This window comes from Drosophila mojavensis, unplaced genomic scaffold (assembly GCF_018153725.1).
Source record: "Drosophila mojavensis isolate 15081-1352.22 unplaced genomic scaffold, ASM1815372v1 contig_16, whole genome shotgun sequence".
NCBI lineage: Eukaryota > Metazoa > Arthropoda > Insecta > Diptera > Drosophilidae > Drosophila > Drosophila mojavensis.
This window is the reverse complement of record NW_025318693.1, coordinates 11738900-11871346: the sequence shown is the minus strand read 5'-3', so window position 1 is coordinate 11871346 and position 132447 is coordinate 11738900. Positions and strand designations below refer to the sequence as shown.

Below are 132447 nucleotides of genomic sequence, written 5' to 3'. Positions count from 1 at the left end.
ATTCCCAGTATCTCTGAAACAATGTTGATTTCAGTGCAAGAGAGTTCAAATGGAATGATGGAATTTTGACAACACAAGTTCATAAAGATATGGCGGATATATCTTACATAGTTGGACAATTGGATAATTAAAATTTACAGACTTATATAAGGTTGAGTTTTGTCGCTGGTAGCATTAAGACTGAGATGACGCCCGATTAAAAAATTTATATTTCTATATTCGTTTATGTTTACAATATATAATAATCATTCTATATTACCAATTTCCTTACAGGTGAATGATTGCTAATTAATGATTTCTAATATTGTATGTTTTATTTTTCATGTCATATAATATAATTTTTTGTTATTTCTTTAAACCTGACTGATTTCTTAATATTGCATTATTGCATGTGCTTTTATGTTTCATTTCATATAGTCTAATTTTATGTTATTCCATATCACTTGGCTAACAAAGTTATCCAACTTCAGATTGTTTCATTTCAGATTTATTTCGTTCCATATTCGATGCCAGGCTTAAAATTGTTCCGCTCACTTTGTTTCAGTCCCTTAAATCTCACCCAATGATTGCCTTGTTAAAGGCTCTGCTCTCATTGATTTCATCCAGTTAATATTCCTCTCTTCAGGCAAACACTTTAGTGCAATCAATTTTCCGACACTTAACACTGGTTACATTCCAATTTGCTCCACTTTGTGTGGACTTTGCTGTGAGAGAGATGCATATCTTGAGCCCAGTTAATTTCTATAATGCGCTTCGGTCACATTTTTTCTGCTTCAATTAGCTGCATCTTGAAGCCCAACCACACGAACACAACACACAACACTAATTAGCAACAACAACAGCATAACGGGCTTTGGTGTTAGACACCTGCTCGCCGTGTCCTGTTCCTACTAGCTGTTTTTCTGATTGTGTGTGTGTGTGTCTCTCTCTTTCTCTCTTCGTTGCTTTCTCTTTTTCTCACTTGACTATTCTGTGTGCCATCATAAATACTGCGTGCACCCGCCCAGACATGTTGTCCTGCAGCCCCGATGCCAGACGACGCTCTGCTAATTTAAATTTATTGGCATTAAATTTGCTTCTCAGTTTTGGATGCATGTGCAACGCTCGCAGCAGGGGGAAGTGGCTGCGGGCGGTGGGGTGCCTGCGGCAGCGATGCGGAGCGACTGTTGTTGGCTGTGGCTCTGTTGCAAGAATTTATTACATTCGGTTGCATTGACACTGGCAGCTGGAATATATGGCGACCATTTCCCTTTTTCTTTATCCCGCCACTCGTTTGAGCCAGGCGAAGCACTGGACATATTCCCCGTTTCCAGAGCGTATGGGATTATGTAAATATAGCGAAGCGCGTGACACCAGTTTCATTTCCATTTCCAGATAAACAAGACTCGTGAATCCATTTTATTTTAATTAATAAAAAAAACACTATTACATTTGTTAGTAAACTTAAAATATCGAGCTTCATTTTTTAAAATAAACTCTTGAAAATAAAAAAAAAAAAAAAAAAAAAATTAATTTAAACTAATGTATGAACTATATGAGTTCATAGATTGTAATTATATATACCTATATACCATAAATTGCTCGCTTTACATGGTATTCTTGCTTATTGTCCTCTGTGTTTAGTTAGATGACATCAGCTAGAATAACGTGCAATGCAATCGATAAATATCGTTAACTACATCACAGTGAATTCGATTTTTTAATATTGATGTATGTAAATCTAATCATGGTTGAAATTATATGTATATATATGCCATCTCAGAGTTATCTTGGCCTAGTTAAGATTATGTGGAATAACTCAGCCCTTCACGATTGGGCTGCGAGTTATTCTTGCTGTTGTCTCATCTTAGATATCGTTCTGCTTGAAGGATGAGATCAGTCAGAATAACTCGCAGCTCAATTGATAAGCAACAAGATTTTTTTAAAATATATATAAAATTTATATTTATATAAATGAATAAATATTTGTTTTTTTTTTAAGTTTTAATTTGCAGGTTTTTTTTTTTTTTTTTTTTTTTTTTTTTTTTTGGTAATATTTAATCTGAGTGCTGTATTTTCCATAGTTCTAAAAACTAAAAAATGAACAATAAACTATTCTTAACATCCATAGACTTGCACCAAAATAATATACATATATGTATATATACACCATTTGGCTCATTGGAAAATGTTACCGACTACAAAATACTCATTCATTATTTAAACAATGTGAGTTGTGAATTTGTTTTTTGCAGTCGGTAATACCATAGTACAACGCTCTTAATTGTTTTTGTTTGGATTTTATGTATCGATTTGGATATGAATAAAAACAACTCTTAACTCAATCAATCACTCCTATTAAAAGTTTTGATAGGTCAATAGTTGACTTCATAATTAATTATTATTGCACACATTTTTAATTAAGTTTCACTGTATGAAATTTATATTTGCTAAACATATAAAATTTATATATTTGCATTTACATAGCTTCGTTTAGTTTAACTGTTGTATATGTTACATTGCCAATATTTTGTTGTTTCCAAATTGTAGCCAATGCGTATTAGTTTTATTTGCTAGCAACTATTTATTTGTATATTATTAGTCGATTTATAGCCGCAATTTTGCTATGCACGTATACGCCAATAAGCCATAATTTGCAGCAACAACATCAGCAGCTTTGCGTTTTAGTATAGAACATGGCCGAAAGCAACCTCATTAACAGCAAATTTTGGTTTCAAAACAGGAGTTTTATTTTTGTTTTATTTTTTTACTCCCTGTTTACAGTTCTATTTATTTATGTAATTAAAGTGGCATACAGGAATTTTGTTGTAGAAATGTGAACTCTGTTTGTTGTTATCGTGTGCCGTTAGTCATGTATGGCCGTAGAGTGTGGAAGATGGTGAGAGAAGGGGAGGGAAAGAATTTTAATTGAAATTATAATAGGCTCATTATGCAAATGGTGCTTTGTTGCTTATTTGAGCCGGGCAGCAGGATAAAACAGGACACATACGAGACGAGCCCACAAAATATGCAATTTGTTTTGTGATTTTTATGGAGGTTTTTGTTTATTTAGTTATTCACATTTTTTTTTTTTTTTTTTTTGCATTAGCTCATGGCTTGCGTGTCCCAATAAAGAAATTGAAATATTCAAACATTTATTTTATTATTATTTATGCTGCTTAGCTGTGCTGTTTCTCATTACGGCCAAGATTTGTGAAATGGAACAATTTAAATGAGAATTGGTTCGTAGCATAGTAAATTTTAATTTATTTCTGCTATTTCACAGTGCACACTTAATATGAATGCACTCGCCAGCATTTGTAACTATTCACAAATGTCCATAAATAATTTAAGCCGAACAAATTGTGTGCACAAATATGAGCGTAAATGGACTTTTGCCCAGGATACTGGAACGGCCTGCCTGCCTGGGTGGGTTTGTTGCTGTGTCGCCTATATATGGCAGAGCTGTGTGAGTATAATCATTTAATGGCATTACCTTTAAATATGTAGACCAAACACGCATCTAAATAATGCATACTTTTTTGTTTTTGCAGCAAACGTAGGGTATCGGACGTCGGGCCGGCTCACTTACTTTTTGCATATGCATAACCATTTGACAATTATGATTGCTCGAAATCATATTGTCCATTGATTGTGCTGAGGCAATGAGAGAAGAACGTACGAGAATTCAGTGTTGTGCAACGATGTCGGTGTTCAGTGTTCAGTGTTGGTCAGCCTTAAGAGTGAACCGCGTCAATTTTCACAGTTTGATGTGTGAAAGTTGATGGTGGTACACAATTAAGACTGAAACCCAAAAGCATCGTATCTGAAAATACTATAAATCAGTTAAAAATTTGTGCTTGGTTTCTATGATATTGATATTAGCATTGTTAGCTTTGTGTTTTTGTAAAGTCTTCTGCTATTCCATTACATTCCGATTGGAATTACACGTTGATTTTACAAATATACAGAATTAAACATCATCCATGGAAACTCAACAACTATCGTCTAATCGAGTTCAATTTGCTTTTCCTTCCATCGTCTCATTGAGCCTTTGACTGGTAGTAAGATGACTAGAAAATTGCCATTCAATGTATCAATGGAACGATTTTACTATTAGCACACAAATTGAAAATTGATTGACAACAAATAATAGCAATAAAAGTCTATATGAAATAAATTTTATATGACATAATTCGTACGTTACACTGAACAGATTTGTGTACGAATGCTCTGTTCAGTGCGATGTGTGAATCATGTATGTAAAAAGAGGCAGCGAAGATGAATGTGAAGTGCTGGATGTTAAATAAATAATATGGAGCTATAAATAGTTGCTTTCAGTAGACATCAGTTGGCTAGAGCTACTACTATTGTAAGCTGTACTGTGTGAGAATCGCATAGAGAGGCAGTTGGGTCTAAAAGTAGCTCATGCACGCGTGCTGGATGTTAAATAAATAATAAGGAGCTATAAATAGTTGCTTTCAGTAGACATCAGTTGGCTAGAGCTACTACTATTGTAAGCTGTACCGTGTGAGAATCGCATAGAGAGGCAGTTGGGTCTAAAAGTAGCTCATGCCCGCTTGTTGGATGTTTAAGTAAATAATATGGAGCTATAAATAGTTGCCAAAGTGTATTCAGTAGACATCAATTGGCTAGACTGTACGCTGTACCGTGTGAGAATCGCACAGAGAGGCAGTTGGGTCTAAAAGTAGATCATGCACGCGTCGCCCTCAGCGGTTCAGCAAATAAAATGGCGGCATAATTTAATAAATAGAGTTCGCGCTGTGCACTTTTTGGAGCTGAGCCGTGTCTCTGCGTCCAGGCAAGCGTAGCCAATAAAGCTCAGAGCTGCCTGCTCCACCCCGCTTATGCCTGTTGTTGGGCTGGCTGGCTGGTCGAATGTGCAATGGGGCGTTGTGCAAATATGTGCATATAAATATTTTGCGTGCGACACATTAAAATTTATGCAAAACAAAAAAGCAAATCGACCCGCGCTTCAACTGGCGTCCGTATTAATATTGTAATGGCGCCTTAACTTCGCCTGTTGCCGACAGTTAAATGCATATCGCTTGCAAATTGTAATGCACAAATGTCGCCAGTTGCCAGCTTTAATCGAATGCCATAAAAATAAGCGACAGCGCTGGGCAGAGGGTTGTGCTTATAGCATAGTTTTATCACTGTTCAATAAAAATTAATTGATATTTTAATGATTCATTTGATAGTTTTTTACTGCAAATTGAGGTGGGCGGCATTAAGCTAAGCCTCAAATATATTTAATACAGCTGATGAATTGCATTTGATTGTTGTGCTGCATAAATTATGGATTTCATAAAACTTAATGTGGCATTCAAATATATACCTTAAATTGTGTTAAGTGGTATTTTATTTATTTTTTATTTCACCACAACTATATGAATCGTCTGGCATGTATTTCATTTATTTGTTTCATACGCATACTACAGCGATAAACACGTTTTCAACGCGTTGCAAGCCACATTTTCAATAGAAAGTAAATATTACTCATACGCCGCGTCAGCTTAAATCGCATTATACGCAATAAATTGCATTGTTGGAAAAAAGAGAATGCATATGAAAAAACATAATAGCAAAAACTTCAGGTATTATAATTGATTGTTTTATATTAACATTAAGCAAACAGAACAAACTATAATTAAAAGGGAAAGATAAACATTGAAATTCGAGCGACCCCCCAACCCGCTTCCAGCGCAATTTAATTTGTGTATTCGACTGTAAAAGCGCTGACAGAAAAAAATCACTAAGATAAACAATGCACACATACCATAATAATAATCACATGGCAAACACATCAAATTTTTTTCTAAAAGCGCTTAGAAAAAGTTGTGTGAATGAACACTGGACTACGGAATCGAGTGTCAGATAGTATGAAGGGCGTAAAAGATGTAAGGGAAAGTGAGGGAGTTCTGAAGGTTGATTAGAGTCGAACATTCGGATATTCAAAACTAATTTGATAGTCTTATAGCTGCAAGTCCAAGGCAGCATTAAAATTCTCAAGATGACATCTCCATCCTTTTCTTCAAGAGACAAATTATAGAATAAAAATATGTTTCACTCTTGGATCTTGGATCTGTAACTTTGGAAATACCTAATATTCCACCAAGAAGAAATTGTAGGCATCTACATATGTTTCACTTTATGAAACTATATCCAGGTTTGTTGACTAGTGTAATTAATATAATAAAAAAAAAAAAAAAAAAAAAAGGCACAGCTCACATCCAATATAAATATTTAATATTTGGAAACACGTCGTCAATTTGTAATTTGAATTTTTTGTGTTGCCTTTGCAGGTTTAAGCGTCTGTTGGTGTTTGCTTTGGTCCGTGCAGTTGATTAAACCCAACGAACGCTTAAATCTACAAATGCCCAGCAGGCAGCACTCAAACTGCGGGAATATTTAGTGAACGATGTGAGTGTGTGTGAGTGCCCGTGAATAGAGTCCCTTTAAATGGTTATACAATATTTATTGCATCTATAGACTGAGCTTTGGTCTTTGTATAGTGAGCCAGTCTATACATGCAGTAAATGATGTTGGCTCTGATCTAATGTCAACTGCAAAGGAACCAAGCAATGGCCATGGACTGATTAATTGATATCATTGGTATTTGCAATATCAATATCGACTTTAATAGCATTTAATATGATTATGCAAATTAATATTAATAGTAAACTTGACAGCCTCATTTTCAAGAGCATTTGTAAGAGTATGAATTGAATCAATATTTCTTTGTCATTATATGTGTATGTATTTATTTATAGTCTTTGGTATTCGTTTTGAATTTTTCATTATCATTAGCATTTCATTTGAGTTAATACATATTATGCTTGATTTGACTACAGCTTGAATCTATTTTGGAGAAGGAGGATCTGCACAGTTACATTCTTCAGCTGGAAATAATTGCAGAAAGCTGAAATCGGATATGCAGATGATATCTAAAAGACTTGCTGCTTAGACTTAAAGCTAAAAACTTCCTTCTCCCGGGTCTAACTGAGGCAGAGCTGCGAGTAAGCGAGTGTATAAGAACTCATAGTGCTAGTAAACAGTCCTCTGGGGAAAAGGAGTGATAGTCTTATAGCACAAAAGTAGTTGAGATTTGTATTTGTATTTCAACCTTTATCAATATTTATTTAAAATTTCTCTCTTCATATTTTCAGTTAAGCCCAACAACATTTGAACTGTGGTCGCATTTTTTGTTTAATAATTTGTGAGCTTGTCTGAATGGATGTGGGAACGAAATAAAGATTTATTTGGACTTAAAGCAGTGTCAATCTCGCCTCGACAGAAAGAACACACAAAAAAGCAGCTTGCTTGACATTTAGCACGCTTAGTTCGTCCTTTTATTTTATTTTATGTTTTCCTTTCCTTTTCTTTTTTGTGCCTTGGCCACTTGGGCCAACTTGCAGCTAACAGGCAAATAAAGCAATTTCGTGCAGTATTTGCTTGGAAAATACTTGAGGGACACGTAGAGACGTGGAGCGGCGGCATGGGCTTAAGGAGAGTTGCCACGTGGAGCAGCGACTTGATGCAAATAAACCGCAGCAGCAGCTGCAGCAGCAGTCCTGGCAAGGACACTCAGGCAGTGACTCAATAGTTTCTAGTTGATCTTCAGTTTGCCAGTAAGGACAACAGCTGGGCACATGACCAGCCCCAGCCCCAGCTCCAGCCCTGTGGCTGTAGGCCAAAAGGATGTATGCAAAAGGATTTGACACTTTTTGGACAGTTTTGCCAGTGGCAGAAGAAATGTAGATTTATATACACATTGATATATATATATATATGTATATATATGGCTACCCTAAATGTATTTTAGTTGTCGTCAGAGGCGTGTGGGCGTGGCCAGCTACTGTAAGCAGATAAAACCAAACAAAACTCTCGCTGCACTCGCCCAATTTTGCGCCAACTCAAAGGGACTTTTTCAGACAAGCCGCCCCCGTCGCCACGCCCCTTTGGCCGACCGCTGCTGCGCTGCTCGTGCGAAAACTTTAAATTGCAAATGCAACACAATTCAGAGCGAACCGAATTCCAAAGCTGCAAGAATTTACATTTACAAGAAAAATTGCTTTGCAATGCTGCGCAAATAATTTGGCTGCATATGACACAACCAACATGCAACAACACGCACAACAGCAATTGCAAGTTGCAACCGAAATATAAAAAGTAATGTACTATTTCGAAAGCGACGTCACTCACCCCCACCCCCCCAAATAAAGTATGCAAATATTTCTTGAACAAGCTGAATTTTTGCAATTAAATTTGCACAACATTTGTCGACAGAGGAAGAGTACATAAATAGTAAAATCTGAACTGAAGAACTATGAGCTATAGCAGTTTGAGTTATGCATGTTGCTCATATAATGAATATTTATGTAGGAAAATAGAGAATTTTCATTAATAATAAATAAATATAATACAATATTAATTAAATGCCGAAAAATGTCTTAATAAAATTTCAATGCTCAGAAAAACTCTTTTTGACGATGCAAGCCAAAAACTCCAAAATTAACAAATTAATATCGACTAAAATAAGACATACATAAGGTGTAATTGCAAACACATTTAAAATTAAAATTTTAAGGAAAAAAATATATAAAATAATTTTAAAAATGCAGCTATTGCAGTCTATTTTATTCTCTATTTTATTATATTATATTTAGTAAAAAAAATTTAAGTGCTTTATTTCATTTTTAATTTCAAGCAGATATTTATTAAAAGAAAATTATAAATATGATGACAAATACTACTGCAATGTATTATTTATTTAAAAAAATATTTTTACTTCTAAAATGATTGGTCAATGTAACAAACATTCAACACCAATTTCCTTTTAAATAAAAATATATTGAATATTTTGAGAAATAGTTCTAACTTATAATTTATCATTTCTTAAATATTAAATATTGGGCAAGTTTTGCTATTTTTATATTTAGACTGCTTGAATTCAATATATAAAAATAATATAAATAAAAATAAAAAATAAATAATAATATATATATATATATATATATATATATATATATTTTTTTATTAGATATATTTGTATTTATATTTAAATTATCTGTTCTACAGAAAGCTTGTACTGTCCTCTCATCAATTCGGGAGTTACTCATTAAGAGAAGTTGGTGGGACGGTGCTGTTGCTGTCTCCTGCTGCTTGCTGCTTGCTGCCATTAATTACCAAACTCATCCAAAGTAATTCTATAGGAAAATTAGTTTAAGCGAGTGCCGCTGCCGTTCAGGGGTCCCCTGTTGCCGTCGCCTTCGCCGTCGCCGTTGCTGTTGCTGTTGCAGTCGCTGCAATTATTATGCAATTACAAGAGCTGATGACGCTGGCGTCAAGGATAACTACATAAAACTGTGTTACCTAAGCAACCTGCTGCACAAAGTTTCGAGGCGGCGGCAGGTCCTGGCACGGGAAGGCAATTTAGTGGCGGCGGCGCTAACAAAGACAACAGCAACAACACCACCAGCAACAACAACATTCTGAGCCACAAAAAAAAAAAAAAGTACAAGGATTGGAACAGCGGCAAATCGTCAGGCGACGCCTTTGTCTTCTTTACGCGTCGGTGGCGGCTGTGTAATATTTTTCTTTCATTGCCTGCCACATGCCGCATGCCGCTCGCTGCTCCACGCTTGGCGCCCCGGAAAAGCTCATAAAACTTTTTCAATTTCACTTTAATTTTACCGAGCCGCGCTCGCTTTTCTCTCATTTCATTTTTCCTTTATTTTTATCTAGTAACAAAGGCATTTGGCTCCCGCGCTACCTCTGTATAGGCATTTTAGTTGCATGAAAATTCAATTATGTGCATTACCTTACTTTGGCATTATATATATATATGTATGTACATATACTGATGCTATATAGTATGCACGATTTGGATAGCCATACTTTGGCTAATGACAATAAAATTAGCCGCCTTTGCCACGCATCAAAACTTTTTCCATTAAACCTGGAAATTTGTTCATAAGTATTTTTATAATCTATTCTGAAATAAGGTATATGGATGTATTTGTCTTATATTTATTCTGATTATTTATATAAGCAACAGTAGCTAATTCCAAAAAAAAAAAAAAAATAAATAAATAAATAAATAAATAATAATAATAATAATAATAAATAATAAAAAATATGTTTAAAAGTTAAAAATAAATATTTTCTATTATATTCTCAACAGTTAAAGCCAACATTTAGTCTATATTGAATATTATACATGTACATATGTATATGTATATATATGTGTCTATTTCTATGATTTTGATATACATATACATATGTATGTATACAAATATTCTTGTGCAGTTGCCTGCATTTGGTCGGCTCTCCCCTTTTATGCCCTTCGCCTATCAACTAGTTATTGAGCTAATTAAAATGTTTGACACTAATTGCAGTTTCTTGTTATCGCATGTTACGTTTCCTGTGGTATGCCCCTAATGCCCTAACAACCCAAAGATGCGCCTAGTTCCATAATCACATGTTGATGTGTGTTTTTGTCTTGTAAGTGATTATAATATCATTTGTAGACATCACATTGCCGGCATTGGCAATAAACATCTTTTGAAGTTGAGTTAGACAATTAAACTTGTTGAGCTCCATAATTTAAAAAATATCGTGTGCTGTGGAAGTTCCTTGATTTTGTCCGGTGGCAAAAACTCTGGGTTCTTTAACGAGCTGTGAGTTGAGAATCGGCATTGGATGTTTCCTGACAGTTTGCTGGGGTTAAATGGAGAGAAAATTAAGGATAGTGAGAATTTTGAAAGCTCTTAATTTAGAATATTGTGTCAGAACTTTGTGCGTTGCATAAAAATTTATTGGACCTATACTAAAATGCATAAATAGCTAATAGAAATTGCAAAATGCAATGCAACTTTCGAGCTGAGGGTAAAGTACAGAAGAAGAAGAACTGGTGACAATGTAGCTCAATATAAGAGATAAAAAGTGAGCTGTTGATGAGCTATCTATCGATTATCGTCAGACATGCAGTAATCGATATATTCTCAGCATTAAATCGATAATCATGCAGAATTTTAAATACGCGAACCTCTCATTCAGTGGAACAAGTTTAAATTTCTTTTTGGTTTTTAATCATAGCAACCGCAAGGGTCTGCAGCTGCAATGACACAAAGCTATTTGTATTCGGGCACTGATTATAATTTAAACCCAATACGGTAACCAAATGCAAACAGTTGGCTCAGCGGTCACAGATGCCAAGCTTCAAGCGCTGCCAATCTGTGCGGTGCCTGATTATCGAGTAAAGCAAGTCGAGGGGAAAGTGCACCGGCCAAAGGTAAGAGTGTGTGGGGCTGGCAGCGGGTCATAGAGGACAGGAGGGAGGCTAAGCTTATGCACAACTTCATCGCATCATAAACATGAATAATTGCGTTGCTTAACGGTCGTTGAAAGCTCTGGAGAACTGAGTCGAGCTGCTGCTGCTGCTGCACAGCAGTCGCCTGATTTTGCTTCGCTTATGGGCTGTGGGTTGAAGTGGGCGGGTGCTCTGTGTGGTGGGGAGGGTGGGGTGGCTGGTACATGAAAAGTAGCTTAACATTAGATAGCACAACATGCGACACTTGTCGGGGCAGTCAAAGCCAATGACAGCAATCGAATGCAGCACCCAGGTTCATCTCAATGACCCAGTCATGACAGAATTTCACATTTTGCGCAATCAACTCACATTCCTGAGAGTTACGAGTGGATGCCATCCGGCTCTCATTTATAATTCGGTTTTGCTTGCTTGGATTATGGCCATGTCCTCTGCTCTAAAACTTTGTATGGCTCTGTAATGCGTTTGCCATGTCCAAATAAATGGGTTCGGTTATGGCTGCCAGCTGTATTGCTGTCAAAGAATAACTTGAAAATATTGATTAAGTTGCCGCTTTTCTACTTTGAGAGCTGGCATACATATTGGGACAATATTGGAATATTTTTGACTGCACTTAGCTCCCATTTCATTTGATTAACTTCTGAAAAGATACAGATAGCTGGGCGCATTCTGGCATCATATGTTGCTCAATAACTTGCTAAGACTTGTTCATATTGATTAAATAGGGATAGTACATTGGGGAGTTTTCAAAGGGTAGAGTTAAGCGATACTCTACATATACATATAAGAGATGGAAGGGATGACAATTCTCCTATAAGAATTGCCAGAATATATTAACAGAAACATTAACATTAACAGATTCTACTATTTACAGTGTTATCCACTGTTAATAACATAAATTCCACTTACCTAAAAAGTCGAACTCTACAAAGTTTTTTTAATTATCTCGACGCCTTTACTCCATTAGCCAAATGCATTACGTAGTTCATATAACAATTTAAGTTAGTCGCTGTTATAAAAGCTTTTGGCGCACTTTTAAATTCATGACAATAGTATTTTTATAAATTTGCGTAGTTTTTGCACAAAGTGTTTTAATAAAAAGTTTCCATTTACATCGATACATCTAATAGGGTATATTAAATGATTTACTACAAGTCTGAAACGCTTGTTTTTGTCTGTCTGGTAATTGGCTGTGTAAGCTTTTTGCATTTGTAATGTATACATATACTCGATGCATATATAAAACTTTCTTGCAACTATTTGTGGATGAGCTGTGGGCGGATCAGAGTCATAAACATGCAGCTGTTGTATGGCAAAAGTATTGCAAAAGTGAGACAAGACAATTCACGAAGTTTGTTTTTGCAAGCGACTCGGTTTTACTTTATAATTCCTTCTATTCAGTAGCGGGAGATAGATATTGGTCAACAACTAATAAAACTTTGTGTGGCATTTAGAGAGCGCAGAGCACGAACTCGAATCGGTTTCAGCTCTTTCGAAGAACACCTGACTGACCACTAGCAAAAAGCGTATATAGAAATATTTAAAAAGTTGCAAAACGCTACAACAACAAAAGCAAATAAACCTAACGGAGATAAAAAGTAAATGTATTGGCAAAAGTGAGCTGTAAAAAATAATACAAACTAATTGCTGGAAATAAAGTTTGCCGGTCAAAGTGGTTTAATGTGTAAAACGATATTTTTTTATTCCGCTTACGATTCAACGCCAGGAGTTCTATTAAACTTTTTTATATGTTACATCTAGTTTTTTTTCTTTTTTTTTTATGCAGCACAAAACATCCACCACCCCCTCACCGCCCAACTGGAAAGTTGTGCAAATTGTGCGGAATTTTTAAATTTGTGCTACGTTTTTGCAGCATCAAATTTTCTGCGTGGAATTTTCGGGCGTGTTTTATATTTTTTCGTACTCTGGCTTCAAATTGGATTTCTTCTGCGGAACTGTGCACTCAATTTTGGTTTGGATTATCGCTGATGTGCAATAAAACGAAATGTGCTAAAAACTTTTTAGCTGGACAAAACTCGTTGCAATGGAGTTTAGCTTGATATACTTTTTCTGCACTTCTCATTTTGCTTCCGCTTTTTTTTTTTTTTTTTTTTTTTTTTGCTTACAACAAAGAAAGTAATGCTAAGCTTAAGTAGGGTAATTGCTAAATACCCTAACTGGTGGACTATGTTGTGTATATGATAGATATAAAATATTTAAACTTTCATACTAAGAAACATTTTATAGTTAATTATAAGTGGAAACATGTGATAATTGATTGGGGTAAGTTTAAGTTCCCTTACTAAATGATGCAAAAGGGCCCAGAAATTGGCACACTATAAGTAATATTTTTAGGTTCGCTGCAAGTATTTAAGAGTAAGTCATTTTATATCCCACCTCTGTACTGCATTGGCCTTTGTACGGACTTTTTTATAGTTCCTTATAACTGGAAACATTAAGTGTATGTATATTTTAACAGAAATTGTTAGGTTCATTATAATAAGTTTATGGCCATCTGAAATGCTATTTGCCGTGCGTTAGGTACATTGTATAAATAAATTTAGTTCAAAGAGAGGAAGTTTACCCGATAAATGGTGTAATTGAATGATGCATGTACAGATTGTGCCAAATGCTTGGTGCATTATAAAGAGCATTGTAAGAAATACAAATATTGATGTATGTTGATCCAATTTTTCCAATAATATGGTTACATAATTGTTCATTGCTAGATATATTGTAATATATTTTAGGATCTATTGTAAATTGTTTTTTTTTCTTTTTTTGGGCTCTGCTGTTATCGTTTTTGGTTCTGCTCCTTCCTTTGATGACATTCTACTTGAGTGTCGATTGTCTTTAGGTAAAGGGTAACGAAAGCCTTACAGTTAGGTATCGATAGTTAATAACAATACTAGCGCCTCTTATTCCTATTCACACTTATATAGACTAAAAACACTGACACTCAGTATTAAAAACAAGTCCCTTATGAATTTGTAGATCTATTTAAAACTGAATGATGCATATAAAATTCTCAATTGGTTACTTTAATAGTTTCAGGTCGGTGCATTTTAATTCAATTTGAAACTCTTAAGTAATGTATCAAATTCACATTCACATTATTTCTAATGGGATTTATGCTCTTGTAAGTGCTTAAATAGATTACTTCAGCTTATATACTAGAGCACGGGGCAACATGTTATTTATTTTGGCTGTGCCTCCCGCTCGCTCACCTTAAATGGACTTGTTTGTTTTGCAAATACTTTTATTAGCGTATAAAGCAATTTCCAACAGATTTGGCAACATAAATTACCAACTTTTAGCGCTGAGCGTTACCCAGTCCTTGGCGCCACGCCCAGCTGAGCTGCCCCTGGCCCGTTCTCGGTCGGGCGAGGCACTGTTGAGTCGTGACCTTTTTGGCAACATTAAAAGTGATAATTTCTATTCACACAGAGCCACTTGCAGGGGCTTTTATTATTTAATTTTCAAGCTTGTGCTAATAAATTAAGCACAGCATGTGGCAGCCAGCCGCCCACTCACAGCATGCCACGCCCATTGCGAGCATGTTCCTTACTCGGCACCGGCTCCTGCTCTGGCTGCTGCCTCTGCTCCAGCTGCTCTGCAATAATAGCGAAGCACAACACATGCAAAAACTACAAAAATAAAATGCGAAACTTTTGTTGAAATCAAAACCCTTCCCCATGCTCCAGCTCCAGCTGCAGCTTCAGCTCCAGCTCCAGCTCCAGCTCGAAGTAGACATTTAAAGGGATTATGTGCCAAGTTCTTTGGCCCAGTGCCTGCTCCATGCTTCCTTGACATTTCCCTACGTATGTGTGTGTGCGTACTTTCCTTATTGGATTTATCCTAGCTCCGAATCGCAACTAATAAAAATCACGCAAATCTTGAGCTAAAAAGAAAATGGTTAGAAAGCGGCTAACGATGTTGGCAGCAATTTAGCCAAAATGTTTTTATTCAATTACGCATGTGAATTATGCAAGCTTTACATAGTCCATACTTTCTATCTGAGCCAGCTCCGAGCCATTCCCTTTGCCACGGCTCTCAGTTTGGCAAGGGCAAACATTTAGAATAGACCAAAGCCACGCCCTCCTTCAAAATATATGTACATATATATATCTTTTTTTCACAAATTAAGCAGTCAAGCCTTGCACCATGCATGCTATAAAACAATCCTCGCATAGAATAATAGTGGCAATAGAAATACCCTGTAAGCTAGCGACCTGTTGGCTAGTCTAACGACATGGGAATTGTTTACCTTATTCACAATGAATTATAAATTTACCGCATATGGCTTGAAAAAAAAGAAAAAAATAAATAAATAAATAAATAAAATAAAAAAAAAAAAATTATTTTTGATAAGGAGTGAATAAATAAATAGTTAAAGAAAAAAAATAATAATAAATTATTTGTTTGAAAATAGAAAATAAATCTAAATCATTAGCTGCCTTATCAGTTTCTATCTGCGCCATAGCTACCAGCTAGTCTATGTCACACTCTCCGCACGTATTTTTATTGATTACAGGGTATATTTAAGCGAGTCGTCTGGCATGTATTCACTTATGCTTTGGCAAATTTGCATAATAAATCTATTTTCAATGGTTTCTCTTCGTTTTTTTCGGTATGTGTATAGCGTATGTGATATGTGTGTATGTGGTGTTTGTGTGTGTGTTCAGCTTTTATCTATCGTTCGCTGCCTTTACGTATCAATGGAAGCATTATAAGACTTGGAGCTCTTTTATGTAGTTGCCAGACCATCAGCATATTTGGTTAACAGCTGCATGCGAGTGTGTGAAGCTATATTTGTTATATACATGTAAGCACACACATACACATTCATCGTCAGACATTGATCCGACGCCTTAACTGCCTCTTAAAGTCCTCGTTATAGCCATTTATTTACGCAGCCATTTCCGCATTGCAAGCACATTTCCCGAAATATCTTAAAGCACTTTCCCTCAATGCTTTAAAGCGCATTCAATAGAGTTTGCTAAATAACAAAATAATTTCTATAATTTGTTTTTTACATTTTTATAACTTTATTAGTACTCAAATTGTTTTGGTTTCCATTTGAAATGTTTATTTTATTTTTTTTTTTTTTTTTATCAAAAACCGTTTGAACAGTTTTTTTAACAGTTTGTTTTATTTAGTTTTAAATTTGTTCTATTTTTTATTTTGTTTTGTTTTTGAGACTTTAGTGAACTTTTTCGCACTTTTTCACTCGTACACATTTCTAATGCAATAAATTTGAATTAATTTATGTATTAAATATTTCATTTCATTTTTTTGTTTGTTTTTTGTTTTTGTTTTTTTTTTTCTTCTCCTGTTCAATTATGCAGCACACTATAAATATGCATATATATTTTGTTTATTTATTTATTAATTTTATTTCCTTTTGGTTTGCTATGTATACATACATATATTTAATAATATATATATTTGCTAGTTTTACATCATTACAGTTACACTATATATACTATATATACGCATACACATAAGCTATAGAGCTATAGAGTTTTACATATTCATTTCATTTACTATATCATTTGTTTTTACTGTCTCTAAATATGTTTGTCTTTCGTTTTTTGTTTTGCTTTTCTTTTTCTGTGTTCTGTTTGTTTTTATTTAATTTACAATTATTTTCCACATGCACGCAAATTTAATTGTAGTAATTTTCGCGCTACTTCATTTTAATGAGCTGCTTTATAGCGCATTTTCGCAACTCAATTTCATTTTTAATTACATTTTCGACATTTTCACTATTACTTAAAATTAAAAACTGAACATTTTATATTGTTTATTTATATATTATGCGCGCTTAACACTCACTGTCTAATTGAATTTTTAACTAGTAGCAGTGTGTTTTTCTTCCTCTTCTTTTTATGTTTACAAATTTATTTTTTGCTCTACCCTGTACCCGGCATCTGTTGTAAGTGTAAAATGCTGATGTTTGTCTAACAATTTATTTGCGAACTAGTTGAAAATTTGCAATATTTTAATGCAGAAACATCATAACTGAAATCCAATTTATATCTGAGTACAGGGCATCTGCTAGTCGAGCGCGTTCTTACCTCGTATGTTTTGGTTTGCTTGATTTTCCTTTTTTTTTTATGCATTTAATGTTAATAGCTTTATAAATATTTATGTGGTTTAGTTAGTCGCATAACAAAGTAGCTGCAGGCTTATAATTAACAATACCAATTTTTTGTCCTCTTTGTCAAAGTGTTCTGATTTTCATTAAAGGCTTAAATTGGTTACTATTGAAATTGGGCTACAAAAGGTGTTTAAGCGGTTTTTATATCAAAATAACACAAAAAAAAATAAAAACTAATAACGCTTTTTTTTTTTTTTTTTTACATGGAACCGCAAAATTAATAAAATGTAATTTCCTGTTTATTTATTTACTTAATTGTCTTTTAACTGTATTTTGCAAATTTTTTAATGCTATTTAAATTAAATATTTTTTTGGATTAGGTGTTGTTGATGTTGTACAGCTTAAAAGCTAGGCCTTTATATTATTTACACACATACACAATATGAATTCAGTCTTTGGAAGAATAACATTTATATTGGTTTTATACATATACATATATATTTTGGAATATATAATTGTTTAATATTTTGTGAATCGTTTTTATGTGTTCAAACTGAAATGGATTTCTCATTTGAAATAGTTTTGCCGAACTGTGAATTGGTCCTAGATGGAACTTTTTCTTTTTTTTTTTTTTTTTTTTTTTATTAATAAAGTATAATTTATTGGGAAAATTGAAACAATAAAATTGTTTATCTAATTGCTTGGAGAATGACAACAACTAAACTTAACACCACTAATATTTTTAATTTCTTTTTATATACAATAAAACTGATGTTAAAATGAACTATTTAACATATGCAGCTTAACATTCACAGCAGGCAGCTAACATAAACAAACTCTGTTAGCGAATGCAGCACAGTTGAATCAACTAACACAGCAGACACACAAATACAAACACACAAATACACACACACACACACACACAGACATTCATACACACTCAGTTTGAAACGGCTGTTCGGACTGTGCGCTTAGATGATCTGAGCTTAGAGATCACATTTGAAACGCACCGTCAATTAATGTCACACACGCAGCTCATCCATCAGCGGATGTTGTTGTTGCTGCTGCTGCTGTTGTTGCTGCTGCTGCTGCTGTTGCTGCTGCTGCTGCGACTGTTGCTGTTGTGCGTGCTGTTGCGTTGTGGTTGCCACAATTACGGGCACTGTGGGTGGCTGGGGCACGGGTATCAGGCCGCCGGCAGTGGTTAGCACCGTGGTCATGCTCTGATTATGATGATTCTGCATATGCTGCTGATGCGTTACCACGTGTTGCTGCTGTGCGGGTGAGTGCTGCTGCTGTTGCTGTTGCTGCTGCTGTGTGGCCTGCGTTTGCTTCATGCAGCTCTTTTTGGTCAGCGTGCCGCACTGGTTGCCCAGCACTTGCAGCGCATGGGGCGGCGGCATCATGCCTCCGCCGCCGCCCACCTGGCCGGCGTCCTGCAGCGACGACTTCATGTGCTTCGGCGGCGGCGGCGCGCGATGCGGAATGTCAGCGAACTCCGGCGGCGGCAGCTGATGATGCTGCATGGCATGATGATGCGACAGTATGGTGGCCGGATCGCTCTTTGCATGGATGGTCAGGGTCTCCAGGTCGCCGCAGATGTTGTTGGGTATTTGGCCATTCTCCTGCCGCTTCAGCTTCGTCTGGCTGCGTGGCTCGCTCAGCCGCGTCTTGTCCCGCTGATAGTAGACGCCCGCGAAGATCAGGACGTTGAGTATCAGCAGAGAGCAGCCAATCGCAATGGTCACGCTCAGCGCCGTTGAGTAGGCTGCAAAGCCGTCGCTATCCTGCGAAGCACTGGCCGCCCCACCAGCCGCATGATCCGCATCCAAAATGTCGTCCGGATAGATCTTGCCGCCGCCGTAACGCGTCCCGTTGCGCTGCAGCGAGGACGACGGCGAACTGAGATTCAGCAGTGAGAAGACTTGATTCGTGAATATCGTATAGTTGCCCATGGCCGCGGCATTCGCACCCCTCGACGTGTACGAGGGATTCAGGGGCTTCACCGAGGCATCGCTGGCAATGTTGTTGTCCAGCTCATCGTCGTCGTCGTGCAGCTGGTGATGGGCAGCGGGCACATTGTCGCCGCCCGGCTTGTGCAGATCGGGAATGAGGTTCAGCCAGAAGGAGAGCCGATGAGCGCGATAATGATTCTTCAGCTTTGGCTTGGTGTCTGTGGAAGAAATGCAGATCGAGCAGAGTTCGATTTGTCAAACTTGTTATTAGTTGAGCATTATTTGTGAGCTTTTATTTTTTTTAGCAATTAAAATAACTAATCTATATTTATATCTTATAAAAAGGGTTAGTTTTGAAATATGTGAAATATTTAAGAATTTATAGAATAAGAACAAATTCATTTGAATTTAATTTAATTTCGGACGGAACACTTATTTTACTTCATTTAATTTTTAAAATTTTATATTTATTTTTTTTAAAATAATTTAATTTAATTTTTATTTTATATTTCTTTATTTCATTTATATTATTTTATTTATATTTGTAATATTTTATTTTTTATATTTACTTATTTTTTTCATTATGTGATTTTACTTGTTTTCGTTTTTTATTGCGTTATTTATTTTATATTTTTAATTCATATTTATACTATTTTATTTTTTATATTTACTTATTTTTTTCATTATGTGATTTTACTTATTTTCGTTTTATTTTATTATATTTTATTTTATTCTACTTTATTTTATTTTATTTTTTCTTTAAGTTTAATAATACATTTAATGAAGTATAAAAAATCAACCCATGTAGAAAAACACTTAAAATTTTAGTTGTGGTTCTTCAATGAAGCAACTATTTCTCCTGAGTTAATTGCAATGGATTGATTGCCTATTAGAATCCTTATCCGTTATAACTACTGCCCGCTCTAACTTAGTCTAATATTCTAAATAAGATACAATGACAATAATATACAATGAAAATAACCCAGATAAAAGTTTACAGTTGACAAAACAAATCAAGAGTCCTCCTTCACTTGGACATGTAGATACTCTAATGGTGCACTGTCATAGACCAATAATGCAGCTGGTTCCCAATAGCCTATTATTGCGTTACATTTGGCAACACTCACCGAAATTCAGATACTTTTTGTGCACACTCTCGTAGGCCGTCCATTCGATGGTTTTGTAGCGACTGCGTTCCTGCCGGCTGCCATGTTCGGTTTCCATTTGTTCGTTGGGATTGCTGTGTTGTTTGATGGACGTAAATTGTCGATGGGTTAGCAGGAAAATACACAAACACACACACACACAACCACACACGCACACAAAGTTGTGGTCAATGCGACCGCAGACCCAATCAATACTCACCCAGTGCGCACAAAGTTGGACCAGTAAAACATTACGATTTCCGATAGACTGATTTCGGTTTTCGTATAGTTGCGAGTGAAGTGGTTCAAACCGCCGACGAGCGGTGCACCAAAAATGTAGGGTAAGTCCTCGCCATGAATGCAGCCCTGGCGCTGTCAAATTGATAAATAAAGGCAACAACGTTTAGTTGAATGCTTGCAGTGGCACAGTTCGGGTCGAGCTAACAAACTCACCTGTGGATAGTCGCCGAAACGTGTTTGGTAGTCGAACACATAGAGGTACGAGTTGCGATGATCTGCCGAGTGCAGGTCCACAGTTTGAGCCGCTGGAGCCACAACTTGAGCATCACTCAAGGCCTCCAAAGTCTCATCGCTGCAAGGAAATGGAGAAAGGAAGCCATGGGTCAGTGACTGAGTGAGTGAGTGGCTGAGACTGCAACTGCGACTGCAACTGCGACTGCGACTGCGACTGAGCAAGTGTTAGAGTCAAATAGCAATTTTCCGGCTATTTGCGCTCAAGTATGCAGCTAACAGGCCACTTGGAGCTCTACTCTGGCTGCACTCCACAAACTGTTTACCTGTCCAGGTGAAGTGCTCTGCCTCTGGGCTCGCTAAGCCTATTTGGCAAAATATTCTTTTTGCGTCTGATTTGCTGTCATTTTTCGCTGGCAAGTCTTTCGCATTTTCCTTGTGCGTTTTCTTGTGTCGCTTTATGCATTCGAGATGCGCTGGCGCTGAATTTGAATAAAACCATTCGCCACATTTGCATACGTATCTCACGCTCCCAAGCAAAAGGTGCTCCACAGTGTTGCACCATATTTTTATGTGGCTGCATGAAACTATATTTAAAGTGCAAGCATTTTTCTTTGTCAGCGGCAGCAATATTTTGTTTGCCTTGTTGCTGCGCCTCTAAAAATGCATCTGGAAGTGCATCCAACTTTGGCACGAAGTGGAAGGGAAAGTTAACTTTTCTTTTTATTATTATGAAAATGGGAAATCTGCGTGGAGTGGGTTTCTTTGTATTTTCTTTTTCTCAAATAACTAGCGATAAATTATGGCGAGATGATTATTTATTGACTGACTTTCATTGATATATAGGCAGGTGTAGGGAATAGAACAATATGCTTGAAATTTCAATTTAAGAATGGCAGCTCGTCCCATAGATTTGTAACTGTAAGGGGTTTATATATTGTGAAAACCCCGTTCTCTTGCTTTATAATAATAAATTTATTCTTATATAACATTTTTATTGAGCTCCTATGATTGCAAATAAGTCCAAATTTTCTTTTAAGTAAATAAAAAATAAAATTGTATGCGAAAACTCAAAGTTAGATTTATAACAAAGTTTTATTTATATTTTATTAAAAAGAATATTGAATTCCCAATCATATGGTTTTTAGTTAGACAATTTCTCTCATATTTTAAAAAATGATTTTAATTTATTTTAACTTGAAATTTAATTATTATGAATTTTCCAGCGACTAAACGAGGTAGTTGTTGTTTTTGCAGAATAAAAAGTCAGTATAGATATGTCATTAAAATTCAATATCCTAATCTGGACACGCGCAGCGCATATTGAATAGCCCAGGCAAGACTCTGTATAAATATTTATTTTCATTGTATTTATCGTTGACTTTCTATCAAATCCATTTGAAATATGCGCACGAGTCTCTTGTCGATAGCAGGCCGGGCGACCACCCCCAACTGCTACGCCCACTCGCATCCTGGTAGAGATCAAGCATGAACCGTTTGCTGCTTCATTGCAGGCAACTTAACGCACGTTTGCACAAAAGCTGAACAGAACTTTTGCATAACTGGGGCAGAAAGACTACATATTAAGTATACGACGAGGGCGCCGTAGCGTATACACAATATTTTTCATTTTTATTGAATTTGGCAAAATGGTATGCTGATCAAATTATGCATTCAATAAAGAGACTCGTGATGTTATCAAAAATTCAACAAACATCAACAAAAAATCTAAATAGTAAATGCAAATGCAATACAAATATTGCAATTCTTGTTGTTATTGTTGTTGTTGTTGGTCTGATGGAAATCAAAAGCTATTCAATTATGGTTGTGACATCAAAGAGTTGGAGTTGAGAGGAGAATTGAATTGAATCGAATATTGAATATGAAACTTTGGTCATTATTTATGAAACAGAGAGCCGAAAATATTGGCATTTCGCTTGGCAAAAGATACAAATCAAGATTCATTTAAGTCGCTTTAATTGAAAACTCCCTTCCCGAGCTGGCGGCGAAGGCAAGAAACGTAGCAGCTCGCATTTAATTAAGAACGAAATATTTCCTTGGGTATGGCGCACAATCACAGCCGCAGGTCGTGCCGCGGGAGCAGCGATACGAAGAAGAACAAGAATTCGGGATTCACGTGGAACAAACGCAATTACTCACCGGATATTAATTGGATGCTGCACCGGCCTCTCCCAGTCCGTGTATTCATTGACAATCGTGGCGAATATCTCGTTCAAATGGAATGTGTACGTGTTCCGTACGTAGGCCTTTAAAATACGGGAACGCCGATCCGCCTCGATGCCATATTGCACGTCGCCGGAATTGAAGCTGAAAAAGGATTCGGCACGTGTCACGCCAGCCATCAGGTCGTATCTGTAAATGAGCAATAAGTGCGTAAGTACGTGTATCTGCATCTCATGGATACAAGATTGTCATCTGCGTATCCTGCTGCGCACAAACTAAAGCCGTTCCGTTTGCATGTTACGCACCCTAACGAGATCTTTAAATAATCATCTGTCTCTGTGGGGCTTATCCCAGATATTTGTTAAGTGTTGTGTAACTGATTGATGTGTGCGTTAGTTAGGTTATGTTGATTAAGTGGGACAGTCATGCCATGGATATAAAAAGCTAATCTATATAGATGATATATACATAATATAAGATTTTAGACTTACAGTTTTTCAGATATTCTATATATTCTTATAATCTCTCACTGATCTCAGTTTATGGTATAATGTTTCAAAGTATTGTATTCACAAAAATTTTAAATAATCCAATTCAAATACAATTTTCATTTATAATATTCGCCTTTATATAATAACTTACTATATTTAGTTCATTCTAGCAAATTCCAAGTATGTTCATAAAATTCCCTCAGTGCTTTCTTAATTTTAATATAAATCTGATTAAGAAATGATGTCAAAAGAGTTTGCCAAACTAATTCATCAGTTAAGAGTTAACTGTCCAACAACTCAAATGTTGCGGCCTTCTCAAACTTTGGCTGTGCTTCAAGCCCAAAACTCTTGCTAAACATGATAACTCGAGTGCTAGTCAGAAATTTGCTAGTTTGCTGGCTGAACAACAAACAGCAGGGGAAGAAAAAGCATCTTTGAGTTACTTGCGCTGCACTTCACAGCTGCCGAGCTGCACTTAAAAATTTATCTTTGCTTATTTGCATAGATAAAGTAGTTTTTATGCTATGCCTGCTGCTTGTTGTACACTATATATATCCCTTATTTTTATTTTTATTTATTTTTTTTTGAGGGCGCTTTTATTTCCATTTGGCATTTTGCTGTATTTTTTGGTGCATTTTATACTGTGCCAAAAATTTCTTTTATTTGCTCTTATTGCATGTGTTTAATGGAATTCTTTTGCAAAATATTGAGCAAGCATTCCAATGCTTGTATGTGATGTTCAATATGTATATATCTTTCTGAGTGTGTATGTCTGTGTGTCTTGCACTCAAAGCAAATTGCTTTTAAATGTGCACAAAGTAATATTTATGCTCCTTGCGGAGCTTGTGACTAATAGCCTCTTGGGCACTGACAGCTTACAAGCGCTGAGCCCGGCCAAAAGAATGAAAAAGTTATCCACAAAGCGGTCAGCAACAACTGCAACGATTCAGCAGTTGCACTTTCAGTTGTATTAGCAGTAATAATAGCTGCCAGACTCATCAGCTGCAAAACTGCAGCTCGAAGCAATTCCTAAGTGTTGCTTTATCAGTTCACCTACATATCTATCTATATATACATATGTATGTATGTCTCTCGTATATACATATACAAGAGTTATATGCTTTTAACTAGCTGCCTTTCTTCATCCGCAGCATAAGCCCTGCCATCAATTCCCATTAAGTGCGTCGCTTTAAAATGTAAACTGCTTTATCTTCGCATTTCATTTCGTGCTTTCCTAAATTTGCAGGCATTTGAACATATTCCCTCTGCATTACATATTTCTTCTTATATATTAATTAATGATTGTGTAAAATTTTTAAAATTCAATGTATTACTGACAATGGAAATGACAATGACAATGATAATTACAATGACAATGACAATGACAATGACTATGACTATGACTATGACTATGACTATGACTATGACAATGACAATGACAATGACAATGACAATGACAATGACAATGACAATGACAATGACAATGACAATGACAATGACAATGACAATGACAATGACAATGACAATGACAATGACAATGACAATGACAATGACAATGACAATGACAATGACAATGACAATGACAATGACAATGACAATGACAATGACAATGACAATGACAATGACAATGACAATGACAATGACAATGACAATGACAATGACAATGACAATGACAATGACAATGACAATGACAATGACAATGACAATGACAATGACAATGACAATGACAATGACAATGACAATGACAATGACAATGACAATGACAATGACAATGACAATGACAATGACAATGACAATGACAATGACAATGACAATGACAATGACAATGACAATGACAATGACAATGACAATGACAATGACAATGACAATGACAATGACAATGACAATGACAATGACAATGACAATGACAATGACAATGACAATGACAATGACAATGACAATGACAATGACAATGACAATGACAATGACAATGACAATGACAATGACAATGACAATGACAATGACAATGACAATGACAATGACAATGACAATGACAATGACAATGACAATGACAATGACAATGACAATGACAATGACAATGACAATGACAATGACAATGACAATGACAATGACAATGACAATGACAATGACAATGACAATGACAATGACAATGACAATGACAATGACAATGACAATGACAATGACAATGACAATGACAATGACAATGACAATGACAATGACAATGACAATGACAATGACAATGACAATGACAATGACAGTGACAATGACAATGACAAGGTTGCTTTATATTCTTCTAAAATCATTACAATTTATTATTTGTTGTATTATTTCGTAGTCGTTTTTCTAACCCTTTTGAAATTGTTAATTTTTCATCAAAGTGGCGCAAATTGCACATAAATTTTGAAATCGCAGCTAATTAGCTGTTAATAATATATATTAACAATGGCAAATGGCAAAGCACAAAGTGCATAAATCAAGTGACGGTGCCAAGAACAATAGGCCACGCCCACAGCCCGCAACCCACAGCCCACAGCTCACACATCAACCCTTGCTAGCCCATTTCCCAGTCCCTACGAAATTTGTAATTGTATTGCAAAATGGAGTCGCGCATTTGCGTGGTTAATGTGCATAAATTAATAAGGAAGCGGCTGCGTGTCTGTGTGTGTGTATGCATACTTGTGTACGTGTGTGTGCGTGGGTGTGAGTGTTATTGTATGGTCAACATAGCAGCTGTGCGGTGCAAGCGCCAAAGCTTATCGTCGCCTAAGCTGGCGCCATTTTGAGTGTTCGCTGCGGCGAGATAAAATCTTTGAGCAGCACGCAAAAGTCGGCAAAGTCGAAACTTTAAATTAATTACATTGCATACTTTTAAGCTGTGTGTATGTACATGTGTGTGTGCGTGTGGGCGGCTATGTGTCTGGGCATGTCAGTGTGCGGGTTAAGGCAAAAATAATTAAGCAGCGGCTGTTCGAGCTGAGCCTCAAAAAAACTTACCTTGACAACTTGTTAATGGCTGTTTTTCTCATTAATACTGCATTAATTAAAAACGCCAACACACGTGCGAGTGTGTGCGAGTGTGAGTGAGTGTGGGTTAATGGCGCCAGCGAACATGGCAGTTCACAAGTGCAAGTCGTCATCGCCGTCGTCGTCAGTTGACATCAGCAGCCGCAGCGGCAAGTTGGGGAAGAAAGAAATTGACAGCAATGCATCGCATTAAATATATTTGTGGTGATGCTAGCGACAGATAAATTGTCTATCTTCGGCAAGCCGAAGAATGAATGAGCTTATAAAAATATAAATGTCATTTGCACAATATTATATACATATTAATTTGTGCAGAATATTCTATATATCTTATATTCCAAAGGATATACAATATGTATAGAGGTACATACATCCGATTTATAGTTGCCTCTCTCCTCCACTGACACGACTAACTGCCCGTTTGGCTTCAATAGCTGTGCCACTCTTACTCAGCAACGACCGGCTATCCTTCTCACTCTCTTTCTCTAGAGCTGTGAAGCGTGCAGCCAAGACACAAACCCACTCGCACCAATACTACTGCAATAGTAGGCGACAATTATGAATTGGGACACTTAGAAAACAGACTCGGCTATCATTTATATATTTATAAATACATAAATGGATTCTACAGTTTATTTATACAAAATCTCTATAGCATTGATATATTTTAGTTGAAGATTCTATAATCTCTGTATTTTAGGACTTTAATTTATCTTCGAATACTAGCCCAAACCCAAGCAGAAACCTGGCTAAAACAACTGCGTGCTTAAAGATATAAATATATGTATATATTAATGCAACAAACACAATCACAATTTCAATATACCCACTCACTATACGGAGAGGCTCTTCAAGAATTCTCACTCACCTATATTCTCCAGTTGGCCGGGAGTGCCCCAGCCTCCTGCAGCTGCGATACCCGCTTCTCCGCCCAGACCGTTGCCAGCTGCCGTTGAGGCCTGAGCCTGTGCCTGGGCGGCCGGCGAGCCGGGCGGGGGTGGGACATAGTCGCCGCCATCGATGACGACGCCATCGATGCTGGGGCCAAAGGCAAAACCGAACTCGGGCGGTCGTATGGGCACGCTGAGTAGCTGCTCGAGCGTCTTCTCGCGAAGGCACTTCATCAGATGGGCGTGCGGCAGGTCCGAGGCGCAGTTGACGTGATGCGCCACGATGGCCGCATACTTGGCGGGATTGCTGACCAGAGACCACGGTGCCAGGCCCGAGCCGGACATGAGCATGGCCCGGTTGAAGAGCAGACCTGCAAACCAAGGTGGGATGTGAGGGAGGCATAAACATTCAAGTCTATAGCGCTTTGCTTACCCTCCGGCACCGCCATCGATGATATCAGAAAGTGCACACAGGCCGCACCAGTGCCATGTCCCGCTAGGGTTATGCTGTTGGGATCGCCGCCAAATGCCGCAATATTCTCTTTTAGCCAATGCAGGGCCGCAATGATGTCCATCAGGCCGTAATTTGCTGGCAGCTTAGAATAGCGATCCGTGTTGGCATTTAAAAATCCTGCAAAAGTACCGCAGAATTCATCAGCATTTTCTTCCACATCGATTAATCGCTACAGTAGCAGCAGCAGCAGTAGATTTAAATTTAATGAAGTCTGGCGACTATTTAAAATGTCAGACACATCGGCGCAACACTTGCGAAAACGTGTACAGTCACGCGTGCAAATCATGATGTCAGCACTTCCGTTTCCGCAGCAGCCGTACCAGTAGAAAACTGCCCGGGAGGGTGGCCACAATTGGGGAGGGTCGAAGTGGTGCAGGCAGTGCTTTCAAATGAGGTCACACTAATTTGCTCTGCATTTGAATTTTTACAGTGGGCAGAAAGTATATTAAAATTGCTACGGAAGCTTCACTGCCGTCAATAAAATTTTAATTTAAATATTATAAATGAAATATCGAATATATTAAATTTATAAAAATATTAAATAAGTAAGTATTTATCTTGATATAATTATTTGATTAATTGATTTTACTAATATTTTATATAATAAGGAATAAATATATATTTTTACATTAAAATAAAATAATTAAATAAAATATAATAAAAAATCATTAAATATTAATAAAAGTATTATAATTTAAAAAATATCGATAAAAATAAATATGATTCCTTGTTCTTTATATGACAAATATTTGTGACTTAAAAATTTCAAATCTTGTAAAAATTAAATGAATTTAAATAATAGTAGCAAATAAATAAAATATATTGAAATAATATTTAAATAAAATTTGAATCCAAATATTCAATTTTTAATTGAAATGAAGCATGCGTGGTTTATACTATGCATTAATTTTTTCAAATAATTTTTTATATTTTTCATAATTTCATATTTGTTTCTTCACTATGAGATGTATTTATTTCTATCGTTAAAAAAATAGATGACTGTAAAAGATCAACGAAGTATATTGAAATATATTGAATTGAATTTTCTGTGAGTTTTGTTCCACAGTATTGTATATAGTTTTTCCACTAGATGCTAACTAAATTAGTTAGATTATGGAATGGGCATTCGCTGATGTTGCAACAGTTGTTGTTGTTGTTGCAGTTGCTGCCGCTGCTGCTGCTGCTGCTGAGCGGAAGTGCAGTTGCTGCTGCAGTAGCTTAAAAGCGATTCAGCCAATGGACACGTTGCAAGCGTTTGGCTCGTTTCGGTGGACCGATTAAAGCAGCATATCAATTAGCATTAGCATTAGCATCGGAGTGCATACACGTGTGTGTGTGTGTGTGCGTTTGTGCTCGTGTGCACTTACCGAGCACTCCGAGGCGATAATTTATGGTCACCACCAATATTTGTCCGTAGCTGGCCAGCACCGAGCCGTCATAGGGATTGCCGCTGTTCCACTCGTACGATTCGCCGTGGACAAACACCAGTACCGGATACTTGCTTGCACCGCCACCCGATGAGGAAGAAGAAGACGATGATGACGATGACGATGATGATGAGGAGGAGGAGCTGCCAGAACTACCGCCAGAGGAGCTGCCACTGCTGCCCGTTGAGTCCCGCGAGCCAACTGCAAAATAATTATAATAAAGGAAAAATAATTGTAGAATGTGTTTTCAATTGCTGAAATTCAGTTCAATTGTTTTTCGGTTAGTCAAAGAGCGAGAGAGGAAAAATGTATAAAATAAATGGAACCAGACAGCTCTGTTCGTAATGATGGCTGCGTTTTATAGCCTTTCTCGACATTCCGAGTGTTCAACTTTGATTTTGGCCACGTTTTCAAGCTCGATAATTTGCATTTAAATGCTCAATCTGCAAGTATTTGGCATCAATTCAAGCGTTCTGCCCCACGCCTATTAATCAGCATTGACATGGATATCTGGGGGAGCCCTGGCCTGTCAAGTGTCTGTGGAGCATAGGTGAACAAGGTCCCAGAATGGATTTGCGCAAGACAAATGAGCGTCTTAGCCCCAAATAGGCAAATTACCGGAAAACAACTCTGTTTGAGTGCCGAACCCAAATAGTCAACGCAGCTAGATCCCCGTGGGCACGTGTCGGAGCTCAGCTGAAGGAAAAATCAATGCTGGCAACCCTGTCAAAAGTGTGGAAAGGTTCACTTGATGTGTGAGCAAAAGCCGGGACTCAACTGCTCAAAGTTCGACAGCTATCTATGCGAAAAGGCCTAACTGGTCTGGGCGTTATAATAATTTATTGTTTGAAGAGCTTAAAACGAGAATTTTTGTTGCACAAAGTATTGCAAGAATGTTTGCCAAATCCCTACGATGTGAAGCAGCTTAAAAATAAAACATAGTTTTAAATTGTTTAATAAACAATTGAAAATGAAATGTGTTAAGTATTTTGAAAGCTTTTATTCACGTAAAGCAACACTGGCTGTGGGTGAATTCTTTATTATTTAAGTCTGTATATCAGAATCCGATTATTGACTACTATCATAAATATTATATTTATGAAACTTTGAACAGAAATACTTGAGTTAAGAAATACAAATTTCTTATACAACTCTTGATATGGTTCTCAGCCAAAAGTCAATTCTGATGAATAATATTCATATAATTTGCATTGAATATAATTTTTAAATATTATATACCAAAGAAGTAGCTTCAATATTTCAGCAACAACTATGATAAGAATAGCTAAAATTTCTATAAGGTTGCATATTCTATGCAGCTACATTTAAAATCCGTTCCACTTTCTCGTAAATTTAATGCAACTAAAAATACAAAATTGCACGCAAAATGTATTCATGCTAAACACACACACACACATACACATTCATACATACAGAGAGGGATCAGTATCTAGTGCAGTGTTAAATCTTTGGCAGATATACATATATCCATATCGCATGTGTCTGGTCCAGTCAGCAGCAGCAGCAGCAGCAGCTCGAGCCTCGCCCGAACAAAAGCCACAGCAACAAATATAACAAAAGGAACCATGAATTCTTGCTGTATATTCAGCCCATTTTTTTTATACATATATCTAGTATGAGCGCTGGAACAAAAGAACTTGCTTATCAAAGCGGAAAAAGAGTTCTCTGTGTGTGCTAGAAGTGGCAAAACGAGCACCATACTCCGCTTAGAGGCTGGCAAAAACAAGTTACTGTGTCACTGACTTTTATAAATAGCGTCAGAGGCATGACACGAGCCAGAGACAATGGAAACGACAGGCGAACTTTGCTTAGTGGTCTCTCTCTCTCTCACTCTAGCTCTCTCTCACGGTTTCTCTCTCTCTTTCTCTCTCTCTATTTACTCTTTTATATCTGTGCACTGTCAATATCTATTTAAAGTCTGCTCATCGCACAAAGTCACATTCACACCTCGCAACACGCTAATTCGATGAACTTCATTCATGAGCTGTTGCGGCTTCTGTTTCAGCTTTTTCTCTTGTTTCTTGTTGCTGTCGGTTTTAGCCAGGTGTAAAGCTAAAGCCAAGTTCAAGTCACACACACTAACTCATCTCACTCAGATCACACACAGTCACACTCCAGCTTTCAAAAATTTAGACATTAATTGACAGTTGAAATTAAAATTGAAAATGTATCCAACAAAAGTTGGCCTTAAATTTACAAAATAAATATTTAAAGACACTTCCTTGACGTTCTACGGCGAATGGCAATTACTTAAGCAAACAGTAAGTATTAGAAATATAAAAAATAAATAAATAAATAATATTGAATATTTATATTGAATTGTAATTGAATATAAATATTCAAAACTATTTATTTATTAATTATAATAATTTTCCTTTAAATACTCTTAAATTGGTATAAATATAAGATATGAGGAAGAGTTTAAGGCATGAATGAGCATTTTTTGGTCAGTAATTCCCCACTTACTTGTTAACTTCAAAAGTCAAATTTATAATCCATTTATATTCATAATTTATAAGGTAGATATGACCCGCTTATATTGAAAATCATTTAAAAATGCTCCAAAAACTTTACGTAAAATATAATTGAAAATTTCCTGTCATTTGTTGCTAGTTGTTTTAACATTTCCCGTAAATAATCTGATGCCTTTCCACAAATGAGGCGCTAAATTCGGCTAATTTGTGAAGCTAAGCAACCGCGCGACATGCAAACAGCATTTAAAACTTGTCTTGTATGCCATTAAAAAGAAGAAGAAGAAGAAGAAGAAGAAGAAGAAGAAGTAGTAGTATGAAAGCAGAATGAAATAAATAAACCTAGTTCTCCAAATACCCGGGGTAGAAACTTTTCTGATAGCCTTTCAACATGGCGGGGCATGGCAGCTATGGCGACGTCTGTTCGTGTTGCACCCGCGGGTGCTGCTTAACCCGGCCAACTTTATGGCACCCACCGAAAAGTCAGCAGACGTACAAAAAGTTGCGACCATGCCCCCGTATCTGGCTCGCAACGACGACGACGACAACTGTCTTTTATGTTGCCTAAAAACTTGTAAAATAGTTGCGCCACGCCCCGTTTGCCGCATAATTTTGAGCAAATGTAAATATTTTGTGCAAATAAATAGAAGCAAGTTTTATGTACGTGCTGCAAGCTGCATGTAGCACGAAAAGAGCGAGGACTTGTAGCATAACAAATGCGAAGACAAGCGCTGTAGCCGGCAAAAACTAATGCGACTTTCGGGGCTTGTTAATAACTCGAACATGTTTTAATTCACATGCCACGCCTCTAGTCCCAGTGACATACCGGGGACCCAACTTGGCCTCCGACAGGCCTCACTTGCCCCCAATCTCAGCTGTGAATGTCGAAATCTAGGCACGTGGCATGTGGCAAGTGGCAGGAGGCAGGAAGCGGGAGGCAGGAGGCAAGTTTCTGTTGCCTCTAAGCCTGCATGCTTTTTGCGGTGCGTGCCTCTTGGGGCATGTCGTCTTCTAGCAACAGTCAACAGTTTCCATGTTGCGTCCCGCATTCGCATAAATTTAATCATATTTTGAGCCATCAACGCATCTGGCAAAAGGCGCAGCCAAATAGGCCTAACGGCACTTTTTTGATGGGATGGAAAAGTGCGTGCGTGTGTGTGTGAGAAAGTAATTCTGGGAAGGCTTCAATAAATATGTATAAAAACGAAGCATTTTGCACGAAACGGAAATAACTACAATTTCATTTAAATTATAAAACATTAAATTATTTTTATTGAGATTGAAAGAAAAATTATCAAATGTATTTTTTAAAAAAATAATAATAATCAAATTCGTAATAATGCTGAAAATAAACGAAATGGTCGTAAAAAGTATTTGATTCATATTTTTGTTATTATATTATTTATTTATTTATATTATTTATTTACCTATTTATTTATTTATTTAAATTTAAGTTTGTTATATCCACTTAGTTTTTACTTGTTTATTTATTTCTTTATTTGAGATGTTTTTATAAATTTTTAAATATACTTGACAATTAGAAGATTATCTTATAATATGCTACAGTTACATCGAGTCGTAACTCAACTTTAAGGAGGAATTTCTAACAAAGCATTTAGAATTCCAATTGAAATGAAAATATTTAAAGAATTACCGAATTTCTCTCAGAAAAGAACTTTTATTTTTCTGGTATTTTCATTTAGCTAAAACTTTCAATTGTTTGCTTTACTATTTGCAATAGACACACCCATGCCCATGTCCATGCCCATGCCCAGGCTGAGGCACTCGCACTCAGATAGACAAGAACAGAACAAACAAGGCTGTGTAACTGAGTCAAAGGCTGCCTGGGAGGCATCTGCAATCCGAAACTAGGTGAAATCAATATATTTCGCTCATTGTCTTGCCTTGCTCCAGCTTGTGCTTTGTCATCGCCGTCTGGGCGAGGTCCTTGAATTCCATAGAAAGAACTTAAAACCCATTCGGCGAGATGCTGCCTCGGCCTTACTGAAATCTAGCTCATTTCTTTTTATGGTATTTGGCCGAAATCTCATTTTGTTCTGCTGCACGTTTACTGTAGCTACAGTAATCTGTGGCAGCGAGTGGACAGCAGTGGGTCCACTAATGGTAAAATCACAAATTAAATATTAGAGCTTGGAATGAAGTTAGAAAATCTGGAGTACAGCTCATCATATATTTTATTTTTATTTCTATTCCTTATGATTTATTTTACTTAAGCTCTACTGTAGCACCCATTTGAAGTTGGAGCCATATTTTATATGGGCGCCACAGGTTGACTTTAAGTGCTGGTACAACATATTTGTTGACTGCACAAAAAAAAAAGAAAAAAAAAGCCAGAGCTAAAAATATTTTTTATTTTTATCGATTTAATAAATTGCGAGTTTTCAGCGCGCTTCTCTTTTTTATGTCTTTGATTTTCGGTTCGACGCTTTTACAGCTGGCACAGTCACGCTCACGGCAATGTATTTTTTTTTCTGTATTCTTGGATTTAGTTTTTTTTTTTGCTGTGGAACTCGCCAATGCGCATTTGCAGTTCGGTTGTTTATTACCTGCGCTTATGTTTTTGCCAGTTTTAATGCATTTCAATTTTCAGGATGCGTTTTTCCGAGCTTTTATGTTAAAGCTGGAGGGCTTACACCTTTACAGAAATCAATTCACAAGCTAAAAGGGTGTTGGCTGCTCGGATCAATAAAATGGTACAGCTGTAGAGTAAATATATTACATACTGTAAGGGTTAATTAAGTTAAGGTATTTATGGAATATAAAAGAGATTTCTAGGTAATGTGTTGGCGCAGAAGCTCAAACTGTTTTTGTTGACGAAAACGGACTTTTAAATACGCACAGATGTAAATGAAATACAGATATTTGTTTCTCAAACTACAGTTAGTAACTAGTCTCAAAATTGAGCTAATATATTTGAGAATAGTTTTTTGTCTGTGATTCTAAAAGTATTTTAAGAAATGTTTAATTGCGGGGAATGTTTGAGACTTTCAATTTCAGTGAATGTGGCAGAAAAAGAGATATAGATATATATGAGATATACACATGTATATATGTATATGTATATATCATATATACCTATATCTCCCTTTCTGCTACCTTCACTGAAATATGTATATGCAGCTGCGGTCATAATAATAGTAGTGTGTCTGTGTGATAAATATAATATTGGAATAAATAAAAGAATATCTTAATCATAATCTATTTTAGTTTAACATAAATCTGTTTTGCAAAATGCCATGCATTGGTAGAATGTAAAAGATAAAATACACTTTCACTGAAGTCATCTTCCAGAACTTGAATATAAACCCCAGTACTATTATAATACAAAGTATAAATACTTTAAAGTAAATAAAATGCCCTTAAGTTGGTTAAACTAACTTTGGTCAAAGGCAGAGCAAACAAATTTTCGTTGCCTGGCGTGTAACTTATTTGAACAACTGTGCTTGTGGGTTAGTGTGTGTGCTTGTGCGTTTACATGTGTGTGTGTGTGTGTGTGTGGGAGTATGGCTAGGTAAATGGACTGTTGAATGCAAAAAGTCATTGAAAGTTACAGTTAACTTGGAAGTTTTGAACAAATTTAATGGAAAAGTTTGCCTATGTCATATAGAACATGCGTTCATGTTGGCCAAAAGTACCCGCAACGAATTTGCTAAAGTTTGTAATGCCTGAATTGCTTTTACCCGACTTGGATAAGCTGGTAAATTTTGGTTAAATCATTGTGAATGAATTAAGTGCTGGTTAAATTTAATGTTTAATACGGTTAACAAGCTTGCAGGCTAGAATATGCAGAAGGAGTTAAGTTTGCTGAAGATAATAGAATAATATTTTCAGTTTGCAAGTTCTTTTTAATTTAATTTATATTTATATAGTTATCATTGCGGCAGAGAGGCTTAATTGATAATTTACTTATTTATATTTTATTTCATCCTAACTCTTTTACCTGTGATATTTTGTTGTATGCATACAATTCAGAATGAATTAAGTGAATGGTCAAGTTAACGCTAAGTATGTTTTATAATCTAAATATTTTATTTTTTCATCTAACATGTAAATCTAGATTTTTCATTTTCCATATTGAGCTCGTGTTGATGCAATGTTTTTCGTGTGCTCTGTTATTTATTTGGAAAGTCTAAAAACGTTAAGCCCCAAATGAACCACCTAATCTGTGTGTAATCGGAATAACAAATGCCAAGTCTGATAATGTTAATAAGCTCAACATGAGAATTCCTTTTCGTCTAATATATTGCACGTACTTATCATATATGTTACGCGGCAGCCGCAGGAAACAAACAAAATGTCAAAATGGCTGCCAGGGTCGAGAGTTGAGTTGAGTTGAGTTGAGAGTCGAGTCGAGTCGAGTTGAGTGCTGAAAATTATGATTTCGTCATGCAAAATGTGGCTAAACAGTCATAAATAAACACGCAGCAGACACACACACAAGCATAACGAAATAATGAGAGTGTTTCAGGAAGAAAAACAGAATAAAGGAAAGAGAGAGAGAGAGAGAGAGAGAGAGAGAGGAAGGGAGGAAAGGAAGAGTGAACGAGAGAGGAGATGAAGTTATCACGTGACTTTCTTACGCACATTGCATGCCATAAATTACAAAGTACTTTAGACGCCAAACTCAATTTACATTTATGTACACACACACACACACATGCATACGAACATGTAAAACACACACACACACACAACACTGGCGCTCACACTGATAAGTGTATATGGTATATGTGTGCGAGCGAGACAGTCATATGCAAGCCAAAATAACTGTAAAGAGAGTAAAGAAAAAAAAGTACAGACCGAAATTGTTGCATTAAATTAGGCGCACAAAAAATTTACGATGCGCTTGCTGCCCCTGCTTTTCGCCACACTTAAATGCCGATAAATCATTAAAAAAAGAGAAATAATAATAATAATAATAATATTAAAGGGCAGCTCTGTTGGCACATTAAAAGTGCGCAGCGCAAATGGCAACTTCTGCAAATGTTAACCAGCTTTGGCTCTGCAGCTCACCTTCCCTTCTCCACCCCCTTCCGTTCCACTCGATTCTTTTGCACTTTTATAACCCACAAAATAAGATTTTTATTGCGATGCCCTCAGCGGCGTCTCGCACTTCATAAAAATGTAAAATATTATGATGACTAACAGACACGTACTCAACATATTGCTCACACACACACACGCACACATACTCAAACACACACACACCCATACATGTTCTATGAATTGTGCCTGTGGCTCGAATTGCCAAAAATCATAAAGTCTGTAAATTTGCACCTTTCAAATGGGCCCAGAACCTTTTGTATGATATATGCATATAAATAAATGTGTATACATATCTTATATATATGTATGTGTGTGCGCGTGGGCGTGTGTATTTATTTATGAATATTATTTTGGTATTCTGCACGCTCATTTAACGCTGACTGTGCTGCAAACGATGCGTTGAATGGCAATTGACTGGCGAATACCTATATCATGACACGCTTCAAAAGATTGGCGAACAGCCTTTAGAAGAGAAATATTTAAGAATTTACATAAATTAAAATTAGCTAAAATATATATTGTGTGAAAGAATATTTTTCAAATTTTAAAATGAATGAAAACTCTTTGATAAGTGAATTTTCAACTCCATTTAAATATATTTATAGAGAAATTGGAAGTTATATATTTGAAAACTGTATAAACATTGCTTGTCATTAGGTTGGAGCACTCTTCATTTATCCGTAAATGTTCTAAGTGTTCTTTTTAAATTTCATGACTTAATATTTATTCTTGTTTCATTAAATATTAGACAACGTGTATAAAGAAAAGTTCACCAAAAAATGGTTGCTAAAGATTGTTCATCGGGATACAAAAACCACAATTAAATTTTTTGTGTAGGCCACAAAATAGATCTGCTTTAAGAAAAAAGTTACTGAAAGAAAATATCTAGTTTTAGGTCTCGGATTTTAAAGCTAACTTTGATTCTTAACTTCACTTAATCAAAATGCTGATGTACACGGAAAATTATTATTTATTTTCTTAACAAAATTGATTGCCAGTAAATCGCAGATCCGAGCTGAGAAATCCACCAAATTCGCACCTAATTGCCTTCAGATACCCAGAAAAGAAAGGCTTTAAAGTTTTATTTATATATTATTTATATTCATAATTTTAAGTTCAGACTAGGATAATGGAATATTGGGTTACAAACATTCAGATATATGAGAACTAGCCTTATCTTAACAGATTTTTATGGAGCTCTTAACAGTATTTTATTTTATATTTTAAGACTCCAAGTCATATACTTAACCTCAAATATATTCATTATAGAATCTAACGTGAACACCTTGAAGAAATAAAGTTTCATACGAAATTTTATCATTATTCAACTTAGAGTATTCTCTATCGTTTCACAGTTAAAATAACAGTTCGTTTATAAGAGAAAAGCGTCATTCAGTAGGTCAAACATCGTTTTCTTGCTAGTTGAACACATTTGCCAACACAATAATCAAGTTTAAGCCAGGTGCACTACGCTGCGTATACATAATGCATACATTTTAGGAGGCAAGCCCCGTCAGTGGGAGAAAAAGAAATGGATAGATGGAAAGAGAGAAAGAGAGAAAGAGAGAGAGAGAGAAAGAGAGAGAGAGAGAGGAGAGAGTGTGTGAAATGCTGATAGTACTGAAGCTGGCACAACTGGGCACAGCTGGGAGGCAGCTGGCACTGAATGCCACTTAATCTTAATACATTTTACAGTTTAACCCATGCATCAGCTTAACTGTGGCTTAACTTACCGCAAGGCAAAGCTGCTCGGGTGGCTTTTTGCATACACATAAGACTCGCTCAGTGTGTGTCTGTGTGTGGCACATTTTAAGCAAACCAATATGCGGCAGACACCTGACTCTAAAAACCCTTAACTGGCATAAAGCAGGCCAAAACGAGAAAGAAGACGATAGGGAGCAGCGTTGGATGCAAAAACCAATATGAAAGAAATGTCTAGTCCAGAAGCGGAAGCCCACTTACACTCGCAGCCCACCACAGACAGCCTGCAAAGTTGTTGCAAATTGAAATATGCAATTTGTCGTAAGAGATTTTGTGTGGCAGGCAGGCAGTGCTATTGCCTTCTCTCCTCTCCTCTCCACTCTCTCGCTCTCTCTCTCTCTCTCTTATCACTCCCCCTCCCATCGAGTGCACTTTTCAATTTCAACGTATTATCGGTTAACAACATTATGTCAGCGTTCAGGCGTAAAACTGCTTAAGAAAATTGCAGCTGGAGAATAGAAAAAAAAATAACCAAGTAAAGGTCGCAATTGGTTGGCAGCGTCAGGATTCTAAAGTACCAAGTTCCCGACAGCAATCGAAGACTTTAGCAAGTGCTTTAGCACCTTGCCAACTCTTGGCGCTTAATAGTTTTTCCTAGTAAGTCGCTTCTCCCCATTTTTGTCGCCTTCACAGCGAAGCCTCCCATTCAGACTCATCCATCATGATGTGGCAGTTTATGTGCGGCAAAATGTGCCACATAATTGCGTTCCAGTTACATTTTGAACACAATTCCTGCATTCGTTACGATTTCAAGGAGCGGGCGATAAATGCGCTTACAATGTGCTGCAGGCACCAGGGCGTATGCATAATATTTCCCAATTTAATACCCTGTAATCATTTGAAATGGGCCAGTAGGGATTTAAGATGTTGCGAAAGTGTCTATAAGAGGGCCACATCCGATATTCTCTCGCCCTGGTTACACATAAATAAGCGAAATGACAACATTCGCTATCGATATGTATCGATTAAACATAAGGGAAACGTTTATGGAGGTCGTCTGTGGTAAAGAGGTAAGAGCTCCATTCAATACGCTGAAGGTAAAAACATATGAGCGTTCATGTCAGTTCATGTCAGTTTCTTAACAACTCAGTTTTATTATATCGATAAAAGGCGAGGAGGATAGAGTTGAGCGACCCTCATTCTGATGAATGAGAAACATAAATCAAGCTTATGCTTTATGTGTAATGATTGCAATCGATAATAATCGATAACAGAACTACATAGAATTTGGTATTTCTTTTGTTCGCTGCACTTGAATGACACTCGCTTTGAGTGGCGTGGAGTGGAGTGGAGGGGAGTGGCACTCGACCCACTCACTCGCTCATTCGACTGGGCTTTAGTCAGCTTAAGTATTTTTCGTAAACATAATTGATGGCAGGCACATGTCGGACTCATCAATAACAAACATGACGTATACGTAATATACGCAAATGGGCAAAATCAAATCATATGCCACGTGGCCCCATCATCAATCCACACAAACAGGAAATTGTCAAATATAAATGGACGTCAAGTATAGTGTGTATTCTGTTGTTGTTGTTGTTGTTGCTGTTGTTGCTGTAATTGCTGTTATCTATTGCTACAACTATTCGAAAGTTGTTTCTTTTTGCGCTAGTTTGATTGATAAATTTACTACCAACAACTCGCCCTATCTCCATCGGGCCGTCTCCTTTGCCGTCTTCCTTTTGGCTGGTTTTTGTTTGGCTTCGCATTGTGCCGGCTGTTTGGGCATTTTTGTTATGGCTTCGTTAGTAAATTATGGCCACTTCCGTTTTTGCTGCCGCTGTCTAATAAACTCTTCGTATGTGTGTGGCTGTGTGTTATGGCTTACTTATGAGATTCCTGTAATTCTTTTTTTTATGTTCTCTCTTCTTTTCTTTTTTTTTTTTGTTCTTGTGCTTCCCACCAACTTCAACCAACTTCTGACGGCCGCCCCAAACAAATTGACGTAAGTCGTGTGTAATTTATAATGAAATATTGTATACGCCGCTTGGCAGTTTGGCAGCCAAGTATACGGAAGGTAATAAATGACACTGTTTTGTCCCTAAACTATGTGTGTGTGTGAGTGTGTGTGTGTTCTACTCAAGTCTAGCTAATGGTGTGCAAACGAGTGTGTGGCTGCTCGCTCATATGCGAATAGTTATGGCTCGCGCTTATTGAATACATAAATGATAGAGTTTACTTTTGAAAACTGTGAGCAATAAAGGAATGAATTTGGGCTAAAATATATTATATCAACGAGGCTTTTAACACTCATAATGCATCCATCAAAAATATAACCAGTTTTCGTTTATGCCAGCAAAAAAGAAAAGAATCCATTTTTTCTTTTTTACAGAGAAAAAACTATTTTATCCATTAAAGCGTATTAAACGGTTGGAATATTTGTTTTTTGTTTAATACTTGCAATTAGTTTTAGATCAAACACTAAGCATTTCAAATAATAAACAAACCGAATTTAAAAATTATTTTATTAATTTTTGTTTTATATTCATACATAAAAAAGAATGTTCTCGTCAGTTAAGATTTTAATTTATTTGAAGACGTGTAACTGGGTTAAATTTTTTATTATTCTAGATTATTCTAGGCTTTAATAACCAGACTCAGCCAGAAATTCAATCCTGTTGCAGAGTTTGTAAGACTCAGCCGTATTTTAGATATTCTTACTAAGAATTTCTTAGCCTATTGCTGAGTTCGTTAGGTTCTGAAGGCTCAAGATATTTAAATTTGTAATTAATTGTTATTACTAGACTATGCAGTTTAGCCAAGCTAATTTGGCCTCAGAAAGAACAAATCTTTCTGTTCAATTTATCCAAACAGAAAAACACATATATATAGTATTCTCTTTTAGTTATTCAGCTATAGTTTTTTGGTGATTTATAAATTTATTTATTAATTTTTTTATTTAATTTTATTTTATTTTTTTTTATATCAATGAAAATTCCTTTAAGTTAATTAAGTTTTCATTTATTTATTTATTTTTTGTTAATCATATCTCTCCTAAATGAAGAAGTCTTTAAATTTTTGATCAAATGATTACTGTTTAATCTCATATTACATTCATCAATCAATTTGTATAATAAATTAGCCTCTTCTTGTAATGTTACTTAATTGTTAGTTTATGCCCGAATAATTACATATAATGTCACGATGGAAATTTATGAAGGCGTAATATATGCTTGGCTTTTATGGCTTATCGCACCGTGCCCCGCAGTTATTTAGTTTGAGATTTGTTTAGGTTTTCACACAAGATAAGGCACCTGGGGTACAAAACTGCGTGTTGCAGCAACTTCAATTCCGCATAAAAAACGAGCTGGCAACAATCTATGCAATTCCGCTGGGTTTCAGTGAGGAATATAACTTCGTAACTGCTCACTTTTGCATTGATTTGGGTTTTTGTTTTTTGTTGATTTCTTAGGGTTTGTGTAAACATGCCTTTGGCTTTGTTCGTGCCACGGGGCGTATGCTTAATGCACACAAGGCATGCAAAATGGCAGTCAGCAACGCCCCGTAATTAGACCGAGACATGCTAAGTGCAGAAGAGCTGGCACCGCTGCTGCTCCATAATGGGCGAAGAAAGTGGTTCACCTGACGACTGCCTGAAAAGAGTTGGAAATAGTTTTCCAGCCATTTGTTGTGGCATTCTTTTTGCCGTTTTCTATTTCAATTTGCGCACATTTCTATGCCTCGTCTCCTAATTGCGGTTTAGTGAAGGGGTTGGCCTGGCATACGTAAGGCTAAGAGCTGCTTTTGCTTCATTTAGATTTTTTGGTTTTTTTTCTTGCTGCGAATAAATTCTCAGCTGCCAAATTGAGCTGTGCGGAATGTCCACATTGTGTGCTGTGTGGACCCTTCAGGCACGTCCAATTATGAACTTTGACTTATCAATTTCTTGGAAAAGGGCCACACAGCTGCGTCATCGTTGGCTGAAAGGACATGCCTCCTGGTTCGCATTTAATGCGCAATTTAAATTCAATGCCTTCTCTATACACACACACACACACATGGTCACCTACACACACATATATATCTCTGTGTGTGTGTGGGCCACACTTTTCTGGGTCAAGTGACCATTAAGAAGGTGAACTTTTCGACCATTTTGTTGGAGTGTGACAAATTTTTGATGCATATTTTATGGCATGGCATTGCACAAGTGTGTATCTAAGACAAATGTGTATGTGTGTGTGTGGGCTGTGTAAAAAATATTATTAAATGGGCCTCACTCGAAAATATATAAACATCCGCTTCAAAACGCAATTTGCTGTGCAAATATTGAATATGGAAATTCACACAAAAACAAAAAATAAACGATATATATATTCTTTAAAAGTAAAATAAAGAAGCTTCCGTCTATTTATAGATGCGCCATAAATAAGAGTTATGGCATGGGCGTATACGTAGAATACTCTGCAAATGCTGTGAAGGTAAGCAATTTTAAGTTTTTTTTTTTTTTTTCTTGTGGCTTTGCCTTTAATTCATAGCTTAAAATATTTGTATCCATGCCATCATGAATGGAAACAAATTGTATTGTAGCTTAGCAGGAGTGAGCGACTGGGAGATAACCTGAACTTTATGCTCTTATCGCTCTTCGCTTCTGATGCATATAGAGATTATATTTTGGAGCTTCTCTTTAAGGCTTTGCCATGCGAAAGTTTTTGTTGAATAAATTTTCTTCGGGATGTACTTAATTAAAATATCAAAGCATGATAATGACATGCGGTTGTCTGTAGTGGACACAGCAAAATGAAATGAAAATATGAAATAGAATTTTTTAAATATGAAAAGCAATGTTATTTTTATAATAGCCTACGCAGTGGATTAGAAATATCCAGTTTTGAGGTATTCAAATTGAACTTTAAATGCAAATGAAAATTTAAATTATGAGTTTTAAGAATATGAAAAAATTCACAAAGAAATGCTATCCTGTTTGCCCTAAAAACTCTGTGCTCATAGATTAAAAATATAAAAAAAATGAAGGAAAATATATGCTGAATTATTTTCTTGATTTTATTATTATTTTTTTTGAATATCCCTTTCATAAAAAAGAATTAAGAAAATAGTTCACCTTTTACGGTGAAAATAATGCTTAAAAATCTGAAAATAATTTTAAAGCAATATAGTGATAATATATAGATGAAAATAGAGTGAGTAAGAGAGGGTTAGGAAATAATAGTAAAGAGCGAAAGGAAAAGTAAATCAATCCCATTTACGACTACAAATCGATGACAGCAAATGCTCGCCATAGTTCGCCAACGAAGGCTTAGCAAATACATTTTTATACATATATATAGTGGATTTATTGATAGCCGAGGTACATATTTATACGCACACGCATACACACACCCACACACACACACACACTCAATCAACAATAAACGCTTACAGTTAAAGTCAATATGTATGCAAGTGCTTCGTTTGTTACACAAAGTTGACAAAGTTTTCCCCAGCATTTTCCTTGCTGTTGTTGTTGTTGTTGCTGTTGTATGTACGTTGAGTATTTATGGGTTTCCATCAGCACTTGACGGTATTTTTTCGGATTGCTTCGTAGCTGTTGTTGTCATTGTTGATAGAAATATGCAATCGCAAGCAGCAAATACAATCAGCAGCGGGCCAAGAGAGAGACCGACTCGCGCTGAGCGAGCAGCTTAAAAAGATTTACTCGAATGTTATGCGACTTGTTGCCAGCTGCGGATATTGTGGCAGAATATGCGAAATTAAGCTGTGGAACAACTCAATATATGCTTGCTTGTTTTATGCATTGGCTCACGCGTCTCTCTGTTAGATTGAGATGATGTACATATTTGCGACAAGGCTAAGGATTAGCCAAAGTTGGAAGTGAGCATGCTTGTCTAGCAGCTACTCTGTAGACAGCCTTATTAGAAAATGTATGTATATATTTAAGTCTCATCAAAAAAACAAAGCCAGCTTTCAGCATAGCTTTATTGTGCTGCTCAAACAATTCGCATAGTTGTGGGCATAATAACGAGAAGCAGCCAGTGACCGGAGGGGAGCCTAGTGGGGTGAATCTGTTGAGCCAGAGCTGACGCACACTGGTGCTTTTGTTCATTTCTCAATGCAAAAATCAATCAATTGCCGAGCATTGATCGAAAATAACTGTTGAACGTTTCGCAATCAAATGAAATATGTGTTTTTTATTCACGCTCTGAGAAAAAACTCAGAGATCAACCGATTGTATCGGTACTCTAACGAGTTCGTGCATGATCGGACAGAAACCTTTATATTGGTACATGTACAAACATGTTTCCGTATTTAAGCAGGCTGTGCTCGCTAATTATATCAATTTCTTAATAGAAGTGTGTGGGTATGTGAATGTGAAGACCGATTGCCTTGCCTTTATGACTTTATGTGCACGCACGAAGTTTCGCTGTGAGAACGTCAATCATTCCTCTCCATAAATGATGTTCGTTTAATGAGCATCACACGAATAGTTCATCCGAAGGCTCTTAACATAAAACCAAGACGATATGAACCGATTTTACTTGCACAGAGCGAGAGCTAGGGGTACAATATTGTCGCGAATAGAGCCTTAGATTGCTCAACTGTTAAATGCAAGTTATGCTTTTGAGCCAAATAAATTATTCTCAAAATTTAATTAAAGAGAATACCGATTTAAAAAAAATTTTATTGTTAAGATAATAAATAAAGTACCGTAAATTGTACAGAAAATGCAAATTCTTAACACTTCTTATAAATCACTGTAAATTTTTATATAAATCTTGCTTTTAAGTCATTAAAACTAAAATGATTACTAAAATAAAGCTAGATATTAAGTCAATAACTGGAAGATCATATTTTTATATATAATATATATATATATATATTTTTTTTCTTTTTTTTTTATGCAAATAAGCGTATTTAATACCTAAATATCAACTATGAATGATACTAGTTTTATTGATTTCTACAATTAATTCTATCGAAAAATTGAATATTTTCCACATATTTTTTTGCGACTTTTCGCAACTTGAAATGCTCATATATATGTATATAGCCTGATCAAAGCTCAAAACTAAATCTGATCCTGGTGAATTCTCCAGCATTCTCTCATCATTACATCTGGTCAATCGTTACCATTATTATTTTAATTTTGACCACATTTTGCCGCCAGAGGCCTACTGTGCGACGCCCACATGCCCCAAACGCATTCAGCGGCCACATAGCGTGGCGATTTATTAATTAAGTTGGAAAATTTTCGGACGCGCTTTTCATTTAGTTTGCATTTAAATTGCCTTTTTAATTAGCCAAGAATTAAAAACTTTTCTGTTTATGAATGCTGCGGGGCCGTGCCAGCATTTTTGCTTAGAAATTTATTAAAAGCTCTGCGCGTCGCGGCTTAAATATTGATTACTTACTTAGTACAGCTGGAAATACCATTGAAAATTTTGCATTAATGAGAATTAAATATTTATAAGCAATTGGCTTGACAGTTATTTCTGGGCATTTAACAAACAACAATGTTGCAATGCTTAAAGACTGTATTTCCTTCATGTATATTCATGTCGAACTGCTTTCTGCTTTAATCTGGCCCAAAAAGTTTGCTTTGCCTGGCAAAAGTTTGGAGGAAAGCGAAAATGTAATAAATGTAATTTTACTACGATTCTCTTATTTGTGTGTGTGTGTGTTTTATTTTTTTTGCTTCTTTTCTCTGCTGCTTGCTTCTTAGCATTTCTTTGCCAATTGTCTGCGCACAGGCAAATGAGCATGAACTCTGAGCGAAGCGAAAGAAAACTCCGCCCAATTGTGAAATCCTGACTGAAATATCTTCTGACTGCAAAGTTTCGTTTGCAAGCAAAGTAAAAAGTTTGGTTCTTATTCGTTTTGCATTTTGTGACTTATTTTTTGTCATACTTTTATATAGTTGTTTTTTTTTCTTTCGTCGTATATTTGCTACGTTTGTTTTGTTTTTTTGGAGGTAGTGGATTCTTGACCAGCATTTTCATTTCCGCATGCAACACGCAGACTGCGCATTCATTTCCGTTTCCGGCAGTGTCATCGGGTTGTATTGCGTGTTGTCTATCACACATATCAGACACACACACACACACACTCACACACACACACATATTGATACATTCTTTCATATTGTATTCTGTTGCCATTTGATATTTATTGGTTTTTCCCTTTAACTTTTTATTGCTCGCCCAGCAGGGTGTTTTAAATGGTTCATAAAATATGTAACACCTCCTAGAATTTCTTCAGCTAAATCATTGCTCAAAGTCTATAGTTTAGCTAACAGGCACGTGTTTGAAGCAACATCGGGCTTAGATAAGTTTAACTTTTATTAGACTGAGTTCACTTATTTATATACATATATATACCTACATGCACTTATATATACATACATGTATATATACATTTTGTCATACAAATTTTTTTTTTTTTTTTTTTTTTTAGTTAAGGGAAAAATTTGATTTTTAAACTTAAATTGAACTAACTTCAGATTTAATATATTCATTTTATTTATTATAATCAATAATTTTTTTCTTCTTAAATGCAGCTCCCTTCTGTAAATTGTATCTACTTCTATTCAATTACTGCAGCTATCAATAACTATCGAACTGCCACTATATATATAAATTGATAACAGGCAGAAACTTTGGCTTCAGTATCTCTAAAGAAAACTGGCTTAGTCTCAGCTTATTCGATTGTAAAAACAATCGATAGTACTCGCATCTGCAAATATCGAATGTTATTGGTCAGCCTATTAAATCTTCTAGTTATTGAGGCTTAGTGGAATGCTTAACTTTAATTTTTTGCAGCAGCAATTTATATACATTTTATTTTACTCCCCACTGCACACAGTGCGTATGATAAATATTTGTTTGCTTCATGTAGGCACGCGCCGAAAGTTTACTGATTGCGAGCACTTGATTGGCTTATTGATTTATATGTTGCGAGCCCGTTGAGCTGACAATATTGCATTACATTTTTATGTATATATAAAGGGAGGAGAGAGAGAAAGTGAGAGGGAGTGAGACTGAAAGATATGTGTTTTGCTGCAATTGCCGTGAAGAAAGTCGCGCGGGTCACGTATGCTAGACATAGGGTCATAAATCTGGATTGGGGCCTCTATTGGGCAACGGCCGCAATGGTTTTTAATATAGCGCCATTAAGTGATGCCAACAGATGTTAATCGCATTGAAATGCTGTAGATTAGAAATTATGACATTACATTAATCTCTCGCTCAAATGGCAGCTCATTTATTTCGGCTTGGGTCGGCGCAAAAAGTCAGTTAAGCGCGAAATATGAGCGAAATGAAAGCAGCTGATAAACTTGAAATCTGAACACGGCACAGCGAACAATGCAAACGGGACGGCAGACTGACCAAAATGCAGAGCACCCGCAGGACGAAGCTCGGCGAAGCCAGGCTCAGGTCCAGGCACAGCCCCGGTGGATGCTTGGCTTGAAAAGCGGCAAATCATGCTTAATGTGGCATTTTCTGCTTTTTATTGTTATTATGCTTTATTTATTTATTTTTATTTTGAGCTCAAAGCGCGAACAAGCTCAAGATTTCACAAAAAGAAAAAAAAAAAAGACTGAAATAAAGGAGGGAAGAAAAAGAGCACACAAACAGGAGCATAAAAAAGGCGAGCGAATAAAATGAAAATGAGAAGTAGCAAATGGCAAAAGTCAAATAGAAACCGCAGAGGCGAGAAAGGACTTCACTAAGCAGGCGAAAAGGAAAGATGATATAAATTTTATTGTCATGTCCGAGTAGATTAAACTAGCTGCACAGACCAGACCCAAAGGCTCGAGCGCTTAGCCCGGCAAAGTATGCTACGTAAAAGGCACAAGAGATTTATTAAGAACTTGACGGGTAAGAGTGCTCTGTGTGTGTGTGTGTGTGTGTGTGTGTGTGAGGGTGTCCTCCTCCTGTACATATGTACATTCTTCTTCTTTGCATAGCATATTTGTGAAAATATATGTATGTATACATTCATATATGTATGTAGCAGCAATATACCGTCGTCTGTAAAAAGTTTCATTAATTTTGACATTAAGCGTTGGGATTTTTCTCTTGCCTTTCGTTTCTTTTCGTGTTTCACTTTTTTGTTCTTTTGTAAATTTATCTGGCAATTCATTTTGACATGACAGCCAAATAAATAATGATTTATTTGTGCCCGACTAAAGGTAAGCCCCGACATGGGACGCAGTCACGCCCACCTTAACGACTCCCAACTCGGGCACATTAAGTGCTTTGCTTTGGCTTTGTTGCGGCCCACCACCAAAATGGCCTTAAACTGTCAAAATTTTATAAATTGCCTCCAATTATAAGATTTCTAATCTGAAGAGCTGATAAAAGCGTCTGAAGCATCATCACTTGACCCTTTCGAGCTGCTCAACTTGTATACGCAGCGACTCGGGGACATCGCAGACCATTTCATTTCGTCTCTTCTGATGGAATTGTCTAGGCAAATATTTAATTTTCCCATTCACTGCGTGCAAGGCTCAATTAGCGGTGCTTGGAGCACACATTATGTAAAAAAACACGAAACGAAAAGAAGAGTAACCAGATGAAAAAACTAAATCCAATTTGAACCCTTCGTCTGCCTGGAGGCTTGACAGTCATTGAACAATTTATCATAATTTCACATAAATTCTCGCAATTCAGCACAAGACAACACTTCTTGGAAGGGAGGCCTGGCTCCTCCTTCAGACATGTATATACATATATATGTAGGTATGTATATCTGAAAAAGGGAGCGTCTGGCATCGAAGACAAATTACAGAGAAATGTAAATTGTTGTCATACTTCAGCGATTCAAAGATATTTTTATATATAGAAGTCTCTACATTTTTTATGCTCATCTCAAATCGTGCGACGACATTTTCTACAGTTACATCCTTTATGTCAGCCACCACCTTTTCTTTCATTGTTAGCTTTTGACCCGCCGTGAAAGACGTTTAATTGGACCTTTTGCAAATACTGTTATTATACATACCTATATAATTTTTTTCTACATTTTTTGGCATCTGTCTCTGGCGCACTAAGTTCGTAATTGGCTCCTTTTTTGTACTCAATCAACAACTAATTCGATTTGAGCAGAGTTAAATTGTTCAGATTGGCAGACAGATTTCCGAGAATATCATTTATTTTTCTATTAATTTCAGCTACATTAGGCAGTGGGGTTATATGCTGTGAAAGATTGTATTTGATGTCAACTGACTGCGGACTTTGAGCTCAGACAATTTGTGTTAAGAAAACACGAGTAATTAACAGAAATGAACTCAAATGCAGAGAGTAAGCAGCACAGGTAATTAATTACCAATGGGAATGAGTGCTTAGGGAAAAGCTGATGAACGAGAAATACCCTGTGTGACTTGATAGAATCACAAGCAGAATATCCATAACTAAAACCCTATCAACTGCTTAGTAACATACGAGTGCTTAAAGCTACTACAACAGCAGCATCAGTAGAGAGTGTGTGGATGAAATGCAAATACGCCTTTTAAATCTCCATTAAGTAGGGTATTAGCTCGGCAAATATAATAAGTAAACGCGTGGGTAAATGCACGGCTGTTAATTGATTTCTCAGTCAATTGCAAAGGCGCCGTCAGATTGTGTAAAGCCAGTTTGATTGACTGACTGACTGACTGCTCGGCTGCCTGGCTGGCTGGTTGACTGATGGACAGACCGGTGAAGTAGACGGCGCTCAGTGGCTGACGCCTTGACAGCGCGAGAAGACGAAAAGACATTTGCTTTGCCGGTGAGTGGTGTATTAAATTTTACTCTTAGCGCCCCTCGTTAGACAATTGAATTGGCTGGCTGGCTCTCCGTCTGCGGCGATAACAAGCCTTTGCACTCCCAACCATCAGCGGGCTGCATGGGGGCGTGGCAGCTGTTCTTGTCCGCCACAACTGCCGCTGATAGCTTCCATTAGGGATGCCGCTCTCAGCGCGCTGTTATTTTTGCCCTCGCCTTGCGCTTTAATCAAAATGTAATTAACAGCCATGTCGAACGTCGGCCATTGCAGCTCTCAGCCAGATGCACCGAATGATTGACTGACGTTGAGTCTAGGCAACTGGCAGCGAGTTCTTTTATACACTTGCCAATTTAGTTTTGTGTTGCCCCCAAAGATGTTTCCGTTTTTGGTTTCTATAATCTAATTGCTGGCTGTTCGGCAAATTGGTTTCGTTTATGACTGATTGCTGGCACTTGACATGCCCTCAGCCAGTCACTCAGTCGGCTAGTCAGTCATCGAGTCAGATATGCAAATCAATGCTTTTGGTGCTCATTAATTTTGAAGAGCTGACGCGCAGGCTGAGGTGTGGATTAAATGTAAATGATATAGAAATAATCACTGTGCTGTGGATGAAAATAACTTGAAATGCGAGTGAAATTAGACTTGCATAAAATAAAACATTGCATATAGGAGAGAGAGTAGTCAATCAATGTAGAGATTAATTCAACAGAATTTAAATATGATATGATGTTTTATAATTTATTAATAAATTCTTTCTTACAAAATTAAACAACAATAAAAAAAACCTATAAAATAAATATAAAATACAAATTTAACTGTCGAAAAAAATAAATAAATAAATAATACTATAAATCTTTTGCTTTTGAACAACTTTTTGGAGAAAAACTTAAAAGTTTATTCATAATTTTATAATAATATTTTATAATAATATTAAAAACCAATTAAAAAAAAAAAAAAAAATATAAAAAATACATATAAAATACAAATTTAGCTGTCGAAAAAAAAAATAAATAAATAAAACTGTAAATATTTGGCTTTTCAATAACTTTTCGGAGAAAAACTAAACAGATTATTTATAATTTTATAATAATATTTTTTCTATTAAAATTAATTTTTGTTTACTAAAAGTAAATAATCATAATTAAACTACAAACAATAAAATGAAAATAATAATATTTGAAGATTAACTCCTACATAAACAATTTCCTTTTCATCAACTATACGGAGATATTTTTGTAATATATTTTATAATAACATTTAATATTTTAACACATTAAATGAAAATAAAAAATAAAAAATAATAATAAAAAGAGAGACTCCTATATAAATAATTTATCCTCGTCTTATATAAATCATTTGTCCTTCAGCAGCTCTACCTATCGCTATATCATTTATATCTCATCCAGCCTTCAATCCACTCTAGTCATAATACAAAAAATTCTATACAATCAGCAGACAGACGCGTAAATGGATGAATTGTCCACAGGGACATGCTCGCAGACAGACAGACAATGGGCTCAACATTTTTGCATAAATTTGGCCACTTTGTGCCGGTTCTTTAGCATTTTCTCTCTCTCTATCTCTATCTCTATCTCTCTCTCTCTCTCTCTCCGCTCGTTCGTTCGTTCGTTCGTTTTGTGCAGCTTAGCAAATTCTTTGGTGTTTGAAAAATGTCGAAACATTTGTCCATTTGCGCGATATGGATAGGAAGGAGAAAACCAGAGAGCCAACAGAAAAAATATAAATAACAAAAAAACAAAAATACGAAGAAGGAAAACTGAAAACTTTGGGAAAAGCTGACCCTTTTCCGACATGCTCGCCGCTGGCCTGTGGGATTAGTGTTTGATGCGGGGGCGTGTGGGGCAAAGCCGAAGAAAAATTGAAACAAGTTACCCAAACCATTTTCGTGCCGCTTACCGCTTGCCAATTTATTCAAATGCCTCGCAAAGTGCTAAATAAACAAGACTGAAAAATGTCTAGGCAGCACACGGGGGCAGCGGGACATTCAAAACACCCCGAGCATGTGCGTCATTTTTCTTGGTTTTAGGCGCACCAAAAGAAACAAAAAATAATAAAAAGAATGATAGCATGTAGAGCAGACTCGGTCGAACCTGTGGGCCTCGGCCTCTCGTTCGCACTCACACTCGCACTTACCTTGGATGGGCACATAAATATTTAGATAAAGACAATCCTCTGATTGATTTTGCAGATAGGGCAGCAAGCGCTTTAGATACTCCAGGCGGCCCTTGGGCATGCGCTCCATCGCCGCGGTCTCGTTGTGTATGTCCGGCAGCCGCTGCGGACAGACGGGACTGAATCTGCAAGGCATCGAAAATTGGATAAGAAATTTGTGGCTAAAAGGCAAAAGTTTTTTAAACCCATTGAAAATGATGTTCGGGCATCATTATATCTCTATGGATGACCGTTTAACGGGTAGAGGGGAGTCTTGGAGTTAATATCAAATTGAGTTGAGTAAATCTCTGGATCACTTATATTTATTTATTTATAAATATATTCCTTCATTTGCTCCTTATCAGTAAGACGAAAAGACTTTTTGATTAAAGACATTACATTTGGGTACGTAGTATCTCTTAGTCGAGCACTCTTTTAGTTGCTGGTGACAATTTTTCTTATCCCTTGTTAAAAAGGCTTCGAACGACCGGCTATTTTTTATGCGTGGCCTTATAAACAGATTAATTTAGCTAGCATTGTGCGCAATCTCAGCCTTCGCGTCACAAATTTCTGTCCTTGGGTCATAATAACTTTTTGATTTGAGCTGACAAAGTTTTTGGTGCTTTAATTTATTTGGGCAAAAGCTTATTTTGGGCCGTCTGTGAAATTGGTTTTCGATTTTACAGCCAGCTAACTTTGTCATCCTCTCTTTCTCTCCCTCTCTCTCTCTCTCTCTCTCTGTCTCTCTCTTATCCTCTTACTCTATTCTCGTCGATTCCATCAGCAACATTTGCTGCATTTCTCTGCTGTTTTTGGCCATGTCATGCAAATGGCATTCTGGCCTTGTGCTCATTTATGACTGGCTTATTGGCCATGCTGCCGCACAGCGACCCAGCCCCTTGCTTGCTGTCAGTTGCCGCCTTGAACCCACTTCAAATTTCTAGTATTATTTGCTTTTAATCTGCCGTGTGGCAGACATCAAACCATGCTGGCCCCAAGCACTCAAAAACGAACCGAAACTAGTTGTTTGCACTCAATACGCAAACAAATTGCACATTCCAAAGTCTTTAGCCCGAAATGTGGCCGAGTAGTGGGTATTTGCTGCAAATATCAAATAGCCGTATTGCGAGGCCATCCGCACTGCGATCGGCTCAAAAGCAATTTGCTAATATTTGAAATTCGTTTGCCATTGGTCAAATTACTTTGAAAATGCAGCTGAATTTCCACAATTGCGATTAGTTAGGTAAAATATTAAATTTGAACTATTGTGATGTCTTATAGAAAATCAATTATAGATCAAATAAACTGAAAATGAATTTAATGTAGCTTATAAAAATATTTTGCATTTCCCAATCAGCTTGCAATTTAATTAATGAAAAATTCCTTGACCAAAATATTTCATATTAATCATACAGATTTATATTCCCCCATATCTCCACATTCATCGTTGGTCTTGGATTGTTCTGAGCTACGGTTCATCAAGTGGCGCATCTTTGGGGCCACATCAAATTGTCATAAAGCGAAAATCAATGCTGGCATTAAAATTTCACTTTCGGCCAACTTATCTGTGTGAGCTGGGGGGATCCATTATGGCCAACCCGAACCTATGAAAAGGCATTAACATTAATAGCATTGCAGAATGAGAATTTATATAATTTAACTTTTTTTTGTTGTTCTCTTTTGTTGTTGTTTTGGTGCGGAAATATATTTAATTTTTATTCTTCTCATTGTGCTTTTATTATATTTGGCGAAATGGCCACGAAGTGAGTCCGTGACCCCTTGACCCCAACAAGCTTTTAATGGTCGCTTGTGGCGGCCACGCGATTGCCATAATAATCATTAATTTAATGGTTAAACAATAAGGCAGGTAATAAAAGTTTAATTTTTGACTTCATTTCGCGCGCTGTCCGCTAAATGGCCAACCGAGCAGCTGCGGTGCGACAACAACCCTACGTCGCAGATAAAAGACAGAATAACAAAAAATATATATATTTATATATATGTATTAAAAATAATGAAAGTGAAAAGTTTGAATGGCGGCAGTTGGGAACGTCGCTTGTTGTTGTTGTTGTTTTTATTCGCTGCAAGTACACATTTCTGATGGCAGGTGACACGCCCCGTGCCGCAGCGCCACTCACCACTCACCAGTCGCCAGTCGCCAGTCAACGGGTCTAGCACTCTCGGCAGCAGCTACAGCTCGTAAAAGCCACATTTTGAATTTTTAATGTGTGCTCCCGCAACCCCATCAACGGCTGCCCCGCAGCTGCGTGCGAATGTGCTCAGTTTTCAAGTGGATGCGATCTTGTTTATGTGAGTTTTGTGTGCTCGCCGTCCCCTGCGCCCCATGCCACGCCCATGGTCTTGCATTCGCTTGGAGCGCTACTGATAAGCCGAGTCTCCAGCAAGAGAAATGGGTATTAAGCTTATAAAATGGGCGGCCCAATTGGGGTCATGCTAGTGAAAGGGGCGTGGCCGGCACTAGTGCTTGTACAGATTTTAACTACAGTCGATAAAGGCTCCGAATGCGAGTTGACAACTCTGTAAAGTTTTTAATACGCTTGCCTGAGCTTTTGTCACATAAACTACTTCCGGCTGCAGCGTTTTCACTGAAGCTGAGTTGTAATGAAGCTTATTCGGCAATCATTTGACATATAATAAAGAAACAATGTTTTTATGACTCGAAGGTTAGCAGTTGGGGTGTATGGGGTATGGGGTATGCAGTGCTCTGAAAGAATCAAAAATTCTTGAAAGTAAAACTAAACTAGCTTTGAATTCTTCAGAGGGAAATAGAAAATAGTTAGACTATTAAATTTGGAGGAGCCAGAACAATTGTGAACATAATTTAGCTGATGACAGAGCTGTTAGAGCGTTAGTGGCGACATCGATAGTATCGATTAATATTCATTTTAGTGATATATTGGATCCATTCTATGCTCATATACCGTATACTGTTTACTTACAAGGCTTTTTCACTCAGTTTCATTAAGATTGTATGTCTACAAAAAAAATTGTTTAACAAATAAATTCTCATAATATTGCCCACACTGCAGCGCAGCCCGAGAGCAGTCGCTGCTTACTGCGCTGTCAGCAGAGCACGTTGTTATACGTACATCTGGATGCATGTGTATGTATGTGTACATAGAAGAAATGCAGAATATCAGCTTGGAGGGTTAAGGGTATCTCCTAGTCGAGCAGTCTCGACTGGAGCCTTTTTTTTTATACCCAATGGGAAATCAGGGTATAATGGTTTTGTTGAAATGTATGTATCAGGCAGAAGGAGGCGTGGCAGACCCCACAAAGTATATATATTCTTGATCAGGGCGAGGAGCTGAGTTGATTTGGCCCTGTCCGTCTGTCTGTCTGTCCGTCTGTCCGTATGTTTGAACGCGTCGATTTCCATTGAAAATGGGAAATCATTTTTTTGAGTTGTAATGAAAAATTTATTCAATTATTTTTATTTTAAGTTCTGATTGGTTTCTCGATTTTTATTTAATTTAAATTGCTTGAAAAATAACGAAAATGTTAATAAATGAAACTATCGATGGGATTATCCATCGATTGGATAAGTTTGTTTATGCAGCCCTAATAGATCTGTAGGCATCAAACCTTAAAAGAAGTTAAGCTAGCGCAAAAAAAAAAGAGTCAATTGAGTCAAAATAAATATACTGATATATGTTGTCCTCACAATATAATCGTTTAAAGTTGTAACTAATTTATTCACGGAATCACCAACATATTGAAAAATTTCTCACTTCTCACGAAAGGGTCTGTCAAATCATAGTTTAAAAGCCGTTTTTATTACTGATATTTCGACATTACTATGTATTTTATACAGATGACTTAATACAAGCGTCTAAAAAGAGTTGGTTCCCCTCCAAAGAGTGCTTAGAAGCTTTTAAGTTATAAATTTTATTTAGTTATACGTATTACTCTCGCCTGCCGCCGCACCCGCTGGAGCTAGTACCAAAGGCTACAACCACAGCATCAGCTTTGACAAGCCGCCAAAGGCAATATACATAAACAACACAAAAGCACACGTAACCGGCCTCCCCCCACTTCACTTCCCTCCTCTCATCACTCCGTTTCGCACTTCTCTGTTAAGTCCCTCGCTACCCCATAAAGCCAAACCGAATGCAGTTGTTGTTTTAAAATAAATTTTGAAAGCACTTGGCACTTTAGACGTCACAAAGCTTTTGCTTTTAGCGCAAGGATTATGAAATACAAGCGGATTAACAACGACAAGTCCTGCGCTGGGGCTACCTGTTACCTGTGCTGGCCCTGCACCCCCTCAAATTAGCCTGAGGCAGTATGAGGTTTATGCATGACGTTTCAGCGTTTAAATGGAAAATAGCCGTCGTATAAACGTTGCCAGCCAAAACTTTGCCTAACGGTTTTTCTAATAGAAACCCCATTAATAAGTGTTCCATTTGATGGCTATGAGTGAAAACAGAGAGAGAGAGAGAGAGAGAGAGAGACAGAGAGGCAGAGCGAGTGAGAGAGAAAAGTTATTAAAATTGGGAGAGTGAACCGAAATTTGGTGCCCATCATTAAAAACGCTAATTCCAATTTCAGACTCAAGTGCGGTGCGCAAGTCAAGCTAAAGTGCTGGGTTAAGGGGCGTGGCACTGCCGCCACCATCAGAGCGTTGCTGTTGCTGCATAAATTGCTGTTGCCCAAGGTGTTGTTGCTGCTTCTGTTGTTGTTGTTGTTGTTGTGTTTGCGCTGTAAATGAAATTGCGAAAATTCATTTTAAATTGGATTTTATTTAATTTGACTGCGGCGGCAAAGCTTTATGCGTGAGTACCATAGACGAAGCCGGTGAGCGTGGCACGGTGGCTGCGGCTGCCAATCTAATTTGTGAGCCAGCAGCGCTGAGCGCGAGGCAGAGGTGGAGAGGGAAAAAGCGACTCCTGCCAGACTTCTGCAACGTTGCCCACAGGTAAAATTAATCTATTTTGCTTGACGTGGTCGCACTGTCGCATATCGTTTTCGGTTACCACCCAAGCTCACCCCCTCAACCAACCCTCCCCCCCCGGGCCACTCTATATCTATATAAATATCTTAGCTTGTCTGCGCTACGTCCTCTCAGGCGCATGCATTTTTACGCTTGGCTGAGATTATGCTTCTGTTTGATGTATTTAAGCCCAGAGCGAGGCAACCGCTCCGAGTGTCTTGGCCAGAGTCCTGCGCTGTCCTTTGACAGCGTGCCACAGTGTGCCACAGTCACGCTCACGTTGCCACCTTGTGTCCACAGGCCACATGCAGATTATATGGCACCATGGCACGGCCACGCCCCTACCTGTCGACAGACGAAATGCCAAATTGCATGTGTCTGGCCGTGTCCTGTCGTGCTGCGGCCCTGCTATGCCCTGGACTATGTCCTGTGTCCTCTGACCTCTGTTTGCTTCTCGCCGCCTAATTTATATGCGTGGCGTATTTTTTGTTGCCTGCGAAAACTACGATTTGTTTGTTCTCCAAATATTCAAATTTTCGCGCTTGTTTGCTTCCGGAAAACGATAAGCGATAAGCTACGGTTCTCAAAATGGAAATTGTGAGCGAACATTGTCATTTGTGCGCTTGCCAGCGAAATGATTTAAAGCCAACAATAGAAATATTGTTTATAAATAAATCTGCTTGGTATTAGGATTATACAAAGGCAGTTAGGATAAGCTGATATAATTATCTGTATCCGTACCTGTATCCGTACCTGTATCCGTACCTGTACCTGTATCCGTACCTGTATCTGTATCTGTATCTGTATCTGTATCTGTATCTGTATCTGTATCTGTATCTGTTTCTGTATCTGTATCTGTATCTGTATCTGTATCTGTATCTGTATCTGTATCTGTATCTGTATCTGTATCTGTATCTGTATCTGTATCTGTATCTGTATCTGTATCTGTATCTGTATCTGTATCTGTATCTGTATCTGTATCTGTATCTGTATCTGTATCTGTATCTGTATCTGTATCTGTATCTGTATCTGTATCTGTATCTGTATCTGTATCTGTATCTGTATCTGTATCTGTATCTGTATCTGTATCTGTATCTGTATCTGTATCTGTATCTGTATCTGTATCTGTATCTGTATCTGTATCTGTATCTGTATCTGTATCTGTATCTGTATCTGTATCTGTATCTGTATCTGTATCTGTATCTGTATCTGTATCTGTATCTGTATCTGTATCTGTATCTGTATCTGTATCTGTATCTGTATCTGTATCTGTATCTGTATCTGTATCTGTATCTGTATCTGTATCTGTATCTGTATCTGTATCTGTATCTGTACTTGTATCTGTATTATGTTCCTCTTACTTGTCAGGAACCATAAAAATGTTAGTTGCTCTAATAAATAAGAGGTAGAGATAAGAGGACCGCAGAAATAAGAAGAGCGCATATCTCTGAGTTTTCATTGGCAATCTCACCTGACTTCTGTCTACCATAAATTCTTAAATATCATTTGAGCCAGCAAATAAACTTCGTTTTATATACCGTCCAAGCATTCTCCTATAAATACGTTTTATTTTTTATTCTAAGCTAATAAGCCTCAAGTACCAGCCAAGGCGATTCCTGCGGCTTGGAGGCCACAGGAATGGGCCGTAACGTATCCAGTTTCACGTTTTGTAAATGATCTTTTGTACCTTGAGTCTGAGTGTTTGTCTGTCTGGCTGTCCGGCCGTCCGTTGATGGTCCAAATAGCTTTATTACGCTGACGTGCTGAAAAATCAGTGGAACATTACTCAAGGAGTTTATTGGCTAGCTGGGCCCAAGCTGTCAACGGGCCCACAGGCAATGCGCGGCTCACGATGGGGAGCTGACACACAAACAGACAAACAGAGATTGTCTGACAATTGCGATGATGTCAGCCGAAAATTTGGTGGCAGTAGCAACAGCAGCAGCAGGTGCCACACACAGCCCGCTCGTCATTCATCAGCTTTGACTTGGTAGAAATTCGGAACAATTTTATTTATTTACGCAGCTCTGATTTAAGGTCCCTTTTTCAGAGGTTTTACTTTTTCATAAGCCATAAAAAAAGGAAATATCAACAATAAATTGCCGGAAAATTTCGAAAAAGAAAACTGTGCTGATCTTAAATACTCTACTCTCTCTATACTCTCCATATGTTATTTATAAATTAAATAGAGTAAGTGTATACAGAGATGAGAACAGCAAATGACAGGCGAGAAGAAAAATACAATATTTTGATGTTGATATTTAATTTATTTTTCAGATTTATTAGAAGAAAAGTTATAGTAGATGCATATAAAAAGAGTAAAAATGTAAGTGAAAGTGAAACATTTAAGCATTTGAAATGTAAGCAATTCAATAGATCGTAAGATTCGTTTGAAAAAGGATTTTAATTTTATTTTAATTACAGCCCGAGTAAAAGAATAAAAAAAATTCAGAATAAATTTACACTCGCTGTGACCACATTTACCTTTTACCTTTGCCAAGGCCTTCAGACGGTCAGGAAATCATGCTCAAGCTGCCCGAATGTGTATAGAAGCCCATTATTTAGATTTGCTTCAACAAATGAGAAAGATGCTAATGAAACTTGAGGGGGAGAAGCTTCAAGTTGTTTGGCACAAAATCCAAAAATATTTTATTAAATAATAATGTATTTATTTATGCACTTTTTAAGCTCAGATGTACTTAAAGTACTCCTTGTTAGAGTATATATTAAGAGAGAGAGAGAGAGAGAGAGAGAGAGAGAGAGACAGATACAGCGAGAGGGACAGATGAGGGAGAGAGAAGCAACTTTATGCCGGCACCCTTTTACAAAGCAAACAATACGGCTGCAGGACCGCGTTGTCGTGGGAATCTTTGTGAATAATGATTTGCCACTTGGGAGCGTTTGTAAATTAGATGCCGCGACTTCTTATTGTTGTTGCTGCTGCTGCTGATATTCGAGTGTCGCAGCTGGCGCTCTGCTGGCGGCAGCGTAAATATTTAATTTGTGTAGCATTTCAAGCAGAAGCAGAAGCCCCATCGAGTCTCCACAACTGACCTTTAGCCTTCTTTCCCTCATCATATATATATATTTTTTTTGTCGTCGTCGCGTATTTTCATCATTATTGCAAGTCTGTTGTACTTTTGTTGTATTTGTGCTTTCGCATTTCGGAGCCGCACTTGAGAATAATGAGCCAAGTTAATTGAGGTGACAATTGCGGGGCTGTAGAGGCCGGTCGAAGGCAACGGCTGCGCACTCCAGACCGTCTGGTCACTCTCGACCCTGTGGAGTGGCCTCAAGTAATGGGTTTTTGATCATTTTATGTACTTGCTGGCAGGCGCGACAGCGCGTCTCCTCTCGCGGCAGACTCTCAGGCTCAAGTAACTGCGAAATGATTTAGCGTATTTAAATTGACAACTCAGATTTGCAAAGGGGCTCGAGCTGTTGGCTTCGGGCCGCATTAAATTATTAAGACGAGGGTTCAGCGGAATCCAGCTAAATTGCGATTGCGCAAGAAATAGCAGCAGCTAAATGGCAGATCTTTTTTTAGCAAAAGGGTTTGCAGGCGCATAACCTTTTTAAGGAGTTATTTAACCAAAAAGGAAAATAATTTACTGCATTTTGGTTTTAATGGAATTGAAGTGGGCTGATTTGCGAGACAAAGCTAATAACAGCTGTAAGCAGTAATTATTCTACAACATAAAAAGTCGCTACACTCAAATCACTTGAAACTTGACTAAAAAATGAAGACTTCGTGGATAATTTGTGCTGAGTTTTGCACTTTATCTTTGATTACTTTTTGTCAGCCACTTGCTCGAGCGTTTCGTTTCATTGTTACTTTCATTCATTCAATTCAATCATAAGTTTTTTTGTATCAATATTTTTCTATTCACTTCCTACTGTTCATCATATTCTTTAACTTTTTCCAATTTTTCTTTCCTTCTTGAGACTTTAACTTTTACTTATTAATACTGAACTTTCCCTTTTAGATGCACTTAAAATTGCATTTATCTACTTTTTCTTTAACCATTATTTTTATTGGAGCCCAGACTCGGTTTTTGTTCTTCGATTTCTTTAATTATTTTAGTCTCACAAATTCAGAGCATTTCAAGAACAGTGCTCAAATCAGTCTAAAAACCCCCCACATCCCATTTTACCCTAACGAGCAACTACAGTAGTTGCTTGGCCGGCGCACGGGTCGTATGATTAACATAAAAGCGCGTCAGCTCCTCAACTTTACACACTCCTTACTCACCGACACACACACACGCATACTGGCTGAAACTTGAAATTTATGCGAATAACTTTCTAAAGACGGTCACACACACACACACACACATGCAACTTGGGTCGGCTCAAAATCACCATTAAAAATGTAGGAACCGGAGCTATTCTGGGCTTGACTTACCTGTCCGCCTTTTTGACACCCGACCACATGGCCGCCGACACGGGCGGCATGAAACGTAAATTTCCAACGGGCGGCGAGGCGTAGGGTATGCCGCGATACGCCTCAACCGGATCCAAATGCCGCCCATCTAATTGGACGATTACGCCCGAGATGGCGCCATTGCGTGTGTGGATGATGCGCGATGAGAGCTGTGCGGGTAATTGATCATGATTTATGTTGTTGTTGCTGTTACTGTTGCTTGTTAGTCGACTGCTTCGGTTTGCCGATGATGAACTACTACTACTGCTGCTGCTGCTGCCGCTGCCGCTGCTGCTGCTAGTGCTCGTGCTGCTGCTGCTGCTGCTAGTCGAGGTGGCGTACGATGACGCAGCCGAGGATGACGAAGTGAGCGATAATGAGGGCACAGCGCTGGCAGTGGCCGCATTAGCTGTGGATCCGATGCTGCTGCTCGCAACGCTGCTGGAGCCAATCAGTACGAGGCCGCCGCTGCCGCCAGCTGACATGCTGCGATTGGCCGAGTTGTTGTTGTTGCTGTTGGTGCTGTAGCTGATGCCAGCGCCGCTGCTGCTGTGACACGCAATGCCCAGCAGCAGCAGCAGCAGGAACAACAGCAGCTGGCGCTCTGCTCCTAATGGTTTTCTTCGTGCTCTCGTCACTGTTCTTGTTGTTGCTGTTGTTGTTGTTGTTGAGCTTGCTGCAGTTGCTGCTGCTGCTGCTGGCGGCAGTTGTCGCTTCAAGAGCAGCAACATTTTCATTATTAATATTGGTCAAAATGGCGTTGTTGCAATGTTGCTGCTGTCGTTAAAGTAGTTGCCGCTGTCTGTTGCTGTAATTGACCGCAGCAACAACTGTTTGTGGCGTGCCCTTAATTCTTTGTTTGTTTTTATCTTTTTTGTTGTGTTAAATTTTGCTTTTTTTCCTGTTTTAATTGTCAGCTGAAGCGAACTGTAAAGTGCAAAGAAGAATGTAATTAATATATCGAGTTGAATAAATACATATATTATATTTTTTTTGTAGGGCATAGAAACGTAAAAGACTTATAAATAGGGCAGGTGACTACTAGTCACTGACTAGTCTCTGATTTTTATACCTTGAACCCATTGAAAATAGGGAAATCAGGGTATAAGGTTTTGTGAAAAGTATGAAACAAGCAGAAGGAATCATCGCAGACTGCATAAAGTATATATATTCTTGATCAGGACGATGAGCAGAGTCGATATAGCCCTGCTCGTCTATCCGTCCGTCCGTCCGTCCGTATGAATGCGTTTATCTCAGAGGTTAAAAGAGCAACAGAGGTGAAATTTGGAATGCTTACTCGTGTGTACCATACGCAGTACAAGTTTATCTTACTTTTTCTTTAACTCATCCGATAACTTTTTTATCGAGAATACCACGCCCCCTTCGCTTCCAATTTGTACAAATTTTTGTCTCCTAGTCAAGCAGTCTCGACAAGAGCCTTCTTACTTGTTATTAAAATACATTTACTTTTTACTAATTAATACTACTTAAGAGTTTATTTTTCGATATAATTAATATTATTGAGAATTATGAAATTATTTAATTATTCTAACGTTCGTACTTGCAAAAATATATATTTGGATTTAATTCTTATAATAATGATAAATAAATTAAATAATGATAAATAAATTAATTAAAATTCAATAATTAAATTAAAATTTTTTTTTTTTTTTTTTGAAATAAAATAAAATAAATTAATTTTTAAACTTATTACTTGAATGAAATTTGTATTTAAAGCCAAATGGAATTTGATATTGATGCTTTTATTTAAAATTATGTAGAATTTTTCAAATTATTTTATTTTAATCTTATTATTTTAGTTTAATCTTATTTTGGGATAAAATATATATTTTTTGGTATGTAAAAGCACTTATACATAAAAAAAAGAAGCGAAATTGAACATTTTAGTGTTTTTTGATAAAAGTTAGTTCTTCTCTCAACTATTTAATAAGTGCCTAGCAAAAAAAAAATTAAAACATTTATATTATATTTATATATATTCCATAAAAAGTTGAAAAATATTTTCTCATATTCAACTTTTCATATTCAACTCAGTCTGAAAATGTAATATTCTGTTTGGAATTGAAGATGTGCAAATTCTAGAGCTCATGCAACCCGTTTCGACTTAACTCTTTAAATCTATGCAAAGTAAGCCCTGCAGCCTGTTGGGCGTGGTTTGCCCGCCCATCACAAAAAAAAAAAAAAAAAAAAAGAGATAGAGAAAAGAAGAGTTTGCAATGGCATTTGAAAGTCCTCATTGAAGTAGCTCTTTGCACAAGCCCCAATCAGCCTCAGCTTGGCTTCTGGCGGCGCTGTCCTTTGCAGCTCTCTCCCTCTCTCTCTCACTCTCACTTGTCTCTTGTCTTGCAGGCGTGATTCCTTTCGCATTCAATTCCTGCTATCTCTTTTTTATTGTCTTTTTTCTTGTTCTATTTTTGTGTGTGGCCACCTTGTTTGTACTTGCTGTAGTGTCCTTGCCCTTCTTGTTGTTCTCTGCGTCCTTAGCAACAACAACAACAACAGCAGCAACTAGAACAATAACAATACAGTTGGCATTTCACATATGCCAGACATGTCAGGCAGCTCAACGAGGCCGATGCAGCTGCTTGTGGGCTGTAGGCGAGGCTATAAGCATGGCTAACAGCATCTAGAGAAGGTCATTAGGTTAATGGCTCCAATATTTGAGCTCGAAGCTGGGATTTGCAAGTGAAGATTGCGAAAAGCTTCAATTCGACATTGAGCTGTTTTAATTGTTGGGAAATAAATTGATGCTGAATTACTCAAGGAGCAGCCACTTGCTCTTTTTGCCGTACTATAATCTTATTAAACTATAATTGGTTTTTGATATTCTACTTTAGAATATTCTTTGCTTCGTTCTCTATGCTTTCCTATTCTCTCTATAAATTTTTGCCTTGCATATTTTAGTCAACCAATTTTGATGTTCAGCTATTTGCCCATGTTTGAATGTATGTCAAATATATGTATGTATTCCCAATTGCTCTTGGCAAATTGTGCGCTTCTACGTGAAGAGGTTATGCTTAGAATTTTCTTTTCGTGCAACATTTTCTCATACACCGTGCCTGAGTCAGTTAGTTTTCAACATTGTTCAGATGCTGTGGCTGAGTAATGCACTTGATGTCCTTTCATAGCCGAGCTCGACATGCCCAGGCCTGTCTGTTATTTTTGGGCTTGGAAATACTTTTAGGTTTAGCTTTCGGCTACTCACTTAGTTATTCCGTGCGTTGCTCTTCTGTCTGCGTTGAGCTGCTGCAGGTGCTAAGCCTCCTGCTCTGCGCGCTGCATGTGGCTTAGCGTCCTTGCCCCGTCTGTTGTTCTTGTTGCTGTTGCTGTTGTTGTTGTTGTTGTTGTTGTTGTTGCTCTCTCTGTGGCTGCTTATATTCTGCTGCTTGCCCCAAGTTCTTGGCACACACTTCACGTACGCTGCGCTCCACGGTGCTGCTGTCTGCTGCGTTGTCTGAATGCCTCCACGCTACAATTGTCATGCAAGCGGACATTTTTTCAAGGCTCTCACGTGCTCAACGCCTACGACGCTGGCTTCTCGAGCAGATGGCGCCTCCCATGCCTGCGAAAGAGATAGACACAAGGGGGGGAGAGTGTGAGTGCTTGCTTATGATACTTGAGCTATGATTAATTAAGTGGCGCGTATAAAGCACGCTCTATTTAAATGCATATTAAGTAGCCGACCCGTGCACAAACAATTTACTCAACTTGCTAATGATTTCAAGGAATTTGCAAATTTGATTACAAAGATATACTATTCTAGGGTGCATCGACACCCAGAGCGAGAGCGATTAGCCGTGGTGAGAGAAAAAGGGAGAGAGAGTACATGCAGAAAAGGATAAGTAAGGAGGAAAAGTGAACGGGATTAAAGCAGACGGGTTGAATAAGCCACGATAGAGCACCTTTTCATTTCTATAACCCTGAACTAAATTTGTAATATTTATTTGTAATATTTATTTCTCAAAAGGAATTGAAGTTACTAATAAGTCCTTATGTAAGTTCCACTCAAAATAGCTCTCAATTGCGAGTCATCTCAAGTCGTTGCGTAAACTTTTCAAGTACGCAAATCATTGTGCACATCATTAGCAGCGTCTTTAATAGGCAGAGTCAGAGTCCCAGTTAGTTGAATTAATTGTTTTCGTGGAAATTGAGCTGTTAGCCAAACAGTGGGCGTTGCAAATGCGCGAGTTGCTTTTTAATTTATTTATGCAAATAACGAATGAATGCTCGCTACAGCGGGCCAAATAGCTTGGTATTTAAATGCGTAGTCGCATAAGTAAATAAATACCAAGCCACTTTCTATCTCACGCTCTCTCTCTCTTTCTTTCTCTCTCTCTCTCTCTATCGCTTTTCATTGAATACATTTCTTTAAACAACAACAGCAGCATTGGAATCATGAAGTGCGTGGCTCAGTTGGGGGCAGATTACATCACAGCAACAGTCTCTCTGTCTCCCTCTCCCTCTCTCTCTTTCTCTCTCTATCCCTAATGGCTTACTGCTTACAGCATGCAAACATTGTAAGTCATACGCACTGTTAGCCCCTTCTAAAGGTGGGGTTAACTGTTGTTAACTTATTTGGTTATTGTAAATGAGTTACGAGGACAATTTTGTGGCTGCTTTTAGTAAACTGACGCGGCTTATGAAACTCACATTGGAATATTTATACTTTGAAGTTTTTATTTGAATTTGTTGTCTTCAAATTTTATTTATTTTTATTTTTTTAGGAATAAATATTTATATGAATTTATTCATGAATCATTTCCAGATCAATTAATTAAATTGATCGTTACAAAATTGAATTTACATTGAAGCAACCAGTTTTTTGTTTTATTTATCTCTATTTTTTTTTGTAACAAATTAACACCTTATTTTATATTTCTTTTATATTTATTTAAAAATTTATGCTTATATATTTTCATTTATGGCGGATTTACCTGACTAATTAATGCAATTTGTCGTTATAAATTGTGTTTACACTGAAGCGACCCGCTTTTCATTTATTGGTTTATCTTTAGGTTTTTGTTAACATTGCCAAATTACATATTTAAAAGGCTTTTTTGCATTTATTTGATTCTATTTAGGCGATTTGCTGCTGCTGCTTAGTATGGAGCGTAACGAGGAAACGCAACAAAAAGTTGTCAGAAAGTTTAAGTTAGAAAACAACTTGGGGAATAAACAAGGTATTTGGGTATTCGCATTCAGCATTCGCATTCTAATTCGCACTCAGAGTGATTTTTATCAATTGGTTAGTCGTTGTGTTTTGGCCGTGTAATTTGTGCGCCGGGCCAAAAAGATAATTGGATTTAGCATTTGCTTGTGCGCCCAATTTAAGGGCGTATAAAGCAAATTCCATTTCGTGAAATACATTTGGCTTGGGCTTTAATTAAAAATCAAAACGCGATAAGCACACCGAACGCGACGCGACAAGATGAAAGTTGCAGCAAGAACAACAACAACAAAAACAACAACATTAGCTAAAGACGTTTAATTGAGGCTCGCAATTCCTTGGCAATTTCCGCGCTTGGCCGCGAAGCCTTTGCCGCCATAAATTCAGGCGCCAGGATCGCAGACAGGATACGCAGCGCGGTCGCAATCGTGCGACCGTGGGTCATTAATTTGTCTTTAGAGGCCGCCGAATGCCGACGTGGCATTAAACTGCTTAAGTAGCACAACTAAATTAAGAAAAGTGCGCGCCAGCAAAGGCAAAAAGGCAATTAGTAGGTGAGGGGCGCTCAAGGATGTCGAGCATCGTCTGTTGATAAAGTTCAAAGTGGATTTGTTCCAAGACCAGATAGCGCGCACACACTCACAGCTCACTGCGATTCGTGGTTACATTATAAAACGGTGTTGCAAAACGCTCAGCAAAAACGAATACAGAGATATAAACAGGTCCAGGATGCATAGAGCAACACAGCATAATGAATGCGTTGCATGAGCATAATTCATTGCAGAGGCAGAGGCAGCGGCAAACAGGCAGCTACGAATTGTTTGGCATGCAGCTGTAATGTGCCACGCCCAACAGCCAAGGAAATGTTGCAACCGCAACCAAATAAACGTTGAAAATATGTAGAGCATACGAAAAAAGCAACTTTGCCAGCGGCAACAGCAGATACAACAACAACAAATGCGAATACAAACGAACACAATGCACATTTATCATAGACGAAATACACACAGAATACATAGACACACACACACGCACGCATGCACACAGACAGAACATGCATAGATATTAATGTTGGCTGCTAAAAGCAAAGCATGATAAACTTAGCATGTTGTTGCCTTGGCGCGCATGCTGCGTATACGTAATATTTCATATATTTCTTCTCAATCTCTTGCAGCAAAGGCGAGCAAAAAAGCTTGAATTGAATTGCTTCGTATCGATGGATAGGCATCTGGCAAACACAGACACACACACACACACACACGCACATATACATATGTACATATGTATATACATTATTATTTGCCGAAAAATTTAATCAGTTTTCGTGCATAAGCAAGTTTCTTTGCCTTGCGCAGAAATCTTTGAATGGAATAAATTGTGCAGTGTATGAGCGAAATTGAATGTGGATATGAATATAGAATTGAGCAAAAAGTAAATTAATATGTTGTTTGTGTTGAAGACTATTGATTGCACACTTTATAAGTGCAGAGAAAGAGAATGTTGAATGTTTGTCAAATATATAAATATTAATATTACTTAAACACAATTATTCTAACAATATCATAATCAAAAACATATTGATTACTAAAAACTATAGTTAAATTTAGTTGTAAATAAATATATATTTTATTGTATATATTGTATATTTTTAGTTTCCTAATTTCATAAAATACAATTTTTGTATTTTATTATATTGCTCTAATATTACCTAGTCAAAATATATAATTTATTTAATTTATATAATGCTAAAAAATTTAAAATTTATTTCAATAAAATTAACATCTAATGTTTGGTAAAATTTAGTTTAATATTTTATAATTATATTGTATGATTTATTAAATCAATGCATGATTTCTTAGATTTAAAAAGACAAGTAGAAATACTAATTTAAGCTATCCCTCACATCTATTCGCCAAGCTTGCTTCGGTCATGGCTTCGTAGAATGAATCCCTCACATCTTAAGTTCTGTTTATATACGAATTTGTATTCATGCGTGGCCAATATGTTTTTCCATGCAAGTAACTCACTTTGCAAAATGTCTTCATAAAATTTGGTAAATACTCTGGATACACATATAGCCGTAATCTATTTGCTTTTCTATCTTCTCTTTGGATAACATATTTTTCTTGTTGATTTTACATATTTCATGGAATTTCTGGCTAAAATTCGTTTTTCAGAATCCTATTTTATTTACTTATTTATTTTACCACAAAAAGCAAACCACAAAGAATGCATAACTTTGCCAAGTAAATAAAAGTCTTACTCCATTCGCTTTCCCCTCCCTCACCCACCACCAGATGCAACAAAAACTATATAATTTTCGTTCAGCATTTAAATGCCATAAAACAAATGCCGGAAAATTATAGTTTTGCCAGGGAGTCAAGAAATGCTTTGATAACAGCAGAGTATACTTTCTTATTGCATCGCATCCCCGGAGCATGTCATTTTTCATGCAGATTTATGTAAAAATTTCTGAAATTTGTGCGTTAAGAAAAATGCAGTGGAAAAACGCGCCCCAACAGCGAGCGAGCGAGTGGAGCACAAAGAGATTGAGGGAAAACTTTCGCATCGAGCATTGAATTTGATGGCAAATAATGCGACTTTATAACTAGTTTAAATGCACTTTGCATGTCGCAGACGCTTGATAAAATTATTTAAACATTTTTCGCTCTTTATGGCGTCTGCTGCTTGACTTCAGCTCGAGGGCTCACCCCGCTACACCCCCGCACCGTGCTTGCTTTGCTCTGCTCTCCTCTCGGCTCTCGGCTCCACTCCCTCATTCAGTGCCTGCCAACAATGGCTTATAATTATTATGCTTTGCCCTTTTCGCCCGTTTTTTTCCGCATGCTTTTCTTAATTTTTGCATTATTTTTTCATATTCTGTATTTTCCTTTGTTTTAAGTCTTCAGCAGCTTACTGCCTTTCAGTTAAACATATACGAATATATGTATTATTTATGCGAGCGCAATAAAAGGCTGCGTTCTGCGGCATCTGCATCTGCCTGCAGCATGCTGCAAGTTGCCATCATTTCATTTTTTAAGTAGTCAGCAAAACAAAACAATGGAGCCCCACAATAGCAGTCAAGGCATTAAAACCATCAGCAACACAAACTGAAGCTGCCCAACCCTTGGCAGCAGGAGGAACGCGAGTCTGACAGGCGAGGGCTTTGAGCGATTTTACCAATTATTTAACCATCGTGTTCAAGTGTAATATCTGCTAAAAGCATGAGCGTTGAAAGTATAATGCTCTAAAGAAAGTCGTATATAAAATATATAGAGTAAATGAAAGCAAAATGATATCAATTCAAAGGAATATTACATTTGCGTTATGTTGAGCTATTAAATAAAAAAAAAAATTTAATATACATATATCGTCAACGATTGTTAAAAAATGTTAAAAAGAAATAAATCACAAAAATAAATTAATAATAAATGAGATATTTGTAAGTATAATATTTACCTCAGATATCAATTTTAAACAAAAACTGACTTTTTTTTTTTTTGTTTAACAATTTTGTTGAATGGAGAATCAATATATATATTTTTAAATATTGTAATTCTGTCTTTGGCTAAATTTCACATAAAATTCAATTAATAAAAGCCTAGATTTATTTAGCCTTTGCCTTAATTACCTTGAAAAATAATGTTCAAATTAAAATGATTTAGACTTTAATCCATAAAATGTAATATGATTTAGTTGAATGGCCCACAAGCGAAGTCCATCAGTAAATCATTTGATTAGATTAAGTTAAAGTGAATCACATTCCTTCTAGCAGAGCGCACTTAGAGTAAATTGAACAATTTTCTTGTTAACTCAACTGCACTGCGGCAATTTCTTGGTCAACTAAATTTAATTGGCACTCATTAGTTTTGCTTCAAATTTTACATTTTGCATATAAATTTCGACTCTGTGTGTGTGTATGTGTTAAACGCAATTCAAATTTAATCAGACTCGTGTATCTGGGCATAATTTATGCAAAACTTCAATTCGATAGGCGCTCACAATTTTATCCTTGGGCCAAACATTAGCTGAGCAATAAATTTCGCGCACAATTGAGCCTGTGATTGTGCGAAAGCGAATGTAACGAAAATTAATTTTCCTGTGATTTTGCATGTGTGTGCATGCGAAAGCATGTGTGTGTTAGTGGGTGTGAGTGTGTGTATGTGTGCATACCAGACAGCCCGGCATAAATTGTGCGCTCGCGGCTAACAAATTTTAAAAGCGAATGCTGAAATAAATTATCGCTTAATATTGGCAAATAATTTGCCCAGCACCAACAACAGTTTTTATATTGAGTTGCGCCCCCGCTCTCTCGCTCCCACACTGCCTCTATCTCTGCCTTTTCTTGCAATTTTTGGCAGCGCACAAATTGAATTCATTACGTAGAGCAGTCCTATACACACACACATACATACACACATACTCACACGAATGACAGAGAATCATTTGCCTCCGGCTGTCGCCAGCGAATGCTCAAATAATGATATTAAAGCCTCATTACAACAATACATAAAAGGCGAATGGCTGCCAAATAGATAAGAGAAACTCAAATTAGAATGTCGAACGGCATCGAAAAGCGACACGACGAGCACCAGAGCAAACAGGACACGAGCACACACACAAGCAGCAGATACATTTGAAGCAATCGCACAAAGGAAAAGAAATAGAAATTGAAATAGAAATAGAAATCAATGATGGAAATCTGTGTCGCAGTGAGAATACCCTAGACAATAGCTGATGCCATTTACGGCACTGATTTAAGCTTGCGGATGCCAGATTATCGTATAGATATTCATTTCTTTGCTAAACTCTAATATAAGAAACGAGCTTCTACTTCTCTATTAATATCAAATTAATCTGAGTTTTATGATAACAAAAGATCAAAGCAGAAATATTTACATACATATGTATATTTGCATATGTATAGTATATTTTTCTATTAGAATCAAGTATCTATCTCTTTTTTATAAATTCAAAAATGTAAAATTTATATTCAAAACGTCTTAGCATAAAGAAATAACAATATATAATATCTAACGAATGTTATACATATATATTAGAATTTTTTATATACAATGTATATTATATTATTTTAAAATAAAAAATATATTCATTATTATTATTTACTAATTCTAACATTATTACATACATATTATTATTATTATTATGTATATTATTTTAATTATTTCTATTTTTATTTTTGATTTACTCAATATTTTGATGCTATTTTCATCTGAAGCTGAAGTAAACATATACCGCAAAGGATATTTGTAAGTTTATCTCATTCAGGATTTATAAATTAGATATTTTATTATTCTATACAGAAGCTTAAGCTGTCTACTTTTTATGATATTTTGCTACTCAAGAAAACTAAATTGAGCCAAATTTCCTAGAAATCTTTGTGAGCGAATCGCTTCAAGCACACTACAAATCTCACTATCTGATACTTTGGCTTATGTCTGCGGGGCATATCTACATAATATGAGGCAAAATAAATACTATAACAATTGCAAATGAATATCAATTTCCGAAATAAACACACACAGTCACATACATTCAACACCCACACACAAGATACCCGCACACCCACATGCGAGCATTCCTTTAGCTCTCTTAATTAATTTTCCTTTGTGCGGGCTTTGTTTTATTTTAGTTTTTGCTTTTAGTGGGTTTTAGAGATTCGTGGGGTAGAGGTGCAGGGGGATCGGGTATTATTATTGCCGACCATTTTAATGACATTTTCATAAACAGTCGCCGCGGCATGCTGATGTGCTTCTAATTTCATTTTATGCCACGTGGCATTCAACGTCTGCTGCCGCTGCTCCTGCTGCTCCTGCTACTCCTGCTGCGGGTATATTCTGTCTGGATAGATAAAATAATTTATTGAGTAAAAATTGCTGGCCAAGAGTTAAGCATTTCGATGCGCGCTCGCCGTCACATCCGCCATCTCTCCGTCCTTATCTTGGCCAGTTTATCTATTTTGGCCGTCGTTGTTGGCCCTATATAATGTTGGCGCCATGTTGATGTTATCGTAGCGGAAGTGTTGACTCAATGTTTACTCAATGAGGGCGTTGCTGCGATATGCGATGTGTGTCTGTGTGTGTGTGTGTCTGTGTGTGTTATGTGTCTGTGTGTATATATATGCTTAAGTCTATTCCGACTGTCATTTGGGCGTACGAGTTTCGCTTTTGGCTTTGCTTTTGCTCGCTTGGCTAAAACAAATGCTACAACGTTTACTTTTTGTGTGTGTCCTTTGCGAAGGATGCCATTGTGGCCTTATAAATATGCAAAAGCAAATGAAGACTTACGAAATGCTTGAACAATAGCCAGAAGAGCCATAAAGGGTCAAGGCTCGCCAGAGTTATGTAATACTTAAGCCAAGGCCAGCCAGCTAAGTAGTTGGCACACACAACAATAATCATAAAGGCATCGACGGCCCTCTTATTTATGGCTTATTGAAATTATAGGCAAACACTTACGTGCCCAGTTTATATGAGAAAAGTTGGCAATAAATTTGTGAAAATAAAACCTTTTAAGCACTTTTACATTTCAATTAAAACTAAAAGGTTTGTGTTTTGGAAATTAGGATTTACGTATAGATTTGTTTAGATAAAATAATTGGTATACAATATAATACCAACAAAAATATAAAAATAAATGTTACATCTTATTGATTATACGATTTCTATTTATGAATTCAATGCTAAATATGCAATACTAAATTAGCTTAAAATTCACACGTAATTTTAGTATTAACATTGACTAAGTTGCAGAAGAAGAAGGAAATGGCCTGAGAAGATGTAAAAAAAAAAAACTTTCCGGATCATTTAAACATGGTTAACTTGATTTATATAGTTTTATACAAGCCGCTAAATTGAAGACTAGAAAAGCTTTATATTAATATTTAACAAATATATTGTATATTATTTAGTATTATGTATGTAAAAATCGATTTAATCTGCACTGCCTGGTGCCTTGTGTTGTTATTTAAAAACAAAAATATTAATTCGCAATTCTTGTATATTCTGTAATATATATTCGTACTTTCTTTGTAGATATTCTTGTATATTTCTTATATATTTTTAAGTTTATTAAATTTGCTTTAAATAAACCTAATTAAATTTGCAACAATTTCCTGGTTTTCTTTTTTGCTTTTAAATATAAATACATAAAATTGTAATCCATTATTTCATGTGCTTTAATATTCACGCAAACTTTAGCTCTGACAACTTAATTGATTGCCTTAATGAGCGACACCTGTGCTCCTTTCACAAACACACGAAATGTGATGTTCTGAAAAGCTGTGTTAATGCCCCGAGTCATGTCAATTTACAACTTTTTTTAAGTGCTCCACCAGAAAACTAAAGCTGGAATCTAATGGCACATCTCGATCCTATTTGGACTTGGCTTTTCCGTAAGTCTCCCACTCTTCTTTGCTGTACGCGCGTGTGTGTGTGTGGGTGTGTGTGTGTTTCCGTAAACTACCATTTCCGACTGTACCACAAGTCTAACAAGCCGGCAACAGTCGAGTACACGACTCGATACGCTCTGTGGCAGCTGGCTCTGCTGTGTTTGCCTTTGCTCTCAATGCACAATAATTGTTATCTTCAACAATTTGCGGATGTTATAAACATATACTAGCTGCTTCATATTGTCTGCATGTAAATACCAGCAACGGCAGCTGGGACTGGGACTGGCTCGGATGCGGAGTCGAGGCTGGGATTGAATTTGGGGAGTTGAGTTTTAGCATTGGGGGCCTGGCATTGCTGTGTGTTGTTGCTTGTAGCATTTGCACTTGTCGTTGCTTTTTATGGCCAAACAACCAGTGCACCTGCCCAACAACACATACACACACACACACACACACACACACCACTTACGCAGACACATTCGCATGTCAAGTACTTCCTCCCAGCGGAGGTGAGCTGCAGAATTGGAGAACTGGCACGGAAGACATTTAGCTAAGCGCTTCGCTTGGTAAACAATTTTCGATTTCAGTTTTTGAAGCTCGTGTGCAAAAAGTTTTGCCCCCAAGTGAAAGTTGAGCAGAGCGAGAAAAGAACACATACACACACGTACATATTTATCTATATATATAAATTAATGGGGGGCCAAACTGATTGCCAGCAAATTTGTCGCATGCTCGCACATTGTTTCAGCCAACATTTGAAGTCGGATACGGATGCGGCCTGTTTCTTACGTTTGCTCGAGTTTCATTTCTCTGGCAATTACGCATACGTTGTTGGGATAGTCAGCGCAGCAGAGCTGAGCAGAGCAGAGCGCAGCACAGCGCACTTGGGGCAGGCAATTTGTGCGTTACTCATACGCCTACGTGGCTCATTAAGGTGCGTGTGCTCGAGTCGGTAATAGAAAACTTGGCCATAACATTTTGCCAGCGCTGCGCTCGCCCCCAAAACTTAATTAACGGGCCCCAAACAAAGGTAATCGACAGCCGGCCGCCTTTTGTTTGGGCCATTTCACTGGAAAATGTTCTGGACATTAACGGGGTGGCGAAGTGGGGGGTTGGGGGCAGAGCGGACGGGTGGCTGGCTTTGGGCATCCCATGGCATCAAGCACCCCCATTAAACTGGTCATTAGGCGTCAAGTGGCATGCTGCTTTGACAGGCAGCGGGCGATGCGGGCAAACGCATAGACTGAAGTTGGCTCAAATGTTTTGGCTTAATTTGAGCAGACTCCCCAAACAAGTGCTGCATCCCCCCAACCATCCCCCTGCTCGCCCACCGATCTGCGCCTGCCCATCTCGTCGAGTAGCATTAGTCTCTTTGTAGCTGTTGGCTTGACTTTAATTACTGGCTGCCCAATAACCAGCGGCGCGGCAGCTCAATTGCCACATTCAATTAAATTATTGGCAGTTGGCAGCTGCGTTTAAAATTTAATTACTTCCCATTTCCGGCTGCTCATATACAAAAGACTTAACTGAAATGGCTGCGTGTTGTGTGTGTTTTTGCGTGCGTGACACGACAGCTCAAACTAAACGGATTAAGCCAGAGCTTATACAAAACAGCTGAGGGCAACACGAACTAAGCGCGTGTCCTCCCAGCAATAATAATAAATTATTATAAGAGTTTAATTGTACGAAGAATAAATAGAAACTGAAATGAGCGTATGTGCATATACACAACCTAATAGGCATTATGCAATTAGCATTAGAAACTTTAAATGGTAATATTTAACTCCTTAAAATATTTAAATTGATTTATTTAGTTTTCATATTCGTGCTCGGAAAACAAAAATTATTCATTTTGCTAAGTTGTATATAATATGTATATGTATCTAACTGCTAGATGAAGGCGTCCCATGCCCCAAAAAGGAAATGCATATCCGAGAAAGAAAATATATTCTTTTCTGTCTGTCTATACGCACGTATTACTTTTAGGTGCTGTTTTAGATCAGCCCACATCAAGTTTGTTTTAAACCTATTCTTTATTGCCAGGCTGCTCTAATTCCTGGCGCAAAAAATTTTATTTTATTAAATTTTTTTCATTATTTATTTATATTATATCTAACTTGCTATTTGATTATGAAAGGTTGAATTAGAGCATTTCTATCAGTTCACTTGGGAATAATTGCAGTATATTTAAAAACATTGTTCAGACGGCGTGAAGGGTATCTACTAGCTGAGCAGACAGAATAGTGTTTTCTAACTTGAAATATTTTTATTTTTTATTTTATTATTTACTTTAACAACTTTAATATACTTTTTTTTTTTTTGATATAATAAAAGTTTCTGCTAATTTAATATATTTATGAATGTATTTTAATTTAATTTAACTTAAATGCGTTGCCATTGGCATTGAAATTTTGTTTTTGTGTTCCAATCTCATTGAAAATACAAAGGCAAAAAAAGAACAAAAAAAGAAAAACCCAAAATATTTGTTTTAATTGTTTGCCATGCCGTGCATTATATTTGGCCATTACATTGCTAGACAAATTAAACAACTACACAATTATATAAATATATGTACATACATACATATATTTATTTTATACAGCTTTTACTATAATATTGCTGCCTAGGTAAAAGTTGATCAACATTTTTTGTTGGTCTGCGCCGTGCTTTTTGCTAAACACAGGGAAGCCGAAAGTTGAGCGTTGTTTTTGCCAAAGTTTTTAACTAATTTTCTTGTTTGCCTTCGTGCCAGCCAGCAAGAGGGCAAAACAAAGGCAGCCAGAGTCAGGGAGGGGGAGAGCCGAGGCAGAGACAAAGGGCAGAGATCATAGCGCGAGTAGTAGTAAAAGCCAAAAACTTGTGCAACAAATTGGCGCTCAACTTTTTGCTGTGCCGTGCAGAACAATTAAAAAGATTTGTTTTTTAGTTCTTAAAGAAATTTATGCGAACTTTATGCAGAATGTTTTACATAAGGATAAAGCGTAAGAGACTCTGCCCACACGAGTGTACATAAAAGCCAGATAAAAATTTCACGAAAACGTATTCTTAAATAATAAAGCACGAAAAAGAAAGAAAAGAATATAAAGACGAATATTGTTTAACAAAAATAAAATTTTCTATTTAGTCCAAATAAAATACGGGATTGCGCTTGGTTGTTGACCTACATTTCAAATATTTACTTTTAGCTTGCGTTGTGGATGCGAATTATTCATTTTTGTTGAAAGTCCTGTCCGTAAATTCGCTCTAGCTTGAGCCAGTATTAAAAAGAACATACTGCATGAGTAAGTAATAAATAAATTATATCTGAGTCAAAGCAAAGCTCTTTAAATTTTGGGGCAATAATTTGGTATATAAGCAAGTTTGGCTGGGCAAGCGCATTAATAAAACAGTTTTATTTAACAAAGAACGCGAAGCAAGGCACAGCGTAAAAACCTACTAGGTGGAAAATTGCAAAAAACTGCATGAGCTGCGTTTACCTGGTCCGCAAACAAACAGCTGAACAGCACAATACAGAAAGAGAGAGAGAGAGAGAGAGAGAGAGTGAGGCTGAGTTGTGTGCACCCGCATGTGTTGCTTTTAAGTATTTTGGCAAGTTGTGCATATTTTAATTAGTTTCATAGCCAACAAACATTTTAACCCAAACAAGCCAAAGGGAAACATGGCGTATACGCAACGAACAACTTTTCAGCGGTTGGCAGACTTTTGTAAGAATTTATGTATGTTAAATGTAGAATATGTTAATTTAATTACATAATTTTTACATTTTTTGTTGTTGTTATTTTTTTTTTTTAATTTTTAATAGACCAAAAATATAAGAAAGTTATAAGAATAAATAATATTTTTTAATTTATTAAGTTTAAATCATTCAAAGTTTTAATGTAATTTGGTTTGCTAAGGTTGAGATTAAAAACTTATTTTGCAAATTCATATATTTAATTGTATTTAAGGATTTTGTTGATCTTGCAGCGCAGCTGTAGACAAAGCACAGCCCAAATATGCGAGTGCTATTGATGCTGCCATTGCTCTTGGCTTAACTATGTCTGGAATTCAGCATTTAGCTCTTATTGTCTCTAAGCACTACGTGCCATATCGAGTGTCGGCTCAAATCCGAGCATTTCAATATAGCTGAGCACATGAAAACCTGAGGGCAAACGAGTAACAAAGCCAAACAAAGCCACAATGGAGTGAGGGAGTGGGAGTGGGGCATAGAGCAGGTCTTTAGGCAGAGTGAGAAAGGTAGTACGGCTGAGCTTTAACCTGAGACAGGCAATGCCAGAGCCGAAGCCGAAGCTATGCAAATGTTTTACTGGGAATGAGCAGGGGTTGGCTGTATACATATGCTATATACATATGCGAGTACAAGTGTCTGTGTGTGCGTGTGTGAGTGTGCCCTGTGCTCCTTTCAAACATGCCGCACGAACTGCCAGCCGTTGACTTTTTGCCTGTTTTTGACTTTATCTTGATACAAGTGCTGCAATTTGTAGCTCAGTTTTCACCTCCTCTCCTCTTACGGCAACTTGACGATGGCTCAGTTTTAGATTCACATTCGTATTCACATTCTGGCCTCTGAGCGACTGAGAGTTGGAGGCTCGAGTGTCTAAGATTGGCACATTCACAGGCGAAATCACAAAAGTTGGCAACATTTCAGCATTGCCTTTGTTTGTGCTGTTTCTGCTTCTGTTTCTGCTCCTGTTTCTGCTTCTGTTGCTGGCGCGCATTTAATAGTTGCAAATTGGTTCTCACGCCAACCAATTGGCTGAGATTCGGTACGTATGTATGTGTGTGAGTACGTACAAGTATATATATGCCATATGACTAAGTAATGGCAATTGCACACTGTCGGTGAGCCTGCGGCTGCAGTCGAGTCTTTTGACAGGGCTCGTATTGTGGCAGCTCTTTGAAGTTTATGCCACACACACACACACACACACACACGAGTATATACATATATTCAATTTCAGTTAATTCCACTCGCCTCATTTTCCGTGTCGCATTGAAAATATTTCAGACCATTTAGCCCGCCAATTCGAGTGTTGTTTTCAGTTTTTATTGTTGCCTTTTATTAGGTTTATGTACATGCACAGACAATGGGCACGACCACTTACCGCCCGCAGAACAAACAAAATCGAAAAAGTGCCCAAAAACCACATTACAAAAAAAAAAAAATAAAATAAAATAAAAAATAAAAAAAAACGCACAGCAACAACTACAACTAATGCGAGATTCAAACAACTCGAAAGCCAAACAAAAGCAAATTATGGTCGGCTATAGCACCCACAGATGGGTTGCCCTTTTAATGCCAGCCGCAGCAAATAGCAAATAGAAGAACTCATTAAAATGTGTTGTAAACTGTAAGAGTGGCATCACATCACCCAGCCTCACCCAGCCCCACCCAACCCCACCTAACCAGCCAACCATCAACCCACGCTCAGTAAAAGGTGGTTTCAATGTGCGGTTGGCTCTCAGATTGATGTATGTGTGCATACGTGCGTATTTGTCAATGTATTTTGGACAATATATAAGCCGGCTGAGCATGTTGTTTATGGGGTTTATCGCAATGCCAAACCAAAACCAAAGCCATCGAAACCCATTTGACTGCGACATTTGCGTACAGCATTCGAGCAAAAGTAATCACATCCTTGGGTTTGGCTTAATCATTCGGCTTAAATGTATGCATGTGTGTGGGTACAACTGTCTGTGTGTGTGTGTGTGTGTGTGTGTGATCCTGTCTCATGTTCATATTAAAGGGAGTATAGGCAAAGTATTGAAAATTTTTTTAATTTACCATTGATTTCATTTAAATAATTTGTTGGTGAACATGGCGTATACGTAATATATAAACATACATATGCCCCTTAAGCAGCCATACACAATGCAAGACTATTGCTATAGAGAATAGGCATAAGAGCAATAATAGAGAATAAGTCTACTTGTTATTTTATAACTCGCAAAAGCAACGAGGGTCACAGCGAGAGAATCGCTACGATCGTCGTGAAAAGAACCGAACGAGCGACGGCTCCAATGAGAAGTGGATCATATAAAAAGAGAAGAGGTCACTAAGAACTTTGCATTCTAAGTCTGGCTGAGTCAGACAATATAAAACAGAGTCTGAAATGTCTAATTCAGGATTGTGCGGATCATCCCTTACCCGACATATATTTAATATGTGGAGCACTTGCTTTGTAACTGGAAACTGGGCTGGAGCATGATTGTTTTCTGGATGTGAAAAGTTGTAAATAGTAATAATATGTATATTTAAATATGTATAATATTTTGTTTAACTTAAAATGAATACTAGCTTAGCACCTAAAAGTTGTAATTGAAAATTGAAATTCAGTCCAGCTTTGTTTTATACAGGCCTGAGCACACGAAGTGTATCCTATTCAGCATGTCATAAATTCAGATGGGAAACTGATTTACAATTATTATCAATGAAAGAAAATACAAAAATAAAAATGAAGATGAAGTCTGTTTATGGGAACAATTTTATTAAAAATAAAGTGTCTCATATAGGTTTAAACTTAAATCACTATTTGTTGTCGAACACTAAGTCTGCAATTGTTAGATATCAAATTCTAAGGAAGTAAAGGTACCCAATTGTCTCCCATATAAAATAATTAAGTTGAAGTATTCTTGGTAAAGTGGAGGCTTGAATTCTGTGATTGACTACACAAGCAATTTATTCGTTAGTGAAATAATTTGACAAATCTATTAAACGAGCTGAGGTCTTTCCAGAACTGTGTACAATGTAAAGCACTTGCAGAGTACAAGAGGCGTACATAAAAGCTTAAGCAACAAAGTACTGAATTCCCCGGGCTTAACCTGGTCTCTTTGTGTGCCTTGCCTCACGGACAGCAGCAGCCGAAGAAAAAGAACTCATTTCGCATGGGAAAGTTAATAAATTACACTTCAATTGTGCACTCAACGTCATGTTGTGTATAAAACAGGCTCTGGCAGTTGTTGTTTGAGCTTAAATCTGGGCAAGTGCCATGCCCACACAGCAGCTGAGTGGCTGTCTGCTGGCTGCCTCCCTCCCTCTGGCAACGGCTGTCAAATCAAATAATTGAACTTTCATTCCATTGTGAAAAATGAAACACATCCGCGTTCCAAACGCAAATGCCGCACATTATTTGCGATTAAAAAAAAAAAACAGAGCTGAAGTGCTGCGAAGTATGATCGACTTGGAGATACCCTTTTATGCCAATTGATTTTTATCTTAGAGAGTAAAATTGTAATCTGAAATATATATTTTAATATTTATGTAATAATGATTTTAATAATTTATAGAATATTAGTTCCTAGAATATATTCTCTCACATTCTGTATACCCCACTTTGGACATCAACTTTTCAAGAGCATCAAATGTCTGTCGATCTGAAACTGATGGCAGAGTAAAAACACACATTTCTTCTTAATCCATTCTGATGCTCGCCCGCTGATGGATTACTCTCGTTGAGATGTCGAATCTTGTTAGTGCAGTTGCCAGCATCGACTCGATGGCCACAAAACGTGGCTCAATTGTGGGCTGGCATTGCCTAGAGGTTTATCAAGCACTGGCAGCAGCTGTTGCCGCTGCCGTTTTGCCGCTTTGCCGTTTTGCCGGCTAACAAGCCAAAGGAGCACAACCGTCGGTGATTTTTCACGCTCTGGATACAGTTTAGGTATGGCTCGGTATAAACTGTGACACTCTGCTACAAAGCTGTGAACGGCATACATTTATTATTAAAAGGTTGTACTCCAGCTCTGGCTATGACGCATGAGTTTGTGCTCAAAAAAGAATATTTAATGAATTTAATTTTAAATTATTGATTAAATATTCTGCAATATATGAAAAATGTATAAAAAAAAAAAAAAAAAAAAAAAAAAAAAAAAAAAACGATATCAAATAAAAGATATAATTTGCAGTCATTAGTGCTCAACTACAGACGAGTCTATTTTATATTAATAACATTTTTTTTTAAATAATCTCAACTTTATTTTTATTATAGGTAACTCACATGAGGTTCTACTCTCAATATAAATTGGACTAAAGAGTCCGTTTATGTTGTTAGGTGTTTTATACATATGTATACGCCTGCCTGCCTGCCTGCATAGCCGGAAGTTTGTATAAATTTTTAAGTGAAATTGCCAGCCAGCTGCCACTGCCAACTGCTCCATTTTCAAAATGCTCCAAATGTTCGGTATATTGTCTGCTGCTGGGCCGATAATTAGACGCAGCCCCGCCGTGGATCCCTTAATTCCCCGGGGGGCAACAGGCGGCGCAGGCTGCTGCTAGATATAGAGGCATTGGGCAACAGTTTCTTCTCTCTACTTTTTACTGTATTCACCTAATTTTTTACTTTTTCCGGCTGCTTTGTTGCTCCCTTCATTTTATTAGTGCTGAGAGTCGTCCTCTGGTCCTTTATGTCGCAATTTTTGTTGCCTTTGCTTAATTTTCGCAATGCCATTGACGGGGATTACATAGCCAAGTGCTCTCAAAGGACTCAGACTCCAATGACTATTGTTGTTACTTTGTTTCTTGTTTTATTTTTTATTTTGTAAACAGCATTTTTCGGAGTTCGCATTGTGATTCAGAAAACAGCAGCAATAACAATAGAAACCGGTTGAAAAAATATGATATGTGGTTAACAACATATGAGAAGCAATTGTTCATCTTTTTAACTCGAATTGAAATGTTACGCTGCACAGTGAATTTGTGTCTTCCTTGTTTATTTTGCTGTTAAAGCACATCACATAGGAAGTGCATATAAAAATGGGCACATTTTGCATGTTAAATGAATAGCTCTGTTTTTGCGGTGCAACGCTTGAATAATTTTAAATAATAAAATGCACACTTTGTATCCCCTGGCAGGCATTTAAAAAAATTCCTTTTGCTTTAATTATTGACATTTGTTTCGCAGCGCTCAGTCGTATGCAATGCCAACAGGAGAAGCACTGTCAATATTTTTATCTTACATATATATATATATATGTATATATTTATTTATGAACATTTTTGGTATGCCTGGTATAATGTTAAGATATAAAAGAATATTTTATAAATGTGAGTGTCAATTCAGCCGCTCTGCTAGACATACAGCGCATTAATCCGTTAAAAGATTCAGTAATCAATCAGTCAGTCGGCTTTTCATTAAGTCTGCCATTCAGTCTGACTGTCAATCGGTAGGCCATTCAATCAGTCAATTGTGTAAGTGCCCATAGGTAAATTGAGCAATTAATCACTCAGTCTCATCCTAGTCCTTTGATGAGTCATTCAGTCAGCAAAGGTAGTTAGGCGGTCAATCAGCCGGCAGTTGTCAACTATTCAGTCATAATCACTTTAATTAGTAATTAGTAAAACTGTCTTCATTATTCAAATAGTCAGCACACTCGTTTAACGATTATGTCAGTTAATCAGTTGTTCAATCTATCGCTGAGACACAACCTTATACCTTAGATGTCAGTGAGTGTCTCATTCAGTGCCTCTATAAGCATCTCAATCTATGTGTAGGCGGTAACTCACTCGGTCCGCCAATTAGTTATTCTTTGAATTTTGTATTTAACCAGCCAATACGCCAATCAGTCAATCAATCGGACAGTCTCTTTATTAGTACATCAATAAGTCTCTCTGTCGGTATATCATTGGATATTTTATTCAGTCACACAATCAATCAGTCAGCTTTTTAATAAGTTTCTTACTCAGCAGCTGCAGTCAGTCTTTCAGTCAAGCTTTCAGTCTCCGCTATCTGGTCATAATCAGTTAGTCAATCAATTCGCTTAGTCAACCGGTCACTCATTTAGCCACTCTTTCACTATGAAAGCTTTTCTTTCACCAGTTGTTCTGTGAGCCTTCAAGCTCAGTCTCTCAGTCAGAATTGATTGAACTGATTGGCGATCACTTCCTCAGTAAGTCTTTCAGTCAACCTGTCAGTAAGTCATTCAGTTTGCTTTGTCTGTCAATCAGCTAACCAATCACCTTGGCTTTCCACTCAAATAAATTAAGAAAAGTAATTGCTAGTCAGTCAGTCAATCAGGTATAAAGTCAGTCAGTTAGTCAGTCGAAAAATCATAGAATAAATAAAAAGTCAATCAATCAATCATAATATTTAAAGCCTTCAGTTCTTTGCTGGTCTCACTCAATCATTAAATCAGTCATTCGGTCAGCGCACAAACGCATTCTAGGAGCAGTTGAATAAACTTTATTGTTTTTAGCTCCGCATGAGTCATAATTTATTTTTATTTATTTTTTTTTTTTTTTTTTTATCATAAATGAGGTCTTGAATTTACTTTGCTCATATATTTATTTTCAAGTCAGCAAGCATATAATTTTTTATATTTTAAATTGGCGTGGCCTGTCCGAGCTGGATAATGCGGCCATTAAACTGATTTCCAGCAAATGTGCGCGCACTCGCAATAAATGGTCAAGCATGATGAAGAAGATGGAGATGAACCAAACCACATAAAAAGCGACTTTCCGCAAAAATTCGAGCGAAATGGCAGCACCTGCACTGCGTCAACTGAGCCCATAATTTGCTCGGCTTGGCAATGTGTGTGTGTGCGTGGCGATTTCTATGATGTGGTCAACGTTTAAGCAGCATATCCACGCCCCTAGCGACACACACACACAGATACACACACACATGCAAAATAATTGTGGAGCTTAATAGCGAGCACTCGCAGGAGCGTCGCATTTTCATGACGTCCCATCCGCTGAGCTGTCATAAAAACGCTTTGTTATGAGTTCGCGTGTTTGTGTGTATGCTAGAGTAAGTGTGTGTGTGTGTGTGTGTGTGTGTATGTGCTCAGACAATAAAGCGGTTTATGTTCTAATTCTATTAGCTCGAAAACCGTGTAGCAATTACGCCAGACAACAGCAGCAACAACAACAAAAACATCAAGTGACAGTTACAAACACTCACGCATCCATGTGGATTTAATTCACGTGACATGGCTCATATATGTATACATAAATAGCGTTATTCTTAAACATAAACCCGGTCAATGCGGCTCAACGTTTTATGGCCAAGTCCAGCGTTATTAAGTTCAATAAAATTATTGCGCTTCCACAAGTAAATTGATAAAAAGTGCAGAGCAAAAGGAAATTTGAGCTTAAGTTGACTTGAACTAAGTTCCCCTGGTATGAAGACAAATTTATAAAAGCGGAATAGCTATTTAGGAGCGAAGCTAAACTGAATTGCATGGTTTCAATCTCGCTGCTATCAAGAAATGAAAATTAAAAACAATTAGCTGAAAAGTTTCATTGTTTTGCAATTTGATATATGAAATAAATTTTCAAAAATATGTGAAACTTTCTGAAATGCTAAATAAAATATTTATGAAATTAAAATTGCTAAGCAAAGTTTGAAAATTTTCATCTTTGTTTTTTTATTTGTGTGCATCATAACTCAACTCAGTTTTAACAGAAAAGAAACATTGTAATATGGAATTTTTTTTTATTTATTTATTTATTTTTTTTTTTTTTTTTTTGGTTCAGGCTAGCTTTAATAAAAAATGGCAACTTTCTTTCATATTTTCACTTTGATTTAAGCATACGTCGGACTAAAGTCATGTGTTTTTTTTTTCTTAGTTTCCATTATATTTTTTGTCCTTTTTTTTGTAGTATTCCATTAACCCAGTGAGATTGTGTTTCTTTGTTTTCCTCTATTTTTTGCTATGGCATACTCAAGTGCTTGCTAACAAAGTTAGCACAAGATTACTAATACGCACCATTGTACGTGACTTTTTGCTGTCAGCTAAATCAAGTTTCATAATGTGCCACACAGCAGGGGTTGCTGCTAGGAGGGGGGCCGATAAAAGCACACAAACTTAGACAGAGTGAGAGACAGAGAGAGTGTGAGAGAGAGACATGATAGAGTGCGGGAGAGAGATGATAGGAGTGTGTGTATTGAGGAGCTGCTTAGTTGTGCATGAAATACCTGCAGCAAGTTCTGCTAATTGTGCGGCATACGTTGATAACAGATATTGCCACAGAATGGACTCAGTCCGCAGGCAGGACTCGAAGCAAGCAAAAAGCACTGAGTATGCCTCATCGTCGCAAGTTTGCAGCATAATTAAGACTCGAAACGCCCCCAGGCTGGATGCCTAATAGCATTTGCATGTGTGGCACGCATGGCAGCAGCAGACCCAACAACAACAACAACAATTGCTCTTGCAAAGGACATTACCTGACCAACGACCGAGTTGACAATGTGGAGCAGGTGGTGCAGCCTCCACTTAGTCATTTAATCAACCAACCAAAGCTGTTGTCGCTGCGCATTTCAATCAGCAGCCAAAATTTAAATATTAGCCTCAGCTGCCGCATATTTAGGTGTAAGCGTAAATAAGTGTATAAATATTTAATTATCTGCGAGTTTTGCATGAGCTTAGCAGCTGCTTGTTTATATACGTGACATATATGAGAATCAAAGCTCGAATTCAAATTCGCAAGAGTCAGCCCATTTCTCAGGGCAGCAGTTGTGCCTGACGGAGCCATCAGAATAAAAATGTTGTCTAATCCATATTTAAATAATTCCTTTTGCTGCGGTATTCTAGTAGCATACATCAGGATATGGAAGAGCTACCCACATATCATCATTTTGTTGCTGTTTGCCTTATCATAAATATGGTTAAGATGATGCTGCTTTTTATGTCGGGTTTTCATATTCAGCTGATATTTAATTTGAAGACGTAGTAGCCAAATTATAAATATAAAATCTGATGTTTGATGATTTTTTAAGTAAGCACTTTTAATTGTAATTCAAATTTAACAGAACAGAAACTTTATGAGCCTTACTCGATGAGAGTAATACTCATACATGCAAATTTAATTATAAGCTGAGGCTATATGATAATTTCTTATATAATGGTCATAAATAATTGTGAAAAATATATCAACTACTAGTTCAATTTTAGCTGAAAACTCAGCACTGTCCAAGAATAAATATTAATAGTAATAATTAATCTGAAAATTCGTAACTGTTTGAGTTTCGTATCTAATTTTTTTTTTTTTTTTTTTTTTTTTTTGTGTTGCTAAATACTTGATTCCCCTATCAATCAACTCTCATAGTACATTAATAATTTATACATACATATATCTACACGCATACTATGGCTGTTCTTTGCCACAACTTGAAGAGCAGTAAAAGTTTGTAAGCTGCTTATCGATCTCTCGTGACATATTGCTGGCAGGCAAGTGCAGATTGGGGCAAAAGTTGCTTAATACTCAGTCAGTTAAATAGATCAAATGGCATAAAATGTTTGCTCAGATATTGCCAGTTTATGAGCTGTTCGGATTAGCATAAAATGTGGTTCATTAATTGGTATCCAAATGCAATCAAAATAACTAATCGCAGCTGAGTACATCAAATGGTGATAACAAAGGATAGCGCAAGCCAAACACATTCACATGCAACTTAAATATTCAATTATGTGAGGCAATATGTACATATGAGTATGTGTGTGTCAGTGTGTGTGTGCTCATAAATACTTAAGGATGTATGTATGCACGTGGATGAATTATTACAATGGCTATATGCAAGGACTTGAAGTCATCTGCGGGATGTTGGTTAGTGGCGAAAAAGCTGCAGTGTAATGGAAATGAATCTTCTACAAAGGTAACATGGTCAGAAGCTGCATAAGCAATGCCCAAGCGCTGCTGTACGTTGTATGTCCTTCGGAGCTCAGGTGCTCTTCGGGGCGTGGCCGGGCGAACCACAGGCGAACGGCCTCATTAGCCGCAACTGAAATAGCAGGCGAAGCAACCGCAATGCATTATAAATTTAGCTGCTTCAGCACACACACACACATACAACGAGAGATGGGCTTAGGTGTGTGTGTGTGCGTGTGTGTGCAGAAGCCGTTGTCTCGCTTATTCAATTATTCAATAATAATAAATGATATAACGTATCTATATAATGGATTAACCAAGTGTCTATGTGATCCCAAGTGCAAAAAGCTTTCTTTCTCCTCACCCAATCAGCAAAGCAAATATTGAGTAAGTTCTATTAACATGCGAAATATATAAGTGTATGCATATGCATATATGTATATCTATATATGTGCACATTAAAATGTGTATAGATTTAGCACTCATTGCCTGAGTGTGTGTAAAGCATATATGAACAATGATGCCTATCAGGGAATATAAATACACTATAATTGATAACATTTCAATTCATTATTATATAAATTGTATAGCATCAAATTGAGCTACAAAAATTGTAATTATAATTTTGGCAGCCTTTTTTTTAATTTTTTATTTTTTTTTTTAACTTTTTTTAAATTTAATATTAAAGTTCTTAATATTAATTTGATGTTATATAAAATACTAAAAGTATTTATAAATAATTATGAAAGTATTATTGATGATACAATAATAACCTATATCTCCTTCTCTATTTTTGGTAACTTTTTTTAGAAACACCAATTTTCAATTTTACCGAAAAAAATAGAAAACGTAATATTTATTGTCTTATATTGTCCAACTAAATTTGTTCTCATAGCGGAATTTTATTTCAACTTAATTAAAATATGTTTTATTTAACATTAAATAATATTAACAAATTTTGTAAATGATATTAAAAAATAATTTAAATAATATATTCACAAAATTTTTAATAATAAATAAATTATATTAAATATTAATATGTTAAATTTAGTATATATTAAATTTTGCGTCTAAAAATAGTGTTTCAATTTTAATTTAATTTACCAGGCCAATAATTAAATTAATATTTGGCTGTATTGTCTAATTTTGCTTTGAAAGTAACAATATTTAGTTTTCATTGAGCTTCGATTCTCAGCCAATAAACTTGTAAGTGAAATCTTAAGATTTATTGTTGAGAATGCTTTTAGCTTAGCATAACTGAAGTACTTAAGTGTAATTAACCACTCACCTTCGGCTTGCTATGAGTGATTTTCAAGAAGCGAGCAATTTCCAAGAAATGTAACGAATTTCTATGGAAGGAAGAATGCCAAGTCGCCTAGAGTATAAATAAGTGTGTGTGTACACACTTGATACGCACCAAGTGCGTAGCATTTCCAGAGCCAAACAAAAGGCGCCAGCAAACCACAGAAAGCTGGCAGCAGCAGTAGGAGCAGCAGCAGCAGCAGCAGCGGCACTAGTAGTAGTAGCAGTAGCAAATGCAGTATTTGTGGTTTTGAAATTTTGCATTATCTAATGCGAAGATTCTTGGCAAAGTCCTTTTGTGAATTTGCTTTCGAATGGTTAGTGGAGCGGGCATCAAATGCCATGCATGCATGAAATGTGGCTGCTGCTGGATGCATTTTATGTTGACCGACTAATTTGCATTTGGCTACTACAGCTGCTGGCAGCAGTATCTATGCAGCTGATAAGCTCTTGTGGCCAACAGTGCCGACACACAGTAGTCTACTTCTTCCGTCTCTTCGAATTAATTAAATGCATGTGCCGGAATCAAAAGTACCTTTAATATACCTGCAGCTATTCATCAAACGTACCTGCAAATAGAAGAAGAAATAGAAGAAATAATAAATTAAATTTGCAGTTTAATTCGAATAATAACTTTACACACAATCTCTGCCTTTACGGGGAATGGCGAACCGCAAATCTGTAGTCAAGTGTTGCCACATAAAGCAAACGCTAAGTATGACAAACTTTTGTACATTTTGCAGCACTAATAGCGCGGTCAACGAGTCGTATAATTAATGTGCTGCCAGCCAGACACAAAGGCAAAAACTGAAACCAAAGTCAAAATGGCGCTTGTCACTTGTTTTAACTGCACAGCTAGCGCATTACGCACTCACACACACACACATTTACCTCTTCCTTCTCTCTCTCTAAATAGTTGCAGTTTTGTGGGCGTGGTAGTCAGTCTATCTGGCTCGGTCGCACTCTGTTGGTTGAGTCATTAAGCGAATGGGAAGCCCGAAAAAGCGCCGCCAGAATTCATCGCAGCACATAAAACGCACCACAGCTAAAGTATCCAAGTATTTGTGTGTGTGTGTGTGTGTGGCAGTCTGTTTCTTAAATTGGCTAATAAACCTGACAGCTGCCGCTGTTGGGTTGCTGGGCTACTGGGCTGCTTAGCAGGCGGGCAGTTGTGGGCGTGATATGTTGAAATGCCTGCGGCTTCATTAAGCGCGCATAACATAAACACATGAAACGCTTCCCGTACTCAGAGCCAGGCCCATCGTTTAGATCGGACCGTTAAATCTTTACAGCTTTTGGCGACGGTTACAGTGTGAAAATTATGAAAAACCTAATTATATGAAAATCAGCCAATGAACAATTTAAAGAGAAAGAACAGAAATAATATTATTATTAATATTAATAGTAGACGCCAAGCAACACTTCAAATTCAGAATATTAATATGCTATCTAAGCTATAGAATACAATTCAAGAAGTCTATAGAAATGTTTACCTGAGTAACAATTTAAATACAGAAGTATTATGTACTTAACAAGAAAATTAAATGCTTATTGAATACAATTGCTTTTTTAATTCGATTGACTATAAATAAAATAATAAATACATAATAAATAAAAAAAATAAATATGAATAAAAAAAAAAAACGGATAGGAGAAAAATCTTGAAATCTACTAAAATTTCCGATTACACTTTACGTGTGATATAATCTAATTTAATCGTATATGTAATTCTCTATTTCCCAAGTCTACATATACAAATATTCTGTGGGCGGCTTCCATAAGCTAACAAATATATTCAGTTAATTTGTATATAGATAGATTTTGATTTATATTTAAATTAGAAAAAAAGACACAGCATACTTTTTCATAATTATTGAGAAGATAAAAGTAATAAATATATAAATAAATTTAAAAATTTTAAATAAATTAAAATAAAATAATAGGGATAAATAAAAGACAGATAGATTTCGACTTATATTTAAATAAGAAAAAAGACACAAAACAATTTTTCTGAAACCGTTCATAATTATTGATAAGATAAGAGTAAGATATAAATAAACAATAAATATTAAATAAAATATAAAAGGAATATAGAAAAATAAAAGCTAAATAGATACATAAACACTATATACATATAAAACTATATATAAATTTAAAAAATACATATTGGAGCATATTGTATGATTTGGGGGACTAGCACTTTGGTTAACCACACATCTATTGATATTTAACCATATTGATGGCTGGGGCTGTCGATAATTGGTGTGAGTGCCATAATGAGTAATGCCAGCAGGAGAAGAAGAAAAAAATCGGTAGAGCAGAGTTTAGATTTGAAAAGATGAGATGTGTGGAAGCAATTAGAGCGAAATCAAGTTAAGGAATAAAAGCCTCCTACAATATATGAATGAAATAATAAATATCAAATTAAAACACGAATTATAATTACGTTAATTTAAAGATGTTGGCTTGAGTTTATTCCTTAATTATATCCGACTTCTTACAAATTTTCTGTCTACAAATACTGAAATCTTAAATCACATATATCTGGAAAGATGATTTTGCTCCCTTTTAAAATTTTACAATAACTCATATGTGCTCATAAATTTATAAAATCAAATCTGTGAATTTTTATATTTTCAGCTCGTTGTTGCTTTTGGCCTTCAGTTAAGTGATACGAAAAGTGCATCTAATGAAAAATGTTTGATTTTAATTAAAACAAAACTTGCGCAGCGCTCACAAAATCAATGAAGCTTTATTAAAAATAGTTTCAGAAAGGCAAATGTATTTAATATAACACAGTTTATTTATCAATTAAATGGCGCTCAACAGGCACTGATACGAGCCATATTTATGGCCCAGCTAAGCACGTTCTTAATTAAAATAAGCGTCGGGTGTTTCATATGAAATGAAATTAGTGAAAAGTGAGCGCATAAAACTAAATTCGCAGTGCTGATTAAGGAATTGGGTTCTTGAGCGGCACGAAGGACATAACTTTGTTGCGGTTTAGTGCTGCTGCGAGATGGCGAATGGATTGTATCATAAAATGGGACCCACTTTTGCTTGGGCCCTGTCTGCTTTGTTTTATTGGAGGTCCTGTTTGCTTTTTTGTTGGAGCGGGCTAAGGGGCTTATTGCGAAAGTTTCCGGTTCTGCAGCAAGTAGTGCGTAAAATTTCATTGCGATATGCACAAGTTGTGCAATAAATTTCCAAAATTATTGTTCACATTGAAGCGCAAATATTTTATGTCGATATCGATGGCCGAGTGTGTGTGTGCGAGTGCGAGTGTGTGCGTGTGTGCCATGGCCATGGCCCGCTTAGCTGCACGCATGTCGCAATTTTAGGCGCGTTGCCCAATGTACCATATACATACATATCCTTTTGTATATCCTTTGTTGTTAGTTATTGTTGTTTTTATGACTTTATGCTGGTTGAGACTAAGCTCGCATTGAGCCATATTTGTTTTGGCAGCAGCCCTGACAGCTGCGCTTCAATGTTTTATTACGGGCAGCCGGGCTGCAGCACGACGTACGACGTATAAACGGAAACTAGAAAGTATATACAAACATATATATGCTTTTTATTATTTCATAGATTTATGACAGTTGCTGAAGCGACAAAGGAGAAGAGGGCTAATAACGAGCTTTATATGAGTTACAGTCTAATTATTCCATTTCTTTGGCTTTAACTACATCTGTATGTAAATTTCCATTAATTTATATACTTTTCCCGTATCATAATAATCATAAATTTCTCAGTATTTTACTATAATTGTTTTGCCATTAAATTTGTTTGAAAACAGAAGAAGCATAACTTAAATTCCAACTGATGTGGCAATCAAATTAAATTTAAAATTGTGTATAGGAAGGATACTTTTGAAAGCTGCAAAAATCATACTCATAAATAATAAATTGATGTAATGTACATTTCTCATTTGAGCTGAAAACAGAGCTGAATGTCACAGTGAAATACTCGCATAGTTGCCAACAAATTTTCCCAATTAAAATCAAAGTTGATGTCTGAAACGACATTCTTGTCTTGCTGCTCGCTTTAATTATCTTTAATATTTAAATCAGGGAAATTCATATGTAGTTTGATAACTAAAATCAGCAACAGTTCGCAGACGAAACTAATTAGTTTCGCTTAACTCATTAACTGTGCAAAAACTTGACACAACGCCTCGGCAACTTTTGCCTACGACTGTGCTAGCTGTTGAGAAATACAGAAAGGGAGAGAAAGAGAGAGAGAGAGAGAGAGAGAGAGAGAGAGAGAGAGAGACAGAGACAGACATACAGTGGCACACACAACATTTGCTAATTTGCAATTAATTAGACATCATTTGCATTACCACTTGACAGCCATAAACTTGGTCTCAGGCAGGCCAACGCGCAGCTGACAAGTTGGCAGCCAACTTTGACATAACGGAATTGCAACTTCCACGCGCCACACTCATAACAGCACAAGTGTCACTGTGTGCGAGTGTCTGACTGTGTGTGTGTGTGTGTGTGTGTGTTTGTTTGTTTGTGTGGCATCAGATACAAGGTGCGGGTCAACTAGTTGCTGCTGCTGCAGCCCGCAGCTGCAAGTGGAAGTGCTTCAAACGCATCATTGCGTTTCTTAATTGATGTTAATTGTTTGTGTGCGGCACCGGGCACGAGGCAGGTGTGCGGCGGGCACAGGTGTGCAGACGTGTGCCTGCCATCTCTGCATGCTCGTCCTGCGCTGATTGTTCAGATTTACGACTGACCGAAATTAAATAAACCTAATTGGTTGCTCGCTGAAGCAGCGCTCCGAATTATGCTGCACAAAATGAAACTGAGCCTGGGTGTGACTGTTGGTATTGTTAGCGCTCTTATCGGATTTACGCTGCTGCTATTCAGATTCACATTTTTTTTATTACATTTTCCACGAAAACATTTTCCACGCACACAGAGCACATGCACAATAATTCTCGGGCTTTACTGACTGACCAATGCTCTGTAATATGTATGTCGGCAACGTGGCTCTATTCTAGAATTTCTTAGTTGTTTTGTTGGAAGTAGAAATATTAAAAATTTTAAGCTAAAAAATTTTGAAAACTAATATTTTAGACTTTTGAGTTAATGCATTATTGAGTCGAGCTCTCGTTGTGAGGTGAGAATTGTATTCTATATATATTGCAAAGAATATTGGTAGACTCTTAAATTATGAACCCATTAAAATTGAGAAATCGTAATCAATTAACGTATATAATTATAAAATATTATAATATATTATAAAATATATTTTCATTAAATTTGAAGAGTTGTTTTGAGATCAATAGATCCTTGTTGCTCTGCACCTTTAGCTAACTTTTAGTCAACAACAAGATAGGATTTTAAGTTCATCAAATACAGTAGAGTCCGATTAGGATGACTCTCAATAGTCCGTCGTTATACCCGGAAGATGCTATAGCCATATGAGTTATCTCATAAATTATTTGATTGGGGAGCAGAATTTTCGACTCAAAAACCGTCAGGACGCTATAAGCGGAGTCGTTATAACCGGATTCTACTGTATCTTACTTAGCATAGGCTATATGTCTTGTGTGTTCGGTATTTTATATGGCTTAACAAAAAATTTAATTTAATTTAAGCCAGCTAAAAACTTATCAATTCATCAAAAAATAAACAAGAAAAAGATAATATTTGATTGTGCTTTTAAAACTATAGATAAGACATCAAGGCAATGTCAGATAAAAATATTTATGAAAGCCTGGACTTGGCATGTTATTCTCTAAGTTTTGGAAGACAACTGAGATTTTGAAACACATTGAAAGTCTCGGCTTGGGGCGGTTAGCTAGGTAGGAGTCTATTGACAATAATCTGATATATATAAATATTAATTTATTTTTCCATAGCCCCTTGTTTACACACTCATACGACACATTGCCTTAAACCAATATATGCCTTCTTTCAATTGCGAATAGAGTACGGCCAATGCAAAGCCTAACACCCCTAACACCCACATACACATGCTCACACACACACGCACACAGTGAGCGCACAAGGGGCTACAAATTTTTGCGCATTTGTATTTCATTTTATTTAATTTTCTGATATTTGAGCAAAACCCTTTGGTATGAGCTGCCAAATCCAGAGCAATTGTTTTTTTTATGTGTATGTATGTGTGTGCGTTTTTTTTATTTTGTTTGTGTATTATATGTGTGGGAGTGTGCATGTGTGCTTATGCGTGTGTGTGGGTCTGTGTTCATGCTGTATTCAAATAAGTAACGACGAGCACACGTCGAGCAGCAAATTTATGTTGTTTCAATAACAATTTGAGCTGAATAACAACTGAAACAACAACAGAGAGCAACAACATCAGCAACAGCAACGGCAACAACAACAATTGCACACAGATACAAGCACAATAAAACGGCATGTTGAGTATATTAAATTGCCATTTATTTGATTTTTGTTGTTCGCTTTTTGTTTCTTTTCTCGACTTTTTGTTTTTCATTTTTGCAGCATATTTTTGGGCGCATTTAAATAATGTTTGCTTGGATTTTTATGGCTGCCTTTGGCTGTATTTGTTACTGTGTGTGTGTGTGTGTGTGTGTGTGTGTGTGTGTGTGTATCTGTGTGTGAATTGGGTTTATTTTTGGGTTAAAGTGTCGCCGGGATTTCTAATTGTGTGGCCTGGGCAATGCTTTGCGAGGGATTTTGGAAGCATGCCAAGGACGAGCAAAAGCTCTTAGCATACTTATCGCCACAACGAATGTCGAAAATAGGCTAGAAAAGCCCTGAAGCGTTGAGCTGGCAGCATCACGAAAAAAAAAAATGGGAGAATAGAAGGGAAAATAAAAAATAAATATATATAGGCTCACGATTGGGAGATTATGTAAAAGATATGCGTATACATAAATAGGTATAGATGAGATGCGTATATTTGAATATATAAAGTAAGCAGGATTTGTGGAGGAGAAAACACGTCTGGTAAATTTCGGGCTTAGAATTGGAAAGTTGTTTGTGAAGATATATCTGTTTATAATATAGAGCTAACATGCTAGTTGCTTGAAAAATCTCTTATAAGATCTTGTTAAACTTAAATCACACGCTCTTTATAGACTTCTCAGTCTCTTGGCTGTCCTCAATCGTTGTTAAAAATTCATTTTTAAAGCCGTCGCAACAGCCGAAAGTGATTGGAAATGTGCGCTGTAAAAGCTGAAATGCTCTGCACATGATTTTTTAATGGGCTGGCGAAAAATAATTTGTGCTCGTGTTGCGTTCACCTTTTGGGTCAACCGGAATAGAAGCGGCACTGACTTTTATGTTGGCCATAAAAAGGATTTTAATGCGTTTTATGCGCAGCGCCAAAGTCAACAAGCCAGCCGCACGCTTGACCACAAGTCCCCATGCCCCCAAGCGAATCGAAACATAAATCCACGCAAAAAGCCAAAAGTAGCGCTCGGCCAAACCGGAAATATGCGTGAGTGGCCAGCAGATGTGGGCAGGAAGTGCGTGGGCTGGCTAAGTGAAAGGCAGTTGACTGCGAACATCTTGCCATTTTCTGTCCCCCATCCACCTTCCACCTTCCACCTTCCACCATCTACCATCTTTTCATTGCATGTCGATATCTAGCTGTCAAGGGCACAGTCAAATGAGCTGGCATTTATCATGGCTACTAACAAACCGACGCGTCCTGCTCATTTGCCAAACTCCAGGCAGCCAGGGCTCAACTACTACGTGCGTGTCCTTTCCGTCTGCGGTTATCTACGACGAATCTTTCGGCTCCGGCTGCTGCTGTTTACCTTTTTAGCCAGCGCAGATCCTACGGAGCAATCAATTTGTTTTTATTGAAATTTTCTGCTTGCGAGCGAACAACACTCACTCGCACCAGCATATTGTCAATTCGAACAGGGGACATTCGTTTCGAGTGCAGACATGACATGCCGCACAGCGGGTGCCACACGGCGTATGAGTGACGCATGGCCCAACATTTGTTATGGCTCACAATCTATCGCTCTATGTCTCAACTGCTTTTCTTTTGCCTTTTATTACCTGTTTCCTGTTGTTGGCCCAAAGCAATTGCCATGTCTGACGGCCTGTCAAAATTTATGCTGTAAAATGTTGGAGCTCGTGCAAAACTAACATCAAGTATTCGTCCCGTGCGCCACAAAGTGTGGGCGTGGATGGATGTGGGCTTGTCTATGGGGGTGTGTGTAGGTGTGTGTTGTGTTTGGTTACCGCTCATTGTTTGCTTTGTACGCTTTGCTCGCTTCCATTTTTTTTTTTCAGCTGATTTCTATCGCACTTTGGGCTCCTTTTCAAAGTTTTTGGCATTTTACATGTGCTAACCAAAGAACGTCCGTAGTGCTGCTGTTGCGGTCGGTGAGTCTCTGCTCTATATCCTGCTGTTATCCCTAGGGCATTCGCAACACCACCCACACCCACACCCACACCCACATCCACTCACTCGCACACCTACACATGCCCAGGCATGTTTTAGCTGGTACTTGCTATCGGCAGATGCCGGCACGCACTGACCGCAAACACATTCAGAATTAATGAAGCCTGGACTAGGCAGGGGGCCAGAGCTGTGCTTTTAATACACATTGATATCCTAAAGGACTTATGGGATATTTATCTTATTTCTGGTTCATTATGCAGAGACTTTAAAGCCAAATAGAATTTCAATATATATTAAAGATTAATAGTCAGCAAGACCTACTACGATGCGAGCAGAGTCAATGAAATGATTTATTTTCGATATTTATTTTCAATATATTTTTGATCCTATTTTAACTATATTGATCCAAGAGATTGATTATTATTATTTTTTCTTTTTCTTTTTTTATATTGCAAAAAATTAATGTTTATATAAAATTTTTATTTATTGTTTTAATTTAAAAATATTAGTGTTTATTTATAATAAATATATATAATTAATAAATATATTTTATCTTTGAAATAAATATATTTTAGAGCATTTTTTTTTTAATATTTGTAATATTTTTTTTTTAAATTATTATTATTATTTTTTATTTTATTTATTTTTTTTTTAGTATGTAATATATGTATAAATAATATATATATTTTTTTTATAACGTGAATAATGTGAATATTATATATACATTATTTTATTTTCAATCATATTTTCCTTATATTTTCCTTTTAGAAAAATACATATTTTCATATTTATAAATACTTTTAAGTAATTCTTCGCACAAAGAATGTTATTTTATTTTATTAAAGTTACAATTTTAATGCTCATACTTGACCCAGCTGCAAAGGCTCTGAGCAAATTTTGAGTAGAAGCAAATGGCGAGAGTCTTGCCTCCATTCAATTTACCACTTACATAATTACTATGTGGCATAAGCACGCCCCTCTGGGGTACGCCCACGTTTATCAAGTTGCCACCCGCTGTGCTCAAAGATACAAAAGGCAAAAAGTTGTGTTGGCCTTAAATATTGTTGTTAAGGGTCGCATTTATATTATATGTATGTATGAGTATGTATGTGTGTGGGTATATGTATATATAAATATGTATTTCGCTTTTTTCGGTGGTTTCGCTTGCAATTATTATAAAATGGCGCTGAGGAAGGACACGCAGCTGGCAAGGACTCGTGACGCCATTCGCGCTCCTTGGAGACTCATTTTCAAGTGCTGGGCCGCTCGGAACAATTTCTCAAGTGGGTCAGCACAAGCCCACAGAGCGGCAGCACTGGCAAAGCGAAGGTTCAAGGATTCTATTGTTGCACAAAATGTAATTGAATGCAATGAAATTACGGCTAAGGCACAACGCACCAACAACCGAAGCCGCAGCAGCAGAACGACTACGTTTCTGTGCCGCATTTAATTGCGTTTATTGTGTGTCTGTGTGTGTGTGTGTGTGTCTGTGCTTGGAATTGGAATTGCTGTTGGACTGCAAAGGTATTCGAGGCAAAATCTTGCTTATCTCTGTGAGACACTGCTTGAATGAAACTATTCGAAACTCATAAAACTATTTATTTATGGCGCTGTTTTCAAAACGTTTTCAATTTTTTTTTGAAATGGAAATAATATTTCTTTATATTGGTTGAAGGCTCTTTGAGATGCTAAGATAAACGTATTGAGCAATGTTTGCTTTAAATATTGAGTAGACATTTTTTCAGTTTCGCTTTCATCATATGAAATTGAATATTTTTTTTTGTGTTATACCCCAACTAAATTGTGAAAGATATTATAAGCAGCTGATGCTGGCCTTTTGTCGTATGCTCCCCCTTATAGGCACTTAATTTTACAGCATTTGCCAGTCAACAAGCCGGAGCTGTGCTTGTTTTTCTATTTTACCAAAATGTTCCGCAAATTTGCGTATTTTATTTCCTTTTGCTTTGCAGCACAAATGAAAACGACTTGGGGCAAACACATGCTACACACTCACTCATACACACACATACACACACACACAGGCATGTGCACACGGTGTATGCTTCGGCTTGTTTACAATTTTCACTTGTATTCTCTTCTTCTTTCCACAGCTTTGCGCCCTGCCAACAACTTAATTCCCCCCGTCTGAAGTGGACAGGCAGAACTCAATCAACAGCTCGGGCTGACCCACATTTAACGATAAATTTGCCGACATCAAATAGTGCACAGCATCAGCCTATAAAACAGAAACAGACACCGAGCCAACAAGAGAAAGGCAGAGACGAAGAGAGAGAGAGAGAGAGAGAGAGTGTGTGTATGTGTGTGTGAGCGAGAGGCTTATATATAATTCAAGCTTATCACGACGGTTCCAGACCATTGCGTATTAAAAACATTTTTGTTACGCCAATAAAAACTCACAACGCAAATTTTGCATAATGTGTGCTATGAAAAAAAAATGAAAGAGACTACACGACTGCGAAATACCCTACTCCGAATTTAATTTTAATAATATAAATATTTGCAACATTTTAAATACTGAAAGATTTTACCTTAGTTATGTATAAATATTATATTATATATAAATAAAATGCATTCAACTATTTCCAAGGACAACTAGAATTATTTATATAAGTCGGAACAGTTATATAAAATTTATATATGTGTATATACATGTAAATATTTCTCAATACGCTTCAATGAAATCCTATTTTACCCCATTTACATTGCTTGAATGGGCTCAAAACATAAAATAAAAAGAACTGAAAGCAAGAGCCCGATGCCAGCTCTTACTCTTGCTCCTCTCTTCTCTTGCTCTCTTCTTCTGGTGCTTCTTCATGCCGTTGTTGACATTTCCGTTTCGGGTAGGCAAACTAGGCAATGGGGTTACGAGCAGCAGCAGAGCGCCTAACTTGCTCGGACTCGCACTCGGACGTATTTTGTTTATAATGTTTTCCCATTTATGTAGCTGCTGTTGCCAGAGTTGCCGTTGCCGTAGCCGTCGCTAGAGTTGCCGCCGCCTGTGCAGCACTTGGCTTCATTTTTTTTTTTATTGCGCGCCATTAAATGGGCAGAGGCTGTGGAGTGGCGGGGGAGCTGCTGCTGCTGCTGCTGCTGTGCCCCACGGCGCGGCCATTTTGTGAGACAAAATGGCAGATGAAACAGCGGCAGCTGCAAAAACTATGCATATTGTTTGTCATTAACAAGGTCGGGCAGAGAAAAAATAAGGAAAAATACCAACAAAAAATACTAAACTCGCTTTGATGAAAAAAAGCTGTTACACGCTGCCTGTCAAGTGGCAGGAGTGCATGGGCTGGCAGGAGGAGGGCGGGCGAAGCAGTGGGCTGCGGGTCGCCAGCTGACATTAATTTTGTTTTCATAGCGAGCGCCTGACAATTCTTGTTCTGCAACCTCTTTCACATATGTCTGTCTCTTTGTCGTTTCCTCTTTCGTTTCTCTCTCTCTCTCTCTCTCTCTCTGTGCCTCGCTCTTTGTGTGTGTGTCAAATGAAGACATTCAGCTGCACAGTTTTTTGCTGCCTTTCCTATTTACTTGTTGTTTTTTGATGGTTTTTGCGAGTGTTTCTTTTTGGGCATAGCGTTAGCTTGATTGACATGCCGTCTGCTTTCTGTGGCTCCTGCAGGCTCGCATGTCCTTTGCTGTTTGCTTCTGCTGACCGTGACACACACACACACACACACACACATACAAGCACAAAGGACAACAAGTGCAAAAGCAAATTAGCCCCTCTCTGCCTCTGCCCCTCTCTCACTCTTTCTCTCCCTGCGACTCTTTAATCCTTTGGCTGTTGATGCCTTTTTGACAATGAACATCAGCTGGCTGTCAGTTGGCTGCCTCTGATGTGCAGCAGCTCGCACATAACTCTCACAATAAACAAGCGTAATTTAAGAAACGTGCTGAGTTTATTTCATATTTGTTGTTCGCATTGCTATGCCTGAATGGTTTTTTCTTTTAATTTATACATTTTTCGAATAAATTAAAAATATGAGTATGCAAATTAAGCAGTTTTTAGAGTTTAGTTAGATGGCTTAAACTTTGAGAAAAGAGTTGATGTGCGATTTTCTGACTGACTTTCAACAAGATCGATCGCGCTCAGACACAAACATTTCGGTTTTCCCTTGTTCCATGACCTTTTTTTTTTTTTGGTCTCAATGCAGAAAACTGCCTTTTGTGCATGTGTTTGTATGACTGCGACAGTTCGCAAGCAAGCACATGATCAGCGCGCGTGTGTGTATGTGTGCATGTGCATAGTAAAGCAGATCACTCCAGAAACGACTCTCTTTTAGAGCTTCACGAACACAGCTCAACGTAAATTGCCAGCACGAAGACAAAATCGGATAAAATACGAACGCTCTTGCTCAGAGAGGGAATGTGTATGATTTCTTCTGTTCATCATCATCATCATCCATGAAATATTTATATAAATATTTATTTATATTTATCTGCAACTTAAAGTGACAATAATAGTTAAATTTATATGTATGTATACCTTTATATATATTTAACATATATTTACTATTATTATCAAACTGATTATTATAAATTAAAAGCGCCTAAGGGAAGATGTTTATTGAGAGCCTTGCGCACTGCTCCACTGAAATTCGCACATATTTTGTGCTCAAATCTGATTTGATTCACTCCCCGGATAGGCGAAAAATCACGCCTTTCGCCCAGCTCTTGTCGAAATTTGCCTCCTTTGCCGTACGTATAACATTTAATTTATTTAAAGCTCGCATTTTCACACTCTGACGCCGTCGACAATAAAGCGAAAGCCCTCACAAAAAAAAATATGTAAAAAATAAGAAAAATCACGGGCATTGTACAAAAAAAAAAAAAAAAGCACATCGGAATACGGATATGGTTTGGTTTTGTTCGGTGAGCCGTTCTCCGTGCGTTTGTGTACGTATTGTTTGCGTATTTGCATAAAAATTCCACATACGCCGCGTTGACGGCTTTAAATTTGTGGTCCTCGAGTTCCTATTCAAGGTTCAACTTATATTTGAGAGTCTGTTAAAAAAATTTCTTTGTTTGCCTCTCCTTTCAGTCCATTTTTCTGTTTTTTTTTTTTTTTTAGTAATTATGGAAATTCGTATTGCAACAATGCAACAATGCAAGCGAAACCATTCAAACTGAAAATCATTGCCACACACATGAGTTCTCTGTCTCTGCTGCCCGCTGCCTGCTGCCTGCTGCCTGCTGCATGCGACAGCAAAGTTTTATTTCCTGTGTGCAGTCGCATTGTTTGGCATTACGCAAATGGATATTAATAGTTGGCAACAGTTTTTGTTACATTTTTCAGTGAATGATCACGATGATGACGACGAGTTATTTGCTTGTTGTTGCCGACTGAGTATATTTTCAATTAATCACAGTCAAGGCGAGGCTCGTTTCAAGGTTGTCGCACAGTTCTCGAATATGCAAAGCGCATGAATGAATGAATGAGTGAATGCATGCACAAATGAATGCCGCTTAAATAGCTGAAGCACACTTTGGACTTGGTTTTAATTGCCAGAGCATGGCCATATATTTCTTTGCTGTCAACGCCATTGTCTTATAATACAGCCCGGCTCGAGCTGGGCCCCGTAATATTGACAGGCCAGCATAATAAACATAAATCAAGTGTTTCCATTGTGCTGCCCATTTATGCCAGGGCTATTGAGCAGAGCTCCCCTCGCATTATACGCCATCCTTTGGCTATTTATCTTGAGCAATCGCCTGGCTGCATATCATCAGCCGTCATCGCCTTTATTGTTGCTGTTGCTGTTGCTGCTTCTGTTGCTGCTGGCAGCAGAAAGCGAAAATGCGGCACAGTCTCCTACTTGACTTGGCCCATAAATAAGCCAAGAGAAAGCTCTTCCTGTTCGACTTGACGCGCCACTTGATGGGCGCCATGGGCGTGGCCTCACATCAAGTGTGCTTCCTATTTTAGTCGCAGTCACTGAGCCTTGCATGAGCGGGTCAGTAAATTTTGGGCCTTACTCAAGTAAAAACATATCAGAAGTCATTTAATTTCTTTTTGCAAACTTCTATTGACTAAATATTTGTCTTTCTTGCACAAAGAGAAAATGTTTTATACACATTTTGCTTATTGAATATAATAGGAAAGTCAGTGGCTTACACTCATCTCATATATAGGTCTCATTATTCTATCATTCAAATTGAATTTTTAGAATCTTCAGCAAAGCTCAACTTAATTAACTAATTTATTTGCAAGAAAAACAGTTCATCAGCAAGAGCTTGCATAAGCAGAGCAACTCCCGAAGTTGTCTTTTACTCCGGTGGATTTTGTATATTCTTATATTAACTCGTCACAAAGTCACCTAGAGTCGTGCGGCGATGCTAGACTTTCGATAGCTCGAAGGGGCTTAAGCACTTGAAGACATTTCTAAAATTAAAATTCCTAAACAGGCCTGCAGATGGAGTGCTGTAGGGGTGAGGGGCTGAGAATTTCTGCGGGGTGGCAAAAGAAAAATACTTGGCGGGCACACAAGCGTGCTATACTGTTTGTTCCTTTGGCGTGGCGACAAGTGTCGCACGGTTAAAGGCTTTATGAGTGTCAAAGGACGCGACAAGCTACTAGTATATATGTGTGTGTGTGTGGGGTGTGTGTGGGTGTGTATCAAATCAGCTAAGAGCATGTAAAACCAAATGTTACGTTTTAAGAAATTGTTACAGTCAAGCAAAGCAAATACATATATTTGAAAGCAGAGCTCAGCGAGCAAAGGAAATAAAGTTGAAGAACAAATGAAGGATTCGCCCACATCTGATTACAATTGAAAATGGCAAAGGTAAGTACTTTCGAAAGCTGAATAATGTGGGTTTTTGCATTTAAATAATACATATTAAAGCCTAGCGTGGACTTGACATTGATAGATGATGAAAATTGTGGATGGAATGCAAAGTGATGTGATTAAATTAGATATAAGCATTGTCAAGGAAATCTTTGTTGCGATTTGCTTAATTAATTTATGTGAGTTTCTATCAATTTGAACTCGTACATTTTACTCATTCATTAATTTTCAAAATTTCTGTCTTTAATTTGAATTCAATAGAAGCTAGACATAGGCTTCAAAGCTTTTACTGTCTGGGGAGCTGTCACCCTTATTATTTACAGTTGTCAAGAATATTTAACATGCTGTATTGTGGCACGCCATGAATTGAAGCTGACTAAGCTTCGGCATTGATATTTTATGATTCCTTGGTGATTTTAGCCAGGCTGTCGGGAGCTTGGCGGCTTTTTGTCGTTAAGCGTCGTTTGTCAAACAGCAACGCAAAATTGAGAAATGTTAAGTTCTAACGGGCGGTAACCGCGACGTATGCGTAATTTCGCTTTGAAGTGGCACATGCGGCGTATGCGTGACGCATGTACATTAAATTTGCAGCTGCATTTAAATCAATATGCACATGTCACTTTGCCTGTTATATTATAATTGAAAATGTGCAGAAAAAGGGAGAGAAAAGAAAAGGATGATAATTACCACACCCAGCACGCAGTCGTTTTAATATTTACAATTTACAATCAAACATTTATCATGTGTTTGCGCGGTTTTTTTAATTTAATCAAACGAGCAGCAGAAGAAGCAGCACTGCTCATTTAATGGCAGCCGCAATGAAATTTATGACCACATGTCCTGGCCGGCTCTGCTGCGGGCCAAAAGCTCCATTACAAGCCATTCAATGCGTCCTTAATGCAGTGCTGTAAAGTTGGCTTCACTGATTTCAGCTGCCAAATTCAAACCATTAATCAGCGAGGATAAACTTGCAGAAGAAGAAGTGAAATAAATTAAACGAATTAAAGCTTAAATTAAAAAACAAATAAAATAAAGTGACTCAATGTTTATCGATCAAATTTGGCTTTAATTAAATTGACGAGGACACAAATAATATAAAATCATACATGCAAATATTTTAGCAAATAAATGAGCATACATTAAAAAAATTGTTAATTAAATTGAAACGAAAAAGTAAAATAAATATTTATTCAAAATTATATTTATGTGAACTTGAAAAACTGTTATTTATATGTAAATGATAAAATATATTCAGAGCCAAGGCAAATAGTTTGTATTTCGCACAAACTCAATGATATATGTATGTATGTGTGTATGTATCTATCTATATAAATTGAATGTAGTTCGTTAAAACGGATTCTCAATGAAGTTTGCACATTTATTAAATTTATCTGCCACATTTATATTTATTTATAGTTGCATTTGTTTGTGCACAACAGCAAATGGAACCTCAATTAATTTCCAATACTGTAAAATGGTACATATAAAAAATATTCGAGCTGATGCCATAAACTTGACAATCTCAGCTCTCGGCTCTGTGGCAATAATTTTTGCCTTAACTGCAAAACGCTTTTTTGAAATAAGAAAAAAAACTACAATTAATTGGGTGCGTGGGTGGTGTTGGTGGGCGTGGCAGTTGCAGCTGCTGCATCAGCATTCATTTCCATTATGAATGTCAACAGCGCGAAAAAAGGAATTTGAAGGAGTTAAATGGTGGGGAGCAGGAGCAGGGAGCGGGGGCAGAGAGGGGGGCCATGGTTAGCATCTCCCATGTGCACGATATATGAACGAATTTAATTATTGTTCATGTGCTGAAATATGAGCAAATTTATTTATGGCTCTCGTTCCGTGCCTTACAGTGACACGAGCAGTTGTCTTTATTGTTGTTGTTGTTGTTGTTGCATATTTTTTAAGCGTTCGCTGTTGCATACATAAATGCTGCACACACCCACACGCGCACACAGACAAAGCCACACAAGTATTGAGCAGCAATTCCCCTTTTTTATGGCATTGAACGAGTCTCGTTACCTGCCGGGGCCAACGTGTCGTATGAGTTATGGTCGTCACTGGCGTATGATTAATATTCAATTACATGGCACAAGCAGCATGCACTTTACACACCCGTACACACACACACACATGCAGAGTTGGGCTGGCAACACTTTTTATGCTTCTCATGCAGCCAGCCAGAAAACTTTGCTAATTGCCCCATAAACAAAAACAGAAATACAAGAAGAAGCAAAAAAGAAAACAATCGAATTAATGCACAGCCTGCAGTAGCGAGCCACAAATATGCATTTTTCTTTTCATTTAATTATGCACAACTGTTGGCTTTGTTGGCTCTGGATGGGGCCAACTGGGAGAGAGAGAGAGAGAGAGGAGAGCGGCTTAATGGGTCTACGTGCTTCGGTTTGATTTTATTCAACTGCAAAAATTGCATCGAAGTGTTGCACGAATGTGTGTGAACATTCAGTTAACTATTTGATCAGCTTATGAAGGACTTCAAATCGTTCTGGATGCGAATGCGAGCAGGAAAGTTGCTCCAGAATAAGCTACGTTTGAGCTCAAATTTTGTTTTCATTTCTATTTCTAAACAAAATTTGGCTAATGAGAAAAAGTTTATATTGTATTTATGAATTCGACTAGAAAACATTTATAAATACAGTCGAAATATTTTAAAAGGACTTTTCCTACATATGAAATGAAAATTCATCTCTATTTCCATTTATTTAATATGATTTTCTTTGTTAAAAAAAAGTATTTATTTCTGTATGATAAACTCTTGGACAATAATCCTTCAAAGCGATTCTGTTATTCGGACATGCATATGAATTTAATTTATTTCACTCTTATCTCTGCGTTTCTCTTTGTGCAGAGATATCTGGATTATGTATTATAGTATATAACATAATTTTGTTTTAGCTGATTAATTCTCATGTTTTTCATATTTGATTAAGATTGTTGGTTCAGTGCGTGAAAGTAACAACAATAAATTCATCTTACTATAATTTATATGTTTAAAAGAATATAGATATATAATATAAACAAAACAAACTACATATGTTTTATCTGTTACATAATAAAATCAATTTCTGCTGTATATATATTTTTTAGCGAATATATTAATATTTTCCTCGTCTCTAAGGACTCTCTAAGGACTTCATGATGTGGGCCACAACAAGTAGAAAATATTGTTCCCAATTTTTTTCTTCCGTCTTTTTTAAAGGTAATATGAAGCTTCTCGGGCTGAACGACAAGTGCTGCGTGTGGCTTTAGCATTAGCTATTATATTCGGCTTTTGACAAGGCCAATTGCCGTGATTTATGATTGCCATTATTTAGAGCTTAGAGGCACGTGCTTTGCTGCCTTAATCTATCATGGAGGCGGCGCACACAAAACTTAACTTAACCACAGCTGAAATAATAATTATTTGAAAAAAAAAGAACGAAAAAAAGAAAATAGCAGCTGCAAATGTTGTTTTAATTTGTTTGCAAGTTGACCAAAGGGCGGAAAGGTTAATTTGGTGTTTGCGTTCGCTTCAAATGAATTTTTTTATGAGATGACAGTTTGAATTTATTTTTGGGAATAAAACATTAAAATATATATTCGTTTCGTTTATTTTGTAATTTGCCGAGGGCCAACAAATAATTTATACTTATTTAAATGAAAAGCACATATATATAAAAATAGATGTATAAAAAATAAATCGGTTACTTTATGCTTAAATTGTATTTATGCAAATGCAAAATAAATAAAGAAGCAATTTAAATTGATACAACTTAATTTTACAATTTATATATTCATAGAATTCATAGAATTTTCAGTCTCAAATTATCGTAATTCAATTACAGGCATTTGTTTTCATTGAATTTGTGGCGATGCGCTTGGATAAATAGTAATTAAAAGTATTATTCAATGTATAGCGCTGATCGAATGATCGATGCTTAATTCATTAACAGGTGGCGTATACGTAATGCGTGACAAGCGCACGTAGGGCAGCAGAATTGTGTGCGTGTACTCGTTTATGCATTGAAGGCACGCTTGATTACGCTCACACTCACACCTACACACACACACGCACACACACACACACTGGGCAACAAAGCAACGCCCCTAAATTGCATATTAATTGCTCATTAATTGTTGATTAGCCCTCAAGCAGGCAATGGCGGCTTGGCAAAGGCACGCTGAGTGCCAATCTCAGCACTCAGTGCACTAGCCGCGCCCCCGCCCCCGCCTCTCCAGCGGTGTCAGCCCTTGCCCCATCAATCGTTAAGCGCTACTAATCTTTAGTGCTAAGTTAAGTATACGCAAAACTTATCAAGAGGCTTAGTGGAAGACTCTTGTTGCGTTCGGCATTAGTGCGACAAAATGTTGTAATCAATCAAACGTACAGCGCACAGCTCCAGGCATCAGGCACTCGGCACTCGGGGCAGCCCGTACAGTAAAGCCCCGCTGTGAATTCCGCTTGCCCGTTTCATGGGCCACGACGCAAATACTTGTAATTAAGCATTATTAATCACAGCGACTAAACAGGCGGGCAGCAGTCTCTCGCTCCCACGAGCTGAACACTTCCGTCCTGGCAAATAATTACAATAGTCATCGCCCGAGGGTTCCACATCCTCCCCTCTCCCCCTGCCCGCGATGCCAGCACCTGCCCTGCGGCAGACCTGCTTGACCTGCTAATGTCTCCACATAAAAATAAATATTTAATTAAAAGTCGAGTGCGTCACGTCGACTGATGGGACAAGTCTACAAGAAAATTAAGAGCACTCAATTGATGCTCTCGGTTGATATGCGTGTAGGAGGGTGGCCCAAAAATTAATTGGAAACAGCAAATAGTAAACAATTCACAATATTTGGCAAGTAAACAAATGCAGAGCAGCTAACAATGTCTCATATTTTACGCATTTATAAGCTTCATTGTTGTATTTCCATGTAGACCTAAATATAAGTTCAATTTCATTTTGTCCTTTCTTGCTTATAGCGACTCATTTTGAAAACAGATCTACGTACGCAAACTGACGATGTTGACCTCAAAAATAGGTTGATTTGTGGGTAAGAGAAGCCTAAAAGTGGTTAAATGTTGTCAAAATAGATGCAATCGATATTGCAGCCTGCTGTTCAGATGACAAAATGGGAGAAAATATATTCGTAAAATTGGAAATATATTTAAATATATTTTTGCTAAATTGGCAACACTGTCTACTCAGACAATACAGATCACTAGAAATATTTTGCAAATTTTGCTGTCGTTTATTTCCTTTTTTACTATTTTATTTTTTGTAACATAAATAAATGATTTTTTATATATTTAAATATCTCAAATGTTTGTGTTTTTATATACAGCTTTCCCTCTCAACATCAAGTTACATGCGATATGATTGATATGGTGTGAGGCTAGGAATATTTTTTTTTCCAAAATTTTAAGATTTATTTATATCTGTAAAAAAAAAAAAAAAAAATAAAATAAAATAAAATAATTAAAATTTTATTTTAAGCGAACGAAACAATTATCACTAACTCTCTTACTAAAACAAATGTAATTGTTATATTATAAAATATATATATATTATATAATTATATTTTTTGTTCTCTATGAAATAAATAAAATAAAAATCAGATATAATTAAAAATGTAAACACCACAATTCAATCTAAAATATTGTTCTCTATAATTTTATATTTTTTATATTATTATTTTTGTTATTTATAAAATAAATAAAAACATATGGGAAGTAAAATAAATGAAAACAATTAATTGTTATATTATTATTTTTGGTATTTATTTATTTGTATATTATAAAAAAAAAAAAAAAATGGTTCGACACTCTTTAAATTTACAAAAATTTCTATACAGTAATTTTAAGAAATATTCATCATTGAATATCCACAACAGTAAACTGATTCAAAAAAAAAAAAAAAGCAGAGAGTTAAGCTTATCTTGATTTACAATGGCTGTTCAGTAATTTCGGCATCATGACAGCAATTTGCTTTTCGCATTCCTGGAAAATTTCGTTTTTATCACACACAACAAAAACACAACATGAATTTTAGGGCGTTTATGCGAAACAGACTCGAGTGGCGAGTGAAGTCAGAGTTTTCGACATAGGAGATACCTTCGTCCAGTTGTATTTATTTACCTTTCTGGTTCAATTTATAACCGTTCTGAGAAGAATGTTGATTTTCAAAACAGATGCCAATTTTGTTGCTGGAAATAACCCAAATACAGCTCGAAAAATGTTTATCGTGTCAAGCCGCATCATGGAGGCCAGAGAACAATGCAGCTCACAAAAAGCACGCACACAAAACACTTGAGGCCAAGCACAGATTGGCAGAGCCCGCAGTCAGATGGGGTCAAAGAGCGACTTGTGGGCTAATTGTGCTGTTGCCGCTGTCAACAATGTGGCAAATGGCCCAAAACATGACAGCCAACCAGCTAGCTAGAAATTGCCAATTTGGCAAATGTTTTAAAGGGTCTCGCGCCGCGGCAGGTGTCAATCAGTGTGACCCATAGGCTGGTCATAATTTCTATCCAGAATTCAAGGTAAGAATCCAATTGTTAGTCTCTGCCAAATCATTCCCAGAAATTGAAGTGTTTCCCAATTTAATTATGTATGATTTATGACTCAATTACCGTTTCGGAGAAGAATCCCGGCTTTTCAGCTAGTTCTGTATTTCGCTGGCACAACACATGGAATTTAGCGCACTTGAAACTTGAAAACTTTCGGTTGGCTTTTTGTATTTAGCTCAAATTTTTTATATATATTTTTGCCTTTAACTTTTTTTTATTTTTTTATTGGCGGCTGCCTGGCCGTAGGCAGCGTCTCTTAGCAAGTTGCGACTTGATGGCGCCCGTGACGTATGCTACACAAAAAAACACACGCGAACACACACGCACACACTCACACTCACACACAGACACACACGCAAATCGCAATCTTGGCAAACACTTAAACTTGGCTGCGGCTGCCGTTGACTTCCGTTCGCTGTTGTTGTTATTGTTGTTGTTTTTGCTGTGGTCAAATTTGAATTGTTGCTGCTGTTTATGTTTAGTGCAACAACTGGAAGTGCCTACGCCTCATCTACATGTGCACACTCACACACTGGCACACTCACATACGCGCGGAGTCATTGTTGCGGATGTTTCATTAATGGAGAAAGCGCGACGCGTCGCTCGTTCCGTTCCGTTGCGCTGCTTCGATTCGGTTTTGTTTTCGTGCGCCCCGTTAGCCGCGACCAAACAACACAAATATCGAACGTGAACTGACACGAAAATTCGCCTAAAACGGGCGCTGCCACAATTGAGCGCTTCGTTGCAGCCCGTTTCGGGCATGTACCGTTAGCTACGAATGGCACACGAAGTTGTCAAGTTCGAAATAGGCACACAGCAGCGCCAAACGGCCGTTTCCCGAACTACAGCATTGCGTTGCCTGAGAGCATACTGTTTACTGTGAAGAGCATCTGCTGCGAGAGAGAGAGAGAGAGCGAGCGAGAGAAATTCCCTGCCGGTTGCTGTTGCAGGGGAAATGTGTGTGGGCAAGGTACTTTTGTACACTTGAAAACTGGGATATTTGCAGCTTTGATTTCCCCAACTAACAAATTTTCGAAATTCTTTTATGACGTTGGGAAAATTGTGAAGTAATAGAAACAAATATTAATAATAATTTAAATTTATAATAATAATAATAATAAGTTAGCTTTTATTTGATAATAGCTCTAACTTATTAATAAATAAATGAGTGAGTGTAAATAAGAAAAAAGTTAAGAGAAATTTATTTATAATTTTATGATGTACTATACAATTAAGTTAGAGTTACGGTAAGCCTTCGTATTACTTGTGCACTGTAGAATTAATTTTTCAAACTCAAAAGGCAAATTCTACGAAAATGTAGCTGTCCAATTCTTATAGGTTTCTTGCATGATAGCTGCGGAACGTAATGTTGTACCCGGTCAGGCACATTCCAGTTTATTAGTATTTTTTCATCAGACTAGAGTATCCACAACGCAGTGGCTTGATTTCGTACGGAGAGAAGTACATACCGAGGGACATTAAGAATAATAATCCAATTTATTCTTTCAATTTGCGAACCAGTAAAAAAATGGTTCGGGTATTTGCTAAGCTGCAAACTGACACGACTAATTGCTTTCAAAAGCTTATTAATAATAATTTAAGGACAGCTTGTCAGAATCCGTGACACAAACCTTGAATATCTCTTAAGGTTGATGGAATCTAAAGCTGGATAAAAGTTTCTAGTAAAAGTTGCGGATAAATTTACGTAAAAAAGTTTTTATGAAAGTCCTTTAAAAGCTATCCAAGGTTCATGAACAGAATTTTGCGAACTGACTATAACTGAATGCTGACTAAGGCAATTTCTAAATATTTCAAAAGTATTACACAAAAGTTTAAAAAAAATTCCTTTGGTTTCAAGTAATGAAAAAAGCTTTGAATAGTCAGTAGTTCCATTGTTTAACAACAGATGGCAACAATGAATTTAAATTTAATTACTGTTAATATTCTAAGCATTGCAGGTTTTAAGTTTTCTGAATGCGATTTTGAGACTTACCCTAAAAGAATTGTAAAAATATATCACCTAAAGAAGTTTACTTCCCCATTTCCACAACATAAATTTCAGAATAGTCGTTAGCAGCACTTTTCCTCTGCCGCAAAGTTATTTGTGTTTGGTATTTATGACGGTGCCAGATGAAGCTGCAGCTGCAAATGGGTAACTAGTTAGTTTTTGCTTAGTTTTCACTATTCGAATCTGCAATGGAACTATCCTCACCTGTGGCTAAAAGCATAACGTAATTCAATTCAATTTTTGTTTTATGCCAGTCATTTTTCTTGAGCCATTCAGGCGAACAGGAAGAGCAGCCGCACTAACCTATGACCCACTGTTGAAACGAGGTCAATGCCCAGAAACAATAAAAGGAATTGGCCCACAGACAAAGCCAAAGAGAGAGAGAGAGAGAGATAGTGAGAGAGATGGGAATAGACAAACTGAGAATCGACTGATACGTTGTGTGTGTGTGTGTGAGTGTGTGTGTTAGCTGTAAGTGCAACTGGCTGCTGAACTTATAAATCATAATTTCCAGCAAATAAATCCTTCACGGACAATTAAACCTAGGCTGTGGCGAAGTCAAAATTGCAACAGTCGCAACTCGAATCCGGCTGCAATCCTAATTCTGTTTCTGATTCCGATTCTGTTTCTGATTTTGGCTGCTTTACAATAAGCCTGGCCTCCATTTTTATTGTTCGCTGTCTGCCAAGGACGTAGGGCCATTAAAAAAAAAAGGATGCTGGAATGGCACTTGGCACTGTGTGAGTGTGTGTGTCTGTGTATGTGTGAGCCAGCTGATTGTTTGCATTGGCCAAGCATTTGAAATTATATTAATTTTATACCAATCAAGGCTTGAGATATGCATATTCCACACCTTTTTGGCTGAATTCAAAGGATATTTTGATTAATTCGCTAGCATTGAGGGACTGCAATTTCTCTTGGCCCAAAAATGATTGAAATGCATTATTAGCAGAGCTGCAAGCGCGCCTGGTTTCCATTTGTCTGCTATAGATGAAGTGTTGGCCACTCAACGGCAAGTTTTGATGATGATGAAATGGTTATTAATTTGATCCCAATCAATGCTTGAGCATATATGCACGTGCCACACCTCCTGTGAGTTTGATTAATGCATTCGCTTTTTGGGTGGCAGCTCATTGCAATTTCCCTCAGTCCAAAAAGTGAAATGCAGCTAACCACCTCCTGACCAGGCTAAGACTCGCTTCTATTTCATTGAACTGAGCTGAGTTTGAGTCTGTGGTCCAAGCATTCTGTGCTGCAGCTTAGCCCAACAAAAATTTCATTTGCGGCTGAATCTTCCATCATTGTGACAATCTGAAGAGCAGATATCGATGCCATCCAGAGCAGAGCTGGCAGACTGGTAGTAATCGATAGTTCGGGTTGAAAGTGCGAGTGATTTATTGAGACATCATATAAAGCTGAATTGGGGTTCAATTGGAAAATTCTGTGTGCCAAACTGTTCTGATGGGTATTTTCGCTTTTAGGAATTTAAATTTAGGAATTTAAATTTAATCTTTAGTTTCATTATTTAACTTAACTATGAGTGCTGTAAGTAAGATATCTACAAACACAAATGCCTTAGCATCATTAGTTGATTAGTTCAGTTGAAAAGCAATAAGTGGAAATATAGAATAGATATGATATGATACTGGTTGAACTACAAATAAAACTTATATAAGCACAGCTTCGAGCTCAGCCTAATTTGATTATACTTGCCTAATTTGATAGATAAATAAATATATACTATATATACTTATTTATTTATTGACAATTTAGAGCAAATACATATAATAAAATAGAAATTAAGGCATGTTTTATAAATTATTTAACGTTATTATTTTTATTTATTTATTTTATATTTTTATTTATTTTTTTTTTCTTCTTTATTATTATTATTATTTTTTTTATTTGCCATCATTTTAATTTTACGTTCTTCTTAAATTATTTTATTTTATTTTATTTTTTTTTGCTGATATTAAAACATATAAGAACATAATAAAAATAAATAAATATATATATAAAATAAAGGAAAATTTTCTTTTGTGTTTAATTTATAAATTTTAGAAATATAATTTGTGAAATATGTAATTTAAACATTTGCCCTCTTGATTAGATAAGTATTTAATGTGAAGTGTTTTATGCTTAAAATAAATTTAAATACCATTTGTTACAATATTAGTTTGCATTAAAAGTTGTTTACCTATAAAAAAAAAAATTAAACTAACTTAAATAAGAACAAATCCTACATCTCATTAAAGTAAATTAAAATTTTAACTTTCACAATTCATTTTTAATACAATTTTAAACTTATTGATTTTTGCTAAGAGCATATTATTAAGTAAACTAACATTGACATAATTATTACTGATTTGGCTGTTTGGCCTACGATTTCCGTCTATCCAAAAATATGCAGAGAGTGTATTGATTATAGAAATATAACTCAAGATATATTGGGTAAACAACTGCAGCTAGTTACTCAAGCTCGGCAGTTGCTTAAATCGAGGCGAGTGTTTGCTTAATTTTGAACTTGTCATTTTGGGCAATTGTGTTTGATTTGTGGTGTGGTCCGAGTGGTTCGTGTGGTTCGTGCGGTCATTCGATTTGCATGCGTATCTGCAATTTGGGATTATCAACATTTGGTTTAGCATCTCGACAATTTCAAATGGCGCAATCTAAACAGTGTCACAACAACAACAACAACAGCAGATTTTCTGGGCGGGCAACTTAAGTAAACACACTCGCTCTCTATCTTTCTCCCTCTCTCTCTCTATATATGCAGTGTGTGTGTGTGTGTGTGTGTGTGTGTAGTTGGCACATTACTTGTCCACGAAATGCATTTGACATCAGCATGCAACAGCGTCTAAGCAAAATCCCCTCTCTCGCACGGCCTGCTCCTAGCAGCTAATTAAAGCGCGCACGCGTGTGATGTGCCACGCCAGATGTTGGCCCTACATATAGATATAAGTGTATATGCCAATGTGTGTGTGTGTGTGTGCGTGTGTGTGCGTGTAGCAAGGGGCCCACTGCTCGGTCGCAACTGCGAACATGTCGCACTGCCAGTCGCAACACGCGCCGCATCTTTATTCTAATCTCAGCCGCAACATGCTTTAAATTTAGCATAACACCAGGCAATGAGCCAGCCTCGGGGGCGTGGCAGGCTGGCAGTCTATGCTATAAGGTCATAACAAGAACTTGGGGTGCTGGGCTCTGGCCCGAGGTGTTTGAACTAGGCGAACAGCTCGTGTTTTGATTTCATTTTGTCGCCGCGAATGCCGCTAAAAGGTAAACAACATTTTTTTTTTTTAATATCTCCTCCCTTCATTTTATATATTTTCTTTCACAATTTCTGTTCCTTTTCTCTCTTTTTCTTGCCTGTGGCATCAGCACTTAGGCATGCAGCTTGCCTAGACACAGTCACTCTATCTCCCTCTCTCGCTGTCCCTCTCTCTCGTCTCTGCTTTTCTATTAACATAATCTCATGCACAAAGTAAAGTCTTTACTCTGCTCATAGTTTATTAACATTTTGCTGCTTGGTTAGGGTGTAGCTAATTCGCATACATTTTAATTTGTGGATTTTCACCCCTTTTGGCTTTTGCTTCATTATTTTTAGCTAGCAATTTATTCTTAATGAATTCCCAATGATTTTTAATAATTGCGAAATTCGCGAAAATTGCGCGTCGAATACAAATTGTGAGCTGCAATAACGAATCGAACGATAGAAATTAGCATTATTTCCGCGCATAAAGTCGAGCATTTGAAATGTGTGCAATTTAACATTGCAAATTTTATGGTAAAAGCCAGAAGCAAATGGAAATGTAGAAAATTGGAAAAATATTTATTTGACTGTTAGTTTAGGAAAACAGCTTGCAGGCTAGTTATAGCTATAATATATGTATTTGACTGAGAAACATGTAGACTATTCGAATGACTAATTGAGAAAGTGAGAGGTTGACTGACTGAATTATGATTGATAAGATGGATTGACAGTTAGACAGTCAGACTTAGACTGACTGACTTATCATTCTTGCTTGACTGAATGATTGAAAGCTGATAACGTGTAGTAAACAAGCAGAACAGTTACTCTACAGTACAGTTACTCTACTGCAGTCAGTCAGTTGGTTTATGTAATTGACAGATTGATTGAGAATCTATATGTTGGGCTAATCAAACTAATTAAAGCAACTCCATATATTTAACCAATTAGAAAGTGAACCTTGCAGTAAGGTTGATAATACAATCAACAACAAAATGCTAAGCTGACAAAAACAGATTGACTCTTGATTGGTAGACTGACAGGGAGTAGACTCTTTGATTGATTGATTGAGAATGATTGGTGCATTTTAGACATTTCAGATTATAAGGCAAAATTTAGCCATTTATATTTGGAAATAAGATTTTAAAAAACCTGTTAGTACCTGAAAGAAATCTAAAAACACACAAAAAAAAAAAAAAAACCTTTTGGTTTAGAACAAAAACTTTCAAAATTATTATGTTTGAAATCACGCAGTAAATAATCATATTTATATTCTAATATCTTACACAAGAAGCGGATAATCATCTTTGTATATTGTATAGTAATAGCTCATATATGAAGCAGTTGTAATATTATATTCAAAGGAAAGTTAAACTTGAATCAAATAAAAAATGCATGCCTGAAGCAATTACTCAGAGTGAAAGCCAAATATGTATACGAGTGTGTTAATTCAATAGAAATATTTTCCAATAAGTCTTTCTTTATTTACATTCATATATAGATTATAATCGATGCACGATTCAAAATAAATATTTAATAGCTGTTTGTGTGCGAGTTTCAGCATAATTCCAAATGCATAGCACAACAAAGAAGAATTTAAAAACACATATTCAGATGTATAAAATATGTTTGATATTGAAAGACCTTGGACAAAGAGCATCTGTCAGCCAGACTAAGCCGGTGGGCAAACAGTTATGGCTGACCCGTCGTCGTTATTGTTAACAAAATGTTTGGTGTTCATTTTAAAGCTTAGCAAAATCTAGCTGCAAAATGAAAGCAAATATAAGGAAAACGGTGGCCGAAACAAACTGGAAAAATTGCATAAAAAATAAATTTGGCAACAATAACAATAACAAAACGTGCGGAATAAAGAATAAATTGCTGGCAATGGGAGCAGAAACCAGTCAAAACAGTGGCTGGAGGTGTGGTGGGCTGAGTCGAAGGCGGGTGCGGGGGCGTAAAACGTGCTGAATCTCTGGATGAAAACTTTATGTGAGTTTCCATTTCGCCTTTTAGTTGTTGCATTTATATCCGAATGTTTTGTTTTAATCCAGTTGAATGTTGTTTCAATTTTTGGTGAGTTTTATGCTTGAGTTGCAGTGGAAAAAAGTTAAGTGATTGATTTAGAACTGCATCAAGGCCACGCCCCACCACATGGGCGGGTGTGCAACTTAAATTGATTTCGGCAAAAGCTACAAGAGTTGAGTCAACAATCGAAGCGCTTCTGCTGCCCCTAAAAACCAGCCGCGAATGCGGTGCGAAAATTTATTAACAACTCAATTTGTTGGCCAAAATGCAACAATGGCCATAAATTCAAAGTCGAGCCTTGCCTCCGCAGTGCCGCGAGCGATTCAATTTGATTTCTGTTTATTGTTCTGTCAGAGCATTCATGCCAAATGCATATGTAAACGGTCTGGGGTGCTGGGCTCGCGGTGCCGTTGCCGGAGTAAATGCCACACAGGATGCGCTGCGTTTGCCCTGTTTGAGCAATCAACATATAAAGCAACCAAATAGGAGTCACGCATAGCAGCAGGGAGTGGTTGACGAGTCGATATCTCATATTTGATGTCTCTATTTGAGCATTATCCGTCTGTTATTCGTAATTTGTGTTTGTGTTTGATATGAAGAGGCCCAACATGAAATTGCGAAGCTCTAGCTTTGACTAGATTATGAAGCAATTAAGGATTGTTAAGGTTATAAAATGGTTTATGAAAGCTGCTTATAAACAATCATGCACTATATGTATATAAAGCTTATTTCATTCATCTGCATTTAGAGTTTGAGTTGTAACTTTTAATAAATGAATATCTATACAAATGAAATTAAACTATGTAAAAGGAAATGCATTAATATAATTATTAATAAATGTATTTTATACAATAGTTATTACATTAAGGGAAATGAATTAATATAATTATTAATTAAATTATTGGACACCAAACAAATTCAAGTTTGCAAAAGCAAATAAATTAATATAATTATTAATAAGTTTCTTTTATACAAAACAAATTACGTTGCAGGGAATGCATTAATATAGTTATTAATATAAATATTTTATACCAAAAAAATCAGACTTGGTATATTGAAATGAAAGAACATAGTTATTAATAGAATTATTTTATACAAAATAAATTAGATTATGAATAGAAGAAAATGATTTAATATGATTATCATTTTTAATTTCATGAACTTGTGGCTTATTATATAAAAATATTTTATATTTTTACGAATTATTTGTTATTAAAAATGTTAATAATATTATTGTATTACATTTTTATTCTATTAATTATTTTAATCTAAACTTTTAAAAATATTACTAATTTTTTTAATTTTATACTTAAATACATAAATTTTTTTATGAATTTTAACGTATTAAATTCATGCATTTCATACGTTAAAATAAAAATAAATTGTTTTACTCTGTAAGCTATAAAGTGATTTATTTGTATGCATTTTTTAGTAATTAAGTATTTTTATATTAATAAATCGAAAAATAAGTATTAAATCAATTCCATTCCAAATCTGTCTTTATTATTTTTTCTATTAATTCGAGTCAGCTTATTTACGTTTACCATAGAGAAGAACCTACCCCATTAGCTGAATGTTTCGAGGGTGTACACAAATAGCTTGCTATATTTATGCTGATTGCTGTTGCAAATCAAAACATGTCAACCGGCGTGAATTATTGAGAAGGAAAACGTAGCTGCATCGATGTTACACGCTCGTGCTAGTTGCTAGAAACATATTTGCGCTATGCAAAGCAACTATCAGTAGATAAAAACTTAAATTGAAGTGGAAGTAAAGAGTATTTGAGGCTTACAGCAGGCCAGCCGCAGTGGCATCTTTAAATATTGACCAGCATTTACTGTCGAGACTGCATAAAATATTTGCAAAGAAAATTTGCAGCAGCTCCCTAAATACCTCAGGGCTGTCTGGCTGGGGCGCCCCCCTCTGAAGCCGCAAAGCAGCCATTAGGCAACGACGACTGATGCGATGGCAACGCCAATGGCTGTCACTCGACAAAATGGCGCGCACACTGAGACTTACAGACATAAACGCACGCATACACACACACAGATATATCTATGTGCATGTCAGCATAACAGTAAAAAGGCTGAGCGCCTTGTGTAACTAACTGTATGCAAACTGCGCTGTGCATCAGCGACTGCCGTCGCCTCTTGAGTTATGCGACGAGTCTTCAGTGGTGCGGAGCGAAGCCTGTGCCACAAAGTAGGCAATAGATTTGTCTGCCTGGCATTCACTCATTATTTACATATGCATATTAATTTGCCAGCTGCTTGGCAGTGACAATTATGCGAGCATTTTGGCGCTGGGCTGTCAACTAAATAACATTTTTAATCACACGCAAATTGCGCTAAATCATTTTCTAATTGCCACCTCAGCACGCGCTGCGAGACATCCTTTGCTCTTAAATGAGTTCGCACATTTGCGCCGAGCATGTTTACGGCTGCCTAAGGACGTGTCGCCGAATCTCTATGCCGGCCGGAACTCGTCTGCACACCAGACACATCCGCACACTGTTCACATCAATATGCCAAGGCAGATGCGGAGTACATTTCATGACCTATCAGACCGAGAGAGTGAGTGAGAGAGAGAGAGAGAGGGTATCGTTGTTATAGCATACAGCTTGTCATACGGCTATAAAATTAGGGGTATTTCTTTTTGTAGAGAATATGAAACTTGTATTATGCGAAATTGGGGACTTTTGATATTAACATAATAAATTATAATAAAAATAAAAAATAAATAAATTAACTTTTTTTTTTTTAATTTATTTATTTTTTATTTTTATAATTATTTGAATATACATTTAAATAATAAATAAATGCAAGTAAAATAAAATATATTATATTACATAATTATATTATACGATATAATAAAAAAAATATTATATTTTTTTTTTTTTTTTTTTTTTTTTATATATTTCTAATAAGCATTAAAAATGCAATAAGAGATTTTGTATTGTATTCAAATACCTCAAAGCTTTCTACTAAAACGTTTATGCTATCTGAAGAAGTTAAAAAAATGTTTTAAATTAAAAAATATTTATTCTGCGCATTCAGCCTACGTTGCAATGACATAGAGCTTTTATATGGAATCCAATTCCTTAGACCTTTACTCTTGCCCAAATTACTTAGAGCCGTACATCATTTAGTTTCCACCCTTATTAGACTGATGCGGCTTTTAGGCCATCCAAAAATAATCTTGGTCAACGGATATTCAATTTAAATACGTTAAACTTCAAAGTTTAGATCATTTGACTTAATCTGAATATAATTTTATATATTTTAAAATTAATTGCACACATAATGCTTTATATAAATTCTATATAAACTTTCCAACACAGGGTATTTGAAAGTCATTCAATTGAAGTTTGTTTTCTTTTCGGTTTAAGCTTTGACTTGTTTGCACTTAGGCGCCTACAGCTCGGCTGCTAATTACGCCGAAATATGTACGACAGAAGTGTGTGTGTGTGTGTGAGTATGTGTTAAATCCATATTTGGCCAAAATTTGGCAAGGCAAATGACCGCCTCTTGGGCGCCCTGCCAACAGTTTCTTTGCGCTTGCTGCTGCTGTTGCTGCTGCTGCTGCTCTATCCTCAAATATTATGTGCTGCTGTATGCATGCAAATGTGTGTCTGTATATGCGTGCCCATATATGTATGTATGTGGGTATGTTTCAGTCATATATATATTTTGGCTGGCTGTTGGCGACAGCTTCTATTGGTCATTAGCCTCCAATTAGTTATTGTTAATTTGTCGTTTGCGATACGTAACGGAATGCATCTGTTTGGTATTGCGGTGCTGAGTATCCTGGACACGCCGCAAGCCAAGAGGAAATGCAATTAATATCACATTTCATGCGAAATCGTTTCGGCTGCTGAATTAATTGATTTCCATGTAGTGTTGGCTAGCGCGGTTTCCTAGTGCCAGCAATGAATATATTGAATAAATATAAATACGGGCGAGTGAGTGAACTCATCAGCTAATTGACATGATGTGGGAGCATTTTGGTAGAAATAGTATTTATGGATTTTAAACTTGAATGAGAGTAAATTTGTAAATTGCCCGAGGCCATTAAGGTAACACATACGCATCTCTTCGAGCAGCAAGCTACCTGTTCTAATATATTCAATTCAGTGTTGGCAAAAATGGCTTTGCAATCTATGCTCGCCCCTTTATGGCCATTAGCTGGGTACAGTGCTGGTTAAGTCATTCAGTCTCTGTGAATACGTGAAATTTATATGGAAGAGGGAGCTCAGGGTTGTATTTTCGTTCCGTTATGGCCACAGACTCACCTAACAAAATATTTATCATCATCATTACGCAAGTTCCCCTTCTGGCAAAATTGTTTCACTTGCGGTTGCTCCGGCTGTGGCCCCCAATCTTGGTTCGGCTTGGCAGTCGTGGCTCATCTGCGCGTATGTTTGAGTATATTGTTTATATTTTGGTGGCACGCGTGGCAAGTGCAGCTACAGCGCGCAAATGTGGCATGCCGCTTAGTCAGGCACGTAGCCGCCTGCGGGCCGAGGGCGGATGATACAAGATGCGAGTGCTTCACGTGGCAAAGTCAGCGACGAGGCCAAAGGGTTGTGCACTTGTTGTCATCATCATCATCGTCAGCTCGATCAACATCGTCAGCATCATCATCATCTTGTGAGTATAAATAACCTCTGTTTCGGGGCGTCTTCGGAGGGGCTGTCGCACATGCAGCAACAGCGACAACTTTGTTGCTTGGGGCTTGACGATGACGACGATGACGATGATGACGTTGATTAGGTTCCACTGAAACAACAAATTCTCCATGAGCGACACACAGCGACTGCTTGAAGTTTGTCGAAGTTGGAAGCCCTGATTGACTGAGTGCTGCAGCCCAGGCCAACATGATTGATGTGCTCCTGTGGTTGCATTTCCTGCATTGATAGCACAGTCAATAGCTGTCAAATGATGCCTGTTTATGTAAACTGTTTTGGCAATTTATTAATGCCAAAGCTCTAGGTGCACGGTTCATATTTTATTCAACAGCTCAATACATTTTAGTGCCAGCAAAGGAGCTGAAACAGAAAGAGAAAGAGAGAGGAGAGCGCAGAGTCTCTGTCTTACGCCTGCAAAGCCTGCTGCTGACGCCTGTTGAAAAATTGCGTTTTAATTAAAAACGCTCAAGTGCACTTAAGTGTGCGTTTGCCAGCCACGTCAACAATCAGAGGCAGCAAGTGCACACCTACAACAAGCACAAGCAAACAACACACACACACAAACAAAAGACCTTAACAGCCACAGCAACAACAAGCACAAGAGGATCAGCAACAACAATTAAGACAACAATGCTCTGATGTACAAAAAGAGGTACAAGAGGCAGCAGCAACAGCAACATGAGCAATGGACTGCAAAATAAATAATTGAAATTCAAAAAGTCGGCAGGAGTATACGCTTCATTAAAATTGAAATGCAAATAAAAGAATATTTAATATAAAAAAGAAATAAAATAATATTAAATTTTAAAAATAAAATAAAATAATAAAAATATTGAATTAATATGTTCTAAATTTAAATACTGAATAAAAAAATTATGAATTTAGTAAACTAAATAATATAGAAGATAGTCAATGAAATTAAATTAAATGAAACATAAGCCTAAGCGCTGTTTGAAAATATAAATATAGAATGCTTTCAAAGTATGAACATGAATATATATATATACATTTTTTTTTTTTTTTTTTTTCAACTTTTGAAGATATATTTATCATTAAACTCGCTTATATTATATTATATGATATGATATAATATATGTTGTATGATGATGATTCATAAAGCTTTGCTAAAATTATGATAATATTTTTAATATAATATATAATATATATATATTAAAAATATATATAATATATAATGTTTTATTAAAATTAAAAATAATAAATATGATTTTAAATTTAATTTCTTTACCATTCAACTAACGTAAAAAAGTTAGTTCTATCTTTTTGGGAAATATACTAGATCATCTGCAAAAATTTAATAATAATTCCTTCTAAGCTGTTCAGTTCAAGAAGCAGTTTGGGTATATATGCAAGTCCTTGAAGCTCTTCCTTTAAATATATTAACTTTCATTTAGTATACAATTTCCTAGCAAATTTGCAGCAACTTTGTAATTTTACGTAATGTGAAGTGCCCAATTTGGGGATTAGGGCATTACGCGTGCTCACATTGTCGCTTCATTAAAGTGCCAAGTCGTGCAGTCGTGTAGTCTGTGCCGTGGCAAGGCGGAGGAGGAAACACCCTTTGCTGCATTGCTGCTGTCTTACTGCAATTCGAAATCCCAAGCTGCAGCAGCACTGAAATGAACAGGGGCATAAATAAAGGGGCCCGGGGAAGCTGCAGTCGTTTCCTCAGTGAGCCAGTGAAGCCTGTCGCTGATAAGCTCCAAGTCTCTCTCTCTCTCTCTCCGTTTGAGTGTGTGTCTGAGTCTGTGTGCGCAGGAAACAGGATATGACATATTTAATGTGGAACAGATGCGTGTATCTCGACTTTTCCATTTTATTTCAGCTCGACAACTGTCTGCCTCAGCTGCAGAGTGCATAATTATGAATTTCATGAAGCTGATAACGCAAAAAATTAACATTTTAGTGAAAAGAAAAAAGGAAGAGATATTGATCGAAGAGTACAAATAACAAAATGGTTAATTATATGCAAATGCAAAGTGCGAAGCCATAAAAGATTATTCATCAATGCAGACTTTTGGCTTGAGGGAAAGCAAACGAAATGAGCAGCCATGAGACTGAAAAGATTATTCATCAATGCAGAGCTGATGGAATATTTATTATAGCTGCAATCCTCAGAGAATATTATTGCAATGCAATGAATAATGAAGAAGAAAAAACCAGTTGAAAAGAAAAAATATTTTTGGTTCCGTTCATCTGAAAATATTTTATATAAGTATGTGAGATATGAACATATGTCATCTACACTTGAGTATATAAATATGAATGTGAATAATAAATTCTCTGCTAATCAGATTATGAATTGGATTTGGCTTACTTTCTTACACAAATATACATACACACGCATGCATAGTACCGCTATTGCAGGATTTAACTTATTAATTATTTAATAGTTGAACAACTCATTTCTGGGCATTTACCTAGTGCCAACTCTCTAAAACTTCAAATGCGAAATAAGCAACGTTAAACACTATGTCTAACACTGCAATTCAAAAGCAGCAGCTGGCTCATTAGTTACATACGTAAGAGATTATATGTGTTCTCTATACATGTGTCTTCGTTCTCACAGCACAGCTTGATTGGCTATGCAGTTGCTCATTGCCCAAGCATTGGGAGAAATTTACTATCGTTTGATTAGTGTAGTTGCTCGCATGTAGACAGCTCTGCTCACTATCTAAATCTGTTCCATACATACACACATATAACAGCGAAAAGTACGATAATCTGTGTCTCTTGCTCTAGCTTAGTAAAAACTTTTTAGAATTACAATTAATTAAGAGTTGAATAGTGCAACTGTGAATTTATCGATAGCTCTAAGAGGCTCAATTGACAATAATATGTACATGCATATCTAGAATATAGCAGGAGATCTAAAGTCTGTATATGCATATGTATTAGTTGATTGAAAATACAATATTGAAAATCAAGTAAACATATAGTTTTTACTTAAAGCGACTCATTAACTCTCGGATTTCGGTAGCTCATCATACACTTAACAGGAATAATTATATAGCATCATTATTTGTAAATAAATGAACAATTGAGCATTTGATTATTTGCGATCAGTTCGTGAAATCAACCTCGCTCTAAGCACGAGCCTTCGGTTCAATTTATTTTTGAGTTGAACTATTCGTGTGATACTCTTTTCACGAACATCCTTTAGGGAGCGATACGATTAACGTTCGCATGATGAGACTGATAAAGTGAGCTCAAAAAGTCAATGCAAACTGTCTTTATGTATGTATGTACCATACTCAATTCACACATGCTATTAATGTGTGAAGGGAGCAGAACACATACACTCACAAAAGAATTTTTGCTTCATTGTCAATCAATCACAATCAATCATTTGCAATCAATCACAAAATATCATAGCTTGTGTGTTAGTACAGGAGGATTACAAGGCTTAGTTGTAATGATATTTAAGCAATGCGATAAGAAATTATTAAAATAAATAAGCAAAATAATCATAATAAAATAACAAAATATATTTCTAATTTTAACTCTCTGGATTTTATAGTTAAAGAGATCGCAGCGCTTAAATGGAAGGGCGGACTGACAGACAGCCTCGGCTAGCTCAACTCAACTGAGCGTCCTATATATAAACATACATACATACATTATGTCTCATTCTGCATACGCAATGCCTTCATGTAAACGAAAAACAATTTGCATAAAATATTGAAATTACAGAGAAGGAGAATAAAATGACTTGCACGAATATAGTTTATTTTTACTTTCTTGAGCTATGATAATTTAAAATAAACTTCTAAATTCGAAATGCTACAGAGGTTATAGAGCAACTCGTTATCTTTGAGCTATCTGATATATAAATATGTAAGCCATAAATCAGAGTATATTATCCAGCATCTGGATATGTGAAACTTTTTTCAAGCTCCCTTTCGGTTGCTTTAATGGCAGCTGACCTAATGGCTGACCGACGCTTTTTTTTTTCTTTTTGTTCTCTGCTCTACTATCTAGCTGTAAGGCTGGGTTCCTGGCATGAAGGATAACACAGGCGCAGCTCAGTGAGGCGTAGGCAAGTTTGCTTCTTTTTTTTTTTTTTTTTTGTGTCTGTGCCTTGCTTTATTTTGAGTTTTATTTTTTATGACTGGGCGTAAATGCATAAAAATGAAAGCAAGCGAAGCTCGAGTGGTGCTGCTGGCCGGTGGCTAGTGGCTCAGTGGGCGGATTGTGCCACCGTGGGACCAGTGGCTAGCCACGTGCACTGCGAAATTCTGAAAAGTTGTTTCATTTGGGCTGCGTGGCAGGAAAAAAAAAAAAAAAAAAAAAAAGAAGAAGAACTTTCAAACTAAACCGCAGAGGCATTAACAACACTTAAAATGCCTGCAGCGTTTTCCTTTAATACAAGTGGACAGTCCTCTGTGTTTTTGCTCCTTTGGCCGTGTTGTTCTTGTTGTATTTGTATTTGTATTATATGTATTTTTTTCGCATTCGCCACAGCCAAGGCAACTTTTTTGTAGAGCACACTTGAAGCGGCTCTGTGCCAAAAACTTTGTCAAGGGCTTTCGCTTCGCACTCTAAACTCATTTTGATTTAGTCGTCGCTTAGTTTCCTTTCACTGTGAATTTAGTTTATTTAACAACTGAATACATTGTTAAATATATATGTGCAGGTATATATATATTTATAATTTTTTGTAAAGCGACAAGTGTAAATGGGCGTAATTTATTTAGCGCTTTGCATTCGCTTTCAGCTGTGAGGCACGACTCAGGTGTGAAAATCCTGAAAATCGCTGTCTTTAAGTCCCCAGGCAGCGCATTTAAATGCAGACACATTAAAGGCGTGGCAGCTCAACTACAGCAGCAGCGGTCAGCCACAGTGACTGGTGATAAATGAGACTTTAATGAAAGTGAAAATTTAAGTTAACCTTTGGACAAGTTAAAAATATTATAATATTTTATTTTAGACTCGAGAGCTAGCGGCATGTTACCATACAAAATATTTAAATATTTAATTATCATTCGTTATATATTCTTTTCTAGCTGGCTTTATTGAAGCCAAAATAGAATGTTAGCTGAACTAGAGATTCACGTTGAGGCAGGCAAGATAAGTCCTCTTTAAAGAGTCTATTTCGAGTACTATATACATTTGAATTTATTTAGTTAACAAAGCTGATTCATCTAAAAATTGTTGGCCAAGTTTGACCAAGTAAAAACGACTTGGAGCTGAGAGCATTTTTTCTTCGAAATTACTGCGTCTAATTTATTTGCACTTCACTTTGCGGCTCCTGGCAAACACTTGAGGAGCCAACGCGAAGACTGAAACCGAGGGTATTTTTTCGCCAAAAATAAAGAAAGAAAATATATAAAAAAAATTGTAATCCACATTTTATTAGACAGCTTAAGAGCGACTAAAGCGCATTCATAAAAACAAGCCCAAGTTCTGGCATAATTGCCAGCAAATTAGTTTGCTTTTGCGTGCTGCACTTGAGCGAAATAATTCGCATGCATTTTCTTGGCGAATTGTCTACGGGGCAGCAGGAGGTTGGCTTTTTGATTTAAATTTGCACATTCAGTTTTTTCCGGTTGCTGCTGCATCTTTAGTAATTTTTGCACATTTTTTTTTTTTTTTTTGTGTCTGTGAAAAGTTGGTCAGCTGGCTGGCTTAATTAGAGCTCGCAGTGAGAGTCCGCCAGGGAGCTGGGACTGTCTCTGCGGCTTCGCCTTTTCTATATCTTGTAATGCCATATGTCCAGTTGGCAGTCGAGCTGAGTTAAACACAATTACACATTCCATTTTGCTCTTCTTCTCTCTTATTCATTTTGCTTTGCTATGTAATTTTGCTCTATTCTTTGCAACTTTCACTTTTCTGCAGTGCGTGGGCTATCTGCTTTGCTCGCTCTTCAAGTGAGTGGAGCATATTGGGTGCCAATTGGCAGAGTAAACAGCTCATCTCCACTAAGAGATTTACTAATGAGAAATTTGTAATCTATGAGTCAATCAAAAAAAAAAAAAAAAAAAAAAAAAAAAAAAATCCTTTAAACTTTTTTATTTTACTTCTTAAAGCAATTGTTATTCAAGAAGCGAGCATTTCGCAGTTGGGAGTACTCAAGTGCATCGTACTTTTCGAGCTTATCTTCCTGGTAGGCGTGGCATTTAAAAGTAATGCTCTGCAAAATGCAATTATGTAAATGCCTGCAGCGCAGAAATCGAAGTTAATTAGGTCGTAACTGTGGTGCAAATTGTAACTCCCCCGGCGGCACGAACCGCTCGACGGGCACGGGTCGAATTGCTCGGATAGGAATTAGTGAAGCACAAAATTGAAAGGGTCATAAAAATGTCAGCTCTCTGGCTCGGCATTAAATGCGAGCATGAAATGTTGAACATGAAAAATGCCAAGCGGCCTGCGGGCAAAAAGGTTCATAATATAGTTAAGTGGATTTATTGATGTGACTTTCGGTTCAATGTGTGCTTGGCTTGGCATCTCAATAACGATTTCCAATTTAAAGCACTAACGAAATCCAAAATAAATTCAGTTTTAGCTACAAAACAGCTCAAACGAATTGCAATTCTCGGCTCATGGATATATTTGATACCAAATAACAACGAATTTTGTCAATTGCCATTTGTATTGAAATGTCAATGAAATTGTATTAAATATGTTTACGATTTATTTAAAATTGTGTACATAGCATTTGGCACCTAGTGCGTCATAAATCACAAACACACATACAAGCAGAAAGAGACCGAGAGAGAGAGAGGCATAGAGTGAGAGAAAAGCGTAAAGAGTCAGTGGGGTAAAGGGAGCGCAATAAAAACATATATGACATGCTCATAAATGAATTGGGCTCTGATTTAGAACCATAACCAACTGATTTACATATGTACAAATATTTTTAATAATTGCAAACATGTCCTTGGCAAAACAAGTAAAAGTGCTTCATACAGCATTGCCAGACTAGGTGCTACCCTATATTGAAACAGAACAGAAAATATATGTCTATATTATAAATGAACAGCAAATATATCTCTATATAATTATATTTTATAAATAGTAGATAATGTTTCATTCTCATTTTAAGCATGGATTGAATTGATATATTGAATGTTACTTTCCAGCTTAATAGTCAAGAGCATGAGCATTCACAAAGTTTAATATTTACATTCATATATTTATACCACTCGAGAAGCTTAACATATTGCAAGTAAGTTTTACAAGAAATCTATATAGAATTTAAGAATTGTGTACTTCAGAGACTTCCTAAGAGAATCAAATAGAATGACCAATTGATGTATTCAACTGTCTTAAATGCATACCAAAGATTATCAGCTCCTTCTCACTCAACCAATCGTTAAACAGGGTATATCGAAAAATAAATATATATATTTATATTCACAAATATATGGACGCTTGTCATTGGGCAAATAAATTAAATATATGGAATAAATTATGCACGCAGTTTGCTCACATATAAATAGCGCATATACAAGGGATTTGCATATTTTTAGATGCCTTTAATTCTCAATTCCCTTAACTGATAATTTCGGGCAAGCGGAATTCCAAATGCGTTATTTAAAGAGATTTTCGATTGTAATAAATATTTTGATTATGCATTTGCAATTTGCGAATTGCGAGTTTTTACATTTTGCTTAATATGTGAGCAAACAAATGCAATTATGGGCATATAATTATAATATTTGCCAATGGTTAAATGCATTTAATTAAGCGCCTGCATTTGCCAAATTTACAAGTTTAATTGCGCATTTGTATACACACGGCTCGAAGGCATAGATAGCATGTATATGTATGTATATATTGGTTTTTTCTGCCATTTCAGAAAATAAAATAAAAATTTGGTTCGGCTGGTTTGACTTGGCCCATTGATTATTTTCAGCACAGAGTCTGCTGGTTGGGGTCTTCAATTTTAATTAACTTGCAATTAAAGCGTAATTTATTGGCGCACTTTGATGGTCGTAAATTAGCTACTCGAACGACTTTCCAAAATGTCAGAGCGTGAGCAAATCAATTTATAAAAGCCCGTGCAAGCAAAAGTGAAGCCAAAAAAAATAAAACACACGAAAAATTGAGAGCTTGTAGCAAGTCAGCAACGAAAGGTCTAAGGCCAAGTGAGGCGAGATTTTTTTTGTTCTGTGTGCCGCTGCGAATCGTTTTATGGGGCGTATGAGCAACCCACCACAGTGTGACTGACGTGTGACCCACACACAGAGCGATGGGTAGCGAACAAGAGAGTTGTGAAAGAGTGTGAAACAGAAAAAGGTTACACGGTTTGTTTGAGAACTGGCCATCACCTTTAAACGTTTTTGCCCCACACGATGAAGAAGTCAAACAAGTCACTTAGCTGCTTCTGCCAACAGAGATGCAAAATTGACTGCCCCGAAAAAAAAAAATAGCAGTGAAAAGGAAAAGCGGAAAACTTTTTGGTTGGCCAGAAGCCAAACTGATTTAAGACTTTAAGTCAGATTGTGCACAGATATTGGAGAGGTGCACTTAGACTAAGTGAGAGAGAAAGAGATTTGTGGCAGGAAGTGTCCGATAAGAGCATCAAGCTGACTCTGCCCCATAGGGATTTCACGGATAAATAGCCGAGGGACTCGTGCGACTGATCAAACTGCATAGGTAATTAATAAACACAAGGAAACGGAACTCAGTCGAGTTGAAAGCAGGGGCTGAAGCTGATTTTGTGGTGGGCGGTCGGTAGATGGACACCAAATAGATGAAGATAAGTGGCTTTAAATAAAGTCTATGGGAATGGATATATATATTGTATATATTGGCTTTAACTTGTACGCAAATTGTCAAGCAGGCACTGTGAAGAATTTGTAGTCTTTGAGAGCAATTAAATATAAAGTTGCATATTTGTATGTAAGGCATATATATAATATTTAATTTACATACAAAATAAATGCAAAGCAGATCATTCTAGTATTATTTTCAATATAATAAAATAAATGCAATAAATTGATTGCTTAAGAGAATATAAAAACATATTGATATGAATAAGCTAAAAGTCCGAATGAATCTATAAAAAATATATATTCTGATAAAAAAAAATATTTACAAACAAATACTAAGTTGAAGAGAACCATAAAAGTAACACATATGCATAT

The 132447-nt window shown here is 36.8% G+C and overlaps 1 protein-coding gene and 1 long non-coding RNA gene across 2 annotated transcripts; one reads left to right on the top strand and one right to left on the bottom strand.

The window, feature by feature from the left end:
- Positions 1–18049: 18049 nt before the first annotated feature.
- On the bottom strand, positions 18050–112067 carry LOC6572620 (neuroligin-4, Y-linked). Its single transcript, XM_001998690.4, has 13 exons — positions 111428–112067; positions 65356–65712; positions 62112–63056; positions 52735–52898; positions 29477–29737; positions 28029–28226; positions 27574–27966; positions 26676–26712; positions 23167–23379; positions 20989–21127; positions 20756–20907; positions 20518–20630; positions 18050–19608 (listed from the first exon to the last, which is right to left on the bottom strand). The coding sequence occupies exons 3-13, from the start codon at positions 62864–62866 to the stop codon at positions 18458–18460; spliced, it is 3576 nt and encodes a 1191-aa protein (XP_001998726.2). The 5' UTR covers positions 62867–63056; positions 65356–65712; positions 111428–112067; the 3' UTR covers positions 18050–18457.
- Positions 31415–32720, top strand: LOC26528516. The gene is made up of 2 exons (XR_001449535.3): positions 31415–31818; positions 32171–32720. It is a non-coding gene; the product is annotated as an uncharacterized LOC26528516 (long non-coding RNA).
- Positions 112068–132447: the final 20380 nt, after the last annotated feature.

Bases quoted from the DNA above. Each gene is read 5' to 3' on its own strand.
- LOC6572620 (XM_001998690.4), bottom strand. From the start codon at position 62,866: ATGAAAATGTTGCTGCTCTTGAAGCGACAACTGCCGCCAGCAGCAGCA. The intron at 29,738-52,734 runs GTAAGTGCGAGT...ATTATTTTGCAG, and splicing joins TATTTATGTGCCCATCCAAG to TTGGCTCGCGGGACTCAACG. The intron at 26,713-27,573 runs GTGAGTGAGAAT...TAATTAATGCAG, and splicing joins CGGCCAACTGGAGAATATAG to TATTAATGAGAAAAACAGCC.